Raw genomic sequence first — 144,179 nt, 5'->3', positions numbered from 1 at the left:
GCTTCTTCCTTTTTAAAAAATAAAACAAAGGCTTAACCACTTCAGGTCTCGGGCATACACAAATGTTGCCTCTTCCGTTGGGTTTTAAAATGAACGAAAAGTACAAAGTGGTAATGACACAATTCCATGGTACCCGTGGTTCCCAGACACAGCATTACAGAAGCAGTGGGATGCCACAGAAGCACGCCATCAAATACTTCTCTTAGAAGTGTTTCATACTATAGAATCCACCTTTTTGGACCTTTTTATTTTTCCTAAGAAAAATTCAACGATGTTTGCACAGAATTAAAAATTTTGCAACAAACATTCTCCTACGTATGCTCCTATTTCAGACACACTTCTCTTTTTACCAGGCAGATGGTACCTACCCTTACACATTTTTTAAACTTAAAAATAAATTCCTACTATTTAACTGATTTACAGCTAATGATACCAACAAAGCCAACATTACTGAAATCAGTTTCCTTTCTATTTAATTTTCTGTGTCGTGTTTCATAGTTTTACAATCTTTCCTAACCACAAAGCATTCAAGAACCACAAGGCATATATCCTTAAAGATGAAAAGTAGAAGCCCTCCATTTAGTTGTTGCAAATGTTTAAATAAAAATACTTCCCATCCTGGAAGTTATGAAATATTCCTCTTAACTGAACTTGAAAGGGACTGATTTCCATGAGAATGAAAATAGATTTATTAACAAATGAAATGGAAGAAATGTTTTTCACTGAATAATATTAATGAATTAACCAGTGGTTGGTGACGCTGAGCAGCCCCTACATGGGAATGTGTTGGAAACTCATTTTCACTGCAAATGCGCCCTCAGACACACCCCACATCAGTAACGATGCCCTGTTATCCTTGATTTTATAGCCCTCAAGAATACACACCGATATGCAATGTCAATTTTTTTTAATGGAGCTCTGGTGCCAGTCGGTTGAAGAAATGATGAGACGTGGATTCCACCGAGTGTAGGTCCCTCCATCTGTTTCAAAGCCCAGCCTCATATGGTGATGTGGGTGGGTGGGCCTTGAGGGTAGGGAGTTGGCCCATCCATGTGGCAGAGGTGGTTACCAGGCCTCTGAGCGCTGGGTCACCTTGGGCTCCTCCAGTGACTGCAAAGCTGATCCTAGCCTTCAGAGAATGACAAAGTAGATGAGGGCTCCTCACCCTGTTAACCCCCTTGCCTCAGATCCTAATTGACTGGTCATCTGTTCTTCAGTAGCTGCCCAGATCCCTTGGTCCTTCGCCATCATTGGATCCACTGCTTGGTTAGTGCTCAGCCATCCTCAGAGAGAAGGCAGGGGAGACCGTTAGAGTTGAAGTCCGCTTGAGTCAGGTAGGGGGTACTGAAGGGACCAGCTTATAAGGGCCTTGTAAACATAATCGAGATGTAAAGGGCTAGAGAATCTTGCATCTAAGGTGCATTTCAGAGAGGATCATGCACATAGTTGAAAGAGATCTATTGCTCTACCCCCTCAGGGTGGGCAAAAGGTTTGGAGAGCCCCCCTCTCCAAACAAGCAAGGAGCATGCTTGAGCAACAATAGTAAACGAAGTGCCAGCTAAGAAGGGGAGGACCAGCTCAATTTGGGGCTTTGGTTTTATGCAGAGGGCTGTCACCTGTGTCCTCTTACCCTCTTCTGCCGTTTGCTGCTCATCTTGTTTCCACTAGATGAATGCTGAAGATTCGTTAAAGGACACTGATGGAAAGTGGCCCCCGGTGATTACCCAGGGCACCCACGGGTCTCATTCTGCCTCTGAGGAGGCTGTTAGGTGGGATGCCAGGAAAGAAAGGTGTAAGCTGGAGGTCTCCCGAGTTCTGTCTTGAGGGCTTAGAGGCTGTGAGAGAACACACAGCACCATTAGGCAGAAACAAAGCTTGAGGATGAAGCAGACAGCAGGTGAGCAGCAGAGTAAGCAAATTTCTGTTTGAGTTAATTCTTACAAACTGGTCTCTTTTTGTATGGCCATGTGTGTGTTTTGTGGGTTAGATGTCAGAAAAGCAGCATCTTTCCTGGGATCCTTTTCTTTTCTTTCTTTCTCTCTTTTTTAAAAAATCATTTAGAAACAGGAACAATTTTCTGTTCAAACGGTCGCTGTCCCTAAGTGGCTTAAAAACTCCCAGTGGGAAGGACAACAGCCCTCTCAGAGGCAGAGTGGCCTCTGTCTGTGAGAAATATTCACCTACAGGGATGCTTTTCTGGCTGGCTTTATCGCTGGCTTTGCAACTTGGAGATGTAACATAGCTTGAAATCAACCGTGTGTTTAGCCCTGCTTTGTCAGCCCACCTAGCGACAAATCGGGCTGTTTTGTAGCCCTGCTGCTCTCCCAGGTCACACAATGCCATGGCAAGTAGAAGGACTGGGTCCGATTTAATCAAAGGCTTTTGATTGTACAAAGCTTAGAGCTTCGTTCCAACAGGGAAGCCTCTTCTGGGACGGGGAGAGACGGGGTTTGGTGTGTAGCCGACATACACGGGTTTGAAGCTCCACGCAGAGAGATTGATTCGCCTAAATCTGCCTGGCAGCAGCATGGGCAGACCACCACCACTGCAGATGGCTCACACGGGGGGTGATGGGAAACCAGGGGAAGGACCACCGCTTCCTTTCAGGGAGCTGCTGGCCAGGGGTTGTGGTCAGCTGCATGCAGGGTCTCCTGCGACCGACTGCCATCAGTCTAGTTAACCACCAGGTGGGGGTGGATTAAATAAAAATAGGTGACATAGCACCTCGGGGCTGGTTTGCAGATTGGTAGAGAGAGAGAGAGAGGGAGAGAGGGAGAGAGAGAGAGGCTGGCTCATCACTTTGCAGTGTGTGTTCAAAGGCATGCTCTTGTACTGGGTTCTGTCTTAACCTTGACAGTTTCCTGACTTGAGGTTGGAAAGGTGATTTAACTAATAGATGCCTCCCCTTTTTCTCTACTTAAAATAGAAATGAACATATTTCCTACTTTCCAGTCTCTCAGGTGTGAACAGGATGGTGTTTCAAAAAAAAAAAGCACCGAGACACCTATTGCCTTTCTTGATTTGCTGTGAATAATCTTCCAGTGAGCAAGAAGTTTCCTTTGAATGTAATTAGAGAAAAAAAAGCGAGGTCTACACAAAACCGATGGCTGGCAACTTTCTCTGGTGGCCTTTGATTCATCTCATGAGCTCACGGTAACCTGTGATGATATTCATGTGTGTGAGCTGCGTGGCTTTGTGGGCTGATAAGACATGCCCCATCTCTGCTCCTGTGTGAGAGAACGCTTGTGCTTTTGCGTTTGCTGTATGCAGGGGGTACTAGGTGTACGGGGACATAGAGAACAAGGGAAATGTGAGTTTGGTTTGAAATACCTTATATCAGGGCGCCTGGGTGGCTCAGTCTGTTAAGCATCAAGTTATGATCTCACACTTCCGCTTCAGGTGAGCTCGAGCCTGGCTTCGGGCTCCCGCCTGACAGTGTGGAGCCTGTGTGTGATTCTCTCTCTCTCCCTCTTTCTCACCATCTCTCTCCCTCTCTCTCTCTACCCCTCGCTCACTTGTGTGTGTGCACTGTCTCTCTCTCTCTCTCTCTCAAGAAAGCCGTGAAATACCTTATTATCGTAAAGACATTTACTAAAATAATTCCCTTTATTTAAAATGCATACAGTATGGCAGTGGCTATATTGGGATCTGCATTATAAGTACCCTAAGTTTCCTTTGGTCTTTTTTAAATGGCTTTTTAGCCAATTTGGGCAGGCATGTCCCGGTGTAAGGGAGAACCAGTGTTTTAATCCAGTTTGTACTGTGTCCGTATGTTCAAACAAAATTGGCATTGGAAAACCGTTTGGAAAATTAATTGAGAAAAGGAGAAAAGGTGGAAAGGCGTCTTCAAGAAATGGACGGATGCCGATACCTTGCCGCAGTAGCTAATAAACACCAGAAAGGACTAAGAATCAACGTTAAGGCTATCTGATAGGTGTTTAAATGAGATAGATGACATAGTCAATTGATGATTCAGATTACTTTTTTTTCTTTGGAATACTGTGATGGGGATAATAGAATAGCATTTCCCCCTTCCTGCATCTCCTCACACTCATTTAGCGATTACATAGCAGGCTTTCTTGGACCGAAGGTGGGGGCTGGCATGGATCAAAATCTTTAGCCTTGTAGACCTACTTCAAAGGCTGGGTATGGAACAGGAAATATTTGGAAGAAAACATGGTTGCGAGAAGCAGCCCCTGTTACGACCTCCATGTCCCCCAAAGGAAGATTTCCTGATCTGAGGGAAGAAGGAAAAAATTTTAGAGAAGAACAAACTAGTTAGAAGTTAGTGATTGTTCCTTCCAAAGGTGTTTCTCCACCCTGCCTTCTGCTAATTGTGTGTGTGAACACGTGTGCGTGTGTGTGCCTACATGTGCATGCGTGTGCATGCGTGTGACAGACCCTCAGATGAGTCAAGGTTCTGAGAGGAGAGGAGCTCTGCAGCTTCCTGCACTCTGGGCCCCCAAGACTGGGGGAGCACGAAGCTGCCCTGGAGCAGCGCAGGGACCGTGGTTACCTGTGGTTATCCTTTTACTACTGAGAATGCGTGGGCAGCTGGCCTGAGGGAGCCTCCCAAAGCCCTCACAGGCCCTGGGAGGATGCAGGAGCAGTGACATGCTTTCCTGCGCCCCCTGCCCCCCCCGCGTGGCCATGGCACCAGGAGCTAGCCCGCACCCAGGGGTGCTAGCGTGAGGGAAGGCAACCACAACACGGAGTGGGCGGGAGGGCTGGAAGCCGGGTGAGAATCGCGCTCCCCCTGGTAGATACGGCAGGCAGAGATGAGGACAGCTGGGAACCAGGATGCATACGTTTCTGAAGATGCCAGTCAGGGGACAGATGAAGGCTGAGGACCAGGGGTCTCCCCTAGATGCCGTGATGCTACACACTCCTGGGAACATAGACAGCATAGCTCCTCTGGGAGAAAGGGAGGCCTTAAATTGACCAATTTGCCCTGAATCAATTAGGCAAACCCTGCTATGATTACGAATTGGAAAATGTTTTCTGTTAGAGACCTGAATGAAGGCTTCAGTTTCTATTGAGACAGAAATTTAGTGCAGTTATAGAAAACCAAAGAGTTGCGGTTTTTGAAAACCTGACGGGTGGATTAAGAAATATACGTACTTCAGTACCAAATAACCATATTCTGAGAAACCTACAAAATGCCCGACCTAATCTTAAACTTCAGTATTGGGAGTGGAGGAGACACAGCTAAATGCTTGACTCTCATCCAAAAACCTTGGAGATACATGATTAGTATGGCCTTCACACTGTAATCTATGTAAGGCCTGGACGTCTCTCTCTTTGTTCTTTGAATCCTAAATTTTAAAAAGTCATTTATATGTTAAAATATTTATTGAACACTTATTGTGTGCAGGTGTTTGTCCAGATATGGGGAGGATAAAGTCTTTTAAAATGCTTTCCCTGACCTTACAGAGCTTAAAGTTTGCTGTTTCACAAATAGTATGTGGATAAGTCACTCAAGACCTTTGTGTTCATTAGAGTAGTATTAAAGCAAAATGATGAGAAAATGATCTTTAAATATAACAAAACTCTAAGTACCTTAGTTTAGGCTTCACATATGCATAATGCATTAACTGGCCAAGTGTGTTAGGAATTACAAAGAGAGGCAGCGTAGCAGGATTAAGTGCAGAAACTCTGAAGTCAGGCATTCTGGCCTTGGATCTCCCCTCCATTGCTCACTAACTGTGTGGCTTTGAGCAGTTACTCAACCTCTCTGTCTTTTCATTTCCTCATATGTAAAATAGGAATAATAATAATACCTACCTCAATAATATATCAACAGGGATTGTTATGAGAGGTCAGTGAGTTATATATATAGTACATTTTATAGGGTCTAGTAGAGAGAATGCTAGGGATATGTGTGTATTTATGCATTTGTGTAATACACAACAATGCATGTGTTTCTTAAATGCTCTTTTTTCCCCCTGAAACCGAACAATTCTATTCACTTGATGCTGTAGGGCAGAATATAAGAATATCTCTCTTTAAGAAAGATGGAGACGCGAAAATAACAGATCTCTACTCTCAAGACTTTAAGCAGCTTTTTGAAACTACAGAGTGTTCTAGAGAATCTTGTAGGTGGCAATTTGATGACTCTGTAGAAGACATAATCATGTAGGGAACTGGACTGCCCACACGTTAGCTAGAACCATTTATTTATTTGGAAATTATGGCATAAATGGAAGAGAACTAAGTTTGCAAAGCTTGCTTCCTTTCAACAGAAAATAACTGTTCTTGTTTTGCAGATTGGGCAGATAATTTCCTCTGAAGTTGATACCATTAATATAGTGGATAAAACAATGGCTGGTATTTTATTCACAAAAAATAAAATGAAAACTTTTGTTACTTGTGGATTTGATCAGATTCCATTTGTTTTGTTTTAAATTCTTTTTTTTTTTTTAATTTTTAACGTTTATTTATTTTTGAGACAGAGAGAGACACAGCACGAACGGGGGAGGGCCAGAGAGAGAGGGAGACACAGAATCTGAAACAGGCTCCAGGCTCTGAGCTGTCAGCACAGAGCCCGACATGGGGCTCAAACTCACGGACCGTGAGATCATGACCTGAGCTGAAGTCGGACACGTAACCGACTGAGCCACCCAGGCGCCCCTGTTTTGTTTTAAATTCTTGTCTGCTGTAGATATACTGGTAGTTGTAGGGTATTGCCAGATGAAATTTAGTTTTAAAAAGCCCTTTGGCCAAGGGTACCTGTCTGACTTGATCTCAGGGTTGTGAAAGGAAGCCTCATGCTGGGTGTAGAGCTTACTTAAAAAAAAAAATCCCTTTAGCCAAACATCTTACAATGTATTAATTTAAATATTCCACATTCACTGTTGATTTTTTGCTTCCTCCTGGAGGGCAAAAGAGTTTGTACATTATGAAGCTTGGAAAGTAAATTAAAATGATTTAAGTGGTTTGTTTTACTTTTCAGATTGTTGAATTATATTATCAAGTACTGTACAATGACATTGTTTCAATTTTAATGTGCTTTAAACGTTTTTATACATTAAAATGTTTTAAGTAATAATACAAAAGAATATCTCCAAGTTTTAAAATCTGATTTAGCAAATGAATTACATTAATGTTATAATTAAAAAATAAAATGGACCATACAGTCCCTTTAATGTTGTTTTTGCAATTACAGCATCTAATATGAAGTCTCAGAGTGTGGGAATCGCCACAGACATTAAGGAACATCCGTGTGTATAAAATACTTGAAAAATGAAGCACCAGATTTAGTTAAATATATGACTTTTTGAATTGACTGCGTGATAAGAGGGAGCCAGTTGATAAAGGACAAGAGAAATGCTAAATATGCATCGTGACAAACAGTGAAAAATTAAGGATTGTAACTAACATTAATTACGTTCTAGTAAGATGAATAGGCTGCTCATCATTAATGAGAACATACACCTTTGTCTAAGTTTCACATCCACCTGTGATGAATGTGCTAATGGGGATAAAATACATCATAGTAACATTTGAATTAACAGCACACTAATAGATTGACATATGAGTATGAATAAAGCATTTAATCATATAAACTCTACCACACCCAACAGCAAATTTTTCTGTATTGCCTACATCACATCCAAGTGAGTGCAGAAAACATTAGAGCCTTATTTTAAATAATATATTTAAGATACTCCTCGTAGTGTATATAATGTTCTAAAGAAAAGGATTGACTTATTTCATTCCAGTGAACTTAACTAAGGTGAATAAAAAGATTCTTCAATCTCATTCTGATGAGGCCAAAAGAATTCAAAACCTGTATGTATTTCTCAAGCTAAACTTTTAACTTTGATTCCTAGTATATGTGCTGCTATTGAAATGTTATCAGTTTAATACTAAACATAACACATACTGCAGTAAGGCCAGTCTCCTGTTTTGGGAAGAGTTCTATGAAAAGTTAAATAATACCCTTTTGGTTGATACCTGATACCATTTCTATAGCAGTAGAATAGGACCTCATAAATAAGGCAGTGCCACGTTATTCTGATGGATGTTAGATTTCTAATATATTAAGTAATATTATTTAAAGCCTTACCCGCTGTGATTAAGTATTCTTGGAGGAGAGCAATTATGTATATATCACAACAATGGGGATAACAAGTGTATGTTTATAATCTAAATTCATTCCTATTAGAGAAAAGATATATGCTCTGCAGTATTTCCAAGCAATCCCGAGATCATGTACAGACCGCTCTAGCCTTTATACTTACCGTAGAGTCAGAAGCTAGAGAGAACCTGATTGTGTAATAATAATAGTTTAAAACCTTTTGAAGGACATTGTAAATCACCAATCATTTATTCAATCACTGAGCTCCTGATAGGTGCTAGGTGTGATGGCAGTGCTCGGACAGATCTGTGGACACCAAAGACAAGGTTCTGGCCTTCAGGGACTAGCTATGGGAAGACGGAAGTACCAGCAAGCATGCTAAAGATCTCAGCTATTGACCTAAGCCGCATAGATTCCAGCATTGAGGAACTGTAGGAGGCTGGTGGATGATAATTGCTTTGTGCTAGGGTAATTACTTATGAGGGGACAGAAGAATCTCCTGGCAAAAAAATACACAGTGGAGGAAAGGAGTAGGGGAAGGATTTGACCCTGTCGTTCAGCTTTTCCTTCTTATTAACTCCCACAGGCATATATATGCCCAAGGGGCTGAGAGAAACACCAGTATTAAAAGTGATTCTCTAAAATGTCTTGACCCATAGGAGCCCATCACGGTAGCCCGTGGAACTATGGAGTGCTTCATCCACTAGGGGTTTCAGGAGGAGCTCACAGAGCTCCTCAATTCAGAAATTGAATGTGATAATCAAGTTTACACAAGTAATTACAATGAACATGTTGCAGTAACAGAGGTAAATATGAAATGCTATGAAAAGAGAAAAGAGAACAAAAAGGATCCTTTCCCTAACACGTGTAGACAGTTTACTCGAAGGAGGGCATGTGAGTTGCGTCTTGAAAAATGGACGTGAGTTTTTCAAATAGAGGGGAAGAGGGTAATTCCTAGAAATGGGAGAGAAGGCACAGGGAAAGGTATGGGATAGTCACAGAAAGGCATACAGTTTGATATGGCAGGAGGATAGGCTGCATGAGGGCAGAATGAGAGAGAAAGCTGGGTGTAAAATTAGGCTTTATCTTTTAAAATATATACTCTCTCTCTTTTTAAAATTGGGGTGCAGTTGGCATACAATGTCACAGTTTCAGGTGTACAACATAACAATTCAATAAGCATCTACGTTATGCTATGCTTATCAACCACAAAGTAGCTACCATCTGTCATCATCAGTGCTACTATAATACCATTGACCATATTCCCTATGCTGTGCCTTTTATTCCCATGGCTTATGTGTTTATTCCATAACTAGAAGCTTGTATCTCCCATTCCCCCTCTCCCATTTTGCCCATCATTCCACCCCACTTCCCTGTAGCAACCCTCAGTTTGTTCTCTGTGTTTATAGGTCTGACTCTGCTTCTTGTTGGTTTATTCATTTATTTTGTTTTTTAGATTCCACAGAGGAGTGAAATCATATGGTATTTGTCTTTCTTAGTTTGACTTATTTCACTAAGCATAATAGGTCCATCCTTGTTGCCATAAATGGCAAAAATCTCATGCTTTTTTATGGCTGCATAATAGCCCATTATATATAATACATGTATATATATAATATATGTAAATTACATATATGTAATATATGTAAATTACATATATGTAATATATGTAAATTACATATGTACATATATTTTTACACATACACACCCACATCTTTTTTACCTATTCATCTATCGATGGACATTGAGTTGCTTCCATAACCTTGCTATTATAAATAATGCTTCAATAAACATAAACATACCTTTTCACATTAGTGTTTTCATTTTCTATGGATAAAATAACCAGTAGTGGAATTACTGGATCATATGGTATTTCTATTTTTAATTTTTGGAGGAATCTCCATACTGTTTTCCACAGTGGCTGTACCAATTTACATTCCAGAAATAGTGCACAGGGTTCCCTTTTTCTCCACATCCTCACCAACACTAGTTACTTCTTGTCTTTTTTATTTTAGCCATTCTGACAGATGTGAGATTGATACCTCATTATGGCTTTGATTTGTATTTCCCTGATGATTAGTGATGGTGAGCACCTTTTCATGTGCCTGTTAGCTATCCGTATGTCTTCTTTTGAAAAATATCTACTCAGGTTCTTTGTCCATTTTTTAATCAGATTGCTCTTTTGATGTTGAGTTGTATAAGTTATTTATATATTTTGGATATTAACCCCTTATTGGATATATCATTTGCAAATATCTTCTCTCCTTCAGTAGGTTGCCTTTTTGCTTTTGTTTTGTTGATGGTTTTCTTCACTGTGCAGCATTTTTCTAGGTATGTCTCATAAGGCAAGGGAAACAAAAGTAAACATATACTATTGAGATTACATCAGAATAACTTAGGTCTTTTAAGGATGAGATTTCAGAGACCATAGCAGTCACTTTTTCAAAAGGTGCCTCACTGTGATTTAAATGTGCCCACTATGTTAACTACTTAGATCAGCATTTCCTAGAGTCTATTAGATACAAACATCTCATGGAAAAAAGTTTCATAAAAAATAAAATGTATGAAATAATGCATCCATTTATTCCTGTGTCAGTTATCCATTGCTATGTAACAAACTACTCCTAAAACCACTGGCTCAAAATAGCAAACATCTCACTATTAATACTTCTGTGGGTCAGGATTAATTAATCTGATTAATACTTCTGTGGGTAAGGGCTCAGCAGGGATGGCTCATTCTCTTCTCTGTGTACTGCCAGCTAGGGGGTGCTCAAGTGGACCTGGGATCCCCAATGGGCTCATATTCATGGTTTTCAATTTTTATTTTAGTTTATCTTTTTTTTTTAGAGCTCTTTTACAGCCTTATTTGGAACCAGTGTTCCAAAATCTACAAAAATGGCATTGATTTAAATCCCGCTTCATCTGCACTTGTTAGAGCATCAGAGGCAACAAATCACTGTGCCAGAGTTGGCTATGTGATATCATTCAAAGCTGAAACAATTGCCCTGATCCTTGTTTGAGCTGAGATCTGCATGAAGTATGTCCAGTGCACTCTGTGGAGTGTGCATGTGCTGGTCATGTACTTGTGTATGTGTGCATGTATGAGTGTGTGTCCCAGTATGCATGAGGTTTTGTTAGAATGGCATGTTTCCCCCATTCCTGGTGTTTTCTTTCCATAGAAGGAACTAGTGGTTGAAATTTCTGGCCCCTTTGTGCCCCTTTATTTCTCCCGTCCCTGGGAAGGTTGGATGACTTATTTGATTGGTAAGTTTGGAAAGAATAATTTGGCCTGCTTGGTTTGGCAACCCTCTCTTGCTTTTGGGAGTCCCTGTCTTCTGAGGACATGAGTTTTTCTCTGTTCCTTTGTTGCTGTAAGTCCATATTGGCAGGAATCTTCCGTACTGCTGCCTAGGGCTAAGAGTGCAGGCTTGCCAAATCCGGGGTTCAGTTATAACAAGTCTCTTTTCCTAAAGGGCCTAGGGGTACCTGGATGGCTCCGTCAGTTGAGTGTCCAACTCTTGATTTCATCTCAGGTCATGATCTCATGGTTTCTGGGATTGAGCCCCACATGGGGCTCCATGATGACAGTGAGGAGCCTGCTTGAGATCCTGTCTCTCCCTCCCTCTCTGCCCTTCCTCCACTCTCAAGGAAGAAAAGAAAGAAAGAAAGAAAGAAAGAAAGAAAGAAAGAAAGAAAGAAAGAAAGAAAGAAAAGGAGGGAATGAAGGAAGAGAAAGAAAGAAGGGAGGGAGGGAAGAAAGGAAGAAAGAAAAAAGGAAAGAAAGAGAAGGAAAGGGAAGGAGGGAAGAAAGAAAAGGAAGAAAGAAAGAAAAAAGGAAGAAGGAAAGGAGGGAATAAAGGAAGGAAGGAAGGAAGAAAGAAAAATAAAGAAAAGGCCTAAAGCCCTCCAGTTTGGCCTTTGTCAATAATAAAGGCAATATTTTGATCTCCATTTTTGTTCTTTTATTTCTCAAATTGTTCAGAGCTGGGCTAGGAAGAGGGTTAATATTTATTGAGGGCACCATGTTATAGATTGAGCATGGTGTCTGGATTCAAATTCTATGGCTTTGGGCAAGTCACTTCACTTCTTTAGGGCTCAGTTTTCTCATCTATAAAATTAGAATAATAATAGTACCTACTTATTAGGTTATTTTGAGGATTCAATGAAAACATTTATAATACTGTTAAATAGTCAATAAATTTAACTATGATGCAGTCATCCATTCTCCACTCATCAGATTACATCAAGTATGGGTTTCTCTGGGGGCTATGGAAAGAAAACAGAGAGGGCTGCTTACATGTCATACAGAGTTTAGTAATGGAGACAGGCAACGACTAAGTAAATACAAACATACACAGATCATTTCGGAGAGTGATAGATGTTATGAAATAGCAACTAAATCAGGGGATAGAGTAGGGTGTGGAGAAGGGGTACTTCAGCTGGAGTGGTCAGGGAAGGTTTTTCTGTGGTTGGCATGCCAAGAAGCTGTGCGGGTGAGCAGAGGATATCACTTCCTCAAGTGACAAGTCCCTGAAAAGAGAATGGATTGTTAGTAGCAAAAAGTATAACCATACAAGCAAAAGCCATTTGCAAAGCCCATGTCCTCAAAGTACCTTCTTTAGCCTTCTTCATGGAATTAAATGCTGTTACTAATCTCAACACACTCACACAAAAATTACGGATTAATCTCTGGATTTCTCAGGTAGTTTCCTTTGTGGGCCTAAGAATGATTTTAGGGTGTGGAGGATAATTCTTTTTATTGTTAAAAATTTTTTTTAATGTTTGTTTATTTCTCAGAGAGAGTGAGAGATACAGAATATGAGCAGGGGAGGGGCAGAGAGAGAGACACATACACACACACAGAATCTGAAGCAGGCTCCAGGCTCTGAGCTGTCAACACAGAGTCTGATGCGAGGCTTGAACCCACAAACTGCAAGATCATGACCTGAGCCAAAGTCAGACGTTTAACTGACTGAGCCATCCAGGTGCCCCATGGAGGATACTTCTTTATTAAGAGAAGGGAAGGGGTTTATGAAACTTTCAGAGTTCTTGGCAATGACTGACTGGTTACTTAGTACCACAGGGGTCTGACCTTGAGAGTGTGGCATCATACTCACTTAGGTCAGCACTCAAGGTAAAGTTTAAAGCTCAGTCTCCACAGGGGAGAGGTCTGGGGCTACCTCCCACACGTGGAGGAGGATAACTAATGGCTTGCTGAGGTTTCAAGTGCCTGCTGGGTGTCCACAGCAAAGACTGTCACTTGGCTAATGGGTCTGCTTACTTCTTTGACTCTGGCTAGGCAGGTTATTGGGGACACACACAAATTCTGTGATATGGTAACATCCTCCACTCATCCTAGTACAAGAAAGACCATTGTTTTTGCCTATTTATCAATCACACTGGCAGCTACTTCTTTAAAGAGCATGTTGAGAGCGTATGGAGAGGGGCACCTGGGTGGCTCAGTCGGTTAAATGTCCGACTTTGGCTCAGGTCATATCTCACGGCTCATGGGTTCCAGTCACACGTCAGGCTCTGTGCTGACAGCTCAGAGCCTGGAGTCTGCTTCAGATTCTGTCTCTCTCTCTCTCTCTCTCTGTCCCTCTTCCACTTGCACTCTCTCTCTCAAAAATAAATAAACATTAAAAAAATTTTTTTGAAAGAGTGTATGGAGAAAATAAAAATCTGCTGATTGAACAATGTAAGTCTTTTAACAAGAGGTCCGATGAAAGATATCTGCCCCCAAAATATCCATATGAGAAAAATAACAATAGAGGGTGTGTATTAGAAAGGCCACAGATCTGGATATTAGCACCTTGGCTCTAACTCTGCCACCTATTAGCTAAGCAAGGAAAGGGGAAAAAACAAACTTTTGTTGAGCATCTACTATGTAGTAGATTTTGTGCTATTTGCTTTATATAAAATATTGCATTTAGCCTTTAGAATACCTTTACATTCTATTTAGCCTTTAGGATACTTACTTTAGAGAGTATTATTTCCCCCATGTTTACAGATGAGGGAACTGAGGCTTACGAACTGTTTTTTATGATTAGTAATGGAGCCCTGATTGACACCTATGGCTGTCTGGCATCTATGATTGGACTCTTCCTAGGATACTATGATACTATGATCTATCTACATATCTATCATCTATCATATGTACACACAGATATACGTATGTACAGATCTCAAAATTGAACCACTTTCCACTACACCCAGTTCTGCTTCCCTCATTCTGGTCAAAGTCACATCATTTCTCTTCTGGATTACCATAAAATAGATTACTATAATTACTGAATTACTTACTGTATAGATTACTTCCAACTGATCTCCCTGCTTGTGTCTTTGCTGTCTGCAATCTACTTTCAACACCACAGCAGAATGATCTTGTTAAATGTAGTCGGATCCTGTCATTCCTCTGTTCAGACCTCTTTAGTGGTTTTCTGTCTTACTCAAAGTGAAAGCAAAAGTCCTTATTATGATACACAAAGATTTGCATGATTTGACTACTGGGCCACCTCCCCCTACCCCTATGACCTGACTTCATCTCCTTTCTTTCTCACTCTGCCCCAGTCATATGTGTCTCTTTGTTGTTCCTTGGACACTGTAGGCACACCCCCATTTCAAAGCCTGAGACCTTCAATGGCTACCCCATCTAAAATTTTAAGTCCCTAATTCAGCACCACATATCCTACTTCCTAGCTCTTATCACTGTGAAACATTCTATGTATTCAATTTATTTTGTTGTTGTTGTTGTTGCTCTGTTGTGGTCCAAGGAACCAAGATGATGGCTTGGGGTGGGGTGGGAGCAGTGGAGATGGTGAGAAGTGGCAGGATTCAAGATACATTCTGAAGGTCATGATTACAAGGCTGTGGGGTGATATGTGGAATGAGAGAAAGAGAAAAATCCAACATAATGTCTTGGGTTTTGACCTGAGCAACTGAGTAAGTGGTGGTGCTATTTTCTGGGATGCAAACAAAGGTTTATTAGGAATGATTTTTTTTTTGATAGGAGAAATCAATAGTTAAGTCTTAGCTATATTAGTTTAAGAGGCATATTAAACATCCATATAGAGATCCAAGTCTGTATACAAGTCTAAACCTCACAGAAGAAGTCAGGACAGGAAAAATAAATTTGGGCATCATCAACATATGGATGATATTTGAAGACGTGGGACTTTTTGAAATGACTAAGAGAGAAAGTGTAGCCAGAGAGAAGATTTACAAAAGATACCTGGAGCAATCAGTGCGTAGAGATTTAGTTTAGAAATCTATTTTGGAATGGATGACACAGAAAAAAGGAAATTCTTCTAGGAGCCAAGTCCAGGGGAAAGAGCACAAGATGGGATCCACGGCACACGTTTACCAGGGCATGTGATTACTACAGACATCAGTAAATTTGTGGAAAGAAAGGCGGGAAGTCAAAATGGTTTTCATATGATTGCATCTATATTTCTCTATGAAATATATGACAAGGTCTTCAGCTGAGAGTTGAGTGGGAGGAGATGTTGGAGATTTGAGGATTGAGGAGAACATGCATAATAGTCATCTTGGGAGTAGGTTAATGAATTTACTAGGGAAGTTTCGTTGTCAGATAGTGTTGAGTGCTCACTGAAGATTTTGGTCATAAATTTGAAATGGATCCTGATAGCATGGTCGTGGAATTTTCTCCAGCAACATTCAGCTGCTTGGGTATGGAGATATAATAAGCAGTTAGTTGAGTTTAAGAGGATTTGGGGGTTCACCAGGTGAGTACAATGAGCATAGATGAGGCAAGGTAGTTAAAAATATTTGAAAATGAGATGGATCATGGAGTCCAAGGTGGGTAGTGAGAGCTGTGAGGACTGGGGGAAGTGAAAGACAGTGAACATGTGACTGGGTCAGTGGGTGGGCAGTCTTAAAGAGGGGTGCTGGAAGGACAGAATGTGATGACCAGGAAGTGCTCTGCTTGAGACTGAGTTTCTCTACTATACAGCTGGCATTCTTCTGGGCACAGGGGATGTCACAATGAATGAACATATCTATGACACTTATAATCTATTGTATAAAACTAACAATAGACAAACCATATAGTGTGTCCGATGAAAATAAATGCTGCGGACAAAAATAAAGCAGAGAAGGAGAACAGGTAATATTGAAGAGGTCATTGCAATGTAAAATAGGATGGTTATAAAAGGCTTTTCTATGAAGGTGATTTTTGAGGAAAGGATAGAAGGAAGGAAGGAACTGACAGATATCTCAGGCAAGGGTAATCCAGGTAGAATAATAACAGATGCAAGGACTCTGAAGTGGGAACATGCCTATGACTGAGAGAGGCAGCTAGGAGGCCAGTGGCTAGGATAAAGTGACCAAGAGAAAAGTAATAGGAGAGAAGGTCAGAGGGTCAGTGGTGGTGAGATGGGGCTCAGATCACATGGAGCCTTGTATCACACTGTGGAGGGCTTTGAAGGTCATTGCAAAGCTTTGGCTTTTATCTTTGGTAAGATGGGAAGCCATTAAAATGTTTGGAGCAGAGACAAGACTTATTCTTAAAGGGATCACTATGCCTGCTATATCAAGAGGAGACTGAAGGAGGATAAGGACAGAAGAAGAGGGACAAGGGCAGAGGAGGAAGAACAGCTGGGAAGCTACTGCAGTAATCCAGGTGAGAGATGGTAGTGGCTTGGACCTGGGTGATAGCACTGGAGATGATGAAGAGTGGTCTGAATCTGGATACATTGTAAAAGTAGAACAAAAAGGGTTTGTGAATGGGCTGGATGAGATGTGAGATTGAGAGAGGAATCAAGGAAGACTCTTAAGAATTTTGGCCTAAGCAACCTGAAGGTTGGAATAGACATTTACTCAGGTGGAGAAAACTGAGGGAGAATTAGATTTGGTTGAAGATCAGGTGTTGATTTTGACCACGTCAGGGTTGAGATTCCTCTTAGACTCGTGAGCAGAGATGTGGAACAAGCAATGTCTTGGACTCTAGTTTAGTTCTATTTTACTCTGAAAACAAAAATTTGGAAGTCATCCGAAGCTGTGAGACTGTATGAGACCTCTTAGGGAGTGTTCGTGGATATAGGAGATAAGAGGCTGAATATCTGAAGAGCATCCCAATGTTTAGAGTTCAGAGAGATGAGGAAAAACCAGCAAAGGTTACTGAGAAGTGTCCAGCAATGTATGAGGAAGATAAGAGGAATGGGTGTCTGGGAGCCAAGGGTTGTAATTGGCAATGACAAGGTTTAGGGTATGACGATGTGAGTAGATGGTTGAGGTGAGGTGGAAGAAAAGATCACTGGAGCTAAAATGCATGAGGATCTGGGTGTCAAGATGTTGGATGACTCCAACATTGATGATAGGAACTGTTGTGGAGAGGTAGACAGGGAGCCATGTGTTGACATCAGCTGTGACTCTGCTAACCAGGAGTCAGGGAGATGACTTAAGAGGCAGTAAAGTTTGGTGATTCACTTCCAAAAAGCTAGGATTTTTGAATGAGGAAGGACAGACATCTTAGAGGTTGCGCAGGGGTGCCAAGTGAACACTGACCCCTTCCCCTGGCTTTGAGGTGCTTGGGGACAGGAAAGACACAGTCTTCAGCTGAGAGGGCTGCTGGAACTGGTATCCTCAGGGAATAGCCTGGCTTCCCTTAGCAGGAAGATACATTAGAAGAGGAAAACAATTGTAAGTAAGTTTGCTGATGACAGTGAGTTCTTGAGAGCACCTTGGAAGGGTTTGGGCTTGCCTTGTGGATGATACCTGTATGATTAGGGTGCATGTTGCAGGAGGGAGCAGAGGTGGTGGTGGTGGTGGTACGGTGGCAGCTGTAAGGTATTTGGGATCAGTGCAGAGCAGCACAGGGCAAGATCTCCAGCCTGAAGCTGGACACCTATAGCAGCCTGAAGACAAGATGATTGAAGGCCAGCCGGAGGTCGGTCACACCCGGATGGGTAGGGTGGTGGGGAGTAGAGTGAATCTCTCTATGATAGCTAATTATAATAATGCCATAGTCATCACAGCTGAGGGAAATTTATCAGCATCTGGGCCAGAGATTGAGGGAAGTTTGTCTGCAACTAGGCTGAAAATTGATGAATTACTTTTCACCCAACCCACTGACCATCCTAATAAATGTTGACAAACAAACACCAAACTTTTGCTGATAAAAAGAAGAGATACTGGGGAAATCTGGAAAAGAAAGTGGTCAGGATGTTGACCTTCTGTAAACTTCAGGACACTACATTTGAGAGGTGGGTGGGGCCAAAAGGTCACAGGGAATTACTACTGTGAACGCAGCTTGGGAAAGTCTTGTCTGCCCCAAATCCACCCTTTCATGGAATATGTGGATCTAAATGACTTTCCATGTCATTTATTATAACTTTTTAAGAGAATGCAAATCACTGTGATTCATGCTGAATCACACACTATAGTGATTCACCTCACTCTATACTGCTATAGTGATAGCACCTCAAAGACACACACTATAGACATCCACACTATAATCTGCCCAAATAACCAGCGGCACAACACTCATTTGATAGGTATGGAAAGAGAAATCCAAAGATCTTACTGCCTTTCAGAGACCCCCCCCCCCCCAGTGGAAAGAGTCAATTGGTATAAATACGGCCTTTATGACCTTAAATCCATGGGGTTTATTTCATGCAGAACTACCTCTTTCGCAAGAAAGTAGACAAATGTACAGTGTAGCTGTCAAGATTCTGGGCTCTGAGGTCTCTTTAAGATAGGGTGATAATGGGCAAATTATCTCACCTTTGTAACTAGTATATCTAACCTGGTACTAGTAATTACATGGGAGAATTGTTTTGAGGACAGAATGAGGTAATGCATTATCTCAATGGCTGCCACGGAGTAAGATTGTTAAGAACATTTTTTCATATTACTTTCTTATATCTTCCAATAGAACAAATGACTTAATGTCTTGGAGTGAGTCAACTTAAGAAATTAGTGTTTTCCCCTCTAACTCTGGATCTCTCAGGGACCAGTGTGCATCTCTGTATCTTCAATCCTTAGGATAGTGTCTGGCGGCCCACAGTAGGCAATTCCATGAATGTTTCTTGGAATGAAGTGGAGTCCTGCTCCCTGAGCATTGCTACAACTATTTCCCACGTTCACTTTCCAGATAACAAGGGATCCTATGGCAAATGAAATGTGTATTCCACCAGTTCCACTTATAAGAGGAAATGATCTTGGACACATGTCTTCAAGGAATTAGTATTTAATTATCCAACATCCGAGCCAAAATACAAGCAACAGATTAAGACTGTACATAGTGATCTGAACTAAATATGACAATATTTTGTTGTGCTGACAACTGTGTTGTTAGGAACATAAATCCATAGGATGTGGCTCGTTTGATAGAGGGAGAGCAGTGGTTTAATGGTAAGGCTCTTGGCTGCCCTGATGAGACAGGAGATGGGGAGTTAGGGTGGAAGTGCTTATTGCATGAAAGGTAATAAGGCTCCTGTCCAGCATCACAGGGCATCCATTTCAGCTTACATCTCATTCTGAAAGTTCTTCATCCAGGCAAAGTGTAGCACACACACATTGTAAGAGAGAATGGTTAGAGAGAAGAAAGCTCCAAGCCCATAGCAGTGGGAAAAGAAGTCCTTCCTAGGGCAATAACTGGCAACAGTGTCTGAAGAAGAGCATGTTACAGACCCAAAATGCATATGTTGAAACTGAATCTACAATAATGGTAACTGGAAGTGGGGCCTTTGGGAGGTGATTAGGTCACTTCCCAAATGGAGTTAGTGCCCTCAGAAAGGAGGTCCCAGGGGCGCCTGGGTGGCTCAGTCGGTTGGGCGACCGACTTTGGCTCAAGTCATGATCTCACAGTCCGTGAGTTCGAGCCCTGCATCGGGCTCTGTGCTGACAGCTCGGAGCCTGGAGCCTGTTTCAGATTCTGTGTCTCCCTCTCTCTCTGACCCTCCCCCGTTCATGCTCTGTCTCTCTATGTCTCAAAAATAAATAAACATCAGAAAGGAGGTCCCAGAGAGCTCCCTTGCCCCTTCTGCCATATGAAGACACAGAAATGACAGCTACCTGTGAGCCAGGCCCTCATTGGGCCCCAGATATGCTGGTACCTTGATCTTGGACTTCCCAGTCTCTGAAATTGTGAGAAATAAATCTTGATTGTTTATAAGCCACTCAGTATGGGATTCTATTATTGCAGCCCAAATGGACTAAGAGTGAGAACAAATCTTAAGCTTTAAGTACAGTTGATAAATAGATTGTTATTTTACCTGGACTTAAAGCTATTGTAGTCAGAGACTGAGACTTTCCTCCAAATCCTAATAAGGGCCACAGTGCAAGGAAACCTTGGGGGCTGAGAACAGCACAGAATGCAGAAGAGCACTTCAAGGGAGCCTGATTCGCTAGGGACCTTAGGACAGGACCATGCAAGAGTATTCACAGATGCTAAGGGTTTCCACTTGCCCCTGGTGAGGAGGAACTGAGAAAAATGACCACAGTCCCTTCACTGAGCCTCAAAAGTGTATGCACTTGAGCTCAAAAGTTAATTATTTGTAGTCCTTATTTAAAAGTTATATCAATTATTCCCCGATATCCTGTTCTTTAATTTTTTTTTTCCACAAAATTTTTCAGTTAAATAACTTTGTGAGATCATGTAGGAGGATGTCCTTATGTTCAGGAGATGGATGCTGAAATATTTAGAAGCAAAATGTCAGGATGTCTGCAGATTACTTTCAAGTCATACACACACATAGAGAAAGCAAATATGATCACCGTCTCTGAACTACAACTTTCTTCAAAAATTTTTATAGATTTAAAAAATCTCCTACTAAAAAGTTGGGAGAAAACTACACGTGATATTGGTACAGACAGATACGTGGGCTAAGTAACCCTCATTTGTCAATTTTCATCAAGATGTGGCTGCCCATAGTGATCAAGCCAAATTGGCAATGACTCTTATAGAACATTACCCCACAAAGGCTTATTTGTTTCTCTTCATTCATTCATTCATTCATTCATTCATTCAACAAATATTTGTGGAGTGCTTATGATATATGAGGGCACAGTTCTAGGTTCCTGGTTAGATAGCTGGGTGGCAGTGGGGAGATACCGTCTCTTTCTACTGTGTACAAATGTAAACTGCTATTTAAAAAAAATAACTTCTGGAGAAAATAAATCTTTTGGAATGTATAGATTTATTTTTAAGAATGTCTGTCTTTAGGGGAGCCTGGGTAGCTCACTCAGTTAAGCATCTGACTTTTTTTTTTATTAAAAATTTCTTTTCAATGTTTATTTTTGAGAGAGAGACAGAGACAGAGTGTGAGCAGGGGAGGGACAGAGAGAGAGAGAGAGAGGGAGACATAGAATCTGAAGCAGGCTCCAGGCTTCCAGCTGTCAGCACAGAGCCCAACGCAGGGCTCAAACTCAGGAACTGCAAGATCATGACCTGAGCCACCCAGGTGCCCCTCAGTTAAGCATCTGACATTTGATTTTGGCTCAGGTCATGATCTCATGGTTCATGGGGTCGAGCCCTGCGTTGGGGCTACACCTTGACAGCAAGGAGCCCGCTTGGAATTCTCTCTCCCTCTCTCTCAAAATAAATAAACAAACTAAAAAAAAGAATGTCTGTCTTTAAAAAAAAAAGCAGCTTCTTTAAGTGACCTAAGTTTCTCTGGAAAAGCATTTGTAAAACATACTTTATTTCTCTCTTATAGTTTTCTGACTCCCCTAATTTAGGGTTTTGTCCCAGAGAAACAGAAAGACCCAACATTATAGTCCTGCAGGTATCAATGGCAGGAAAATAGGAAGAAAATTAGTTCTGTTTAGTAAATGAGAAGGTGCACAGACATTAGGTTTGGCAATTATTTTAACCAGAATAATGGGATAAGCAATCTGAGAGTAAGTAGGAAGCTGTTCAGACTTCCTATCAAACTTATAAAAAACAACCCCATGCCCTCTGTGCTGAGTGTTTATAGCCACATTTGTGGCATCCTGGGCAGGCTCTTCTGGACTAGGTCATCTTCAGATACTTGTGGCTGTTTTATCACTTACTTCTGAAGAGCAGCAACCCAGAAAACTTTACCCCTGCCCGTTTTTAGCCTGCTGTAATGTCACCATCAAAGGACAAAGAGTGCCCTTCCAAATGATGTCTTTAATTTGCCAGATTTCATATCCCAAAGGACCTTCTAAAGTGCATCCTATCTTCCACACTACCATTTATACACTATTCCTGTAGTGAGCCAGAAGCAGACTACCCCCTACCATGAACTAGAGAGTTTTCTATAGAAGAATATGGGAATCCATGATTGCTATATTGGGTTTATATATTTTGTTTGCAAAATAATGGGTTTTAGGTTAAATTGAGGCAGGTGTGCAAATGTTCTGGTGAAGTCCATGCCACCTTACTGTCTAATAGCAAACAGTAAAAGAGTTTGATGATAGTTGTCACCAGCATCAATAATTGTAACAAGGGTCTTGAATATCAATCAAAGGAAAGACAAGCATTTTGATAGCATTAATCAGAGCTGGCTTCCTCCTGCAAATCATGCCAAAGCTCTTGGACTGCTGCCTGTTCCTATTGTTCTCTGTCTGGTGGTTTGGATGCAGATCCTTTCCCCCTTCCCCAATGTGGCCATAATGAAATCGGGGAATTAACTCAGAGCAGAGTCATTCTAGTTTGGATGTGAAGGTAAACACAAATGGAGAAAGTTCAAATTATTAAGAAGAACAAACAGCCCTTGTTACTAAACATTAGCTGGCAAATGCAATAGACATGTACAGTGGGCAGATACCACAGACGATTTCCCATACTGGCCAAAAGGAAAGATGGTCACAGGCTACAGCACCTGTGTATAATATCTCCAGAAAGAGATTTTAGGTGTTTCCATTTTTAGCAGCCAAGCCAATTTATCTAGTCTCAAGATTTTGAATAATACGCTGCCATCACTAATACAGAGAAATCAGAGGAAACTTGTGTGCTGGGATTTCTTCAATTATCATCCTGAATTGAGCAATTCTGTTCACCTTTAGAGATGCTGTGGGAACTGATAGGATCTTTTTGCTTCATTTTATTGTTGGGTAGGCTTTCTTTCAGATATGCAATCTAAACAAGTCTTTTTATTTTACTTTATTTTATCATGTTTTATTATTTTTGAGAGAGAGAGAGAGAGAGAGAGAGCGAGCGAGAGAGAGAGCGAGCAAGCAGGGGAGGGGCAGAGAGAGAGGAAGGCACAGAATCCAAAGCAGGCTTCAGGCTCTGAGCTGTCAGTATGGAGCTCAACACAGGGCTCAAACTCATGAACCGCAATATCATGATCTGAGCCAAAGTCAGACGCTTAACCAACTGAGCCACCCAGGCACCTCTATTTATTTATTCTAGATTCCACTTGGACCAATTGCAAATGACAGCCAAGAGCATGGCTAGGACATTTAAACACTTCAAGATTGGAATTTTTCCAAAACAATAAATGGATTGAAACAATGCTTGAATTCAGGTAATGACAGGATTTTATGTGGCAAGGAGAAAATGGAACAATAAGGACAACTTTTCAAAGGATCACACATCAGTGAAAGAAGAGGTGTTAGAATAGAAGAATCTGCCCACTCAGTTGGAACCTATATTCTAAGTCTCTCTGTCAAAGTGCTGCTTTCCTTGGATCCAGTCAAAGGGGGCAGTAAAAAGAATCCAGGAACCCAAGAATCAAGAGCAGTCTTTTACCCCACACTCCACACATCAAGTATATTATATGTAATATGTTTTAGTAGTATTGTATACTTTTCCATGGGATTAAAGCTGTTGAAACAGAAAAAAATCCACATTTATATACCTACACAAAGCCAAAATAAATGGTTGAGAAATGAAAGATTCAACCAACTGGCTGATTTATCTAAGGGCTGTCAAACAATCATTTTGATTAATATTTTTTTCACTGACTTGACTGACATTTCTAGTAACTAGAATGAATTGCAACATTGCATAGACATCTCATATATGGAATTGCTATAACTCCTTGGAAAATTAATAGGTCAGCTTCTGCCATAATGGATCACAACCTATGTTAGAGATATCTCACATAAACAAATTATTATCCTTTATAACATAAGCAGACTAATTAATTTTCCAGGGAGCTCTAAGCTTTAGGAACTATTATTAACTAGTGGCAAATGAAAATGTGTTTGAATTTCTTATACCTTTTATTTCTTAATAAGGGGTCCATTTTCTCTAAATACTAATAAATAATTGCCTTTAACACAGAGTATAAATGGGAACCTTCTTCATGGCTTTGCTTATTTTTTTCTGCACTAACGTAAGCCAGTCTTTAGATAACATGCACACACACACACATACACACACACATGCACACACCCACATTCGGGATAGATTTAGGAAAGGCTAATCATATCATTATGAGAAAAATGTTGCCCCAAAGTTATATTTACCTTAATTTGAAAAGGACAAGAAAAGTATAGAAGAAAACTTATGAAGAGATAGAAATGGTTAATTGGGATTACAATCCATAATGATCAAAATATGTAATTTTCCTAAGAAATTATAGGTTAAAAAATTAATGTGGCTCATATATTAATATTCATGCTTTCTCTTAATGGGCCCCCCTGTCTCAGGGCCCACATGGCTCCATCCTGACAGAGTTTCTTCTTTTGTCCTACTTGGGCAATCAGTGACTCAATGTCTTTGTTTCTCTGATGAGGTTCTATTTTCTGAATGGCAAGTTTAGACTTTAAATCTTCCACCTGAATTATTACAAGAGAGATTTGGTAATTAAGTTCTAACAAGATTTAAATGATATTAAAAACAGTCAGTTAAAAGGAAACACAGCCTTGGGCTTTGTTGTAAATTTGTATAATTATTTTTAGTCCTCTAGAGGATGCATAATTATGTTTCTGTATTTATAAAAAATACTGCCTCTGAGGCACCAAAATGAATTTTACAGCATGCTGATTTGCATATTAATGTTACTCTTTGTATGTCAAAATTTCTTTGGTTGAAAAAAAAAGATTTTCTAGGAAATTTTCAAAGTAACCACAAGGAGTATAAAATCTTTTGATCTGTGAGTCTGGCAAAACTACTGCTCAGGCAGAAAGTTTGATAGTCAAGAAAAAAAAACCTTATAAAGCAGACATAGAAGACTAAACCTCCAGCTTACTTTGCTCTTCCCTTAGAAAGGGGGAGAGGAGCATAGCCAGGAAGAATGCCCAATAACACTCATCGTGTACCTATTAATTTGCTAAGTGAGATCTAGTCCCTTCACATGCTACATGCAAAGATCATATGAGATCGAGACTTTGAATTTTTCCCTTCAAAGATGGGGAAAGTAAGACACAGAGATTAAGTTAATGGCTCAAGGACACACAACTGGCATTTTACCCAAGGCAGTCTGATGTTAGGGCTTTGACCGTTAACGCTGTATTATCTTCTGGACAGAAACATAAGGAAGCACTAAGGGGGCCTCTTTATATTTTGAAGGAGGAAACATTTTCCTGTGAGATCCACAAGACTGCCTTTGCCTCCTTCATGATGGGTTCACGTGCAGTGCTTGAAACACCACACAACTCAGGGATGTGTGCCCACTTTTCCCTGCAAGCGGTTTCGTATCTGTTTTACAAGCAAGTCATCTGTCTGCACAGGGTGTTAAGCTCCTTCAGAGTAGGAGCTGTGTTCGTTGTTTCCTTCTCTACTTTTCCCTGCACTAGGGAGACAGAGTCATGAAAATGAAACCAGGGAGTGAGTCTGTCTTAGTCCGTTCAGGCTACTAAAGTAAAAATAGCACAGTCTGGGAGGCTGAAACAGCAAACATTTGTTTCTCATAGTTCTGGAGCCTGTAAGTCCAAGATCAAGATGCTGGCAGATTCTGTGTCTGGTGAGAGCCCACTTGCTGGTTCATAGATGGGCATCTTCTCGATGAGTCCACACAAAGTAGAAGGGGTGAGGGAGCTCTCTGTGGTCTCTTTTAAAACGTCATGAATGTCATTCATGAGGCCTCCACTCTTATGACCTAATCACCTTCCAAAGGCCCCCACCTCCAAAAATCAGCAAATTGGGAATTAAGGTTCAACATATGAATTTGGGGAGGACACAAACTTTAGTGTGAGCAGAGTCCCAGGAAACATCTGAGGTCTTTCTTCTATGATTTTTTTTATTGTAGTAAAATATACATAACACATAATTTACTATTCTAACCATATTGAAGCATACTTTTCAGTGTCATCAAGTACTTTGACACTATTGTGTAACCATTACTACCATCATCTCCAGAACTTCTTCATCTTCCCAAACTAAAACTCCATATCCATTAAAGTAATAACTCCTCATTATCCTCCCTCCTTCAGCCTCTAGCAACTACCATTTGCTTTCTGTCTCTCTGACTTTGACTATTCCAGGTACCTCACATAAGTGAATGGTTAGTTTTAAATTGAAGGTAATTTTTCCTTGAGATAAAGTCTGGAGTATTTTAACGCAGAAGACGTAAGTTTCTGTTCTCTTGAATTGTGCTCATACCACGAGCACAGCTTTTCTAGCTGGAGCTTGAAAAGGTCGGAAGGGTCTGAGGAGTGTGAGTGAGACACTGTCTACACTGTAGGAAAGAGCACCACCGTTTGGTCGTGGTTGTGGGGCAGATTGCACAGCATGTGGGAGCCATGGGTGAGGTCTGTGGCTTTTCTGAAGGATTCTTTGTGGGAGAGATGATCAGTGCCTCAGGGATCCATAACTGTAATGTTCTCTAGAATTGACATGCTTGGAGAGAGACCTCTTTTAGCAATGGGCAAAGGGTCGTGTTCACCTAACATGGACTTTGGGTCACAGTTTATAGGTGTACTAAGGTAACTCTGGGTAAATTTTCTTAAGTTTATTTATTTATTTTGAGGGGTGGGGGCAGAAAGAGAGGGAGAGAGAGAGAATCCCAAGCAGGCTCCACGCTGTCAGCACAGAGCCCACACGGGTCTCAATCTCACAAACTGTGAGATCATGACCTGAACCAAAACCAAGAGTCTGACACTTAACCGACTGAGCCACCCAGATGCCCCATGAGCAACATTTTCCCTAACAATTTAAAAAATTACTTGAAGAGGAAGATACAGAAAGAAATGGGAATAAGCACAGTGATATTCCACAGGCACTAGGCTATGCTGTAGATTGTTATCTAGAACCCATTAACTTGGACTTTAGGAAAGATGTTGAAATCAGATATAGCCAATAAAAAAAACGTTAGCTTATAATACTTTCAACTCCTTCAAGCTCCCTTTATAGGAACTTTTGCCTTTTAATTGGAGGCTATTAACATTTTTTGGATGCAAGAAATATATTTTATAATGAAAGAATTACAAGCAGTAGAGCAGTCTATTTTGGGCAGAGGCTTCTCCTGTAATTGTACTCATCTATCTACTTCTAAGATTGTGTTAGGAAGTAGAAAAGCTTTGGCTCAGATCCTTAATTTGCCACTTACTCATTACCCATATGACCTTAGGAAAGTTACTCAGTCTCTCTGAGTCTCAGTAATGTTCTCTGTAAAAAATAGTATTAATAACATTGACTTCAAGGTAGTGAGGATTATACGAATGCATTAGGTAAAGCGCCTAAAATAGCTGCTTAATGAATGTTACATCCCTTTCTCTTCTCTCCTAGAGCCCTTTGTGAAGAGCTGTGTCTACTGCAAACCCATTTCTTAACCTAGTTCTAACTGTATTTTTCACTGCACAACATTTGCACGGGAGGAAATAGAAGTCTAGGGTTAGACAGAATGACCTGGTTTGGCTTAATTACATGGCCCCCTAGTGTGAGTTCCTGAGGACCTACTGCTGGGGTAACCATCCGTCCCAGTTTGCCAGGCACTGACGGGTCTTCTAGGACAAGAGGCTGCAGCACTAAACTTGGGAGAGTGTCAGGCAAACTGGGACAACTGGTCACCCCACCTACTTTATCCATGTCAAAGACATAGTCTTCATTGCTTTTCTAAAGATAAACACCCCTGGACTCCCATGCTTCTTTTCTTGGTGGAGGGTAAAAAGGGATTATTCTGTGCCTGTATAAACAAGGGAGATCTTATTCCAACTGGTGGAGACAGAGAGAATGAACCTCAAACAACATTGCTGACTGAACATTCCATAGAGGTGCCAAACATGTTATCTTGGGGTATTTTACTTATGGAAATCATCATCATTACTTTTTGGCCATATAGGGGATAGCAATAAATGAAAGCTTTCTTTGTTTTCTTTCTTTCTTTCTTTCTTTCTTTCTTTCTTTCTTTCTTTCTTTCTTTCTTGCCTTTCTCTTTCTTTCTCTTTTCTTTTCTCTTTTCTTTTCTTTTCTTCTGAAAGAGAGAGAGTACATGCAAGTGGCAAGAGGGGCGGAGGGGGTCAGAGAGAGAGAGAGAAAGAGAATGTCTTAAGCAGATTCCATGCTTAGTGTGGAGCCAGACACGGGGCTCAATCCCATGACCCAGGGATCATGACCTGAGCCGAAATCAAGAGTCAGACGCTCAACCAATTGAACCACCCAGGAGCCCCGAGAATGAAAGATTTCTTCATCTAACTTTTCTGTACTATTGCCTAACTTTCCTCTTTATATAGAATTAAAATTTTGTTGTTAAAATGGATAGGATTCTAATCATTAGGGAAATGGAAATCAATCATAACCATTAGGATGGCTACTTCCAAAAACTTGGAAAATAACAAGTGTTGGTGAGGAGGTGGAGAAATTGGAACCCTTGTGCATCACTGGCGGGAACATAAAATGTTTCAGCTGCTCTGGGAAACAGAAAGGTAGTCCCTCAAAAAATTAAAAATAGAATTATTGTATATTCCAGCAATTCCACTTTTGAGTATATACCTCAAAGAATTGAAAACAGAGTCTCAAAGAGATACTTGCACATCTACATTCCTAGCAACATTTATCACATTAACTAAAATGTGGAAGCAATCCAGTGTCCATCAACAGATAATGGAGAAGCAAAATGTAGTACATACATACAGTGGAGTATTATTTAACCTTAGAAAGGAAGGACATTCTGACATATGCTATAGCATGGATGAACCTTGAGGACATTATGCTAAGTGAAATAAGTCAGTCACAAAAAAGACAGACACTATATGATTCCACTTATATGAGATACTTGGAGTGATCAGAATCATAGGGACAGAAAGTAGCATGGTGGTTTCCAGGTGCTGGGGAAAGAGAGAGGGGAAATGGGGAGTTGTTTAATGGGTCTAGAGTTTCTGCTTTACAAGATGAAAAGAGTTGCGATAGTTGCACAACATTATGAATGTATTTAGTGCTACTGACCTGTACACTTACAAGTGATTAGAATGGTAAATTTTATGTTGTGTATATTTTGCCACAATAAAAAAAGGAAAAAAATTAGAGAGGGCTGTTATACTACCCAATATAAGATTCTGTTGCCTGTGCTGCCTCCTCCAGATCTGGGCAGATCGCACCTCTCTTTATTCACCTACCGTTTCTCATATCACAGATGAGGACATTTAGGTACACAAGGGTCCCTTTTGTGCCATTGGAGTCGCAGCCAGGAAAATAATTTCACTAGACTGGTAGCTTCTTAAAGATGCTGGAGGAACTGAGGAATCGCTTAGAAACACCAGGCCTCTTTATAAAGAATTAGAAAACTATCTGAGAGCTAACAGTTAAGAGTTTTTATAGCTCATCTTTAAATATTTCCATTTTCTGGGTTCATTTCCTCTTCAGACAGGCCAGGACTGGTAAGGCTGGATAAGTGGGAGAGCTAGCTATAATTTTCTAAGTATTTCATGTGAGTGATTCAGGGAACTTACTTGTGCTCTTGCGCACCAATGCAGATGCACAATGCAGATGCCAGTGCACGTGCTCACTTGAAGAACAAAAAGCAAACCGGAAGTAGATGATTTCAGCAAATTCTCAGCAGTCAATATTTAAACAGCTCCTCTTTAGACATACCCAACTGGGGGCCCTTATGTTGAACCAGCAGCCTATATCATTTGCTGACTTGAAAGATTTGTGTAAAGACAATTCAAATCATCAACAATACAGATTAAGATACATAAAATGCTGTCGGGATGGCTTTGATTTTTCACAAATACGTTACTAAGAAATTGAAGTCCCGAGTTTGATCAATAACAGCAATACATGCGAATGCTTCTGCACCCCCTTATTAAAACCACTGAACTGGTCTGGAAACCAATCTATTTCAAACCACTTGGTGTTAGGAAAGCTTTTCCCAGCGTGCGAGTAAGTCTCTGTCAAGCCAGCATGATGTTCCATATGCCCCAGGACTATCTCTATTCCGGACAGTGCCATCTTGGAGTAATAGATCATTGGTGTCCTAGGTTTGGGTGATGCATCGCTCCGATGTGTCAGGACAACAGCTGGCTCAGTTTCTCTATGCTGGGAGCCCAGCAACAGCTGACTGCTGTGATGGATTAGATGCGTGGTGCAGCCTATCGTCGTAATACATCAAGACACGGCACTGATTTGAAGGTGAATTAGTCAAAAGATGGAGTTCTGCAAGCTCCAAACCCAAGGAAAGGACTCCTGTTTAATTATAGAATGAAAGACAAAGTGGCTGGCATGAGGCTCAGTGGCTGTCAAACGCAGGGCTATTTCTAAGATATAATTCACATTAAGTATGCAGCATTACCAGATGAGGTTTGATCGTTGCTCTGCTTTCTCGAGGTGTGATTCACATCTTCCATCAGCACACCGCCCCCGCCAGAGCAGCTGGACTGCAGTTGGGACATACTTTTTCCATGTGCCTTTGTGGAGACTTTCTAAATCCAGCCCTACTATAAACAACCAGACTCCTTCTGTCCTAAGGTCAAGTATTCTTTCCATCTCTTTCTCTTCCCTTGAACGTCTTTGCTCCAAATCCACACAGAACAGAATGAAAACTATAAAATGATAAAGTCTGTGCCACTCTGCTTCCTGTGCAGTGGTTGAGCCTGACATTCATTCACTCAATTATTCATTTAACGAGTATTGATTAAGCATTGAACTTATTAAGATGTTTCAGTTGCATATGATTTAAAAAAAACTGTAGTGGTTAAAAAGTAAAGAAAATAATTAGTTCACATAATGAGATGTCTAGAAGAGGCAGTTCCAGGGTGGAATAATATAGTGGCTCAATGATACCATCAAAGATCCAGGTTCTTTCTTTCTCTATGTTCTGCCATATGGCTTTTGTCTTTAGGCCTTTACCTTCATGGTTGCAGTCCCAGCCATCACACATAGACATAATAACATTGATCCAAGTCAGAGACAAAAGATAGGACATTCTCTCATGTTCTTAACAGTGAGGAAGGCTTTTTCAGAAGCTCATATCAGCCTTCCCCTCAAGCCTCACTGGCCAGAATTGTGTCCTTTTACCATATGCAAACTATCAATGGTAAGGAGAATGAGACAACCATGAATGGCAGGCTAGAGCCTGTCTTCCCTGAAGGACATGGCTACTTGGCTGAGAGTGAATAAAATTGAGGCTTTAGAAACAAGGTAGAAGAGTGGGCATTTGCTGTTTGAAGGGTAATTCTAGCTCCGAAAGCCTGGTGAAGCCTTTCTTAAGATCCTTGGGAGCCTCCAGAGGGCAGGTTATGGTAGACAGAGTGATGCATCACTCAGATCTCCCAGGAATAAAAACCTATTCTACCAGCTTCTGGATGGTCCCAAATGTCAGTTCTCTGCAGAGAAGAACTCTCCTTCTCAAGGTCATGCTCTTTCCAGGGTCAGCCTGCATGCAATGACTGATCCACATGAGGGTAGAAAGGCCTGGCTCCCTAGTTCCACTTGGGACAACTCTGAAGGGCCATCCTAGGTTCAGGGGCTCCTTGTGACTTAAGAACTTCCTTGTGCCTGTGTCACAGCTCGGTGTCTGTGGCCCAGTCCCGCCTCCTTCCATCCACATGTGTTCATCCCAAGAATGTCTTGGCTGCTGATCTCTGTCTCAGAGTCTGCTTTCTGGGAAGCTTGTAACACAGGGTTTCTGGCCTGAATGGTCCCTTCAGACTCTGTGACATGGAACCACCCAGAGAGGCAGCCATTTTTCCATGCCAGACAATAATTTAGAGTATTGCACATAGGTAGCTGAGTCCTGGACCCACTGAAGATTCGAATCTGGTAAGAAGACTCTCCCTAGCCCCCAGTGATAACAAATTCTTACCCACTTTAGCTTTCTGAGGAGGTATAAAATGTGAGAACTCATTAGAACTTAAAGATTGGTCAGAATAATAGCTGTATTTCTGTTGTTGTCATGAGCAAGAAGTGGATCAACAAATAGGTTATTGCCCATGTGGCATGTCATGAAAGTGCTGTGGTCCTTGCTACTCAAAGCAGGGCCCATGCACCTGCAGCATTCATATCATGGAGGAGTTTGTCAGAAATGCCAAATCCAGGGTGTACCCCTGTGATCCATTGAATCAGGATGTTTTTTTAACAGGTGAGTCACATGTACTACTGTCCTATCTTCTCTCCTGCAGCTAAGTCAAAATATTTCCCCTATTTAGTTACCACATGCCCCAATTTTTATTATTATGGTTATTAGTCTTGGGTTTGGATACTTTAAAAATATTACAGGTGCTCTCAGGGACTAACATGCATTTACTAACAACTATAATCAGAATTAGCTTATGTTATTACAAGCAACCCAAGGCTCTTGTACACCAGCTCTGTGTGAGGATCTACATTTTGTCAGACTTTCTTCCACCTCCGGAGTATCCAAAGCCAGTTGACCATCTGATGGACAGGGAAGGAGCGAGACAGGAGGCCAGAGAACAGGAAAGTGATATGGGAGTTTCCAAAGTCAAACTACACCGTTTCCCTCAAGCACAAAAAAGCATTTGGTGCTTCTCATTGGTTCAGTCTGGAGGGGTGAACTCCTGACCACAAGTATGTCTTGTTCCATGAGGGCATTCTGCTTTCTGCTTATTTGACCATGAAAATCTTTTTTTTCCCAATTTTTTTTAATGTTTATTTTTGAGAGAGAGAGAGAGAGAGACAAAGTGCGAGTGGGGGAGAGGCAGACAGTGAGAGGGAGACACAGAATCTGAAGCAGGCTCCAGGCTCTGAGCTGTCAGCACAGAGCCCAATGTGGGGCTCAAACTCATGAACAGTGAGATCACGACCCGAGCCGATGCCAGACGCCCAACCGGTTGAGCCACCCAGGCGCCCCGACCATGAAAATACTTTGAAGGAAGCAGATCTTGAGCCAGTGACAGCTCATTTCAGGGAAGGAATCCAAGGGTTTGGGGCATGGGAAACAGGTAAAGTACTGTAGTTAAGCTATATACGGGGTTAGCAAATAGTCAACACAGAAGCAGAATGATCCTGTTGCTACAGGCTGCTTATCAGGAGGACAGTGCTGGCCGCTGCAAGTGGTGTCACTGTCCTGCCCCACAGCGATGATGCAGAGGGGTGTGAATGAAGGGAGGCCAGGGTGGTGGCCCTGAAAACTTGCCAGAGTGAAGTAGGTGCTAGAGGGAACCGGGACAGTCTCTATGAACCTCACCTGTGGTCAATATTAGAAATCTCTTGCCAACGGAAGGCCCACTGGTACATCTGGCAGTGTGAAGAGCCAGTGAGTTCCTGAGGTTCTTCATTTCTTGAGATCCTTGGATCTTGAGTGTCTTGACCCTTGGATCTTTTCTGCAGCCTCCCATGAATGGTAATATCAATGCTGATTGTAAGGCACTTTGTCTTAGTTTCCTCATCTATAAAACAGGGATAACAAACTTCACTGTAAGGTAAGGTTCTCTGGAGGTAAAATATTAGGAGAGAATTTAAAAATTATCCTGTAAGGTCTGATTGCTCCATTCTTAGTAAGGAGGTTACCAGGAGGGAAGTAATAAAGAGAGTTATTGTTGGTAAGCTGGAAAGTAGTAACCTTGATCCTTAATAGAGGGACCTCAAGCCCTGTGGCATCTAGAGACTATTAGGGATAAGTCAGAAGCCCAGGCATCTTCTGTCTTCCTGTTCTACCTTTCATACCTGTCATACTGTTCCACCTTCACCGGCATGTCCAAGATGGCCTATTTCCACGTCTAGCCAAGAGGAATAGAGAGGGAAAGATATGCCCCTTCCTTTGAAGGGTTTAGTCTGTTCATTGCACTCACTAGCTCCATTCACATCTCACTGGCCAGAACTTACTCACATGGCCATCTTTACCTGCAAGAGAGGATGGGGAATGCAGTCTTTTTTTCTTTAGGTGCCTGAAAAGATTCTGTTACATTGAGAGAGAAAGGGAAAGACTACAGATTCTGCTATGTGAAGAGCAAGGGAAAAGTGATATCGGGGGACAGAGAGCAGTCGCTGCCACACCCGGGACCATTCAAAATAATGAGACCGTATGAGAAACAACCAAAGGGGGAAGGGGAGCGCATCTTCCTCCACATTCCTGCCTGTCAACAGCTCCTAGCTAGGACCCAAATCTGGGTGACAGGCCTCTCTTTCATTTTGAGTCCAAATAAATTCCTTGGCAGAATTCATTCCTTTCTGTGTTTAGAATGAAGGAAAACCCCTGCTCTCCTGTCACAATGTCAACATCAAAGTAAGATTATTTCTAAATGGTTACGAGTAAAAAATGCCCAGGAGACCAGAAAAGATGCTCTTGGAACTGAATTGATAGTAAATGAGGGTGGTTGAGACTTGGAAAGCAGTTCTACCTCTTGGTCTTTTTTTTTTTTTTTTTTTAATGTTTGTTTATTTAATTTAGAGAGCAGAGGGGAGGGGCAGAGAGAGAGAATCTGAAGCAGACTCTGCACTGTCAGCACTGAGCCGAACACAGGACTTGATACTATGAACTGTGAGATCATGACCTGAGCCAAAAACAAGAGTCAGACACTTAACTGACTGAGCCACCCAGGCACCCCTTACCTCTTTGTCTTTTAATTGCTCTCCAGAGGAGAAAAATGGAAACGATTATTCCTACACAATCACACATAAGCAGGAAGCATGCCATGCAGCCAACACGCACCATTCTTGAGTTACAAGACTTAAAGTTGGAGAGTGGTTTGTAGTCCGTACAAGACCTAAAAGTCCTGGTAAAAGACTTTCTAGGGAGCCGTAATTTGGGGAATCTGCCGCTTGCCCAGGAGCAAGCAAAAGGCTGCGGGATTAACTCAGAGGTTCTAACCAAGATATTTACAGTTAGCTTTGAGACAGATGTCACTTACATTGCTGTGCACAACAGGAAGAATGATACAAAACAACATGATTAATAGCCAGTGGGGTCTGAATCACTAGGGGCCCTCACACACACTTCATAAAGATGAACAAAGGCTTTTGCTATAAGCAATGCAGATTTAGCCGTGAATGTTCCTTGGTGTGTTCTTAGCTGTGGCAACACGTTGCTTTATTGTTGGAGATTTTACAGGGGAGATGAAGCAGTGGGAGAAACAAAGGAGATACAGAATGAGGCAGATGAATATTTGAGTTTTTATGTTTGGTTCATAAAGACACAGCACATACGGGTCAAGCACAGAAGTATGTGAAGTAAGGATAAAGGCACTGGGTTATTGGCAGGGAGGGAGAGAAGATGGTAATTGTTGAAGCGATTTCATCCTCTCTATCTTTTAGGGTACCATTATGAATAGTAAATGAGCTTCCATAAGATACCCATAGTTTTTCCCCTCTTCTCATCAGCTTATATTTTATAAGTCAGGGGACTCATGAAGAATAAATATTACACTAAGGTAAAAAAACAAAAACAAAACAATTATTGTGGAAACAGAAAACTGTAGGTCATTTGATGAATTTCCAGGAGAATGATACAAATGGGTTGTGCCTGAGCATTTAATCATACCTCGCCTTGTATTTCTCATCACTGAGCAGTGTCTAGCCCTGCATCGGCCCTGCTTATATGACTATTTAGGGACTTAATCTCAGGCCTTACTATCTCTCCAAGGGTCCAAGGCATATGCAAAATTTAGCATATACATAAAGGTTCTTGGAAGATGGAGGTGGGGTGCTGCTACTGTTGCTTCCACAGAGAGGATAGGCCGATAAGTAGATGTAAATGTTCCCAAGGCTTCTCCCTCTCTCTTCACCCCTTTCCCTCCCGTGTTTAAGGACACTAACATGTGTCAGACACTGGGGAGATGGACCTGAAGAAGCTGTCGTGCATGTCCTCAGCAAGCTCAATCAAATGGAGAAGACAGACCTAGAAACAAATTACCCCATGTTGAGTGATGGGAAGAAGGAACCATGTACAGAATGTTCTGAAGGCACAGAGGATGGACAGAATGGATGGCTGAACTAACTGTCTCTGGGAGTGGCATTTGGCAGAATTTTAAAGTACAAGTAGGAATTTTCTGGGAAACTGAGGAGTAAAAGGCCCTTCTAAGAAGTAGGAAAAAGTGAAAAGGTTTAGAGGCTTGAAATAACAACATGTGTTTAGGGAGTGTCAGATGGGTAAGTATGAACTCACACAGGACATGACTGGAAGAGAAGTTGACAGTGGGGCTGGAAAGGGGCCTTGACGCTCTGCTAATGAGTCTATTTTTTTCCCATCTTATAGGTGATAGGACTGTGGTGGAGGAGAAGGTAGGAGTCCTTGAATAGTGGCAGGAAGGGGCTGCTGCCATTCCCTGCCCTACCTCACTGGAGGTCTTAGCAAACCATAGAAGAGGCACATTGAGGTCCGAAAGGTGTGACGGTGGCAAACAGTTTGAAGTGCTAGACAGAGAAATCCAAACTGGTACTGGTAGGTGGCCCCTGGCCTGGTGACCCGGAGGGCAGCTGCTCTATGTGTCATTCAGGATCCAGCAGGAAGTGGAATCCATTTCAGTTAGTTCAAGTAAAGAGACTTATATGAAGGGACTACCCCAGAGCTGTGAGCAGGTGAGGGACATTGTGGCACTCAGACACTAGCCACAGCAGGAACTACTCCCTTGGGCTGACAAGACGAAGGAAGATGCTGTTGCCAGAGCCCAGTGAGGCTGCCTGAGGAGCTGGAGTCGTGGAGGGGACATAGTATCTGCCAGAGATACGACCCAGAGGTGTGACGCCCAGGACAGAAGTAGGGGAGGAAAACCCCACCTCTTTTTCCTCTAGGCTTAGGATTCCCTGCTGGTGCCTCCATTGGTAAACCCAACCAGAGCCAGCTGATAAGAAAGTCCAGGTGATGGAGCTCATAGGGTCCTCCTCCCAGGGCCAGAGAAAGGCACAGACGGAATGAAGGTGCGTAGAGACTGGGGCACATAGGGAATAACCAGCTCTTGCTTTATCTACTTTCCCAAAGACCCGCACGGATGGGGAATTAGATTCCATGGTCATTTCGGCTCTTTTCTTTTGTTGTCAATTAATCCCATACAGTATCTGTTTTAAATCTTCTTGTTTGACAGACCCTTTTGAGAATCTGATGAAAATAATAGAACCTCTCCCCAGGAAAGAAAAATCACATATGGATGAAATTTGCATTCAATTTCTATATCCTCTAGAACCTTACTGCTCAAAGGGTGATCCATGCATAGACCAGCAGACTTAGCCTCACCTGGTAACTTAGAAATGCAGGCTCTTGGGGCTTATCCCAAGCCTGAATCAGAATCTGCTTTTTTACAATATTCAGAAGATTCATATACTCATTAAAGTTATGGAAACACTGCTCTGGAAATCAGTGGAACCCAGTTTTAGTGCAGATGATTGAGTGGATGTGGATACATCAGTTAGGATGCAGGTTTGTCTGCAAATAAAAGAAAACCCATCAAAGGGTGCCTGGGTGGCTCATCTGGCTAAGCATCCAACTTCAGCTCAGGTCATGATCTCACAGTTCGTGAGTTCGGGCCCCGCGTCGGGCTCTGTGCTGACTGCTCAGAGCCTGGAGCCTGCTTCAGATTCTGTGTCTCCCTCTCTCTCTCTGCACCTCCCCCACTCACACTCTGTCACTTTCTCTCTCTCAAAAATAAACATTAAAAAAATTAACAAGAAAACCCAACAAAACAGTAGTTTAAAAAAAGATGGGTTTATTTTTGTCATGTGACGTGAAATCTAGTGATAAGTCAGTTCAGGGCTGGCGTCATGCCTGCCTCACTGTCCATCCGTGTTCCTGCTCCGCCATCTTTAGTGTGTGTCTACTGCCCTTGTGGCTGTCAGATGAATCCTAGGCCTCCAGGCGTCATCTTTGCATTCTGGCAAAGGGCAAAAGAGTGAAGTGAGCAAACCACTGAGCCCTCGTAAAGAGCATTCCCAGAGCTTCCCCCCAGAAGCTTCTGCCAGCCATGAGTTGATATGGCTGCCTCTGGCCGCAAGAGAGGCTGTCAGGTAGGGTTCTTTTCTAACCTCAGGTGTAATAGGGGTTATGTTAACAAGAAAGGAGAAAAAGTATTGAGAAAATTATCCAAATCTCTCCTTGTAGGTAATAATGAAAATTACTAGCTCTGAAAGTTGCCCTCATTCCATCTCTCATCACTGATGAGAACCTATTCCATGTATTCTTCTCTTTGGAATCTCTTTGCAAAATAAGGTGAATTCAAAACTTCTTAGCAGAGAGCAAAGTAGAATTATAGAAAAAAGGAGTGGGAGATAAAATTAGAAACTAATCAATTTGGGATCAAGTTACTCAGAATCGGTAGTAATTTCTTTAGGTATGAGAACTGAAATATACTTTTGTACTGTCTAAAGAAAGAACTGCCTAAATTCGCCCCTCAAAAGACATAGAACAGCTCAGATTTCTTAAAGAAATTGTGCCCAAATCTCATGTGTGTGAACATTTTGTGTGTCTTTCTGGAAAGAAAGGCTACAGCTTTCACTCTACCCTCTGTAGTTAAAAACCACTGGTTTAGAGTTATTACTTATACATGTATTCAATACTTTGTCTTCATTCCGTGTGATAAAATATTTTCAAGGTTGTTTTCTTTATTTTTGTTAACATTTAAAAAATCTGATGGGCATAACAAGAACTATTTAAGGGGAAGGTAAGATTTCTTTCTGTTTCTGAGTGTGATGCTCTGATGAAGAGAAAGTTCAGCCAGTTTCTCTTTCCTAGCTTCCACGTTGGCTTATTTTCACAGGACAAGGTAACGTTTGATGTAAGACGTATGTAACCTAATGTTAACTGTGAGGTCTGAAGTGTTGAGCGATCAAGCAGATTCCTTAGTAAGACCAAAATTTTTTGTCACTGAGGTGTTCTGAGCTATACCTTGATGGTTTAAAAGAAACATAAATACTGGCTAAAACAACTTTCACCTTATAGGATCTACTTTTTAAATCTTCCATCCCCTGTAGTTATCAACTGCACGTACCAAGGCCTCTAGACACTAGTGTGTTGGGGGGCACCTGGCTGGCTCAGTTGGTACAGTGTGCAACTCTTGATCTTGGGGTTGTGAGTTTAAGACCCACACTGGGTATAGAGATTACTTAAACATAAAGTCTTTTGAAAAGTAAAAAAGGAACTAGTATGTTATACTGAACCAACTTGATGGGAGTAACTATCTCTAGGGCTTGTTTTCCAAAGAAGAGCATTGTTTAGAGAGGCAAAATTATAAGCCTACTTAGGGGTGTTGTAAAGCTGTTCAAAAAGTAACTCAGCAAGCTTTGTGAGTGGAAATGTAGTGCTCAAGTCACATTCTGCTTTAAAAGGTTTTAATAGATACAAATGAATTAGAATTCTTATTTACAAGCAAATGGCATGGTAATTCCATATCTGTGTCACTGGACTCTCAGTGCAGATACTTTTAGAGTTATCCTAGCCCATTCAGGCGAGGCCATACTTCTTGAAAGGAATAAAACACTTATTTAAAAAATCTGTTTGTAATATTCTTCACTAATTCAGACAGGTTTTCTCAATTAATCTAAATTAGTGATTTTTACTGGATTCAAGTAACCAATGTCCCTATGATCTTTGAACTGTCTGCTCTGGCAATAGAAGTACAGTATTGTCTTAAATATTCAGCTGAAGAGAACTGAATTCTTTCCTTTTTTTTTTAAAGATTTTAAAAAAAAACATTTATTTATTTTTAGGAGAGCATAAGTTGGGGAGGGATAGAGAGGGGAGGATAGAGGATTCACAGCGGGCTGTGCACTGACAGGCTGACAGCAGTGAGCCGATGTGGGGCTCAACTCACGAACCGCGAGATCATGACCTGAGCCGAAGTCCAATCCTCAACCGACTGAGGCACCCAGGTACCCTGAGAACTGAATTCTAAGGAGACACAAGACTTGGATTAATGTTCTGGATTCTGAAAAATAGTTTTTGTTGCCTAGTGTCCTCAAAATACTTTCAGTCTTTTATGGGTTTCTGTGTGGGGACATCTGAGAGTAGATAGGATCTCAGTCGAAAGGGTTTCCCTCTCTGTAGAGTCCGAGCTCCTGGCAGGACCCAAAGGGATTCTTAAGCTTAAGCTTAGCTGACAGACGCTGTCAGAACAGGACTCTGCATCCAGTTCTTAAAAATAGGCCGCAGATCCTCAGCTCTTGGAGCTGAAAAGACCAGCCGTGACAATATCATGAGACTTCAGGCAACAGGTGTGTTCTAAGATATGTGTGGGTTGTTGTCATTCTGTTGTTTATTCGTAGAGAAACATTTGATTGGGTGACTACCCCTTGGTTAGTAGGTTCTGTCCATTCATCCAGTCAATATTCACTCAACACCAATTATATTGCTTTCTCCCTGCTTAAGACTCATAGGAGGGAGAGAAGATGCAAAGAGGAATGAAGAATGGTTCCCGCCTTCAAGAGATACATGTGTACATAATTGGTCATTATAGGCGGTGCAAACCAATGCTAATGATTTTGCAGATCTGTGAAACATTTCTGTACTCCCCTGCAGAACAGTTCTGATGCTGAATACATTAATGCAAAACTGTAAGATTTTGATTCAGCTTTCCAGTTTGTAGATACGTTGGAAAGAAATATATAGGCGATATTTAACCTTCCTTAGTAACAGCTAGTTTTAAAGAACCTATACCAAATATTTACCAAGCTGTCTTTTCAGATCTAAGTAAGTTGTCAATACCAAGTTTGGGCAGCCCATGTATGTCTACAGTGTCAATGCTTATCTCAACTGTGTTTGGACAGCCACATTACCATTTTTGAGAATGATACTATTCTACTTCTATAAAAGTCACTTCTTGTATTGACTACACATGCTCACTTCCACTTAATTTCCGCAAATATGTGCTCGTCAGGATTGTTAGTACTCATGTGATGCTACATTCTTCATCATACTTTTGGGAAGGAGCTTCTGCTAACAGCAAGGGCTGCCATGTTATATGCTATTCAGACTTTCAGGCTTGATCCTTCCTGTTTCCAAGGCGTCTGTGGTGTTATTGGCATGTTAATTATTACAGCAAACGATAAAATGTGCAAAATGGTACCCCCCTTCTTAATGACATAAATAAATGAAGCAATTAATTTTACACAATAAAAACAAGCAATACAATAACTTACAAATTTGGAGTTTCTTCATTATTACATCAAATTGCAAAATGGAAACATGTAATTTCAAAAGGCTCAGAAGTAAAAATGGAAACACAGCTGATGCCGCGTCAGCTTGTGGGCTGCAAAATAATGTGGGGCTTGCACAGTGGGGAACAGTCAACATCTTTTGATACATCAGGCCACATATTCAGAAACTGCAGATCTTCCTAGAACTGAGCCATCCCAAAGATGCGAGCTATTTGTGCACGATAATGAAAAGCAAAACAAAAAAAACTTTTTTTCCTGTTTTCCTTCGTGTATTCGTTTGGAATTCCAGCAGCTACGTTGCTGAGGACGCTTATCTCCATTTATCTGCAGTTGCGGAAGCTGGAAGCCTATGATTGATCTTGTAACTTCAATATCTAGAGAGAGATAAGTAGGGAAGCAAATTTCCCGGGAGAGCTGACAACAGTTTTTAAAATGAAATGTGTATACACCAAACGTGACATCCTATATTGCCCACCATCTCTGAAACCGTCAGTTTCAAGGCTGACATTTGGTTCTGTGTGTTTGTTTTGGTGAGTGAGAAAGTAACACATATTTTCTTTGACATCTTGTGCAATTTTACAAGTATTCAGGGCACACTCCCTCCTTTGCATGGGGAATGTATTTGCACAGTTGTCAGGATGATGGACAGCGGAGTGAGTGACAGGACGGAGCGTTGATCTTTGCTTGTTATTACATACAATAGCCTGGTAGGAATCGTGATGTGTTGGTGAGACAAACTGTGTCCCATTCTGGAACATATTAAGTTTGTCCCCAGGACACACATGACTTCGCTAGGGTGTCGAACCTCATTCATAATAGATGCTAATCTTTTCAGGGCTGACTGATGACAGCACTTCCTGCCCTTCACGGAATTAGAGCTGGGTTTTATCAAAGGACTCAAACTGCCTGCTAATTAGACTAATTCCCTTCATCATGAATTATTTATTTCCATTGGTAACCGATCACTGTGACATTAATGGGTTCTGCTCAACTTGGTTTCATACTAATACACACTAGGAGTTAAATGTTTAAAAATTCCTGATACTTCACTCCAGGTCAAGTGTATCTTTGGCTAATACTTGACAGATTTGATGGAGTTTCTGCGGTTGTGTTTTAGTTACAAATAAAATGGGACAAAGTTCCCGATTTGGTTTAGATAGGAAAATAAATCCATTTCCTTCTCTGCGCAGGTGTCTCCTGACTTAGCTAGAACAGGCCATCCTATTCTAGGCCGTACAATCTGTGATGCACAGTATTTTACCAAGGTCAAACCACCACATGAAAGCGCTGGTGATCCTCGTTAGGACAATAATAGTTCAAGGTTGAACTAGACGGAATGTCAGCTAATAAAGTTGAAGTGATGCTTGATTCGGTTATTGATATCTGTTGATAAAAGAGTGCAGGATCTTGTTTACCTATCTGTAAAATGCAGAATACACTTTTAAAAAATAGAATTTATAGAGCTAGCCTAATGGTGCGGTTATTTGTTAACATCTGATGTTGTATAGAGCAGTGTGTGTCAAAGCACAATCCAGACACCACCTGTATCCTGAAAGTGTTTGCTAGAAAGGGCCACATAAAAGGCCCGTTAGTTAGAATCTCTGAGAATGGGATCTTAGAATTTGCATTATTAACAAGCACCCCATGTGATTTTTTTAAATGTTTATTTATTTTTGAGAGAGAGAGAGAGAAAGCACGAGCAGGGGAGGGTCAGAGAGAGAGGGAGACACAGAATCCGAAGCAGGCTCCAGGCTCCGAGCTGTCAGCACAGAGCCTCGAACCCACAAGCTGTGAGGTCATGACCCGAGCTGAAGTCAGACACCCAACCAACTGAGCCACCCAGGCGCCCCCCATGTGGTTTTTAAGTAGTGTGAGGATCATTGCCATCAGTATCCCGAAAAACCCTACAAGGAGTCAATATTTTATTAGAAATACCAAATCATCTCATCAAATATGGACAAGACACTGCCATACAAGGTTAGGATTGGCTTCAGGAGTTGGCTTCTGCAATAGTTTCATCACACATAAAATGTGTGTCATTTCTATTTACTGATAAGGAATATCATCAGTCAGGTCTGTGAATGATAGAAGTAGATGTTGGGGCCTCACACTTTCGGTCAGAGGACACACATGAAAAACGTGTCAAGTAGGGGCATAAACAGGCACCATCCACCAAGGTAATGGGTATCAGCTGCGAAGTCTTGCTGTGTGCACACACCGAGGCACGTATTTGCGCTAGGTGGTTTAGCTATTAAATAGTGAATTTTGGAAAGTGGTAAAAGAAAAAGTGAGAAGAAGGCAGTATAATGAGTGGTAACTAAAGATGAGATGATAAACACTGAACAAAGGCATCATGTAGATCACAGTGCAATGAGACAAAACTACAAATAAGAGGTTCTGTTCAAAGCAGCTACAGTTCTAAACCAAATGTTGGTTTTCACATGAGTCCTTCTTGTCAAAGGTGAGTGGTCTCAAGTTATGTATACCTGTATAAGCAAAAAATGAAGCTTTCAGCAGAGACAGGGGTAAGTCTAAGGAACAATATATTATGCACACTCATTCACCCCTACTAAGTTCTATCACACTTTTAATTTGGAGCATAAATAATCTGTTTTTTCAGATTTTGTTTTTTTAATGTTTATTTATTATTTTAGAGAGAGAGACAGAGACAGAGTGAGAGCAGATAGATGTTTTCTGAACTACTTAACAAGTGTAAGTGGCTTATTCTACCTAAAACCACAGATAGTGTTTTTCTGCTTAAAACAACAACAACAACAAGACTATCAGTGAAATGAAAAAGTGTTTTTTATTTTGTTTTTCTTTTTTTTTTCATGAAAGCGCTCAAATGACTTTGGTTTTGTATTTTCACACACACACACACACACACACACACACACACACACACACTTAAATGAACCTTGAATTTCATTTCACTGTCTTATACCACCCCCACCCCCTTAAGCCACCGGGTTTTTATGCATTTCATTGATCTGGACTTGTTAGCTTACAGAATTGTTTTCCTCTTTGCTTCTCTTTTCATCTCTTACAAGTCACATTGCAGCTGGAGTGATTTGGGCTTGAAGAATTCATTCATGTGTTAATATTTGGTATTTTGAACTGATCCTGCCCTCACACCTTCTACAAGGCATACTATCATTTTAAAAATCCCAGAAGTAAAGATTTTCCTCCAAAGAAAAAGATATCAGAGGTTCTGGCCAGGGATGGCAGAAGTGTATCATGAGATGCCAGTCAGCTTGATTGCATCCTGTTGGTTCTCACAGATTTGGAAAAGATCCGCTATTGAGAAGACTTGTTCAAAGTATTGTATCTTGGGGGTGCCTGGGTGGCTCAGTCTGTTAAGTGTCCAGCTTTAGCTCAGGTCATGATCTCGCAGTGCCTGCGTTCGAGACCCGCGTCGGGGTCCATGCTGACAGCTCAGAGCCTGCAGTCTGCTTCAGATTCTGTGTCTCCCTCTTTCTTTGCCGCTCCCCTGCTCACACTCTGTCTCTGTCTCTCCCCTTAAAAAATAAATAAACATTAAAAACATTTAAAAATATTAAAGATACTTTATCTTGTACTTACTGCATGCTTCATAAATACTTATTAAATTGAACCAAAGTTTTCAATGGCCTCAGGAAATCATGTTTGAACCTCTCCTTGTCTATATCTAGAGATTCTGTCTGACCCTCAAAGAATTCTTTTATTGCTTTCCACATTGTATTCTCTTGCTTAAAAATTGTCGTTAAGGCAGTGTTAAGAATAGTGACCAAAGAAAAATAGTGAGACAGGACCCGAGGTCTGAAAGAGAAACACAACTTGTGGCCCAGAAAAGAACCCTGGCTGGCAGGAGGCCAGGCCCCTCGAGCCGGTGATAGTAGCTGATCACATATGACACAATCTTTCACATTCCTGCCCAAGGAAAAATAATGTCACCTATTAACTTGTGAGTCTGGGGACATTCGGGTCGCTTATGCAAGCATCCGGAGTATTCTTTAACATATTTGTGGAGAAGAACCCCCTAAGAATCACAGACATTTTGCTGGTCAAGTAGCTGGAAGCTTAGAGCATTAAATAAGAAAATGGATGAATTATATTAATTTGGGTTTTGAACTTTGCAGTGTCACGTCCCCTGGTAACTAAATTATTCAATCAATACGGGATACTTAACAGTAAGTAGTAACAAAGCATAATTAAAAAAATGAAATCATAAATCCAGAGAGCATAGATCAAACCAAATTTACTGAAAGATGAGCCATTTGGAGAAAAAGAACTATATTAGAAATATACCAAACCCATGTAATCATCCTCTCTGACACCCTACATACTCCTATACCCAGTCTAAAGAATATCTACCTTAAAGCAAAGTTTTCCAAAATGTATTTCAAGGAAGACTAATTCCTAAAGGTATTAATAGGTACTCCACAGGGACACCTGGGTGGCTCAGTCGGTTAAGCGTCTGACTGACTCTTGATTTTGACTTAGGTCATGATCTCACGGTTGTGAGATCGAACCCTGTGTTGGGCTCTGTGCTGGGCATGGAGCCTGCTTAGGATTCTCTCTCTCCCTCTCCCTCTGCCCACCCCCTCCATCTCTCAAAAATATATATAATTAAAAAATAGATACTCTATAGGAAGTGGCATATGGTCAAATAAATTGGGAAATGTTATCAGAAGTTTCAAACAAAACAATTTCTTGAATTTCTGTTTCTTTTTAGAGTGGAGGTACTGGGACCAGATTTACCTTTTGTCATAAACAAGTATAGAACTGGACAAACTCTATGAAACAGCTATTTCTAGACATCAGACAGAGGCAGCTCAGGGATGGGGTTCCTGAAAGATAGGAACAAACAAGATGAGCCCAACTCTCACCCTGGTTTCTACTTAGAGGCAACTTCCAACCATAGTGCAGTTGGGGGAATCCCAAGCAAAGCTCAGTGGGCTTGCTGAATTGAGGAAAAGGAGATTAGGAAATCTGAGCTGCTTGGAAGTTGCAGATCATAATTCTAAAGAACAGGACCGTGCAGAAAAAGAGCTGCATGAATCTTTCAGGGGGGCTTGCTTGCATTTTGCTAATTATTACATTGTGTGTGCCTGGGGTAAAACTCCATGAAGCCGAGGAAAAATACAATCGGGGACTTGTTAATTCACAAGGGCAAGGAAATGTTTAAACTCCAGTCAGCCAGAGTAGAAAGTCTTCAGTGGTCACTCCGGGCATTTAGTGGAGACCACAGGGGGGTCATGCATTAACAGAAAGGTTGAACAACCCCTGGAATGAAACTACACAAGATGTGTGATAGAAAAGCAAAACAAAACCAAACAAAACAGGTCTAGAAGGAGTGAAGCTGGAAAGCAAGTCATTGCTTGTCAAAACAAAGCCCAATACTCCTTAAAGGAAAACAAACAAAAACCCAGACATTCAGCAGCATAACATTCATAATATCTGTAATCCAATTTAAAAAATCATCAAACATGCTACAAAGCAGGAAAATGTAATCCACACCAGGAGCATATCAATCAATAGAGTCTAGTTCTATAGATGGAATTAACAAACAAGGATGTTAAACCAGCTATAATAAATATGTTGAAGTAGGGGTGCATGGGTGGCTCGGCTGGTTAAGCGTCCGACTTTGACTCAGGTTATGATCTCACGGTTCATGAGTTTGAGCCCCGCTTTGAGCTCTGTGCTGACAGCTCAGAGCCTGGAGACTGCTTGTGATTCTGTGTCTCCTTCTCTCTCTGCCCCGTCCTCATTCACTCTCTCTCTCTCAAAAATAAATAAACATAAAAAAGTCTAATAAGTATGTTGAAGTAAAGAAAAGCATGAACATAATGAGAAAAAGGAAGATAAAAAGAACTAAATGAAACTTCTGGAGATTAAAATACAATATTTGAAAAGACAAATTTAGTGTATAGAATCAACAGATTAGGCACCGAAGAAGGAAAAAAATCATTGAACTTGAAGCTTGAGAACAGAATCTATACAAAATGAAATATAGAGGAAAAAAAATTACTCACAAAAAGCCAAACTAACAGAGCAGCAGTGACTTGTAGGATAGTACTAAGCAGTTTACCATATATGTACTTAGAGTCCCAGAGGAAGGGGAGAAAAAAGAAAGGAACAAGAATTTATTTGAATAAATAATGGCCAAAGATTTTTCCAAGTTTGGTTAAAATTGTAAACTTTGAGGTAAAAGAAGCTCAGTAACTCCAAGCAGGAGAATCTCTCTCTCTCTCTCTCTCTCTCTCTCTCTCCCTCTCTCTCTCTCTCTCTCTCTGTTGTCCCTCTTTCTCACAGCATGTCATAATCAAATCCTTGCTGACCACAGAGTAGATCTCAGGTGGCAAAGATAGCCTGGAGGTTCGATGGTGAACTTGATGTGCCGTTTTCTTCAGGCCCACCACTGGCTGCCCAGGACTCCCTGCACTTCTTCCTGCAAGGAGTTCTTATAAACAGCAAGGTCCTGAGGTTTGTTGTCCAGCAGCAGTGGGTAACAGTGCAACCATGAAATAAACACATCCTCAGGAGCATCAGGGCCCAGTGAATGAGGACGACCACATCTGACATGTGGTCTGATCTGACTGACATCTGACATGAGACGCAGAGGGGTCTCAGGTCACCTAAACTTTCCTGGGATTCTGCTCTGCTTTCTCAGAACTCGGGACACCTCCAGAAAACAGTTGCTATGTTTTAGCCCATTTCCACACATAGGCAGATGGAAGGCATGCTGGGTCTGGAGATCCAGGAGGAGAAAGATGTGGATTAAGGTGCTAAGGTTAACCTGACAGCCAGCAACAGGTGGTTTGATTATTCAGGAGGCAGCCATGGTGTGATGTTAGGAGTGGCCTCAGAAGTAGCCAGACCCAGCCCTGTCTGTGACTTTCTGGGAGCTACTTGGTAGATTTCTTACATCTCTGAGCATTGGTTTCTTTATTTATGAACCAGGGATAACAACATATACCTGCACATATATCCTAAGCACAGTAGGCACTATACACACACACACACACACACACACACACACACACACACACAAACACACGCATATAATTTCATATCATTTACTTAATGAAATAACGTATGGGAAATTCCTATTATTCTTCAGACATAGTGCACAAGAAACAGGAGCTGCTACCACTCTGGAAAACAGTGCAGAGGTTCCTCAAAAAATTAAAAATAGAACGGCCCTATGACCCAGCAATAGCACTACTAGGAATTTACCCAAGGGATACAGGAGTGTTGATGCATAGGGGCATGTGTACCCCAATATTTATAGCAGCACTTTCAACAATAGCCAAATTATGGAAAGAGCCTAAATGTCCATCAACTGATGGATGGATAAAGAAGATCCATGGAATGGAATACTACTTGGCAATGAGAAAGAATGAAATCTGGCCATTTGCAGCAAAGTGGATGGAACTGGAGGGTAGGTATTATGCTAAGTGAAATAAGCCAGGCAGAGAAATACAGATACCATATGTTTTCACTCATATGTGGATCCTGAGAAGCTTAACAGAAGACCAGCGGGGAAGGGAAGGGCGGGGGGGAAGTTACAGAAAGGGAGGAAGGCAAACCATAAGAGACTTTTAAGGACTGAGAACAAACTAAGGGTAGATGGAGGATGGGAGAGAAGGGAAAGTGGGTGATGGGCATTGAGGAGGGTACCTGTTGGGATGAGCACTGGGTGTTGTATGGAAACCAATTTGACAAAAGTTATATTTAAAAATATTTTTAAAAATAAAAAGTAGAAAAAGCTATGGTAGGACATCCTTGTAGTGATTTAAAAAAAGAAAGAAACAGGAGCTGCCATCATAGTTTTCAAAGTCACTGTAATGATTTAAAATAATGAATCCCTGGTCTATGAGCATAGAATGTCTGCTATAGAAGGAGGGGCTCTGAGATAATCTGAGGAAGAGTCTTTTAAAATTTCTGCTAAAGGTGGAGATAGGAAGGAGAAATAATTTAAACCTACCGAACTCTGTAAAACTAAGAAAAACTGCAAGATATTCTACATCTACATGGTTTTCACAGGCAACCTGATCACCTGATCCTAGATATTCTGGGAGGCATAACTTTAAGCTGTAGTGGTCTTTTTGTTCTATGGTTCTAATAGAAAGCCCATTTTCTTATAAAAGCAGATGTTACTCTGCACTTATGTAATGGGGTCCCCTGAAGATAAATGCTCCATTTAAAGCTTTCTATATGTTCTATAGCCTGCACACCCGTTCTAAATATAGTAGTCAGATGATTAATTTTGCCAGAAATGGCAGATTGTTGACAAAGAACCCTGCTGAGTTCCAATGCCTTGAAATGCAGCTTTTATAAAGCAAATCATATCTGAAGAAATGACTTACAATGCCATTTGCTTCATATAGTGACATAATATTTAACTCTGTCACTGGAGTATAATTGCCTTATTTTTACAATGTTAGTACTCTATTGACAAATATAGATTACCTGCACAAGTCAGGCCTGCTGCAGTCACAAAGCAGTTGCACAGAGCAGAGCCTTCAGACAAGGAAACTATCTCATGCTCAGACCTACCATCTGTTCTCCAACAGTTGGTTACTCAAATGATGTGTATTCAGTCATATATGGAATCCACTCATATAGCATCATTTCCTTGACTCACAATGTAATAAATATTAGAGAAAGAAATGAAACAATTGTTTTCATACAAATAGAGATGTGAAGGGACCTGCGAGTATAAATCTTGTTGCCATTTTGCTACTTGGTCATAGTGCATTGAGGGAGCCATAGGTTTTAGAATGAACACAGCCCTACCTTCTCTCACCTCTGTGATGAGTACATGTGCCTCTATATCTCGTGCCTCCTGGATTTAGCTGTGGTTTTTGATGACAGTGTGCACTATCCCTCAAGGGTATGGAAACACAGTAAAGCATAAAGAACTCAACTCCAACTGTTTAAGCACAAAGGGAATTTATTGGCTTATAGAACCGAGCAGTGCAGGTGTTCAGACAATCAAATCCATCTGTGTGTCTCTTTCTGTCTCTCAGGTCTCCTTTCCTTGGTGGTGGTTCCTCTGCATGGGTATAAGACACCCACGGGTGGCATCCTTATGGCTTGAGGTCCTGACATTTAAATAGGCATTGTAAATTGCTTGATTGGACCAAGGCAGATAATTAAAGAGCTACGTGCTCCGATCAGAGAGTGATTTGTTCCCTAGAACTGCTTTTGCTGAACAGTGCTTTGAGGTTATAGCATCAGCTACGCTGATGTGTTTTCCAAAATTTGTTCTTGGGGGCTGTACCACAGCGTGCCTTTCACAAATTACTGTACAAGGAAGTTTTTGTGGGAAAACTATTCTTTCTCATGCAACTACCTTTTTGTTTGTTTCTTTTCTTTCTTTTAAAAAAAATTTGTCAAACTTTGTGAATCTATTAGAGTGTGTTTTCCTCTGCACTGGCTAATTCAAAAGGTCAGAGACAAATTTGTTGTCTATCTCTAGCAAATGTATAGGATATTATGAGACTATTTTGTATATTAACCTTACCCTGTACTTAATTTTCCTATTTTTACTTTTATATTGTTTGATTTCATCTATTCACTTAATCCTGTTTATCCCATGTATTTTTTTAAGTTTACTTATATATTTTGAGACAGAAAGCACGAGTCAGGGAGGGGCAGAGAGAGAGGGAGAGAGGGAGAGAATCCCAGGCAGACTCTGCCCTGTCAGCACAGAGCCCAACGCAGGGTTCAAACCCACGAGCTGCAAGATCATGACCTGAGCTTAAGTCAACGTTTAATCGACTGAGCCATCCAGGTACCTCTATCCTATGTATTTTTAAAGCCACTTAAAGTCATTTTCAGAGATAAAGTATAAATAAGTATATTTATTATTAAAACAATATACCCAACACCTATTTTAAAGATTTTAAAATATCTTGTGTTCACAGACTGACCCTGTAGGAATGTTTTCTGGAATCCTTCTGTGGTTCTTCTTGCAGAAGTCTTGGTGGTGAAACTAAGGAACTCTGGATTGTGAATTGCTTTAGCTAGCTGATCTGTAAATGCTCCCTCAGGGCCTCTAGGAAGCAGAAGGGCAAGCCCTTGTAGAACAATGGTTATATAGGAAGTTGTCCTGATTCTGGCCAAACCCTGTTGTGACCAAGACCCTTTCTTGACAGTGGCCAGAATTCATCCTTAGGTCTAATGATCCTAGAGAAGCTGGGGTATCCCTGGGGTGATTCCTCCCCTCTAGATGCTTGGGACATTGTAAATACTAAGAAATCTTGGAGTTTGCAGATTCATCTAGAACTCAAATCTCAACCTTAAATTCTGTGCAGAGGTTCCTGGAAGTGTTTTGAGGTCCCTAGTTACAAGGATCATTTAGGGGTGGCCCCAACATTTCAGTCTTACTGTTGGAGGTGAAATTTAGGGATTTGCATGGAAAGTAGCTGAACGTCTGTGGGACAACACTTAATTTTGTGTTGGCCATTGTATCAGTTAGGCTTTTAGTTGTATATAAGATAAACCGAACTCAAATTGGCTTCAACAATTAAAAGGAATTTATTGTCAGTAAAATCCAGAGGAAAGGAGAGCTTTATGCAAGAATTGATCCAGCTGCTGAACAATGTCTCCTGTGTCCTCTGGTCTGTTTTCCTTTCTCTGCTCTGCCTTGCAGTATGTCAGCTTCTTTTAAGGCTGGTTCTCCTAATCATTGCAGAATGGTGGGCAGCAACGACTAGAATTAGATGGGTCTTAATCATCATTTACTAGGAGAAAGCATCAGCTTTTCTTCTCTGTAGATCTTTTTCTGCTTAAACCAATTTGTGTCACTCACCTCGGAACCAATCAAAGGAGACAGGTGACTAAGGCCAATCTGTCCTAGCTGGGGAGGGGTCAGGGACATCCAAATTACACAGCTAGAAATTTCAGGGTCCTGGTAGGAGGAAAAGGAGAAATGAATGCCCAGAGAGAGAGTGGGGGGTGAGTGAAAACAAATAAAAAAGCCCACTACCATCACTATGGTCTTAGGAAAACACCTCAGTTTGTTTATGGATCCATGAAGACCCTCTAGTGTCTGCCTGTAGAATGTTGCAGTAGGGTGTTGTATGGAAACCAATTTGACAATAAATTTCGTATTAAAAAAATAAAAATGTGGAAAAGGAAAAAAAAGAATGTTGCAGTGGCTCCTACTTGTAGAATTAACTGCATCATTTCTATTTTTGAACTTCCTGCATGATATTATGCAGAAAGAAAACCTATAGTTAGAATCTGAACAATGTATTTTCGGGGAGTCTAAGCAGTTTATGCTAAGGCAAAGGGAAAACGGGTCTGTCTCACTTATACTAAGTACATTCAACTTCTCAGTGAACAACGACAGTTACATTAGAGAGACTCTGGTAACCAGCTAGGAACCAGGCCAAGATTGAGAAGTGAAGGAAAGCTGTCTCCCTTGTATTGAGTGCAGACCAGTGGAAAAGATGCATAAAAGACCCTAAAAAACAGCAAAGAACATGCTGCCTGGCGGGATGCACTGAACAGCTGCAGTTCAGGTAATAGAACTCAAGGACCCTTCAACAGTGTGTGATCAGTAGGTCCAGTAGACTTGGGTTTGAGCAGCAGGTATCCTACAGCCTGGAAGTTTCTGTTGGTGCAAACAACACAGCCAGCTGTAAGAGAGCCCTTAAAATAAAGGGCACCATTTCTCCCTGATAACAAAGATCCTGATTGGGTTTCACCTTTGCTCTAGGTATGGAGCCTGGCCTTTTCATCTAAGGATTAATAAATCCTTAGATTTTGCAAAATCATTTCTATTGACTCTCTCTCCTTGGGGTCTTTCTGGCTCATAAATGGTTTTGCAATGTATATCACAGCCTCTGTATTTGACTAATAGTTTGCATGAATAATAAAATCTTCCAGAAGTAAACAAGCTCATATTTTTGCCATTTGTAAACTTTATTGCTATTATAAAATCAATGTTTTGCAACCAGAACTCTTGGCAGATATCACTGACAGTAGCAGTGGCTGTTAACAAGGTGCCATGGACTTTTCTCCTTTTCAGTGTGATTTTCTTTTCATATAAAACATTAGTATGATTTTATATATGTGATAATCACTTTCTACCATAAACATCTCAGGAGGTAGGCAAGAAGTGGTGTAAATAATGATATGCAAAGCAGTGTCGATACTCGTAGATGAATGGTCCTCCCAGCTCCAGCCACAGACTTGGCTGAAATATGGCCATTTCTGGGGTGATAAAGGCTTCAGATGTGATGAAGCTTAGAAATGGTAACCTGTGGTTACTCAGATACTTGACCTCTCTTCCTTGACCTTCAGAATTGTCTAGGTTGGAAACTTCCAGAACTACCTTATCTGTTTCCTTATTTTGCCTTGGGCTGATTCTCTTGTGACTCTATTAGCTGGTCTCTAACACAAGCATTCTTCAAGTCTGTTTATCAGAATTACCTGGTGTTTTCTTTTCTCTTAGTGATATAGTTTATTTTACATTTTAGAGAGCACACAAGTGGGACTGAAGAGCAGAGGCAGAGAGAGAGATAATCCAAAGCAGACTCTATGCTTAGTGCAGAGCCCAACGCAGGGCTCGATCCCATGACCCTAGGATCATGACCTGAGCCAAAATCAAGATTTGGACACAACCGACTGAGCCACCCAGGTGTCCCTTTTCTTAGTGATTTAAAAAATAATTTACACACATGGAAAATAGAACTTCAAACATTGTAGAAGAGAACAAAATGAAAAGATAGGTCTTTCTTCCTGCCTGGCCTTATTTCCTAATTGTTTTATGAGGTTTTTTAAAATGTTTATTTATAAATTTTGAGAGAAAGAAAGACAGAGTCAGAGAGAGAAGGAAAAAGAGAATCCCAGAGGCTTCATGTTGTCAGGTAGAGTTAGACATGGGGCTCCATCCCATGAACCGATCATGATCATGACCTGAGCCGAAATCAAGAATCAGACACTCAACCGATTGAGCCACCCAGGTGCCTCCTAATCATTTTAAAAACCATTTCTGTTTTATGTTGTTCTTCTGGTGCTTACCTCCATGATACTCAATAATACACTTACACTTTTATTCATGGTGAACTTCAAAATATTTAACAGCTGGCAAGGTGTATCTACCAACCCATCAGAACTGCTGCCTGTCCGTGATGTTCGAACAGTCTCCTGGAAACCCAGTCTGTACCCAGCATTAACTTTCATTTGCAGAGTTATGGAGAGACATGCAGGGGTATGTTGGTTTCCTGGGGCTGCCGTAAGAAAGTGCCACAAACTTGATGGCTTAAAACAGCAGAGAGCTATTGTTTCACAGTTCTGGAAATCTGAAACAAAGGTGTCCGTGAGGCCTCCCTCCCTCCCAAGGCTCTAGAGGAGCATCCTTCCTTGCTCCTTCTGCCTTCTGGTGGCTCCAGACATTGCTTGGCTTGCGACTGCATGACTCTGCTCTCTGCTGCTGCCCTCCACATGGCCTTCTCCTCTATGTCTGATACTTGTCATTGGGTTTAGGGTGCATTTAAAAAATCTTACCAGGTGATTCAGATGAGGCTGTCTTACCGTTGTTGGGAATGATTGATTTAGAGCTGTGATTCACAGTCGTGGGGAAGAAGGACCAGAATCTCCATGGTGTGCAAGAGATGGCAGTAAATATGCAAACATGTCTTAGAGAGGGGTGTTTACCATTGAAGTTGTTTAACTCGTCTTGTTAGTGACATTACGATTATTTGGCTCTTTTGAAACCATTAGGAAAAGATTGATTTTTCTAGTTTCCAAAAGAGATTGAATTAGAAGACATTTTTGAAAGAGCCACTGGTCTCAGTAGACCCCAGGCCTATAAAGAAAGGGCTTTACCCAGAGGTGGGTGGGCAAGTCTCCAGTGCCTTTTCCAGTTATTGATTCAGTCTCTACTATTGGTTTTCCTTCAAGAACAATTTCCTAAATACACGAAAGAAGCAGAAACTGAGAGCAAAGTAAAGTTTGCCACTGTAATAAGGTCCGGCTTGCTGGGGATATGTTGGCTCATCTCGTGGTGCACACCAGCAGCTGCCCTGCCCCCAGCTCATCCAGCATCTCTTGAAACTCCTCCTTCAGCTTCCCTGACCCCTGGGCAGGCGCATAAGTGGTTCCTGTTACCTGGGCCAGTTCGCAGTCGGTTATCCCACTGTTGGAGTTGGAGGCTTGAAGGTGCTGAGAGACTGAAGTGGGTTCCAGTGAGAAACAGATGCAGGTTCCAGCTCTTCCTCCCAGGCTCCGGTCTGCCCTCACCTCTTCCCCACTTCGCATCCATTGTCTTGTTCTCATTCCTGGCCCTACTGACTTCATGTCCATCATCCGACAGAGGGACAGCAGACTTACATATCTGCTTACAATGCTCCAGTGAACCAGCAAGGCAAGGTCACCCTACTAATACAGAATTGGGATATTGTATTATTCTGTTTTTGGTGTTTGGAAAGGAATTTATAAGACTTAACTTCCCTACTATATTTTCAACTAGAACTAGAAGCATGTGGCGGAAAAGGGGGGTAAGGATAGAGGTTATTCTCCTATCACAAGGGTAGCCTGTCACAACCCTAAATACTGAGGTATCACCATGACCTCTTCAGCCCTACCTCTCTTGGCTCTTCCTGCCCATCTTGACCTCCAGACCCTTTACTCCTTTTCACTCTGCATCTATTCCCAGCTTTACTTGTCTTCCCATTCAGGCCAGTGGCCAGGCCTTGGCATCCCAGGCTGTCTGCTTTCCCTGCTCCCCTTTTCCTCACTGCCGAACTTCTTGGCAGGGCAGCGTGCACTGGCTGTCTCAATTTTCTTGCATCCTGGAAGGTCAGAGATTTCCTAAGCCTAACACCCAATAGGTCTTTGCTTCAGAGCTTATTCTCCCTGACCTATTCACAGAATGTACCATAGTTGCCCCACCTCTACACAGAAAGTTCATTTTCCTTCTTTTTCAGTATTACCTCCTCCCATGTCTCTGTTTCTGCTCTGAATCATTCACAAGCTGTTCTTGCCACTCCAGACTCTCAAGGCAGCTGTCCCAAGGGAAGGAGCCTTGCGGTGTGCTGATTTGTGGACTCCTATACAGGTTTCCATACATCTGAAAGTAGAGGTTTTTGCCTTACTTAACTTTGTAATTTCTCACAGTGCTTGAATAATATTTTTATTAAATTAAAAACATTTAAATTTTTTTATTATATCATCGGTTTCTACTCTCCCGCCCCTCTATCCCTTCCACCTTTAAAGTGCATTTCTGGTCTGAATACATAAGCCACTGGGGGGAAATAGCATTGAATGTACTGTGCAGAAACCTGCTTTATAGCTAGATTTTTCAGGAACTTATCTATTCTTTATAGCAGTGCTGGAAGAAAAGCTAGTGTAAATCAGTTTAAAACAGATACGAATGCCTACTTCTTCTGCTATTCTTTATTTTCTAAATCAACAAACTATCTTGTCAACTCTGTATTTATGCTTGAAATCTTACCCATTCTTTCAGGTTCACTGCACATGAAGCCCCACTATATCATTGATTTTTTTCTATACATTCCTTAGTTGAAAACTCTCTCATGTCTACTTCAAAATTCATATAAGTATTCATTCTTTTCTCTAGGATGACACTGTTACATTATAATTATTTTCATGCTCATTTTCTGTCTTACACTGGTCAAGTTCCTTGATGTCAAGGTCAAAAAGTTGTAAGTTTAACCACCACCCCATTTTCTTTGTTGGTCCTCTAGCTTCCTCTAGCTAGCTCTGTACTTTGCATGTCTTAGGTCTCTGGTAAGTGTTTTAAAATTTAAATCAAATGGACAGATTTTGAAAGACAGGCTTGAGACTGAGCCATCATGTGAGTTACGGGAGCAACTGACAAAACCACCTGCAGAAGATGGGGTCAAGAAGACCATTTTGGGGTGAATCTGTGGCATCTCTTTTCCCCCTTGAAGCTCAACACTCAAGCACCAAGTTCATGAGGCTATATAAGACTGTGTAACCATGAGGAAATCTTTAATTTCACTGTGGGAGTCTTATTTTAGTGTCCTGGTGAAATCTCAGCTATTTGTTGATATCTCGGTATTTCTTGAGCCTAGAAAAACAGGCAGAAGATAATCTGGTGAGAAATTTTCAAAAAGACATTTAAAAGTTCTGTTTACAGCCCTGTTCAAGACCCAGGATGCTCCTACCAATCTCCACTCCCCCTAGCCAGTTCTTTCCTGAGTTTGGGACGTAAACATAATTAAAGGAAAGAAAGGCAATCTATTAACAGCTCTTCAAGGACTCCTTGAAACAAAACAGAACCAAATTCCTTCTTTGCTTCCATTCTGGTCAAAAGATTTTCCTTCTCATTTAAAACAGAGAGGATCATCCATCTTTCCTTAAAATATGGACATTTTTTAAGGCTCCTTGGCTGAAGGTCAGTTTGGAGTATCAGATGGAAACAGCAAACCAGCCCAGATAAGAGTTTCCAAAGCTATCCATCACTTGAATAAAAGCCAAGCAGCAGGTATTGATCCTAATCCTGAAGACAGGTTGAAAGGAGGAGGTAAGGTCACAGCATTGCAGTTATTCAGGGATATGAAAGAGGTGAGGTTGGATGAAGAGGCAGACACACGGCCAACCAGAAGTATCATGGACCAGGTGGAAAGGCACCTATGGGACAAGTGAGGTGTGACCTGGAAAGCCCTGCAGGTGCCTTTATGTCACAAAAATCAGGGAACTCAAAGTGGAAATCAGTGGGTTTGGATTTCCAGTCGGAGAGGACAGGATTGAACTTTAACCAGGTGAGTCACAAAAGAGGATCACAGTCTAAGACCATGAAAGTGATAGCTTGTTGATGACTTTGGCACAACCAGATTACGGGCCTCCTGATAAGGTACAGGTCCTGGTTCTCCAGGCTAGTACTCTCTCCTGTCTTTTTTTTTTTTTTTTTTTAAATTTTAGAGAGAGAGAGCTTGAGCAGAGAAGAGGAACAGAGGGAGAGAGAGAGACTCTTAAATAGGCTTCATGCTCAGCATGGGCCCCATGCAGGGCTCAATCCATGACCCTGGGATCATGACCTGAGCCAAAATCAAGAGTCGGACACTCAACAGACTGAGCCACCCAGGCGCCCCTCTCCTGCCTTTTTGGGTCTATATCCCCTTTGCAGATGTTTCTACTTCTTGGTCACTAAATCTTAGAGTTTTAGCCAATCCTACTATCTTTCTCAGATTATATGCTTTCCTGGACCACTTTCTTGTTTTCCTGGACTTCCCCAAACTATGTAGTAAGTGCCAATCTTAGTATACAAGCTGGCATGTGGAAAGAACCTAGCTTTCTTGATTTTTCTATAACTTAAGTTCTGTTTTGCATCACTATTCTACTGAAGTGGCAGAAACTTAACATCAGGCATTTAGTCTCAGTGTAGGGTTTCTCCTACCTATGAAAAAAACCTCTGCAAAACTTTCCGAGAGCCTGCCTGCCCTAAATTCATGATGCAGCTTCTGGCTCAGGGCAGCTATCCAACCCCCCTATCTCCTCTACACTCCCAGTGCTTCCCTTCCTTCCATCTTTGCTCCCTCAACACAACCCGGGGAAATCGTTTCTGGTGTCCATGTGGTTTGGGTAGGTGGGGGGAGAGGGTGACTACTCTTCTTAAACTTTTAAATATTGTGGCACAAACCTTGGTTTTGTGTGTGTGTTCCCTTCAGTATGTAGATTACTGAAATAAATTAAAAAGCCAAGAATGTCCCAGAATCTCCTTTTCTGTCCTGTCAGAGGCAACGATCACAGGGCAAGGCTCTAATGGGGGAAGGTGCCAATGGGGAAAAAAGGACATGGATGGGAGGTGCAGAGCAAGGTGTGGAGGTTCCAAAATGGTATCCTAGGGAAACAACCACAAAAGCCGGCAGTATTTAAACCCACCCCATGGATTGTTTTTGTTTCCTGTCATACTGTAGTTCACATCTTTTATTATTAAGGACACTTTGCCTTCTTTTATTTTCTCTTCTTTACCTTCCCTGAGATAAGCTACCCACTGTCCATGCTTCCAGTCCAAGTGTGAACTTTCTCTCTCCTGCCACCATCACAATGACTGTATTAGTTTTGATGTTGACCTCATGTTTAAATTACAGCAATAGAGGATGTCATTTTTGATGTCTACAGATATGTTTATAACAAATCTCACATCTCATGTATCATTCCTACTAGAGACTGAGACATTCTCTGTCATATAAGGTACTATTTTGGAGACCTGGAGCTTGCCCACTTTAAGTTGCATGTTTTGAATAGAGTTAAACAGTGTTAGATTTTAATGATTCTAAAGCACTTTTTGTTATGGTACAATATACACAGCATAATATAAACAATGTTAACAATTTTTAAGTGTGCAGTTTAGGTGCAGTCATAGTGTTATGCAACTGTCACCTCCGTCCATCTCCAGAACTTCTCATCATTCTAAACTGAAACTGTACCCAGTTACTATTTAAGAAATTCCCATTCCCCCTCCCCCCCAGCCCCTAGTAACCATTATTCTACTTTGTCTTCATGGATTTAACTATTTTGTGTACGTAGAATCCTACAACATTTGTCCCATGATGTCTGTTTTATTCTACTTAGCATGTTTTTAAGGCTTATCCATGTTATAGCATGTTTGAGAATTTCATTCCTTTGTAAAATTTTTTTCTCTAATGTTTATTTATTCCTGAGAGAGAGAGAGAGAAAGAGGGCATGCGCAGGAGAGGGGCAGAGAGAGGGAGACAGAATCCAAAGCAGGCTCCAGGCTCTGAGCCTTCAGCATAGAGCCCGCCCTATGTGAGGCTTGACCCCCTGAACCATGAGATCATGACCTGAGCCAGATTTGGACACTTAACCTACTGGGCCACCCAGGCACCCCAGAGTTTCATTCCTTTTTAAGGCTGAATAATATTCCGTTGTACATATAGACCACATTTTTCTTACCCACTCATCTGTCTATGGACATTTGGGTTGTTTCTATCTTTTGACTATTTTGAATAACATGGCTTTGACATGGGTGTATAAATATCTGAGTCCGCTTCCAATTCTTTTGAGTCTATACCTAGAAGTGGAATTGCTGGATCTTATAATAATTCTGTTTAATTGAACATAGTTTTTGAGAAACTGCCACACTGCTTTCCTTAGTGGCTGCACCATTTTACATTCTCACCAGAAGTGCACAAGTGTTCTAGTTTCTCCACATCCTTGCCAAGACTTGTTATGTCCTAGTTTTTTGATAATAGCCCTTCCATGGGTGTAAAATGGTATATCATTGTGGTTTTGATTTGCATTTCTCTAATGATTAGTGATGTTGAGTATCTTTTCATTTGCTTATTGGACATTTGTGTATCTTCTTTGGAGAAATGCCTATTCAAATTCTTTGCCCATCTCTGAATTGGATTGTTTATATTTTGTTGTTGTTGTGTTGTAGGCATTTATTATGCATTTTGGATATTAATCCCTTACCAGATCTATGGTTTGCAAATATTTTCTTTCATCTGTGGGTTGCCTTTTCACTTTCATTGTAGTGTCCTTTGATGCACAAAGGTTTTTAGTTTTTGTGAAGACCAATTTATCATTTATTATTATTATTATTATTATTATTATTATTATTATTATCATTATTGTTATTAGTGCTGATGTTGCCTGTGCTTTCAGTGTCATATCTAAGAAGTTGTTGCCAAATCCAATGCCAGGCATCTTTCTCCTTCTGTTTTATAGTTTCACCTCTTATGTTTAGGTCTGTGATCCGTGTTGAGTTGATTTTTGTATATGCTGTAACATAAGTGTCCAAATGAACTCTTTTGCATGGGCATATCCAGTTTTTTCAGCCCCATTTGTTGAAACACATTTTTAGATATTTAAAATGCATATAACACACTATTCTGTTTTCTTCAACAGTGTATGGAAAACAGCAAACCTGTTCTTGGGGGTTCTTTGTCACCTCTAAGATCATTAGCTCTTGCTCTGTGCTATATTACAGGGACTCTCAGAGGGACTCTCCTATACTAATGACCTCCCACTGCTAGGCTTTATTTGTTCCTAAGTTTTCACTGCTTTTCTTTGTCCTCCTTTGCTGTTAAGCTCTCTGCTCCAAGATCTTAGCTGTTGTGTCTCCCTCATAGCAATGTGCCCATCTCATTTGTTTTATAGACTAACAAACCTGGTAGCCAAACTGAACAATACAGTCAGTATTCTCTGAGGAAGAAGTGGATTCATAATAGAGTAAAGGAAATGATCTTTAGTTAAAGGACTTTATGAGAGCTCTTGACTTTGTTGAGAGGTCACTGCCATTTATGTTGAGGTCTTCATCTGTGTCTGATGTCTACATAATTGGCCATTACACACTGATGTCCTAGTGAATGTTTAAAAACCAGCTTTGGGGGCAGCGGGGAGAAACTTTCTTTTATAGTGGTTGCTGATTTCCATGGTGTAAATACTCCCAGGGTGGCCAGTGTCAAGCTTCCAATGTGACGTCACTGAAGGTAGAGCTGGATGAGATGTGCAGTCTTGCATCATTTTATAGTATTTTTACTATATAGATACATCAGTCTTAAAGAGTTTAGATAATAGTAAAATGTAGAAAAATAATTAGAAGGGGATGCATTTTGAGTATTTGTTGCCTTTATTACTATCGCTTTTAATATAATTTTTTCAATTATAAGTTTATAAGTCTAGTTTTTAATAAAACCTATGTTTAACAACTGGCTCACCAAATTCCTGAAAATTTAACAGTTAGCTCTTTTAAACTGGGACAAGCCAGCTCCAGCACACCTTTGGCATTACTTGACTACGTTTCACTTAGGGTAATATAGTCATAAAATTTATTATCCCCAAGAATTTGCACAGACTGAAAATTTTAATAGAGTTTTTAAAGGTTTCAGTTAATTAATAAATGACTTGCAGGACTAGTTACTGATGGAAATAGGAATCTTTGGATGGGATTCTGCAGGATATTAGATAGCAAAAATTTGGGGGTTCTTATTTTGTGCCAGGGAGTATAGTAAGATCTTTATTGTCGTTATGTTGTTAAATCCTGTTAAGAACCCATGGGTAGGTGCTACTTTTATCTCTATAGATGAGGAAACTGAGGTTTGGGGAAGCTCATGTGTTCAAAGACATAGTAGGTTTTGAGCCCACAGCTGCATGATTTCTTACAGTCAAGAATCCTTGGGGCGCCTGGGTGGCTCAGCCAGTTAAGCGGCCAACTTCGGCTCAGGTCATGATCTCGAGGTCCATGAGTTCGAGCCCCGCGTTGGGCTCTGTGCTGACAGCTCAGAGCCTGGAGCCTGCTTCAGATTCTGTGTCTCCCTCTTCCTGACCCTCCCCCGTTCATGCTTTGTCTCTCTCTGTCTCAAAAATAAATAAACGTTAAAAAAAATAAAAAAAAATAAAAAAGAATCCTTAGGGGGCACTTGGGTGGCTTAGTCAGTTGAGTATCCAACTTTTGATTTAGACTCAGGTCATGATCTCAACGGTTCGTGAGTTCAAGCCCTGCATCAGGCTCTGTGCTGACAGCACAGAGTCTGCTTGGGATTCTATCTTTTCCTGTCTCTCTGTTCTTCCCCCACTTGTTCTCTCTCTTAAAATAAACAAACAAAAAACAAACAAATAAATGAACTAAAACAATGTTTTTGGGGTAGCTGGGTGGCTCAGTCGGTTAATTGTCCAACTTTGGCTCAGGTCACAATCTCATGATTTGTGACTTCAAGCCCCGCATCAGGCTCTGTGCTGACAGCTCAGAGTCTGGAGCCTGCTTTGGATTCTGTGTCTCCCTCTCTCTCTGCCCCTCCTCCTCTTATGTGCTCACTCACTCTCTCTCTCTCTCAAGAATAAACATTAAATTTTTTTTAAAGAATTCTTTATCGAAAGCGTGGTTTACTAGATGATGAGTAGTAAAAGGGACTGAGGGGAGGATAATGTGGCTGGGCAGAAACCGGAGGGGACCATGGTATAAGATGAAGCTAGAGATACCTGAGTGGCCAAAAACCTTCTAGGCTCTGTTAAGATTTTGGTCTTTATTGAGGAACACTGAAAGTCACTGAAAGATTTTAATTGTGGGATGTGAAATGTGTTCAATTCTGCCTTTGAAGAAACTGCATGGAGTGTGGCTCAGTGTACATAGGAGACCAGTTAAAAAGTCACTGCAGTGATCCCAGTAAGAGATGATGAGAGCTTGTTCTAGGGGGGTGCTGGTTTCTTGGCTCCGCAGCTGGATGCATGGTGGTGCCGTTGACACAGATGGGAAACGGTATAAGAGAAACTCCCTAGTGGGGATAGCAAGAGTTGAATTTTGGACAGGTTGACTTTGCAGTTTCTGTAAGAATTCAAAGAGAAGTTAAGTGAGAAGTTGGACACCTATGTTGGGAAGATATAAGTCATTCCCTTAGTCTTGGTTCTGTACTAATTATTAGTTGGAACAGATGAATTTTGAGATCTTTTGAAACCTTGGCATTTCATGACATTATGTCCCCTGACATTTGAGGTAAACATGAAAGAGCCTCTACCTCATTCTTCTCATGTCTCTTTATGCTAATGGAATAGGATCTTTCTTTGGATGGACTTTGAGACTTACCTCCTGTAGCACTGTTCAGTTTTTATGCTCACCATTACAGAATGAGCCCAGATGAGATGGCCAAAGTAAATCTGGACTGGCTCTCCAGCCTGATATAGCTTCTTGAGGAAATTTCCGGGACTGCACAATAGAAGGGTATACTAAATTCCATGTAAAGAAAGGAAAAAATACAAATACGAATATTTATTGACGATCTGCCATGGGTCTGACACTGCTAGGATCCAGGGCTCAATATAAATGAAACAGCCCTTGGCCTTGAGAGCCTCATAATAATTGGGGGAGACATAAACATACAATTTCACAATAATTAGGGTTCAGAGAGGTGCAGAACCCAGAGTAAATGGCCAACCCTGCAGTCCAGATGGGCCCTTGGGCCAACTGTGTTGCTTATCAAAGAATTTCAGATTGAGAGGACTATAAGAGACAACACACAGGGGACCAGAACAGTAGGAGGTATGCAGGGATCTATCAGTATCTAAACATAATTAGAACCCAGACTCTGAGACAGGGCATGGGGAAGAAGAGCTGGAGAAGCAGGGAAACTCATTCATAGCCAGGAGCTTGGACTTGATCCTGGAGACTAGTCCCAAATGCCAAGTGTATAATAGGATCCAGAATCAATTATGGTTGTGGTGAGAAGGGATGGAGAAGGGAAGGAGAGGTAAGGGTGGAAAAAGCTGGTATTTTTCTTTTGTTTCTCTTTTATTTTTTTAAATTTTTTTTTTTTCAACGTTTTTTATTTATTTTTTTGGGACAGAGAGAAACAGAGCATGAACGGGGGAGGGGCAGAGAGAGAGGGAGACACAGCATCGGAAACAGGCTCCAGGCTCCGAGCCATCAGCCCAGAGCCCGATGCGGGGCTCGAACTCCCGGACCGCGAGATCGTGACCTGGCTGAAGTCAGACGCCCAACCGACTGCGCCACCCAGGCGCCCCATCTCTTTTATTTTTTTAAATAACTTTCTTTTTTCCTTTAAAAATGCATGCAAATAATTTTTTAAAATCTTATAATAAAAATTCTGATCATTTACCCAACCTATTCCCACCTCTGGTCTTATTTCTCGGAGCCAAATACATTCAATGCTTTTTAAAAATTTTTTGTGTAATGTTTATTTATTTTTGAGAGAGAGAGAGAGAGACAGAGCGTGAGCAGGGGAGGGGGAGAGAGAGAGGGAGATACAGAATCTGAAGCAGTTTCCAGGCTCTGAGCAGTCATCACAGAGACCGACGTGGGGCTCAAACCCACAAACCATGAGATAATGACCTGAGCCAAAGTCTGATGCTTAACTGAATGAGCCACCCAAGTGGCCCCTACATTTAACTCTTTTACTGTTTCTCTCAGAATTTGCCCCCATGTTTCTAAAGTACATGTTTCTACTGCTATATCTTCATTTATCCATTTTATTATGATAAGCATGTATCACTCTTGAACCAATCTACCTGTTTTAGAATCCTGACTCTGAACAAACTAGCTGTGTGACCTTGGGTGAACTCCTTAACCTCCCTGTGTTTGTTTCCTGTTCTATAAAATAAGGATAATAACAGCCCTGAACTCATCTGAACTAATCTTTTGAAAAGTGCCTGATACTGGCGTATAAGTATTTGTAAAATAAATTGATAATTGATTTTTGATTCCTGTATCATTTTATGTGACTTGGGTTTTTGTGTGTGTGTTCCTTCTTTTCCTGTTTGGAAGCATTTAGAGACATCTTTGAATTTTACAACAAAGTGGTTTTGGCACTCATGCTTTTCATTCATCCATCATGCTGAGCACTTGGTGGTTCTTTGTGATCTGGAGACTCGTGACTTTAAGTTCTGGAAATTTTTCAAATATCATTTCTTTTGATAATTGTATTGTCTCTGTTTTCTCTGTTCTCTGTTTCCAGGAACTTTATTAATCACATGTAGGAGCTTAAAGACTGATTCTCTAATTTTATTTTTAAAAACCCATTCCTCTGCTATCCTCCATATCTATATTTTTTTTATTCAAGTTTTCAGAAGAAGTTAATTTTATAGAACAAATCTTCTACAAAATTTTTAAATCCCAGGTACTGCATTTTTAATTTCCAAAAAGTCTTTCTTGTCTTCTTCTTTTTTTTTTTTCTAATAGTATCTTGGACATGTTTTATGAACCATTATCTTGATCAGATGTTGGTTTCTTTTCTTTGCTTAAATTTTCTTCTGCTCTTCTGTTCCCTGTATTGCTTCTGCCGTTTCTTTTTATTTGCTGCTTTTGGCCTCTATCCTTGCACGGTGAAGATTTCCTCAAGTGTCTGTTGATCTTTTATTTATTTTGAAGACTGATGCACTGAACAACAGTTTGGGAAAACAGTGTGGGAGTGGAGAGGTGGGCCTGAGGGTTTGCAGAGCCGGGGGCATCACCGTGGGGCCTTGGGGCTTTAAGCCAGCCTTTATGTTGGGAGATTCTTAAATGTCAGATTCCGAGGTCCATTCCCTGAGGCCGTTCAGTATTTTTTAAAGAGAAGAGTCCTCCAGGCTCCTGCTTGAGAGACTTGGCTGCTGGTGTTGAGGAAGTAGGGAGCCCTGTCCCACGATTCCGTACACAGATTTTTACTTCATCCCTCTGTGTGAGGTCAAGCCTCGCTCCTGCCTGCCACTGACCCTGGGGCCCCACCCAAAGTCTCTGCTGTTCAGCTTCTGCTGTTCCAAGATGAACCTGGACTGGCTTGGTGGGATCGGGGCTGAGGTTCGCTGCTTCCAGTCATCTCTCTGAGGCACTCCTACCTGCTACTTCCTCAGCTCTGCTAAGTCTGCTCCTGGCTCTCCAACCCAGGTTTCATCGTTAAAAAAATTTGCTGAAGTCTCTGTTCCACTTCTGTCTCCTCTTTTGTCCTCTCTCCTCGTATATTAATACTTTTTTTTACTCCTTTATTGTCAATCTAGGGAAATTTGAGGAGGAAGAAGATATAAGGGCATGTTGCAGTTCTGCCATATTTAATTCGAAGCTTCTCTCCTTTTGTTTTTTTTTTTTTCCTTGCTTTAAGATCTGGAATCTACATAAGGTTTTTTTTTTTTAAGGTTATAGCCTATATACCAATTATGAATGATCAGAATGGGATAACTTCTCATTCAAATGCATCACAGTTATCCAAAACAAACCAGGAAAAAAAAAAAAAAGAAAAGAACGAAATTTAAGATTTTCCCCCCTCCAATCCTCTAATGATCCACTATAAATGATGTTTTATTAGTTAATTAGACACTGTTATTACAATATATTTGTAGATAAAGTGTCAGCAGGATATAGATTCTAAGAGACAAATCCACCTTTCAAAATCTCTTTAAATTCTCCGAAGATGAGCTCTTGGGGATCTACTTGTGGCAAGTTCCCATGATGGCTTTGGCTATTGTGAGTTTAGCTGAGACAAGTGAAGTCCTTTTGATCACTGTGATGCATCCTAATCATACTCATTTCCTTTGAATGAGACATGGTGGCGTGCTTCCCATCTAGTTAGGGGGGTTGGGCAGCATTTTCATTGGCGCTTGAGGAGAGGTATTCATCTGGGGCCCCCTGAAAGTGGTTAAGAAGCTGAAGTTGCAGTCAAAAGCACCAGGTTCCTACGGTGCAGTTCTGGATAAAAGCAAGAAATTAGCTGTCACCCACGCCAAAGGAGCAGAGCAAGGCAGAGTAAGCGCGCCCATCATTCTGATTGAAGTGGAAGAAAAAAAGGTAAAAGAGCTTCTATTTCGTATCTGAGTACCAGGGAAGTAAAATAGAGAGGAAAAAGCTTTCAGCGCCTCAACAGCAGTTAACAAATCCTGACAGGGAAGGAGAAGTGTCTAAAACCGCACTGCTTGAAAGTTTTATTGAGAAGAAAGAGCAAAGTGCTCTATACACAGGGTGAAGAAATGACGCTCTTGGTTTTTTAGAAAAGAAAATAATGTGAGTGACAGGTAAGAAAACAGTACTTACAATTCACAAATTTTTATAGAAACCTACATGTGACGTTCAGTACCTTAGTGAAATATAATGGATTTTTAAGAGAAGCAGTTCGAAAATATAGCCAATATAGGAAAGAAATTCCATTATAACATTCACAAGAGAGTATTTTAATCTTGTGGAGAAATACCAGTATATTTAGTGATGACGAGGTGGATAAACCAATATTGTCTAACAGAGTCTTGGTCAGGTCAGTTCCAGAAAGAACTGCTGACATGTTTTTATTGACAACATTTGCCAAAAGCTGAAGATGAGGAGAAAGATGTGAAGAAAAAAAGCCATTTTCCCCCATTCAGTCAACAAATAAATCCTCCAGCAATGAATTCTCATAATGACAGTGTTTTTGGTAAATTGTTTTCTTTCTTTCTTTTCTTAGATTTTTTTTTAAGTAATCTCTACAGCTAACGTGGGACTCGAACTTACAACCCTGAGACCACGAGTCACATGCTGTACTGATTAAGACAGCCAGGCATCCCAGTGAATTGTTTTCTTTAGTAAAGGGGAAAAATTCATCTACTGATATTTTTTCATCATCAATACCTAGCTTTCCGGGGCCTCAAAAACTCATCTGTTCAGTCTGAAGATATTTGAATAAGAGTAAATTATAGGATGAGAAGATTCTATAAAACCAAGTGGGTTCATGATATTTTTATCGTAATGGTTACAAAAAATAGAGAGCTTTTAAGGACTAGAGAAAAAGCCGTTTATTTTCCATTCAAACACCCCTCCCCAAACTCTCAATTAATTGATAATTCTGTGTCATGTGAGCAATGTAAATTGGGATTTCTGAACGACCTTTGAGGTGCAGTGATCTCCCAAGCCACCCTCCAAAAGGGTTAACTTGAGTTCTGTATAGTCTCAGAATTAGGAATATTGTATGGTTGAGAGTACTATTCCTAGTCCAGGAAAATGGTGCTGTTAGCTGAAATGATATAAGTCATCTCTGACTTGACTTATAAATAGTGGTGTAACACTGCCATTCAAAGATCCTATGCCCAGGCTTTCCAAAAATGACTTTAACTACCATATTTACTGAGCTATAAATGGTCTGCCTAGCTAGTGGGAAGCTTTCTAATTCCCGCTTATTTTTCCAGTATCAAAAAGAAAGTGAAAGAAGCTCCTTCAAGGCAATTAATATGGGAGGGAGTCTTTAGGGGAAGACTTGTCTATTCTTCTAGTTTTCTTCAAAGGGATTTGGTGGCAGGTGGGAGGACCTTTTGAGGTCCTTTTTGTTAAACGGATGTAAGTGTTTATTATACTATCAAGTTTTTCATTTCCTTCCTTCTTTCCTTTCTCTCTCCCTCTCTCCCTTGCTTTCTTTTTCTTTTCTTTTCTTTTTTTTTTTTTTTAAGAATTGCCCTCAGTGAGTGCATTCCAGTTATCTAATGCTGAGTAGCAAATCACCTCAAAATTTAGTGACTTAAGATAAAAAACAGAAAGGCACTTGAAATGAGTTAGGTAGGGCACTGGACAGGAAGCCTGAGGTCTTGGGTTCAAATGCTGGCCATGGGTTGTAATAAATTAATTCCCATGTGCAAATCTGTTCACCTCTCTGAGGATTTGCCCCTCTAAATCAAGGCCCTCTGAGGCCTTCTCCAGCTCTAAAGTGGCTTTATTCTAGCTGCCTCCCACTCGCCAAGCCTTTTGGTGATTAAGTTTTTGACCACTTTGCTTCTTCTTCATCCATCTGAAGGCTGATCAGGAAATGCAAGACATGCTTGACTTTATATGACCCAATCTAAATGTTCACTGGATACTTTTTCCTTTTATTTACTACTACATTTTCACAATGGAAAAATGGCTTGAATGATGGCCATATGCCAAACTGTAAAACCTTACAGCTGGAAGGGAGTATAAAGGCCCACAATGCCAAGTTTGATTCTAAACCCAGAGTTCAAAGTCATAAGTTCTCTACCTTTTCTTAAGATCAAAGATTGTAACCATCCCTTGAGCACTGATTTTTTTTTCCTTAATCAGCTTTATTTAGAGATTGAATAAAATGTGTGGGTATAAAAAATTTCTTTAGAGTATTTAAAAATTTATTTAAGTAACCTCCACACCCAACATGAGGCTGAAACTCACGACCCCAAGATCAAGAGTCACACGCTCCTCCTGCTGAGCCAGCCAGGTGCCTCATGGGGGTATAAAATTTTTAAAAATCTTATCTTACTTCTAATGACAGTTGTCCTTGAAAACAATCTCTTTAGGATGCTAAATGCTTATTCAGAGGATGTTTAACCTATTCAAAACATTTGTGAGACTCTACCTTTTGAATTGCTTTCAGAACTTTCCCTAGATTTTATTTATTTATTTACTTATTTATTTATTTATTTATATCCAAGTAAGTTAACATATAATGTAATATGATTTCAGGGGCTTTTAGAACCTTTTACCAAACTAGCTCTTATTTGATTTTTTTGGTTGATTGTTCATTTTCTGTCTCCCCTGCCCTCTCTTTGGGTAGCACCCAGTTAGTGTGCTTGTCCCTGCCCTCCCACTCTGGCCTTGCCACTTGAGCCTAGAGCTTTGTCATCTTAGCAAAGATATAGTGGAACCAGGAACAGACCCCTTGGAGGAGGTAGGGTCTTGAGTAAGAATGGAAGCCAAGAGGAGAGTTTCATGACACAAATAAAAAATACACGATCTAGGAAAAGTTTATTTCAAAATGTTGACTTCTACATTTTGTAGGAATGTACTGTAAACAGTTTGGCTTCTACAAGTGGGAAATATTTAATGAAGTGTTGATTCATTCAGTACAGGTCTGGGTGTTGGGTGTATATCAGTGAATAAGACGGGGGATCTGTGCTCTTATTGAGGGAAGAAAGACAACAGAAAATATCAAATGGAATTAAGTGGGAAGGAAAGAATTAAAAATGAGATGTTGTGATAGGGGGCAACTGAGTGGTAACTTTGGGCTGGGGTCAGGGAAAACCTCCCTGAGGATGGGGAAAGTGAGCTGAGATCTGAACTAAGGAGAGGTGGCCCATGCAATATTCAAGGGAACAGCATTCCAGTGGAGGGTGCAGCTGGTATAGAGGCTCTAGGGCAAGGACAGAAAGAATGACAAAGCGAAAGGAGCACAGTGAGGAGGAGCTGAGAAGAACAGGCAGGAGCCAAATCAGTAGGACATTGAAAGCCAGAGTCGTGGGTATCTGGGTGCAGTGATACTGTGACATGTTCTGGCTTCTATGTGAAAAAGTCACTGGAACGTGGACACAACAAAGATGTCCTTCAACATGTACATGGATAAACAAATTGCGGTACATTAGCACAATGGAATATTATCCAGCAATAAAAAGGAATGAGCTGGCAAGTCACACAAAGACATAGAGGAAACTTAGATGCATATTTCAGATTAGCCACTCTGGAAAGGCTAAATACTATATGTTTCCAACTATATGACATTCTGGAAGAGGCGAAACTATGGAGACAGGAAGGAGATCAGTGGTTGCCAGGGACTTAGGGGAGCCAGGGAGGAATGAATAGGTGTAGCACAGAGCTTTTAGGGCAATGAAATTATTCTGTATGATACTGTAAGGGAACCCACAGAGTATTTAAAACAAATAAGCCTTAATATATACCCTGGACTTCAGTTAATAATAATGTATCAATATTGGTCCATCAGTTATAACAATTGTACCATACCAGTGCAAGATGTTGTTAATAGGGGAAGGGGAGGGAATGGTAAGGAGGTAGATGGAGTTCTTGTACTTTCCCCCTCAGTTTTTCTGTAAACGTAAAACTCCTTAAAAGTCTAATTAATTTTTTTAAAAGTCACTGGAGCTAATATTTAAGGGAAGAGTGGTTTGGAGGCTGTTTCTGTAGTCCGCGTTAGGGATAGGTGGCCCAGACTTTGGGATGGAGGGGAAGGAACGAGGAGGTAACAAAATGGACAGATCTAGAGCATGTTTCGGAAATTGGTTTAACAGGACTTACTGATGGCCTGGAAATGAGATGAAAGAAAGATAGGATTTGGGGTTTAGTCAGCGTGTGATCAGTCATACAGTTTACTGAGATGGGAAAAGGTGAAGAATGCCTACTAGGCATGCCCATGCAGAAATCTGGGGCTAGGTCAGGACTGAAGATAGAGGTTTGGTTGCCATCGGAATGTGGAAGATGTTTAAACTCACAGGACTGGGTCAAATCAACTAGAAAATGAACATAGATAACGTGAAGCAAGCACTGACCGCTGAGCAGTTTAGCATCGGAAGGGAGAACAGACAGGAATCAGTAAAGGAAGCGAGAAAGAGCATCCAGGAGGCAGGAGAAATCCAAGAGAGTGTGGTGGCAAAAAGCCAAGAGAAAAATTGCTTATGTACTAAAGAATTGTATCTAGAATTGTTCACATGCTTGAAGAGTTGTGTCTAGCTTCAACTCCGAGAGATACGAACATCGATTCAGATGCAACAGCCCTTTGAACGGCAGACTCTCCATCTTTCCCCAGGTCAGTTCTGGTCCATGAGCAAGAGGACTACGATGCATCTCCTCTGTGCACCAAGGCCTTGCCCTTGGTTCCTCACATTTACTTTTCCTCTTCAGGGAGTCACACAAGCATATTGGTTTAGAACAAGGGTTGGCAGACTGTAGCCCAGGGGCCAACTTGGCCTGCTGCCTGTTTTTTTATAGCCTACAAGTTAAGGATGCTTCCTGCATATTTCAATAGTTGAAAAAAATCAGGAGAAGAATATTTTGTGACATATAAAAATTTTAAGAAATTTGAATTTCAGCATCTACAAAGTTTTATTAAAAGGTAACTATGCACATTCAATTGCTTATTTTCTATGGCTGCTTTTGCATAAGAATGGCAGAGTTGAGTAGTTGTAGCAGGGATTGCATATCCGGAAAAACCTAAGATATTTTTAGTACTTGCCTTTTTGCAGAAAAAGTTTTCTGACCCTTAGTTTAGAGCACAAAATCTACACTGGTATGTTCAAGGAATGGTAGGATACAAGCTTATCTGTCTTCATCATGCATTCTGTTGGACACAGCTTAACCTGAAGTCTTTTTATTGTTTCTTTTTTTCTATTAAAGTTTATTTATTTGAGAGAGAGAGAGTGTGTGCAAGTGTGGAAGTGACAGAGACAGAGAGGGAGAGGAGAGAATCCCAAGCAGGCTCTGCACCCTAAGCGCAGAGTCAGATGTGGGGCTCGAACTGACAAACTGTGAGATCATGACCTGAGCTTGAAATTAAGAGTCGAACACTCAACTGACTTAGCCTCCCAGGTGCCCCTGAAGTCTTTTTTCTTTTCACTGTATTTCACATATCTTTGGAGTATTCATAGGACCATTTCATCCAAACAATGACCTGGATTTCTGCCTCCAGTTGTGACCTCTCTTGAGTTTCTCCTTGCGCATCTAATTGCCTGCTGGACGTAGCACTCGAGTAATCCTTCAGTTCATCATGTTCAAAATGGAACTAGCTATGTTCCTCTGAAAACTTAGTTTACTTTATTATTTCTCAGTGTGACATAATAAAAATATTTATATTTGGTCCTTGCCCCAGTTTCTGGCACAGAACTGCAAAAACTCTTGGAATTTCCTTGCAGATCACCTCACACCTGTCAGAATGACTAAAATCAACAACACAAGAAACAACTGGTGTTAGTGAGGATGCGAAGAGAGGGAACCCTCTTGTGCTGTTGCTGGGCATGCAAACTGGTGTAGCCACTCTGGAAACCAGTATGGAGGTTTCTCAAAAAGTTAAAAATAGAACTATATAATCCATCAATTGCACCACTAGGCATTTACCCAAAGAACACAAAAATACTAATTCAAAGAGATACATGCACCCCGATGTTTATAGCATCATTATCTATTATCTATAATAGCAAAATTATGGAAACAGCCCAAGTGTCCATCAACTGATGAATGGATAAATATGTGGTATATAGATATGGATATAGATATAGATATAGATATAGATATAGATATAGGTATAGGTATAGATACACACACACACTGGAATATTACTCAGCCATAAAAAAAGAATGACAAGATTTCATTGTCATTTGCAATGACATGGATGGAGCTAGAGAGTATTATGCTTAGTGAAATAACTCAGTCAGAGAAAGACATACCATATGACTTTACTTACATGTGGAATCTAAGAAACAAAACAAATGAGCAAAGGGGGGGGGGGGTAGGGAGAAGAGAGAAACAAACCGAGAAACAGCCTCTTAACTGTAGAGAACAAACTGAGGGTTACCAGAAGGAGGGTGTGGGGGGATGGGTTAACTAGGTGATGGGGATAAAGGAGTACACTTGTGATGAGCACTGAGTGATGTATGGAAGTGTTGAGTCACTATATTGTACACTTGAAACTAATATTACACTGTACGTTAACTGGAATTTAAAAACTTTTAAAAAACTTTTGGGATTTTCTGAGTGATAGGAGCATCTTTTGTTACCCCTAACAAGCCCCTTTCAACCATTCCTGAGTTTATGCTAACAAGGTGAGTCATAGTAGAGCCTTGGATAGTTTCAAGAAATGAGCTGGCTGTATCAGAAAGACCAAGCAAGTGATTAGAGGGCTGGAAATTTCAGCACCCTCCATCTCTAGAGAGAGGAGTGGGGCTGGATATTGAGTGGCCAATCATTTAACCAACATACCTACATAGTGAAATTCCAGACACTCAGAAAAACTCCAAAATGAGGAAGCTGAAGAGTGTCCTGTTTGGCGAATTTATCAATGTACCAGGAGGGTGACATACCCCAACTTAGGGAGGCTGAGGCTCCTATACTCAGTCCCTTCTGGATACACTATGTATCTCTTCATATGGCTGTTTATTTGTATCCCTTAGAGTAAAATGGTCCTTGTTAAGTATAATGCCTTCAGTGAGTTTTGTGAGTCATTGTAGCACATTATTGAAACTAAAGTGATGTTATGGGAACCCCTGAATTTGTAGCTAAGTCTGGCAGAAGTGTGGGTCACCTAGGGACTCCACTTTTGACTGATGTCTGAGTGAAGCAGTCTTGTGGGACTGAACCTTTAACCTTTGGGGTCTGCTTTAACTCTGAATAGTCCAGAATTGAATTGAATTGAATTGAATTGAAGAACACCCAGCTTGTGCCAGAGAGTTGGTGTTAAAATGTATTTAGATAAAAGTTTCACCGTACAACCAGTCACCCAGGGTGGAAATCTGAGTTTAGATTTGTTTGTTAGTCTACCCTGCACATTCAACCACTAAGTCAGGCTGATTTTGCCTTCTAAATATGTATTGACTCGCCCTTCCTACTCCTGAGCCCCATCTCCCTTTCCAACTTCCACTGCCTTAGTTTAGAACTCATCACCTCTCACAGGGACAATTATAGTGGCATCCCAACAGCCCTCCCTAACACTAACCTTTTTCCACTTCATATTGATCCATTAATCAGTGATCTATTGAAAAAATACAGATCCAACAAGGTCCTAAAACATTTAAAGCCTGCCCTGTACCTACAGCAATGGTTCTCAAGCCTGATGTACATCACAATCACCCATGAAGTATCTGAAAAATATAGATGTCTGGGCTCCATCTATATGGATTGAGACTAGCTAGGTCCTACCTGAAAGACAACAAGATAGCTTTTTCCTGGAGTTTTTGGATCAGACACTTCAAGTATTTCTTCTCAACTATTTGAAATTCATGCTGAAGAAAAATTAAGTCCTGGAATTTTTTAGTTATTTCTGACAAGAAAAAGTAAGATCTTTCACCTCACCACTTAACTAAAACTTTATGGAATTTCATCATTCAGAAATGTCCAAAGTGCAGGTGCTTTACAAATCTTCTACACCCAGTCTTTTTTGAATCGGGCTGCAATTTGATGACTTGATCAAAGCTTGCAGAAATTAAGTTCATATTTTCAAATCTCACTGCATCTTACCTGAGGTAAACCCTATTTCAAGGTAAATTCTTTAAACTGCTAGAAGAAGGCATCTCTTAAGTACTTGGAAGGGCTGTTTCAGCCACAGAGGGACCTCAGGCCCGGGAATGTATTCCCAGGGTTCTATGTTACAGTACTGCAGATGTGTGGAGGTTCCGTGCCATTCTTTATCCGAGATGTTGCTCTACAAAATAGGATAATTTTGCAATATCTCACCCACATGGATTACCCATTCCTATAACATCCTAGATAATTTAAGTGCTACTTCTACTATTTTAGAAGAAATCATTCATTTTATCAGCAATACACAGGTGATTCGACCTTAAACTTGGGTAATTACAGTAATTAAAGAGCTAATACTACATTCACAAGCATGTGCAGACCCTCTCTCATTGCCTATTGTCTAGAAACCATTATGCTGCATGTAGCTCTCTTTCTGTTCCCTGTTTCTCTGGAGCGCTTCCAAGATTCAGTCTGTTATTATTTAAACTCTCTCTGAATGTTGGTATGTTGGTATTTTTGTGCTCTGCCTTGTATGACTTATGGATTTTTTTTCCTTCTTGGTGAGATATTTTCCATGTCCATTTGCAACCGTTATTCATTCCACACGCTCCAAATATAATGCCCACCTAATCAATCACCACTTCTCTATTTGAAAATCAAACCATCCTTTCTTTATTATATTGGGCAAATTAGTCAAATGAGTGTTTTCTAAAACTTGCCGCCTTTTTAGGGCCCTTGGCTCTCAGCCTGCCTTTCTCTATTGCCGCCCCCTCCCTTTCTCCTCCTCCTGTTTGCAAACAGTATCCGTTTCCTTTCACTGATGTTCGGTGGATTGTGATCCTCTCGACTTCGTCGTCTGCTTCCCTGATCACACATCTTCCTCCCGAGTGCTCCCTTCCCAGGGAAGCCTTGCTGCTGCTGCAGAAGACTTCATCCCCTTCTCCCCCTGAGCAGCAAAGCCCCTTGAGATTAAGCAGAGGAAGCTCTCCTGTCTGACAGATTTTACTTCCGAAAAGCACAGCACCAGTACAGTCGATATTCATCACAGCAAAAGAAGAAATATCATCATTGATGGTTTGCTTGAGACAAGGTGGTGAAAGAGGAGAGAGAGAGAGAGAGAGAGAAGAAAGAAAGAAAGAAAGAAAGAAAGAAAGAAAGAAAGAAAGAAAGAAAAGAAAGAAAGAGAAAGAAAGAAAGGAAAGAAAGAAAGAAAGAAAGAAAGAAAGAAAGAAAGAAAGAAAGAATGGATGAGCAGGGGAGGGAGGGAAGAAGGGAGAAAGAGAAAGAAAGAAAGAAAGAAAAGAAAGAAAGAAAGAAAGAAAGAAAGAAAGAAAGAAAGAAAGAAAGAAAGAAAAGGAAGGAGGGGCAGAGGGAGTGAAGAAGGGAAGAAGAAAGAAAAGAAAAGAGAAAAAGAAAAGAGAAAGAGGAAGCTTAATACCTCATTTTGCCCTTACCTGTTCTTGCCCAGCCCACATTTTCCTTAATTTCTCTGTTAGTTTAATTTTCAGAGGGATTTCTTTGTTTTAAAAAACCAAGGTTCTTTTGTGCCAATCCCAACGGTTTTTTTCAATTGAGCCTCTTTAAGACAGAGAGCATAGTAAATAAAGCATCTGCTGCCACAAAAAGTCTTGTGGCCAAAGCCTGTTACAGAGAACTCTAACTATTGTCCTGGCAAAGCAAATGGCTCTTAGAATCATGATTCTTTCTAACGTATGTGTTTATAAGCAATTAAACTCCAGTTTTAGGGAAGACTCACTAACAGCATACATTATTTTAATAGACATACTGTACTACTTTAAACCGTCTTCGCCATCTGCTCATCATGATTATAAATGCAAAAAGAACATATTTTACATTAGCATCAGAAACTAGTGTGATATTAGGAATTGAAATGCCCATATATGCTCTTTGTACAATACCGAATGCATCTGTGCTATTTTCCTTTTCTTTCCACAATGCAAATCAGAGAAAGAAGATGCTTGTTCCTCGTGGTATCTTTCCTGACATGGAAGATAATTTTTAGGACAGAAATTCATTAGAAGGGGATTTTGACTTACTGTTCAGCCAAAATGCTTTTAAAACTGTGAGCTGATGTGTCTGGCTCTTGCTGGCCCTATTTGGCTATCTTAGCTCCTAGCCAATGAGGGAGAAAAAAACAATACACCAAGGGCAGTAAATCTACTATAATCTTCTTTAATGTCCATCAGAGATACAATGCATAATGTATAATGGGGTAAGTGTTTCTTCTCTATAAATAAAATTTAAAAGAAGCAGGGGATGCATGTGTATTGGTGGAACACTTAATACAGAGTTGAAAAGCATCTAGATTGGCATTGCTCTGTTTTTCATTTGCATCTTCATGGTTGGATGATCTTTTCAGATAGAGATAATACCATGATAATGTTGGAGGAAGCAGGGATGAAGCACTCCGTTCTATTTTCTTAGCTGGTCTATCAGAACATATTCATCTCATAAGAAATGGTGGAGATGAGTACATTAGATTGTGTACTAAGTAGGATTTTTAGCCAGCGTCTAAAAATGTAGACCAGAGGAAAGGCTACTCAGAATGAGTTAAAAGGAGTCCAACAGTGGAGTCTACTTGAAAGAATTTGCCCTTCCTCAGCAGCAAACTTGATTTATCACTTACTTGAAGAATTTAGTGCACGTTGTATTCCCAGCTCAACAAATTTAAGAACAAAGAGCAATAACCATCTCCCCTAGGGTTATTAACTGTGTATCTGTTTTTTTGTTTTGCATTCTGGCCATATTGGACAGTATCAAATGATAAAGATATATTTCAGGATGAGAAATGTTACAGACATAGATGCTCATTAATTATGAGTGACTGTGCGCTCTGAGTGACTCTGTGGAACCAGGTAATCATCACCAAAGGTGACTGCTCCCAAGCGGGCAGGATCAAGACCTGCCGTGGTCACAGAACAACTACCAGATGCAAAAAGCCACTGCTGCTCTCTTTCCTCAATTCTAGACAAAAACAGACATACAAACAAAAGCACTTGAAATATAGTTCCCTACAAGAAAATTTCTGGTTTCCCTTGGGGGAGCCCCATCTTGTAATTCTGTTAAAGACTGCCTCCTGGCTGTGGCTGCTGTCATTCTGTGTAAATGCTGAACTTTTTGAGTCCTTGCCTCCTAAGCTAACCCAACTACAAGACCAACATCCTTCAAGTACCACTCACTATGTTACTCCTTCTTTGGAAATATTCAGTGGCATCCTCTGCCGATATGTGAGGTCTCTGCTGAAGCCTCTGTTGACAAGATCTGCCAGCTTTTCATTTTAACTCCAGGACCTCTCTGGCCCATCCAGTTTCTCAGGCCTCCCATACTCGCCAGGAGATCATGAGGGGATGTTTGGATCTCCACAGTGTATCAGGGGAGCTCCATGTCAGAACCTCTCTAGCAAAGCACATCACGCGGCCATATTCTCCTGCAGTGATGCTTGTTGGTTTAGGGACCCACAAGATGGCCTCTTCCCTAAATTTCAATAGAAAGTCCCATATCCCCTTCAGAAGACTTCCGGTTTCTATCATTTGGCACTCTCTCAAGCCAAAGGATCAGACTAAGACAGGTCCTTTCTCACTTGTGTAATTAGTGAGTTAACCCCAGGTCCATCTCCATCAAATGCCTCTCTCATCTCCATAGCTGTCCCCTCCCTTGGAGAGACTTTTCTCCTTCCAGGGTATCAGGAATTTCTGCCCTCATCCCCTATGGCTAATTATCAAAATTCTGCGCCTCTGACTTTGGGTCCCTAAAATCTACCATTCTTCCCTCCCTCCGTCCCTCCCTCCCTTCCTTCCTTCCTTCCTTCCTTCCTTCAGCAAAGGAATAAATAAAAGCCTTATGACTTTGGGATCTGAAATAGGAAGGAAGAAATACTGTCTTTCCTTCAAGGGCTGGGTTCTGCCCTTCTCTAAAAGAAAGATTACTTCAGCCCCAGTGGATGAAGAATTGCAAAGCAGCAAGAGTCCAGGGAATAAAAATTACCTGGGATAACCCTTTATTTAAAAAAAAAAATTTTTTTAACGTTTATTTTTGAGACAGGGAGAGACAGTATGAATGGGGGAGGGTCAGAGAGAGAGGGAGATACAGAATCTGAAACAGGCTCCAGGCTCTGAGCTTTCAGCACAGAGCCTGATGCGGGGCTCGAACTCACCGACTGGACCGTGAGATCATGATCTGAGCCGAAGTCGGATGCTTAACTGACTGAGCCACCCAGGCGCCCCTGGGATAACCCTTTAAAATAATATTTTACAAGAATAAAATAAATAAAATAAAATAAAATAAAATAAAATAAAATCAAATAAAATAAAATAAATTTTAGTTCATATGCATTAAGACCCAGTTCAGATCCCATCTTTGCTAATTGCACAGATTAGATGTGATTTCTACCACCTCTGAACGCCTGTAGGATACAGCCCTCATATAGGCCCTAGAGAGTCTTGCCTGCAGCAGTTTCTCTTATCTCTCCAAAGTACACTGTAATCCTATTATCCCCCATCCTGCCTGATGCTGTACGTCTTCACATCTGTTTAATTAGGAGTTACAGAGCAATAAGCATTGTCTCCTTCCTGATAGACAGCCTCCTGGAATCTCCCTGGGGCTAATGCTGTGTGTCACCTGGTGGTGAGCTTGGCATGCAGGTGGTGCTGATCAAAAGACTGAAAGCCCTCGAGGTGAGTCTGTGACTGGTCCAAATCTTGCCTACACGTTTGCCCAGCTTTCTGGACTCTTTAGATGCCCTGAAGTTCAGGGCCACAGCAATCCCTCAACGCCAGCCAGCTATGAACTTGATTTCTAGACACTGGGTACAGTGGCTACATGGAAAAGATTTGATATTGAGGAAATGGACCCCTAATCATTGCAGTCTTCAGTGCACCCAAATTTGACATTTGGAAGAGCAGTGGAATGAATACGGTACACTGGTCATAAAGAAATGCAATCCTTTCTCCAAGAGATTTTATAGTGTTTAATATAAACAGTGTAAGTAAAATCTTGCTCAAAACACTTTAAACTGTTATTCTAATTTAAAAAATAATAATTCCTGCACCTGGCCAAAAGAAATTGAGCAATACTAAAGAGTATATGTCCCTCTCACCTTAAATTCCCTTCTAGTTTCTCCTCCAGAGGCAATTATTGTTAATAGCTCCTTTCTTATCCTTCCAGAAAATTCCTGTGCATGCAGGGTGCATTTATGTAGGTGCATAATATGTATATTATATATACATATGAATATGTATAGATATATAAGCTCTCTGCTTTTAACCACAAAAGTGAGCATACTTCATACACTGTTATGAACCTTGCTTTTTCCATTTAAAAATGAACCTGGCATATGTTTATAGGTCAATATGTACAACTCCCACTTGTTCTTTTTAATGAGTGCTTACTATTGCATTATTTGAATGTTTCGTAATTTATTTGACCCATTCTCTGTTGAAGAACATTTAGGCCAGTTATATTAGCAAGAATTTCTAGAAATAAAATTTCCTAAGCCAGACTGATGATAAAAATTCAAGGCCTCGGGTTATGCTAAATTTCGATGGGCTCAAATCACTGCACACTTCTCTTTTACAGGACCCTTGGGGGTTGGAAGTGTTACTGGCCCTTCTCTGTGTGTAAGGAAAACGGTGAAGGAGTAGCTTTTCCTGGGCTAATGAGGGACACTGAGGCCCCCAAGGCTTATATGTAGCATTATTTTTAACCATGTCCCAGTGTTGGCTTAATTGGGTTTTAATGCCAGTTCTCTTCTGACCCAGCACTTGCACTTGTCCCGCCATGTTGGATCCATGTGACCTGCCACTCTGTCCTCAGACTATCCATATTCTGCTCTGCTCACTGCCTGAGCCTGTCTTCTCAATCCACTTCATGCGTTTCACATTTCTGCATCCGCAAGTCTTACTTGACCTCTAGGAGCTGTCCACACTTACCTTTTGGAGATAGTTTCTTCTTCACGCTTCTGGGACCACGTGTCCCCACATTCTCACCCACCCCTCCCCCCACCCTTATGCCATTGGTTGATCTCTGATTCTAAGGCAGCTCCTCCCCTCAGCCTCTCTTGTTTGGCTCCCTCTACTCTTCCCTGCCTATGATGGTGGAATATCCCAAGGCTGTGAAATTAGTAATACCTCCTTCTCCAGCCACACTCTTCTCCCTAGGGGATTGTACCAATCCCACCATCTGGCGTGGTCGAGCAAGGAAAACACCCAAGAATCATTCTTGGCTCCTCTCTTTGTTCTCATTTCCGATGTCAATAAGCCCATCAATTTCATTGCTGCTACTCTGGTCAAAACCATACTTGTCTTCATGAGCTGGGTTAGGCTGAAGGCAAGGAAAAGCAGCAAGGAAACAATTAGCCTAAGGAATAAAAATGTGGTTGCATGGACAACAGAAAAGCTGGTGCGTTTCATGAGCATTTGAAGTTCTAAGCTGAACAGGATCCCATTTCTAGCCTTTGCTTCCGCCAGGGAGAAAGGGCAAGTAAAGTATTGAAATGACCACTCGTGGCACATCCAGTCATTGCCTGTTGCTGCCCCCTGCAGTCCACCTGCAAAGGTATCAGTCCCAGGAAGGCGCAGGTCAAAAGGGCTGTGAGGCAGGTCTGGAGGTGCACCGTCTAATACGCTAGCTGCTACCACCACACGTGGCTGTGACCCCTTGCATTGTGGCTGGCGGGACCGGAGGTGTGCTGGAGGTGTAAAAGAACACACCAAATTTTAAATTCTTAAGGCAATAAGAAAAAAAGAATATGAAGTATCTCACTAATAATTTTTAAGTGGATTATATGTTGGAAGAATAACATTTCAGATATACTGGGTTAAATAAAATATTAATATCCAATCAGAAGTAACTTCACCTGCTTCATCTTTTTTAAGGTGGCTGCTAGAAACTTTATATTACGTAAGTGGATTGCATTATATTCCCATTGGACAGCCCTGGTCTAGAAGGTCTGGTGGCTGGGGTTTTAAGAATCCTAATAGAGTTTTTACATTTTAATGGCATACTGTCCCCGTAAGTCCTGAGAAGTTTACATTGTTCAAGAGATGTTCAAGGAAAGAAGACGGTAATAGAATAGTTTTCAGAGTCCAGAGCCCTCACGGAAATACATCTTTGTCCTCTAAGAATGAATTTAATTTCCAGAAACCATTCACTTTTTTATTGAGCAAACATCCCTTGAGCACTTACTATGTGCCTGACACAGCTAGAAAGTGATGTGTGTAGAGGTGAAAATGAAAGTTTTCCTGACCTTAAGGAGTTTATTACACTGGAGAAATAGATCCATAGATAAACACCCACAAGAATTATTTTAATGTTTATTTATTTTTGACAGAGAGAGAGAGAGACAGGGCATGAGTGGGGGAGAGGCAGAGAGAGAATCCAAAGCAAGCTCCAGGCTCTGAGCTGTCAGCACAGAGCTCGACACGGGGCTCGAACTCACAGACCGCGAGATCATGACCTGAGCCGAAGTCAGACGCTCAACTGACTGAGCCACCCAGGCGCCCCTAAAAGAATTATTTTAATAGAAGGTTGTACAAAGTCTGAGAAATATCCATTCATTTGGAGCCAGGCCTGATGAATAAAATAGATGATTAAGCTGATGTTCAAAAGAAGACTTGAGTATAAAGTAATGAAACTGATTGCTTTGTGTGGCTTATAAACAAGATAGACCCAAAATGTGAGAAATAGCAACTCATTGTTTGTTTCAATAAGTGTTATCATTTAGCTTGCTAAAGTGACCACTTTGCAAGAGACAATGTTTATCTTTTATGTATTAGCATGTTTGTGAAAATGAAATCCTACCCTCTGCCCTGCTCCCCATGCTACCTCTCAGTCCAGCATTCCCGTGAACAACTAGGCTGATTGGGATGGGGGATATGATGAGAGATGGAGCCTTAGGAGAGGCAGGGCTTCCAGAGACTGGGGGCATCTTGTATGAGATCCTGAGTGGGCTGGAATGGGAACCAGCAGTGCCCATCTCTGTGCCTCCTCTTTCTCCTTGGAGCAGTGTGGGGATAATCTCCAAGAGCCTTCTAATCTGGGCCCCTGCAATCTGTCCAATAGGACAGCTAGGACCCTTCTCTTATCCCAACACCCAGTGTGTGAAATTCTATTTGGACTGCCAGTGTGCACCTCATAGTCAGTTCTATTTAAATTAAAGTGTTTTGGGAAAGGAATTATGTTGGTGATTCAGACAGACTAGGAAATATGTATGAGACACACCCATAATGGAGGGCTCTGACCAGACGGGGAAGAGTTAGAACCGAGCTTCAGGGGCCCCGGATTACAGACTTGACTGATTGATGTGCGGTCACACAAACATTTTCTCGTGCCGGTAAACGGTGGCAACAGCATACAGAGAGTGACTGGTCAACTCCAGTGCAAACCATTAACCACATTAGAGAAAATAGCTCTGGAGAGGTATCGCTCAACGGTTTTTAACTTCTAAAGATGTCACGAGAAGAGCCACAAATTATTATTGCTGACAATTTGTACAATTTGTCCCTGGTGAAATGTGTGTGTCCCTACACTGCACCATTTTACATAACAATATGAAATATTAAAAGGGAAAAACGTTTTGTAATAAACAGCAGTTTTGCTGATTGCGGCTGATTATGTTAAGCAGCTTGTACTGTGGGTGTCAGAGGAGACTTAATAGCTCCTATAACTAATCTCCACGGCTGACCTCTCCCCTCTGCTGATGAAGCCTATTCAAAAACCTGCTGCCCTTTCTCATTTTCAGATCTTATATTTCTGAACTGTTTTGATCATGCATATATTTGCTAAAGTTGTTGTGTGCAGGATTTGTGTGTGTGTGTGTGCGCGCGTGCCTATGTTTTTAAAAATACACAATGCATAAAGAAAGATTCCTGCCAAGTCTGTCTCACACATTATTAAAAACAAAACTACACAAGTACTAAAAGCATGCATGTTCACAACATTGTTATCAGATGCCAAAATGTCATTAATTATAGTGGAAGACTGTTCCTCCGTCTGAGAGAACCGACAGGAAGCAATAACAGCCCCAAATTTTTTACTCCAACTTTAAAATAAAGGGCAAGGATGCCTTTCTGGGGAAGAATGTCACCTTGGTCATTTCATCAGCCTCGATGGCTGGCACTTAGAGGCAAAGTGCTATTCAATCATAAAGCAGTTTGATTTTTCTGATAAAAGTTTTTGATTTAAATGGGATTTCATAGAGAACATTTCAGAGCGTAGGGAACTCCTCCATCAGTTAAGTGCAGATAAATATGTACGTGAGTATGTGTAGATGTCTCTAATTCACACTTTGCTCTTCCTCTGTTCCCTAAATCCAGAGATATTTACAAAACCACAAGGGAAATGTGGTGGAGGTGCAGGAAGCAAAGCTTTGAAAACAGCTGAGGGGCTCCTGGATGGCTCAGTTGGTTGGGCATCTGACTTGGGCTCAGGTCAGGATTTCACGGGGTCGTCTGTTCAAGCCCTGCGTCGGGCTCTGTGCTAACAGCTCTGAGCCTGGAGCCTGTTTCAGATTCTGTGTCTCCCTCTCTGTCTGCTCCTCCCCTGCTCACACTCTGTCTCTTGCTGTCTCTCAAAAATAAATAAACATTAAAAAATATTTTTAAAAAAGAAAGAAAGAAAGAAAGAAAGAAAGAAAGAAAGAAAAGAAAGAAAGAAAAAGCAAGCAAGCTGAGTTGAGTGGTCTACACCACGTTATGAAAACATAGCCATCATGGGGAAATAAAGACAAAAGAGGGAGGGGGGAAAATCACCAATCCAAAAAGTAAAGTGTCTGAATGCGACTTGCTAGGGAAAAGGGTGGACTCAGTACAACAAGGTTACCAAAAGGTGTGGCTTTCTATGAGACAAATAGTGGCTGAAGCCAGCTGATAAATATTTCCTGTAGGATTTGAAGCAGGTTGCCACCAGCAAAACAAACATCCCTAGGGGGCAGTACATAATTAACAATTTGAAGATGTGGCCGCGTGTCATTGTCTCAAAGGGAGCCAGGGAAGCCTACCCCAAAAGCACAAAACCCGAGTTCCCATATTAATCTCATGATTCCCCATATAGACGAATGCCAGTGTCTCCCCAGAGGCTGGGAAGGCCCCTTGGCTCTTGGCTGGCAAGCATTTCCTGGTTAATGGTGTCATTTTCCTGTGATTTTTCTATCAGCACCACCAAACCTGTTCCTCTAGTCTGAGTTTAGGAAAAAGCAAATGAATCTTTTTTTTTTTTTTTTAAACAAAGAATCAGGACTGAAAATAGAAAGCTGTTTAAACAAAGTGCCTGTCTGTTCAAAAACTTTTAAAATAGTGACTTTTTCTTAAAACTTTCTTAAAACTGACCTGTGATTAAATTGGACCCATGAATGAAAGCAAAAGCTCAGGAGACATTAACAGCAACAGGAAAGGAAAGAAGTCATAAAGAGGTTTTGGCGCGGTTTTAAAATTTCTTTGGTTTGTTCCAAGACCCGTTGGATTTTGTAGGGAGGAAGAGGTTAGCGATCAGAGAGAGAGGATAAACAAAGAAACAGTAAACTTGGGGTATCAGTATCTTGGGGTGACCCTGGAGTTTATTGGAGAGAAGTCAGCAGTGTTCTCCAAGAGGGTGCATACAGGACAGCACCAATTTTGTGCTGTTGCTGGGGCTGAGCCCAAGAAGCAGTGTGGACCACTGCTCAGAGCCCCAAATTTGGGGAAAGGAGACCTGGCTGACCCTCCTGGCTCTGACACGGAAGCCGTGTGCTCCCTGGGAAGTTTCTGGGCTTCTCTGTGTCTTGGTTACTTCGATTGCAAACTGAGTTCGGATCACTTGCCACCTGCCTCCCTAATCAGAATATTGTGAGGGTTAATGAGATTTCGCTTGCAAAGTGATTGCCTCATCATATAACTCCAAAGTATTATTATTCATCATAAAGACACAGCTGCAATATTGTATATTGTTACATACCAGACACCAGGCTTCTATTTTTAGCAGCTTTGAAATTGAGAGTGTCTTAGAATTATACAGTGGAAGGGACCGCCCCATATTACCTGCCCCGGCTCTGTTGCAGGGCAGGTGAAAGTCTAACCACTCAAGACAGGCTGGCTTTTAGTCTCAATTTTATATCTAAGGCAGAAACTCTTCAGTTCTCCCTCCAGAAGAAATCCCAATGTTATCATCCTGATGCTTAAGAGTTATTGCCTAGGTCTGAAATGCTCCCTTTCTGTTTTAACTATGGTCAACTTTTTCTTTTAGTAATATGTGCAGTAGTCTCTTTCAGTGATCTTAGGGGACAGAAACCAGGTCCCATACCTTCTTGTATTTTTAAAATCCCTTCCTGATGAGGCAGCACGTGGTAGACACTCAAGAAAGACCCATTGGATTCAATTCAATTGTTTGCATTTCCGCGTATAGAAGGACCACTGCTCAAAGTGTATTTTGCACTAAGAGTGTGGGCTGTGGAGGCTCGGGCTGGAGGCTTACATAAATCCAGGAGTCCTGGGTTAAGGGATGGTGTGACTCTGGTGTGTGTCCCAAATTTGGAAACCTTCTGTTCCTTAGGCATTTTAAACAAAACAAAACAAAACAAACCTATTGGTTGCTTCCTGGTGTTTTATGCTCTTTGATGCAGAGATTAATGACTGATTCAATCAAATTTTCCCAGTTACCAGTGCTATTTGGTCTGTAATTACTATATTAATTCATTTCCATCTCCTCCCACCTTTTAAAAACTGACTACCTTTGCTCACATTTCTACTCAAAAGGAACTTCTGTCGTCTGTAGTCAAAATAAAATAAAGTAAAATATAAAATAAAATAAAATAAAATAAAACATAAAATAAAGTAAAATAAAATAAAATAAAGTAAAATAAAATAAAATAAAATAAATAAAATAAAATAAAATAAAATAAAATAAAATAAAATAAAAATAAAAATCCTAGGTGCTAGAAAGCTCTATCTGCATGTCATTAGAACTGGCTTACTTACATACATCCAGCTTTCAGATTCTCAGTAAACCTATTTAGCCTGTGGTCTCATCTGGTTTCAATTTCTCCAATACAATGGAATCTTGATGGGTTTACAGTTTGCACTTGATATTTTAAAAAAACAAACCCATGAGACAAATGATCACTTCTGCCTTTTATTGTCGTCTTCTGCATTCCTTCCTGTCTGTAGAGGAGACTGGCTTAGGCCTCCCCTCCACCAGCACTTGGTCCTGGTCTGACTCAGCTGCTGCTTGCTGCTTACTTGGACCCCAGGGAGCCCACAAGCTGAGCCCCAGGATCATGTTCCCCCAGCACGCACACTTCCCCTTGGGCTAAAGGCTTCTCCGTGCCCAGTTTTGCTTGATAACTTGAATCTATTAATACTGCAAAGTCTCATATCCCTAACGTCCTTAGCCACTATCCAACCTCTAAGGCTGGAGCGGAGGAGAGCGGCACCTGACAGAACATTCTGTGCATTCGGCTGAGGGACTTGGATTCTACCTGAAGAGGTGACTGGGTGTCACTGAGGTTTTGCTGCACAGTCTCTTCATTCTCAGTGTTATAACTGCTGTGATTCCAACCCACAGTCTACAAATACCCTTCTTTGTTTACACATTCTTCACATTTTCATTCCAATATTTTAGTAAGGAATAAAGTTATTAGCTATTTCCTTCTTTACAATCCTTACAAATGTTTAAAGAATTTAACTTGGAATTGCCAAATCTGGGTCAGAGACAAGTTTATTTCCTATTTCTTAGGGCTCAGTCCCATGAATGTGTCCTCAGCCTGCCAGCAGGGGCAGGTCAGAGGCTGTGGGGGCAGGCAGAGGGAGTCCTGGTTGCTGGTGCCCGTCTTTGGGAGCTCAGAAAAGCTTGCCTTTGCAAATTCGAGGGTTGCATGTGGGAAGAATGAGTGCAAACAGGTGCTATCACTGCCTTCATTCGTAAGCCTCCATTCTTGGAACACCCAAGTTCTGAAAACAACCTTGTCCTGGCTCAGTAAACCTTATTTTCTCTATAGCAAAGAAAAAGTAAACAGATTTTTCTTCACCTCCCCCTTCTTTTCTATTCAAAGTTAGCTTGGAGAGGAAACCTTTTTCTTCCAAGGCCAGAAGATTCTGACATCACACCACTGGAGGGGTCGCCACTTCCTAAGTTTCAGGCCAAGCCTTCTCCAAGCCAACCCTGACATCCGTGCCAAAGGGGCATAGAACAAGTGGGGATGGGTCAGACTGTTTTACATAATATTAATATTGTAAAATATGAATAGCCAGAAGAATAGTAACCACTCATTGAGTGATTACCCATAACTAGGCACATTGCTAAACATTTGTCATTCATTATTTCATCAGGGAGATATTATTTCCATTTTCCAGATGAAGCACAGAAAAGTTAAGTAACTGCCCAAAGATCCACAGTATGTGGGTGGAGAGATGGTTCTCAGACTATCTAAAGGCCCCTGGCCTCCAGCAGGAGTTGCCAAATGATGAAGGTCACTGGGGTGAACCCAGAGAATGAGGCCACTGCATCTGTGAGCTAGTTAGTTCTCTTCTAGAGTAGCCCCAACTCTGGGTCAGCAGTTCTAGACACTCAGTGTGTCCAAGGTCATCCCGGAGTGGGACAAAACTTCTTGAGCCTTCAAGTATCCTTGTCCTGGTCTTGGAACTTCCTAAGCCATAGAATGTCTCTGAAACTCCATGAGTGCCACTGCTCTCCCAGATTCACCCCAGCAGTGTTCGTCAGACACAGCCTTCCCACCCCATTCTCTTTATTCCGGTGGTATAAATCTAGGGCCAATTAGGGGTGAGAGTATGGGGGTGTGGGGGGAGAAATAGCCAGGTAAGGAATTGCTTCTTAATTGCCTTTTCCTTGTATTCTGCTGACCTCTCTCATTGTCCGTAACTGAGCCAACAAGATGTCTGGGTATCCATCACCCTAGACCTCTTGAGGAGACTGTTCTGCTCTGAACGGCTAGGACAGAAACCATTCAAGATTGCAGGCCAGGTACACAGTGCCCGTGCATCAATGCACTGCCAGCAGATGGGCACATCCAAACGCAATCTGGGTTCTTGTGACAAGAAGTAGGAAGACGTACAGTTAGGTGAGGTCTGCTCCCACGCCCTTAGTGCCACTGTTTCAGTGACACTTAGGGAGAAAATGCAACTCTAATTAATCCCACAACAAAAGCAGACCTTAGTCAGCTCCTGAACCTGGCTCACTACCCACCGAGCACTCGATTCAAAGTTCTCTCTTACTGGGGCTTTATACATGAATCCGTGCCTGAAGGTACAGGTAAAAAGGGACAGGAGGATCCGAGACCTACAGCTGTGGGGATCCAAGGAAAACCAGAGACTCCCTCAGGAACCAGATGATTCATTGCTGGAACATCATCCTTTTGCTGGGCTCCTAGGAGTCCTGTGGGCACTAATGGAGATACTTGGTGCATGGATCAAATGAAGGACACAATGAAAAAGAAATGTGCGCAGGACAGAACACGGCTGTCTGCTCTTTCAGCTCTTTGTGCTTCAGATGGAGTGTCTCTGCATCCTTTCAGAGCCCTCTTCTCTGGCAGGAGGTGTGCCAGGCCTCCTGTCTAGGTCAAGGGGTTGTGGAATGCACATTCTATCTCCTCTTGCAGACCTGGCTGTTGTGAGAGAGGACCTTTTTGTCTGAGGTCGTTAGGTTTAAAATCCAAGCAAATCATAGTATTTAGTAGATCTGTAGATTATGTTGGCTTTGGGAAAGTTCCATTTTTATTTCAAGATGGGTATTTGAATGGTTTTGGGTACAATTATCCTTTTTTGCCCATGAGTGTGAAAAACCAGCCAACATTCCCCCCTACACACACACACACACACACACACACACACACACACACACACACACACCCCTCTCAGTGAGTTTTCCTATGGAATAATAAACTGCTCACAGCCAAGTTGGTAACAATGTGGTATTGTGAAATCTGGGAAATCGGAAATCACCACTTGACCCAAAGTTTGAGGTATCAGTGGGATTTGGTTACAGGTGATGTTAGTACGGTCGTAAAGTCACCGTAGCATTCTTACAAGTTGTGAATAATACAAGCTTTTTGGGGGTTATTTGGAAAACTTCCAACAAAATGTAGCCCTCTTCAATTCCCAGCAGGCCGTTCCCATAAGAAGGTTAAGAATTTAGCTGATAAGGTCACGATCTCGCGGTCCGTGAGTTCGAGCCCCGCGTCAGGCTCTGGGCTGATGGCTCAGAGCCTGGAGCCTGTTTCCGATTCTGTGTCTCCCTCTCTCTCTGCCCCTCCCCCGTTCATGCTCTGTCTCTCTCTGTCCCAAAAATAAAATAAACGTTGAAAAAAAAATAAAAAAAAAAAGAATTTAGCTGATAAAACAGCTGACGAAAATAAATTAAGTAAAAGTCATTCTTTGTATTCATTTGTAAATGTCCAATTCAAAGTCAGGGTTTCCCAAAATGTGGTCTGTGTGTCACATGGGATTCTTCCGGGCCTCACTCCAGTTGGGAATCAAAATCCTTGGAGCGGAGTCCAGAGAGTGACAGATAATACCTCCCTCAGGTGACGGTGGGACATCTTAAAGTTTGAGAACTTCTTGGAGTGGGTGATCACCTCACAGCCTAACTATGCCTCACAAAGCCTGTCTCCAGGTGGATATCAGTTTCTTCCTGGGTTGAAATTTATAAAGTTAGAGTTACTTATCTTGGTTAATTCAGTTCATCAAGCATTTATTGAACAACACTGATGTGCTCTCAGGCACACAAGGATGAGCAGAGCCCAGTTCTTGTCCCCACTAATCTCATAATCGAGTAAGAAGGATCAGACAAATGCACCAATAAATATAATACAAGGCAGAAAATAGTGAGATCTTCCCAAAAGAGAGCTCTACTAAGTGCCAGAAGTTTAGAGGAGAGAGTGGCCATGCCATGTTCTGCAGGAGAACTGGGAAACCATGGTTTTTGAGATGGGCCTTGAATGACAGGGATAAGAAGTAGATGTTTGTTGAGTGTGTTGGGATTCTGGGAAGAAGGAACAGTGTGAGGAAAAGTGTAGAGCTAAGGAGGTACAGGGACCACCAATTAGTGGGTTTGAGCTAGAAAGCTAGTTTAGAACCATCTCGTGATTGGAATGCTGGGTAGATGAATTTATTTTAATTGAGATAGAATTCACATGTCATAAAACTCATCCTTTTAAAGTGTGTGATGCACGATTTTAGTATGTTCACAGAGTTGTGCCACCATCAAAATGATCTAATTCAGGAACTTTTTCACCACCCCAAAAAGAAACCCCACTCTATTAGCAGATACTTCCCATTCTCCCCTCCCCCAGCCCCTGGCACCACTAATCTACTTTCTGTCTACATGGACTGGACAGATGCATTTGTACATAAATAGGGTGTAGGGAGCTACCAATTATCTAAGTTGAGGTAAAATTTGCATAAACTGCAACTCACAGATCTTAAGTGTACAATTCAGTGAGTTTTGGCAAATATATATGCTTATGTTACTAATTCTTCAAAATATGGAACGTTGGCATCAACCTAGAAAGTTCTCTTGTAGACCCTTCTAGCTAATCCTACCCCATAAACAACCATTGTACTGATTTCTATCACCATAAATTAGTTTTGTTTTTTCTTAAACTATACTGTGTGAAGCACACAGTATATATACACCCTTTGTGTCTGGCTTCTTTTGCCCCAAATAATATTATTTTGAGATTCATTCCTGTTGTTGCACGTGTCAGTAATTCATTCTTTTTTATTGCTAAATAGTATGAATGTATCGCCTTTTGTTTATCCATGCTTCTGGCCAGGGGCATTTGAGTTGTTTCCAGTTCATGACCAGTTGTGAACAAAGCAGCTGTGAAGTTTCTCCTTTGGGTAATGTATGCTCCCTTTTGGGGGCGGGGGAACAAATACCTACGAGTGGGATTGTTGGCCAGGGAGCTAAGGATTTTTTTAGATCCAGAATGTGATCCTACCAGGACTGAACTTTAAGAGAATGGATGCAGCAGCAGTATGCAGGGAGACTCAGGAATGGAATTTAGGAAAATCAATATGCATGACGTCCTTCACGACCAGGGGCCAGACTATACAGAACTTGGAAAATGAGTGGATATGGGTGGGCAGTGAAAACAGAAGTTTTAAGGACTGTTTACCAAGTATTTACCCGGCAAGCTATCCCTGGGTTGCAGGCAGCCTGACTGACGGAACGATGCACTCATTCTTGTTTGTGGGAAAACTATAGGGTTTGGTTTGGGACCAGATAGATCACTGTCCCCAGAAGGCCATTTACCCGATACTGCACGAGCCTGGTTTGGAGTCTCAGCTGAAGCACTCTCAACAATAGCCAAATTATGGAAAGAGCCTAAATGTCCATCAACTGATGAATGGATAAAGAAATTGTGGTTTATACACACAATGGAGTACTACGTGGCAATGAGAAAGAATGAAATATGGCCCTTTGGAGCAACATGGATGGAACTGGAGAGTGTGATGCTAAGTGAAATAAGCCATACAGAGAAAGACAGATACCATATGGTTTCACTCTTATGTGGATTCTGAGAAACTTAACAGAAACCCATGGGGGAGGGGAAGGAAAAAAAAAAAGAGGTTAGAGTGGGAGAGAGCCAAAGCATAAGAGACTCTTAAAAACTGAGAACAAACTGAGGGTTGATGGAGGGTGGGGGGGGGGGGGGGGTGGGGGATGGGTATTGAGGAGGGCACCTTTGGGGATGAACACTGGGTGTTGTATGGAAACCAATTTGACAATAAACTTCATATATTGAAAAAAAAATTTTTTTAATTGAAAATGCAAAAAAAAAAATTGAAAATGGAGTCTCAGCTGAATGAATGAACTGCTAACAATCTCTTGATACTTGGGAAGAGCGAAAGGGCATCGGGGAGAGCGGGTGGGCTGAGGCAGAAGGTTCACACACCAGAAATTAGCCCACTTGCTGGCCTGGTTGATTAGATTAGTTACTTGTGTAATGAGGTGGAGAATTTTATTCATCAGAAATTCTTCTCCAGAATTGCTCCCAAGAAAATCAGTCAGAGCATGCCCCCTGATTCTCTCTCCCTTCCCCTACTCTCCAGGGAGTCTCATGGAGCCCCTGGGCATGTTTATTCAGAGGATATTAATGGGCATTAGAAGCACAAGAATGTTGTTGGATTAGAATTTAGAAAATCCAGGGTGAATTTTTTCGCAGTTCCTATGCTGTGAACAACTTTAATCATCTATTTGTTCATTTCTCCATCTGTAAAATGGGAATTGTAATATGTTTTATTTCCTTATAAATAGGTAGATGATAAAAATCAAAATAGATCCTAAATGCTAAAATGCTTCACAATAGGTAGGCTCCCAGTTGCCTACCAAGTAATGAAATAACGTATAAAGTTCTCAGCCTATCATTCAAGGTTTTCCATCTCTCAGAGGTCCACGCTGCCTTCTAGCTAATTCTCCTGCTACTCCAGCTGTAGCAGGCACTCATCCTACACCTGTACAGCTGGGCTCAGCCTTTACTTCTCCCTGGATTCTCTTCTTTCCAGTCCTGGTGCATGAAATCCTTCTCAAGGTCTGTGGCTTACACTAACTTCTTCATTGAGTCTCTTTTTATGGCACCCTCCTATTCTGCTCGGGGGCCCTAGATTACAGCAGAGATCACCTGCCCTTGGGATTTCAAACCAATCCCGTGGGAAATGCAACGTCCACCCCTCCATCCAGAAATTCCTGAGGAATTACAAACTCATGGGCTCTTCTGGCTCCAAGCTCCTGCTCTCTCTGAATTTTTAAACTCTATGTCTTAGCTTCTGAGGCTCTTTCTTCTCTTAGCAGATATGGGACTCAACGCCACCCTCCTTTTTTATAATTCCCAACACACACAGCACTCGGAGGAGGAGTCATTGGTGTGTCAAGTTTACTAGAGAATTGAAGCAATGGAGGTTTATATTCCTATGACATAAATGCCACCATATTAGTATTAAATCTTAAATAGCCTTATTCTTAACAGCTCTTTGGTCACCCTGCCACAGTATCCAGTGAGCTACTCTTCCCCATGCCAAAGCTCTTGCCATGCCAAAGCCTGCCCCCTCTGCCTTTCTTCCCCCTTGCCTTTTTTCTTGATTCTCTTTTTCTCCCCCCGCCCCCCCCACATCCAAATCCCTTTAGCCAGTTGCCTCCTAAACTTCAGCTTTAGGGACGCACCTTTACCCTTGGAATAGCTTATCAAATTATTTTTTCAGAGGTAGTTTTCTCTTTAAATATATTTGTCACCTTTTAAAGTATATTTTTTCTCTCTGTTACATTGACTAAAGTTATTTATGATTATGTCTCATAGCCCCTACTGGGTTATTTGCTCCTTTATAGCAAGTGTTTATTTCTGATTCATAGTCTTACAAATTTCTCCAGGGTTTAAACCCAATGGTTTGCATGGAGTAGTCCCTCAGTGTTGAATGAATGAGTGAGTGAGTGAGTGAGTGAGTGAGTGAGTGAATGAATGAAAGGGGGCATCTTTTGCATAACCCCAGAGAAAATGGAGCGAAAGGAATAGAAGCACCAGATTTCCATGGCAGGGTATTAATATGTTGCAGTCACCACCAGAAGAGATCATTGTGAGGCACAGAGAGCCCCTCTGGAGCTCATTCTGACCCTGACGAGCAGGTGAATGCTGAGGCTAGGGTCCACACAGGCTTTGTGGTGTGCCTGTTCCCTGGGGATGCGTGTGCAGCACGGATTCTTTCAGAGAGGCTGCCAACCTTCAGCTGAGTGGTAACAATTTATTTTTTTTTTAATTTCTTTAACGCTTATTTTTTTTTTTAATTTTTTTTTCAACATTTATTTATTTTTGGGACAGAGAGAGACAGAGCATGAGCGGGGGAGGGGCAGAGAGAGAGGGAGACACAGAATCGGAAACAGGCTCCAGGCTCTGAGCCATCAGCCCAGAGCCTGACGCGGGGCTCAAACTCACGGACCGCAAGATCGTGACCTGGCTGAAGTCGGACGCTTAACCAACTGCGCCACCCAGGCGCCCCATAATGCTTATTTATTTTTGAGAGAGAGAGAGCACGAGCAGGGGAGGGACAGAGAGAGAGGGAGACACAGAATCTGAAGCATGCTGCAGGCTCTGAGCTGTCAGCACAGAGCCTGACGCGCGGCTCGAACTCAGGGACCGCGAGACCATGACCTGAGCAGAAGTCGGATGCCAAACCCACTGGGCCACCCAAGCACCCCTGAATGGTAACCATTTATGAGCATGACCAGTGAGAACTAGAGCAGCTCCTGGGAGCCATGGGACTTGTCCTCTCCATCCTATTTGTAACCCTTCAGATCAGATTTCCTTCAGTGAAATCAGGGTTGTCACAAGGAGCACAGATTCAGGGCAGAATCACAAAAACCCTACACCTACTGATTGGAAATAAGAAACATGTATTTTATTATAAAGACTCTGCCATTCATCTTATTAAAACTGGGGGGGGGGGCGGTGGGGAGAGGGCTAGTGAAAGAGGTTGTACAACAAAGAACAGGCTCTCAGAATTGTCATTGAATGCTACAGTTCTTTAGGTCCTGAGTGTAAAAACCCTAATATTTGTAGAGCTTTAGAATTCAGTAGTGAGTTCATTCAAGAGGTGGACAATCTTACTAATTCTTTGCAATAAGCCTATAAGGGAAGCATCGTTGCTGTTACGATTCTACAGATGAGGGAATGGAGACCCACGGAGGCCAGTTTTCCCAGTGTCACACACCTACAAAGGGGCAGAGCTGTGACCAGAAGCCTGTCTTCTGGCTCCAAATCTTATCTGCTTTCCATCACATTGTGCCACTTTGCCTGTAAGCCGTCAAGACCTGTTCTACACTGTGCATCATAGTTCTGGGACCTAAAAACCTAAAAAAAACAAAATAAAAAAAACCACACTCCTTTAAAAAAAATGTATAAAATTGGTGGCCTAATGAGTGATGCAGTGGGCTTCGTTGCCCATAGTAAAGTTATATTTTTAAGAGTAATGAAGGCAGTAAGTCATTTTGCTCTGCTGTATCTCAGTTTTGGCCCATCACTTGGAGCGGGTAAACCTGGATGTGTGTAGCACCTGCTCCGGGAGAAGCATAGAGGGTTTCAGAAAGCTGGAAGAGAAGAAAGTGGGCGTATGCTTTTTATCCTGCCGCAGACACTTCTTCCCTGGCTCATCTTGCTGGAATGGTCCACAGAACATAATAGGAAAGAGCCTGTGCTTGGGAGTCTGGCTGGCACAGGTGTGTGATCTGGCTCTACCAGCAGCTTTGGACAAGTTACTGAACTCTCTGCGCTTTTGTTTCTTTTTCCTCATCTGCAAAATGGGAACACATCAGTTGAGTTCTTTGGTTGTGCACCACAGAAACAGATGCACTTATGCCAGGAAGGGAAATTTATTGAAATCGATCTTCATTCTCTCACAGAATCAAAGGGAAAGCCGAGCATTCAGGCCTTGTAAAGAATAGAAATCCGGCAACTCCACACACAGACATTTGGCCAACATTCTGATATCAGAATGACTCAACCCTGTTCCATCCTGGTGTCAGTCAGGGCAGGCTTGAGTCATTGGGCCACACTTGGGCAGGGAGAAGAGGAAGGGACAGTCCTTCCCGAACTAAATGGAAAGGGGCAGGGGGAGTTACTCAAAGAAAAAGTACAGTGCTGTTTTCAAAAAAGGAGAAAGCAAAGATTTACTACAGAAGTAAAAAAATAGTACTTCAGAGTTTTTTTAGGAATAAAAGATGCCATGCATTTAAAATGCTTAGCACGATGTCTGACATGTAGTAGGTGCTTGATAAATATTTGTTGCTGTTAGAACCGAACAGAAGTGAGCTGAGAGGGACTATGAATAATCCAAAGAGAAATAACTCAGAAGAGAACAGGATTCAACAGGTGGCTTGGCAAGGCAAAGTAGAGGGACCTCCTCCTCCCCCTGACACCATGCCCACCACTAAAACACCATGAAGTCTGTAATGAATGTCTTTAATTATTTGAACATTGTATTTTGCATAAGGAATGCCAAGTGTAGAAGCACCAATAAATTGATACAACCGGAGACTATTTCACTGACTAAACTGAATAACAGATACGTAGACACCTCTATATGGAAAGCAAATGGCAATAAAGGCGAAGTGTAAATGCTTCATTTTCAGAAAATTCAGTTTTGACAATCTAAGGAATGGAATGAATATTTTATAATTATTATGATGGAATCATTTAAAAATTACAGTAAAATGGTTTTCACTTACTCCTCTGTAACATGAATGAAATGTATTGGCAATTAACAATTACACTCTGATATTTCTGCATACCACACTAACTGCAATGAACATTAATATTTATGTGTTACCCACACTGTTACTGACCGGGCCAGATTTGGTCCCCAGATCCTCATTTCTCTATTTCTAGAGACATAAATGGGAGCTGCAAGTGAATAGCTGAAGGCACATTTTCAACTGCTGTAGTTTATCATTCTTATAGTTTATATCTTGAAAGCTTCATAACCGTGGCAAATCAGCCCTCACTCTGGGAATGGTCTTAAACAAGTTGGAAGCCATGAACCCTATAGACAGTGCCAAATGTATCTGAACAATCGCTCACCTTACTGGTGAAAACGTGGTTCTATTATTTTCTAAAATCACAAAGTATTTAAATTACAGCTTTGAACAAAATGATATCTATCCGTCCATCCATCCATCCATCTATCTATCTAGCAAATCAAATGGACATAGCTTCAGAAATTTACACAGAGACTACTTCGTGTAATGCTGAAGGATATAGATCTCTTTTAGTCCTCAAAGCTGCATGTCACCTTACACATTTCTCAGAATCTTTGTACAAAAGAGGCTAAATGCATCCCTTTTGTGGACCTTCTTCCTCAAAGTACCCCATCCTATTGTTATTAGAACTTGCCTTTTGGACATTACGTAATGCATGCAACAGTTAAAACCATCTCAGACTTCAGAAATGTATTTTGCATCGATTCTGCCCTCATTTATAAGGAAAATGAACTAGGAAAGTTTTAAAACTTCTAGCTGTTTTTTTGTTTTGTTTTTTTGGTTTTTTTTTTTAGCAATTCTTGAACGCTCACGATGAGTGAAGAACCTTTTTATTTTTTTAAAGGTAAGTATTGTTAACTTGAAATGCTTTTCATTAGTGATATCATATGATGAATTGCATCACTACTTTGGGAGGTACGCAGGACCGAAATATGTGGGCTTAAGAGAGATAAAAGCAAAGGAAAAATCTGGTTGTGGTTTGAATTGGGATGTGCATCCTTGGCACTTACTTACTTAAATAAAAAAAAAAAAAATTTAATGTTTATTTTTGAGAGACAGAGAGAGTGTGAGCAGGGGAGGGGCAGAGACAGGAGGAGACACAGAATCTGAAGCAGGCTCCAGGCTCTGAGCTGTCAGCACAGAGTCTGACTCAGGGCTCGAACTCACAAACGGTGAGATCATGATCTGAGCCAAAGTCAGATGCTCAACCAAGTGAGCCACCCAGGTGCCCCTTAGCACTTCTGTTTTTAAAGGGGTGAGGAGTTTTAAAAGATCATTCTTGTCAGCATTTGAATGAATTTATAGCTAGATGATTATCTTTGTTGGGGTCCACAATACACTGTTGCATGGGATACTGACACATTCGTAATGTCCTTAGAGAGAACAAAGTTCCCACAGCGCAAACTCATTGCACTGCTCCAACGCATCTCTTAAAATTCTGGTCAGCCTCTCCCAATCAAATACCAAGAAGTAATGAGGCATCATGGGCAAAGTAGTAGCAAATTAGTGGTTTATAGATAAATACATTCTCATCATTACTTGAAGGTAATAATACATGAGGTAAACAAACAGTAAATCAAACTCTTTAACCCTTTAATTACTTAAGATTTTGCGTGAGTAGTTAATCTTTTATTTTGAACCAACTTTTCCTTTTGTCTATGGAGAATATATAAAATATCTCAAAATAAATATATAAAATTTCTTCTTTTTCAAATAAGAAAGTATCTGGGGGGGGGGCTACAATATTCCGTCTGAAGAATCACGGTTTTTTCTTTAATGAGGTCTGTCCCCTACCATTTTTAATGATCGATGCCACAGTACTATATGGCCCAATTCATAGAGAGTTATTATGTTCCCCTTATCTTCTGTAATTTTAACATTTGTTTGCATCTTTAGCAAAAGGTAACACTGAATATGTGCTCTACCGTACTGTTATGTGGAGATTGGTTACTCTAAGAAAAGTTTACGCTAGAACAATATAAAACAGAAGCAGGGTGAGGGAGGAGAGTTTATGAACTTTCAACCATTGTTTCCCAAACTTGAGCCATGTTCAGACCTGGCACAATAGAATTTTTAGATGATCACCGAAATGAAAACATAGAATTTTAAAGATCTTCTAGAATTTCTACACCATATAGACTTCAGTTTTATAAATACTGCTTTAAACTTTTGCAGGGGGATAGGTTGATTCTTATCATTACCCTTGTGTTTTTTTCCCCCTGGAAGCATCACAAGAATATCTGGGTGACCCATTCCAAAGTTAAAGTATTCTTACAGTCTGGAAATGGTTTCTGAAATTCCATTATTGCAGCTTCTCTCCTTTTAAGATGTATCGTGTCCCCCTCCCAGTTAGTAAACAATTCATATATTCTAAGACAAGAATTAGTTGCTTCCGAGTTGCCAGGTGGTATATATCGTATCCCATAATCTTATTTAGGATTCTATTCTTTTTTTTTTTTTTTTAATTTTTTTTTTTCAACGTTTATTTATTTTTGGGACAGAGAGAGACAGAGCATGAACGGGGGAGGGGCAGAGAGAGAGGGAGACACAGAATTGGAAACAGGCTCCAGGCTCTGAGCCATCAGCCCAGAGCCCGACGCGGGGCTCGAACTCCCGGACCTCGAGATCGTGACCTGGCTGAAGTCGGACGCTTAACCGACTGCGCCACCCAGGCGCCCCTAGGATTCTAGTCTTTAAAACAAAACAACAACAACAAAAACCTGTCTCTGCTCGTTTCATTGAAATTCTCCCCCTGGTTTCTGCTTCCTACCTTCCCAGTTGAAGCACCCTAAGCTAGAAACAGCCTGGCCCAAGCAGGTAACCATGCAGGGTACTGTGATGCAGTCCGCGTGCCGTCTTCAACTTAAATACTCCTTATTCCTATTCTTCTAATGGGAGAAAAGTGATCCCGCAAAATAGTGTTGTGAAGAATCAATAAGTTCTACGATCACGTTGCTCTGTTCTGTAAGATTGTCTGCATAGCTGTGGGAGGGTTCCGGGAGCCCTGGATAGGGCGAGGAGGGTGCTGTTGGGCAGGGGCACCCCAGAGCCCTGTTGCAAGCATGTGCCGCTAGCCCATTTTCATTTTACATTTGCGTAATTGTCCTTCTCTCAACAGCTTACTCCCATCGTCTGGCTATGAAAAGATGCTTCATAGAAGCTGATGATTGCTTGATTCATAAAAACATGTATTTTTCGCCTTCCTCACTTGTATATTTAATGACTGGCAGAGCAGAAAACTTTATATAATGAGGCAGTGTTATTGCCTTGGAAACATCGATCGCTTTCCTCCCTGACTCATTGTGTAACTCTTTCACGTTGGCTAGAAATGTCATTTCCTGTTTCTTATCTCGAATATGTTCCCCTATTCTCCTCAGCTGGGCATTGGCCATCTTGCCTGTTCTCACCGTGCCTGCTTAATGGGCGCATGTACCTCTGTTCCACGAGCCAAATTTTTGCTGATGTCCAGGTTGCATTTCTGCTTCTTTTTTTTTTTTTTAAATGTTTTATTTATTTTTGAAAGAAAGTGTGCGAGCGGGGGAGTGGGGAAGAGGCAGGGACAGAGGATCTGAAGCGGGCTCTGCACTGACAGGAGAGAGCCTGATGTGGGACTCGAACTCACAAACCATGAGATCACGACCTGAGTCAAAGTTGGAGGCTCAATGGACTGAGCCACCCAGGCACCCCTCCAGGTTGCATTTCTAAGTGCAGTGAGGCCCATCAATTACACTTTCTACCTGATCCACCTCTCTGCAGTCTGATAACAGCCTGGGAGAAGACATTGGCTTTTTCTCTCCTCATGCAGTCAGGCAGCATTTGAGGCAAAGGACATGGGGGTTTCCCTGCCTAAGAAACTTTTTTAACCCTTCACACTGGCAGGACTTCAACGTCATCGCACTCTGCGCTTTTAACGCTGGGGTGAGACTCTGACCAGTGTCCCTAACAGTCAAAATAAGCGTTTCTCCAATGCTCCTGTGTTATTCTCCTACTGTGTGTACTCCTTAATATTGCTGGCTGTGCTCAGTGTTCAAAGCCGTGTGTGTGTGTGTGTGTGTGTGTGTGTGTGTGTGTGTGATTAAAACAACAAGTTCCGATACATATAACAATAGTACCATCTCCATATGTACAAGCCCGGTCAGGGTTTCCTTGGAAAAACATCCAACTTTGAAATATCTGGACCTACATTGTTGACTTTGTAGTCAGAGTATCTGGGTTTGAATGGTGGCCCCACCATTGACTAGCTCTGTGGCTTTGGTCAAGTTTCTCATGTTTCTTCTCTGCCAACTGGGTAGCCCACAGGGCAGGATTGGGAGGATTAAGTGAGATAAGCACGCCAAGCTCTTGGAGTAGCATTTGTCAGGGAGTAAGCACTCAGCAATGTGGGTTACTACCAGCCTCTATTTTTCTTCTTCTTAGGAGATGTTGATTTCTGTATCGGATGAGTGGCCTCTACAGGCTTACACAGAAAACATTCTTTTCCTCAGAGAAATAGACTTGGAAAATGCCTATCACCTGGAGCTTTTCTTGGGGGGATCCTGTCGCTTACTAGGGGGGCACTTTGCATTCAGAGCCTTGAAGCCTGGCTTCCAGCTCACCCTGCCTCTAATCAGGACAGAATGAACAGGACAGCTGTCCAGAGGTGAAATCTGTGTCAGGTTCCCTTGCAAATACACTTTTTTTTTTTTTTTTTTTTTAATACAGCCCTGGTTTTTGAAGTACATGGCAAGTCTCGCTTCTCACTCTGGGCAGGGTTTCCACTTCACTTTAAACTGAATTTTTCTCTATCAGTACCGTGCTTTGCAGCTGCCATTTTCTGGCTCCCCGTGGGGTGCACGTCCCATCCAGAAGTAAAACCACTGGGCCAATTTCTGGTCTGGGAGGGCGGTTCCAGCACGTGAGGGTACTGTTCTTTGAAGGGCGGCTGCCACTTGAGTGCAAGTTCATTGTTTGAAACCCCAGCTGCACTTCATTAGAGTAATGACCGCAGACCAAGAGGAAGGCTGCCTGCCAAAGGTGACAGTGGAGAGTGAGTGAGGAGCTGCTCCAAGAGAATGCAGCTTCACAAAGGCCTGCTTAACCTGGACCCTGGCTTTCAGAGGCCTAGGAGGGGAGTTTTCTTCTCAAGTCCTGTGGTGGTTTGCACAGGCCTATAAAGGGGATCTTTGTCAGAACCTAGTCATTATAACATTTGAGTGGCCATGAAATTCCATTGAGTTCTGCACATGACCAGTGATGTCAGTTGTGCATAGAACAGGGAGCTGGTCTTGATGGAATCCCCAGAAGGAAGACATGGTCCAAGCCCTCTAGTAGCTTATAGTTTAGCAAGAAGATAAGGCAAGTGTAATCACCAGGTGTTCAAACAAACAGTCATTGGGTTTCTCTTCTGTACTTGGAAATGGGCCAGACGAGGCAAAGCAGGTGCATGAAGCAGTCTTTGCCCTCAAAGAATCAAACTAAAGTGAACTGTAGTGATTCCTTTTATGTTTTTAACTTTTTATTTTGAAATAATTTGAAACTCAGAGAAAACATGGAAGAAGAGCAAATCTTGTATACCTTTAATCCAGATTTCCAGTTGTTAAGAGTATTAGCATGGTTGGTTTTTTATCATTCTTGCCCTGATAAATATATTCTTCTCCTTCTCCTTCTTCTTTCTCTTCTTCCTCTTCTCCTTCTCCTCTTTCCCCTTCTCTTGCTCCCCCTCATCCCCCCTCCTTCTCCTCCTCTCCTTCCCCCTCCATGTCCCCCAAGTCCTTCTCTCTTCCCTCCTCCTCCCAATGTCCTTCTTTTTTCCCATCTGAATCAATAGAAGGTAAATTGAAAACTCCTAATATTTTACTGTCTTTCCTAAAAAACAAAAATATTCTCCTATCTAATCAAAGAATAACCAACAAAATCAGGAAATTATTATTGATATAACGTTACATTGTCTAATCCTAGGACCTCATTTGAATTTCACCAATTATCCCAATAACTGTCTGTATAGCAGAAAAAAAATTTCTTTTCTGGTCCATTATCCGATACAGGATAACATGTTGCATTTCGTTACCACATCTTTTCACGTATCTCTCTAGTCTCCTAATTCTGGAGTGCTTCCTTAGTCTTGTCCTTTGCGACCTGGATGTTTTCGTAGCATTCAGTCGTTTTGTAGAGTGTCCCTCAATTTGAGCTTGTCTCTTGCTGCTTCTCTGTTAGATTTAGGTTATGCATTTATGGCAGGAATGTCATCAAAGTGACACCATATCCTCAGTATATCATGGTAGGAAGAAAATGACATTATGTCCCATCACAGGACACGTTCACTCTGATCTCTGGCTAAGGTGATGTTTGCCAGGTTTCTTCACTGTAAGTTATTATTATTTTTTCATTTGTAATGAATAAGTATCCCGTGGGGCACTACCTTAAAATCGTGTTAATATCCTATTCCTCAACAAACTCTCAGCTTATTTTATCATCCTTCGTTGATTTTTGCCTGAATAAAGTTTTACTACAATAGTTGCCAAATGTTGATTTTTCTAATTTCATCATTACGTCTGCATTTCTTAGATGTCTTTCTACTGAAAGGAAGTGCTTTGCATTTTCCCTCATGTATTTGCTTATTTATTCCTATCAGTAAGACCCATGGATTTCCATTTCACTTGATGGGTCATAATCCATAACATCCATTACATCATTATTTGTTCTGATGCTCAAATTACCTGATATTTGGCTAGTGGGGGCACCTTCAAAGCTGATTTCTGTGTGATTTTTGATGGGTCCCCTTAACTTTTGGAGAATTCCTTCCTCTGGGACAACAAGATGTTCCAGGTTCATCTGGTGCTTTGCCTGCCTCAGCCATTTCTCCAAAAAGTCCCAATTGCTGTGAGTGGAGAATGGTATTTAGAAACCAAGATCTGGGCACTGGGTGTGCGCATCACATCTAAGCCATTCAGTGAACAGAGCCAAGAAATATATATGTGTTTATAGATATACACACATACATACATCTATATCTATTTTTAAATCTATGTAAATATATTAAAAATTATGAATTCACACCAACAGTGTCTGTTCCAATACAGGACATATTTTAGCCTTTACCCTTTCCATTTTTAAAAAAATGTTCATTTATTTGAGAGAGAGAGAAAGAGGGAGTGCAAGTGGGAGAGGGGCAGAGAGAGAGGGAGACAGAGAATCCCAAGCAGGTTCTGCACTGCGAGCACAGAGCCTGACACGGGGCTCTGTCTCACGAATTGTGAGATCGTGACCTGAGCCGAAATCGTAAGTCGGATGCTTAATCGACTGAGCCACCCAGGTGCCCCCTACCCTTTCCATATTTATAACCACTTTTTAAACTGTAAAAAAGGTGGTTCCCCTTATCTGTTCATATCTTTCTTTATGTGCTTCTTTTCCTTGTCTGCCAGCCATGTTCTGATCATGCCCTCCACTCTGGCCCTGCAGACCCCAGGAGTCTCACCAGCCTCCTAGAGGCCCTGATGCTTCCTTGGCTCCAGCACTGTTGGCCGTGCCCCCCCCCCCCCCCCCGCAATATAACAGTGGGTGCCATGCACTAAAAAGCATTTTTTAAAGTAAAGAAAAAAAAGAAAGGGAAAAGAAGGGGAAGACATATGACAAATGTCATTTGCTACAGTCTGAGTGTGTTCCTCCAAATTTGTACATTGAAAGCCTAATGTTCAACCTGGTATTATGAGGGTAGGGTCTTTGGGAGGTGATTAGGTCATGAAGGTGGGGCCCTCATGAATGAGATTCATGTTCTCATAAAAGAGATGCCCGGGCCCCCTTCCCCCTCCTACTATTTGAGGACACAGTGAGAAGGCACTATCTGTGAAACAGGAAGTGGCCCTTCACAGACACCAAATCTGTTGGCACCATAATCTTGGGTGTTCAGCCCCCAGATCTGTGAGAAATTAATGTTTGTTGCTTATAAGCCACCCAGTATCTTTGTGATAGGAGCCCAAACAGGCTAAGACAACGGTCTTAAAACAAATAATAAATTGTCCAAAGTTCATTCCACACTCCGTCACATCCTTTTGTAATTATTAATAGACTCAGTTAATTAGATTTCATTGTTTGGAGGTGTAATGTTTCATATTTTTAACCCCAATGAATTATTGTACTATTTTAATAGCACTGTATATTTTTGAATTCAGATTCAAAGCAAGTAATACATATAACATCTTAAAACAACCTGTACTTCCCTTATAAAATAGAACAGCAAAATGCTGACTGTAAGAAATTCCATATCTTTTCGTCTTTCTCATCCTGATTTGTTTCCTTGGTTCTCCCCTAATGATTGGTACCAAGCCCCGTATCTCATGTTTTATATAAAAAAGATGGTGATGAGGAGTATTGCAGGAGAAACAGCTTCCCCCACCCACACCCCTGAATTGGGAGGTGTGTGTGCATGTCAGTGTTGGTCAAGGGGTAACAAGGCAGAAAGATGATTTATCCACCTACCATCACCAGACAATAGACACTTAATCCACTGCTTCCCCTCTCCTTACTTTCAGGGTATATCCCAAGGGGCTGGCCTTATCTAGGAGATACCATAGATAATTGCTCCTGAGCAAAAGATATCATCTAATGAAAAGAAAGGTCTACAAAAACTCCATGAAGAGCTTAAAAGCATACAAATAAATATATTATTATTTTTAATTTATTTATTTTGAGAGAGAGAGAGCACATGCACGTGACTGGGGGAGGGGCAGAGAGAGAGAGGGAGAGAGAGAACCCCAAGCAGCCTCCGTGCTGTCAGCACAGAGCCCAACAGGGGACTTGATCTCATGAACCATAAGATCATGACCTGAGCCAAAATCAAGAGTTGGAAGCTTAAATGACTGAGCCACCCAGACACCCCAAACATATTATTATTATTTAACATAAAGAGGAGTGCATGCTGGGTATGTTGGCAACTGATTTCACTTTAACAGGGTATCAATGGGCATTTCCTCTTGTTTATCCTAAGGACAGGCACTGCTCCTCTGTGGGGCTTGTCACCTCCCATCAGGGCTTACAGAGAATGAGTCACACCAGCTGGAGAGAGAAATGTTTGCAGCTTTCCGTGCTTGCATAGCAATGGGAGAAGAAGAGCTATTTCCTTCCCCAGCTTGCTGTAAAAAGCCTTACTAAAATCTCATAAAGATTGGGGGTGTCTACAAGAATGCGAGACTGGCATTTGCTTCCTTGGTTGACTGACCATATAGGTGGCAGATTTGCCAATCTGCCCCCTATAATACCAGAGCAGAGGGGAAAAGAATTGGTGAATGTTGGCCATATTCCTGGATGAGTATATGCGATGGGCCCCTCGCTTGCCCAAGGCCCTGAGAATTTGCCACAGGTTGTAGCTACACTTCATGGAGGACGAGGAGAGGCACACATCAGAAAAACACAGCTGGAGACCCCCAGCCCAGAGTCAGTTGGTAAGCGCAGCTAAATATGGTGAGGGGCAGCGAAGGCTAGTTTGCTGCATGAGAATGAGGCCCTTGCCATTGGGCCATGTGGAAGCTACCACGTGTCCACCCTAACCCCAAGACAATGGGCGGGAACAGCAGTTGTGGCCAACCAAGTGGAAGACTGGAGGCTGATGGGCTAAGGAAGAGGACATCTCTCCTTTGCACTTTTCCCTCCCGTCCTCCCACAAGCACACCCGAGGAACTAGCATCTCAAAAGAGGAGAAAGAGGTGGCAGTCAGGCACTCCCCCTGCTCCATACAGTTTTAACCCTGTGCTGGGAAAGGAAGGAGATGATTTTAAATCATATTTGGAGGTGAAGTTTTATAAACACAGGACTGGAGGAAGATTGTTTTAATAAGCCACAATGGCTGAAAATATATGCAATCTAGCCAAGTAGTCATTAAGGGAACCGCTACCCAACAGTAGAAGGGAGGTGGCCATCAAGCATAGTATAGTTGGTGACAATTTTTGCAAAATTCTTTAATGCTCATAAGCAAAAGAGCTGAGATTTCTCAACAAACTGTTTACATGGACATTGGTTAAAAATATTTCAGAGTGCTGTGAAAAGAGTGCTGGCTTGCACAATTCTGCAAAAGAGTGTCCAGAGTTAATACAGATATCTGCTATGAGATGCAAAAATGCGTTACTAACCAAGTGCCACAGGAACGGACAGGAGGGAGAGATGACTTCCAACATGGAGCCTCCCCTGGGCTCTCCCGACAATAGGCAAGTTGCCAGATTGAACCTAGATGAACTGTCAGCTTCCTCTCACTTTGATCATTAGAGAAGGGAAATTCCTCAACTTCCTCCCCCCCAAGTTCAACCCACTTCTGTACTTATTCTTTCCCCTACCCCTAAAACGCACTTCTTGCATCGAAGACTAGGACCTTACGTGTATTGGCTTTGGTTTGCTAGTTAGGATTGAAGGGGGGCAGAGGCTGGCTGTCTGGCTCTGTGGTTAGAATGCCGTCCACTGCAGCCACTGAATGCATTTCGAATAATATAAACAAGCAGAGCTACAAGGTACACATTTTCATGTGTGTACCCTTGAACACCTTTTAAAATATTTTGGAAGGAGCGTGGCACTTAGAGTTTGACAAATTTGGAATAAAATTCTGACTCTGCCATTCCCTGGGAAAACCACTTTAATTTCTTTGAGCCTCAGTGTCTTTACCCATGAAATAAGTGTCTTCACCCATGGGAAATAAGACCGAGGTAATATGATTACTGGGGAGCTTAAGTGAGATGATGTATTGAAATGCCTAGCATTGCCTGACACCTTGGGCACCTCAATAAGTGGGAGTTCCTTCCATTCCTTCCTCACACCCAACATCTGGCCTAGCGATGGGCACAACAGAAGGTAGTCAATAATTGTTTCCCAGCATGCGTCAATAACCCATTCCAGCTGGCTTCAGTGAGAAGGGGATTTATTGCAGGGACATGGGAGAATCTCATGGACTGGCTTCCCGCATGGGGCTCTTGGTTTGTGCTCCCCCATAATGGATGCTGGTACATGACTTTGTCTTGTGATGATGTTCACGCCTCTTGGATTGTACATAACTTAGCGCTTCAGCTCCTGAAAGTTAGCTCAGGCAATGTTTCAGGTCTCTCATTTCAAATTTCCTGGAGGGGGCATCATTTTGCTCGGATTTCATCAGGATTTTATCTCTGGTCCAGCCAGCCCTAGTCAAAGCTATAAGCATGGCTGCCTGGGCCTACGTGGTCAGCCAGGCTGTGGGTGACAGAAAAGGGAATGTTTGGCCATGATAGAACCCCCATCTCCACTTCAGTTGCTGTGACTGAATGGGATTCATTCTGTGCTCTATAACTAAGGAGACCTCTCAGAGGATGAATTTCCACAGCTCATACTGACTTTAAAGAAAACACCATGTATGCATTTTATAATCAGTTAAAAGTGTTTACCTAAAAAAACCCACTCATTTATTACTTACTATTTTCCAGTCACTGTCTCAAGAATTCAACAAATATTAACTCATTTATTCTTTTTAAAAATTTTTTTAATGTTCATTTATTATTGAGAGAGAGACAGAGACAGAGTGTGAGCAGGAGAGGGGCAGAGAGAGAGAGGGAAACACAGAGTCTGAAGCAGGCTTCAGGCCCTGAGCTGTCAGCATTGAGCCCAATCTTGTGAACCACAAGATCATGAACTGAGCCGAAGTCGGATGCTTGACCAACTAACTGAGCCACCCAGGTGCCCCTAACTCATTTATTCTTACAACTGGTTGAAGAAAGGTACAGGGAATGACTCCGCATTTACAAATTTTACTAAAAGCACAGAGAGGCAGAGTAATTGGCTCAAGGACACACAGCTGTTTGGCCGTAGAGCCAAGGTTTGAACTCAGGCAGTGCGGTATGTGGAGTCCACACTCCAGACCACCATATGACGCTGCATCTCACACTAAGATAGCCAGTAATCAAAGGCGTCAACCTAGGTACTTATGACCTAACAAAGTGAGGGCATTACAACATGGGAATCCTCCCCCCGCCTCCCACCTCACCTCACTAAGTAGCTTCAGAGATAACCCACTGGAGACTGACACTCACCTCCCATCTGTCTTTTATCCTTGCCGGGGTCAGCAGGTATTGTAGGAGCCCTGCTGCATACTTCATAATACCACGAAAGGGTTACGTGTGCTAATGGTTCGGTTTTGCATTCATGTTTTTAAAACCTTTTCACCTCGATAACATTTTCCATTTTCTAACAACACTTTAAATTCCATTTCTATTACTTGAACATCAGGCACAATTATGCCATTTTGAGTTTCTTCTTTGCAATTAATGCAATCATATGACACATCACTAATGCCAACCAGGAGCCTTATCAAAAAATAGTATAAATTATCATATTTCTATATACATTTGCAAATGTCTTATCAACATTCCAATCCTGTATACATTTGTATTAAAAAACACTCTCTGTGTTGGATTTCTAGAACTGTTACTATCAACCGAACTAGATCAGTGTACATGACTGTCTCTGTCACAGAGGAAAACTCTGATTGAAATTGGCAACTTAAATCAGGTTACATGAGATTTCTTATCCAATCAAAGAAGCTCTTTGAGCTGTCAAAGTTGCTCATGAGACTATAAGACCATTCTTTCCTTTAGCTATATATAGGTAAATATAGATGTAGGTCATCTACATATATAAATATATAGATGTATAATATCTATAAGGCCATTTTCTTGTATAAGTAGTAGTATACATCAATATATAGATACGTACAATGAACAATTTATAACTTCTGGTACTCAGTAATGAGAATATTGGGTCAATTCTTTAAAGAATAATCTAGGAAAGGCATTGTTCAAAAGTTGCCCAAGTACATCAGATCACTGGTTGTGCTTTGGTTTGATTTCTATAAAAATAGGTATATAATCATAGAATTTGTTCCAGAGAATCAGTGTAATTGTAATTTTAGGAAGTCACAATTCCTCGGCTTCAAATCTTCTGTCTGTTAAACAATTCAAAGACAAAACTATCTCCCTGTATACAAGATACCGTTTTGCAGGAAGTACCTCCTGCTCAGCCTTTGGAGTATAAATTCATGGGGAGGAATGGACAGTATTTCCCACTGTCTTCTCCTCCTTCATCCAACTAAGGAAGGTACCAAGTGTCTCTTTCTAATTTCGAAGCCCTTCCTGTAGGCCATTGAGTTCTATTTAATTGTTGTAGAAAGGGACAGCAGAACGTGGGTTTTGCTGAGAAAATAAGAAGGGGGAAAAGAAAGAGGAGGAAGGTAAAAGACAGGGGGCTCTGGGTCTCCTGGCTGTTCAAGTCATATTAGAATCATTTCTAGGGTTGTTACGTGGCCTAGGATGTGCTGGGGCTCATGGATCAAGAAAGAGTTTCTGAGGGGCATTGAGCAAGTGTCCTGGAACACTGGTCAGGTGAGTGGATCCACTCAGGAGCGCTTACTGGGAATTCTGTCCCATTATGTGAGTAGGTATATTGCTGTTCCTGTATAGGTCTTTGTCTACTACTATTCTAGTCATAGTAATATAAGTCCCTACATTTCAGGATACCACTGGATAATTTCCTAGTTATACAATAGCAGGTACTCCAGGCAAGGTCAGCTTCACGAATGTGCCACCTGTGCGGTTGAACAGGACCCCCAACTCAGAACGGTCCTATGCTTGGCTTAATGCTCTGCTGTTGCTATCTTGAATTTCTTAATAGTTTTTTCTTTGAACTTCGATTTTGTAAATGAAGTCCAGTGGGACAATGGAGCATGTTTGTGAGCAGAGGAGATAGCGCCATATGCATGTCCACTGTTCCTTGATGCCCCGTTCACATACAGAATTCACAAAGTTCCATAAGCATAGAGCTCCTGTGGACGCATGATGCATAGGAGTTCCACAAGGCTCAAAAGAGAGTACAAGGTAAGAGCATTACGTCTATGACTGAGTAAATGGGGATGCTGACATCCTGGAGAGGCCACTCTTTTCTTTTTGAACCGCAACTTGCCTCCAACATGGAAAGAAGGAAATGCTGTTCTAAGAAACTCCAAGGAACACAATAATAGTCTTTCTTAACCATGTTACTTCTTCATATTAGCCAACTGCTTACGCTGGGAAAGATGACATCGAAGGAAAGAAAAAGCTAGGGCAACCCATAATTCTTTTTCCTCTCAGTCCTTCCAGACTCATCAGCTAAAGACAGAAAGTGCTGGTAGAATGTGCATGTATTAAACAACGAGTAAAATAAAGGGTTGACGTTTTGTACAGCATTTTCACTGTTCTGGTAAGGATGAAATACATATGTATGTACGAGTTAGGAAATATAAATTGTGTCATTTCAGTGATTCCTCATACAAGTTAAATGTTCTTATATTTGCATTTAAAAGTGGAATTGCATGATATAAAGATGAACGGTAAAATTCATGCCAGTAATTTGAAATTGTAATTTTTCTTTGCTTAGAATGATCTTAAATAACAAATGAAAAACATCATAACAAGTCAAGGGAACAAGGCCGTAGAAGAAAAAGCTTGTAATTTAGTATCTTTAACAGTGTTTTCATTTTGACCTGTAAATGATGTAGCCGTACCTGATCCCGGGGTCCCTCCCAAGGCACTCAGTGGGTTGGGAGGTACATGAGTACTGGCATTTGGGGTACAGCCTGGCATTCCAGGGCTGTCCAAGCTGGGGTCAGCAGGAGCTAGACATGAGCCCCAGCCCCAAAGCCAAAGCTTCCTGACCTTCATTTTCTGACCTAGACTCACAGTCAGCCCCCTGCAGCCTTTAGTCTTGGCCTTGTGCACAAACTCTCTTTCTTTCATTAACCTCTGCTCCATATTGATTTCTTATCCTCTACAGAACAAACCTGAGGTTTTGCCCTGACTGCTCCTAAATCCATTTTTTACTTTGCTGACCAAGTTTTAGCATCAAACTCTCATCTCCACCAGCCTCCAAGACTAGCCTGTTACTAGTTTGGGTTTCACTCACTTCCTGCCTCTCCTATGATTTTCTAGTTGCTAGCCTGGAGAGACCCTCGATTTCTCTCTCTACTGATAGCCTTTTCTTCTCAAATCATGGATGGTAGTGGTAGTGGTTATTGGAGTGGTATAGGGGATATTGAATGAAAACACTGTATTTTGGTTTCCTGGAGTCATTCTCCTTGGCACAGTCTTTGATGAGGTTTATTTGCTGGGAGAATTGCCTGTTTTACCCCTTGAACATCTCCTAAGTCTGCTATACTTTAATTTACAAATGGGTGTTCATTGGCTGTTTCTACTGTGAAGTGAGCAAAGCTTAGAGGCAAATCAAGTCAAGGAGTTCAAAAGAAATAAATGAATAAACCCATGAAAAAACACTTTATGGTAAGCATGGAAGTGTCATGCTATTAAAGCTAGTGTTAAGTTAAATATATAAATGGTATCATGTGTCTATTGCGTCAAATCTTATTAATCAAAAACATAATTAAATCTAATGAGCATTAGTAGGGTATTCTCCTTTTATGCAAATAAATTGCTCTTTGTGTAAGTATGAAAATAGATCAGTATCTCCCAGGGTAGAAAATATGCATTTATGGTCCATTATAATAGTTGACAGCATGGTGTCAGGACTTGAAACCCTGGGTCCTGAACCTGGCTGTGACACTTACTAGCTGTGGACCTTGGGCGAATGGTCTCAATCTGGAAAGAATAGCAGTGCTGACCTGATAGGGCTATTGTGAGTTTTAAATGAAGTGATATGTGTAAAGTGCTCAGTTCCATGCCCTGCATATAGTAATTACTTGATAAATATAAACTGTCCCCATTATTATTACTACATACAGGATGAACAAGAAAACAGAACTCTGAGATTTTTTAAAGTAATCTCTGCACCCAATGTGGGGTTCAAACTCATGACCTCGAGATTAAGAGTCACATGCTCGACCCACTGAGCCAGCCAGGTGCCCCTGAAAAAGATTTTTTTTAAGATTTTTTTTAAGTAATAATTTTTAAGTAAAGAAAAAAATTTTTTTAAGTAAATGGCTTTGGGATATTAAGAAGAGGAAAACAATAAAGTAAAAGGGAAGAAATAGATGTATTTCTATTTGCTTTTTGAAATTCACAAGTAATTTCAATTATTTAGAGTATTTAGAGTACTTTTCCTTGGCCATACAGAGGGTGCTATCACATTCACTGAGCATCTCATTCCATGGAGATTATAATTACTATCAACTTAGTATTAAACCAGTCAAATGAGCCTGAACCAGCAGCCATACATTGCTTTTCAATGTCTTCATGTTAAAAAAAAAAAAAAGAAAGGAAAAAAAAGCTCCCTAATTTATGGTAATCTAATATGTGCATAGTGCTTCCAATATTCTACTAAATCAGTGCAGTCAAAACCCAAAAATTTCAAGCATTCTCAGACATAAGTTGCATCAGCCAGCCTAGGGCACTGGTTGAAAGGTGGAGGAGGGGGGGAAAGAAAAAGAAGAGAATGCCTTATAATAGGGGACTATTCTTTCTTTTGTCATATTTTGGTTCCTTTAAACTTGTTCAGTTGCATTTAAGTCCCCAAGAGCCACAAAAATTATGTCGAACAATAGCAGGGATTTGTGAAAAGATTCCTTAGATAACATTTGAAAAACACAAGCAGCCCTTGAACCTTTTTGCATCCAGTCCATCTGACGGGCTTTGTGAGCTGCAGCCACCTGCAAGAGTTCTAAAATAGATGCTTTCATAAAACAGAGAATTCTCAGAATTGATGTGTTAATATCATTCTCTTAATTACTTGACATCTGACCTAAGTAGCGGTAACAAGATGATTTGGGCCAAAGGGAAAAGAAGAGTTGAGGCCGTCATTCACATATTTTTGGTCACACACACACACACACACACACACACACACACAAAATACAGCTAGTGAGAAAAAAACATTGTATGGGATCATTTAGGCAGCTTGTCTACCCAGCTGAAGGTCACTAAATAATTGCTTAATCCACCGCTTCACTTTTCCTATGTCTACAAAGCTTAGGTTTTCAATAATACAAAGAGTTTACTTACCATGTGAGGGTTGGGGGGAGAGGACGGTTTGGGTAAGGGGTGTGGAATCTTCAAAGGAAAATGTATATTATAGTGATTTAGTTTGTGAAGACTTTTCAAAGCATGAAACAAAACATATAGAAATAAATATTGGTTTAAAAAAAAAACTTAGAATCCCTGAGGGGGGAGAAAACTCCAAATAATGGAAACTTCATTAAAAGATAGAAATTATAGGTCTGAAATTCAAGTTAAATCAGTAACTTCTACTAATCAAACCAAGACTCCCTGTGTGGGTCACATCCCAGCCCATCTGCTTACTTCCCAGCCCAATACAAGGTTTTATTTTCTATTTGTCTTTCTCTTTTTTCAAACTGTCAACACTGCAAAGCCATACAGCTGTGGGTAAAGCAGCTGTGTGATATTCTGCCTCCCACATCGTCAACCAAATTGTCTGCTCAGTTTTTCTTCATTACTGGTACTGATGGGATAGAATGCCAAGGGCTGAGGGCTGATTTATGTCAACTAACTCTGGCTTATCAGGTATCTCTCTCTTTGGCACCTCTTTTTGTTAATCTTTCCTTCATTCAGCCTTTATTCTTCCAGCCTTTTTTTCTCTGCCTATTTTTTCATTATAGAAGGAGCGTGTTCGTGATACCATTTTGATTCCTGATTATTTCCTTAATAAGTAGCCGTAAGCATAACCAGGCTCTTAAAAGTTCCCCTTCTCTTTCTGGATAGTTGTATAGTACCAGTGTGGAAGAATCACGCTTCATTTAGCTATTTTCATACTTAACCATAAACAACTGCATGATGAATATCTATACATAAATCTCTATCTTCGTTTCTGATTCTTTTCATCCGGATGCCCAGAAGCAGCATTGCTGGATAAAAGGCTATGAGCTTTTTAAAGGTTTTTGATGCATAATGCCAAATTGCTTTCCTTTCTGGATCCATGAGCGTAGGAGAGTCTAAAGTCATTTTTAGTACATCCCACATGGGAGAGAAATGTGTTTTCTTTCTCTCTCCTCGGTGTAACGTGCGGGCCATGTTAGACCTCAGAGCAGTGTTGGCCAACTGGACCTGGCATGAGCATTCCTCAGGGTGCTGGCTACCGATATGGGTGTCTGGTGCCCTCACCTCGGGATTGTGATGCAGTAGCTGTGGGCTGGTCTCTGGACTCTGACTTGGCATGCTCGCAGGCTGCCTGGGGGCATACCTATAGCAGAGAAGTGGAAGAGGCATTCATTCCCTTAGAGTCAGGTGAGCAGAGTGGGCTGAAGAATAGCAAATGGTAGGAGGCACTTAGGCTTGTGCCTTCTAGGTAGAAACACAGAGGATAAAATGTTGGGATCTTGCCTTTTTCAGGGATCACAAAACTGGACCCAAAGAGACAGTGGGAGGGAGAATGGGTGTGATGAGGAGTGAGGTGATGTTGAAGGTAGGCGTTCAAGAAGAGCACGGTCAGTGTGAGCACTTTGGGAAGGCTTCCCAGTGAGGTCGAGCTGAGCTAAGGATCATTCTCTAGTTGTTGAGTGTTCATACATTTGAAATGTCTCCAGTTATACTGCAAATTCTTGTTTGGGGCAGAAACTGTGTATGTGTGCATGTGCATATATATACATGTGTGCATATGTCCATATATGTACACACACCTATATATACACTTGACCCTAAAATCTCATGTGTGCAACTTGTATGATTTCATTAGATAGGAAGTGTGTGAATACATTCCTCCTATTAAAATCTTAAAGCATTGCAGGCAAGTCTGAAGTTATCTTTAACTCTCATTACCCAGTGCACACCTCCCACCCCCCGAGCTAACCATCGCCATCAGCTTGGTATATGTGTACTTCCATAACTTTCCCTGTACACTTAAGTCCCTATGTATGCCTGTATAAAATATATAGAATTGTCGTAAGTGTGAGCACATTGTTTTGCAGCTTGCCTTGGGGAGAGGAAGCAGCATTTTGGTCCATTCTAACCTCATTTTAGAGTGGGCTGGATTTCAAATTAATTTTTAACTTGCACAATTAATATGAGTACGGTCTCCTCGTAAATAAATAAAAAAGAAAGGAATTGCAAATAAAGCTAAAATTTCCTTTGTCTGCCTCCTCAATCCTCCTTCCCTCTTCTCCTTTCCAGAGGTAAATCCTGTCCTCATTTTTGAGGGGAGGGCATCCCTGGTAATGACTGTATTTTATGTCTTCTCTGTATCTCCATTAATTTCTCAACATCTAACTGCAGCTGGTGCACTTGTAGAGCCTTAGAACCATAAGAATATTTTATAGATTGTCTAGTCCATCCTTTCACGTATGGATGCAGGTATAGATCAGATGCCTTGGGCTTGGTTTTTGCCACCCTTAGCTAGTGTGCACCTCACTTTATCAATCTGTGTTACTTCTAGTAATTTCTGCGTATGTGGTTGAAATCGAAAGCCTCTTTAGGAGCGACTTCATTCCTGAAGAATCTGTGCCATTCTCTTTTACCACGATGTAGGCTTTGAGGAGGAAAGGCTCTGGGGAGGCCGAGCTTATAAGGAGCTACACTTCCTGTTACTTTAAGCAACTGAGAACACCAGGAAGAGCATGGTCCTTTGGTTTGGCTCCGGCTACCATGGGCAAGAGGGGCCTTGGCCCAGACTGTCTGAATCCCTCAGTGGGGCAAGATTTTCATTTTGAGGCCAAGCATTTGGAGACTGGCTTCCACCTTTCGGCTCTCTAATGATGCCAGAGGCAGAAAGAACACAGCTTGACTCTCGAATTCCAGCGTTCGTCCATTTCAGGGATGAGCAGAAAGAAAAAAAAGAGAAAAGAAAGAAAAGAAAAAGCCCTTCGGCTCACAAAGTAAGAATCTTTGAAATGAAAGTTCTGCAGAGAGTAAATATGAAGCGCCACAATGCCATCTCTGGAGCCACATTTCAGAGCACGAGGGCAATTCCACTATGTAACGGAAGGTTGAGAGATTTCATGTTCCTTAATTAAAACATATCTCGGGAGCCAGTGGGAGGCACCTGCACAGCCCCTACCTGAAGATGCCGATTTACAGAAAAACTTCCAGCCGTGGGATTCATACAAGGGACACGCTGGCAATTGTGAGTTTCTTTTCAAATCGGCCTCTGTCTGTCATACCTATGTAGTTACAAAATCAAAAGGGATAATAAAGTTCAATTGTATATTCACAGTTTGATATTTCTATTGACAGGTCTCACACAAAAAACACCATTTCAGGAAACTCTGATTCTGTATCCCTCTATGAAAGGCACTGAAAGGCTCTCCCGGGTTGCACGTCCCCACCCAACAATCCCTCTAAATCTGAACCTATAAAGTGGCCCCATCAAGGTTCAAAGGTGTCAAATTGGGCCTCCTCTCCCCAGGTTCTGTTTGTGATTTTAAAATATCTCTCTGATGGTGAGGGAAAAAGGAAACCACCCAGACCAAACCACAACTGAGTTGAAATCCCAGCTCCTCAGCAGAGAAGAGCAGTTAACCCAAGCGTCACCACATCGCAGAGGGGGACTGGAACGCGGCCCGCACTGAGGCCTCAGACAGATCCAGACGACCCTTGTGTCTGCCCTGCTGCCCTCTCCTCACCCACGAGAGTCCCTATCAACTCCTAATGGTTCTCGTGTTTTAAAAATGTCAGTATATTTCACTCCTATGGAAATATCCTTCAAGGCCCACTAGAAAACCAACATGCAGGTGCCTGTAATTTTTAGAGAAGATTTTTCTTGGAAAATAGGGGGGTGTGTTTGGCTGGATTCAAAACCAGCAAGTCTGTTCTTGTTATAGTGTATGGGACCAGGCTTATGCAAGAGCAGAGCACATCTGAATGCAAAAATTAAATGGAGGAATGGGAGGGGGGAACAGGTGCTCTTTTATAAAGGCTAAATTCCATATTTACCAAACTGATTTGCATGAGGCATATTTTCAATGAAAATATTGCTACTCATTTTGCTGCATTTGTGCAACAGAAACATAAGGATGGAGCAGAAGAGGGGTGGGTTCTCAAGCTGTCTTCTTGTACCTACCCTTTAGCCGACAGTTAAGTGGCACATTTGGGAGATTAACAATTAGAACCTCTGGCTTCCCCCTGCCAAGTTAGCATTACTTTGGGTTTCCTCTAACCCACAATACAGCCTCTGAGTCAAGAGTTAGATGAGAGTTCAGAAGGGATGGTGAGAGGTCATTCGCTCCATTGGGTATCACCAAGTGAGAATACCTAGATTATCTCAAGAGAGGATTTTATTTTGTCAAGTTGATTCCACGCCTTCTCTTAGGAATCCAAGCCAGTGTTAAGTCTTTTCACCAAGAATGTCTTCCTCCTATTTCAAACATTTTACTTATGCTTTACTTCCTCTTCATGTAAACCCAAAATGGAAAAGTGCTGTTGGCTACATAGATTATCTCATTTACATTCTTTTTTTTTTTTTTAAGATTTTATTGTTAACTAATCTCTACACACAACATGGGGCTCGAACTCACAACCCCGTGATCAAGAGTCACATGCTCCACCTACTGAACCAGGTAGGCGCCCCCTCATTTACATTTTTAAATCAATCCTATGACATACATACTATTACTTCCCCACTTTACAGATAAAGAAACTGAGGCAGAGAGCAGTGAAGAAACAGGCCCTAGGTCACTCAGCTGATACGTGGTAGACCTAAAATTGTAATCTAGGCATTTGACTCCAGAGTCTACATTCACTTCACCACCACAAGTTGCTACCTGTCAGTTTCAGATGTGGTCGGTTGCAAATGGAGTTGCTAACAGTGCAGTACGGATGCCCCAGAGAAGTTGAACCCAGGCCAGAAATGAGAGGTTGAAACTGGAATAAGGTTAGGTGAGCAATTGATTGATGGAAGATGCTAGAGTAATGGCAGGTAGATGGCCCATGCAAATATACACAGATTCACTTACAGGTGGGCAGGTGGTGAGCGGATTCCAATGGGAAAGGCCAGCCTCTTGGGTATTTATAGTCTGTGTTCTCCGGAGTGTGTTCCAACAGGGAAAATCCAGTGGACCTATGTCTTTAGGGGACTCCCCAAGGGATTGAAGAGCTCCAGAGTCACAGTGAAGTTTCTACCCACCTGTGAGAGTTTTCTCTGAAAAGGTCTCGTAGAGCATCTTGTAGAAAAGTAAAGTTCTCAGAATGCTTCATTCTTCTTTGTTGGAATAAAACTTAGAACCAGCCCAGGCCCACTGTGGGTCTTCTGGATTTTCTTTTCCCTAGGGACCTAGAGGCTATAGACAGAGCTTTGAATTTCAGCATGAGGGGAGGGGCCATAAGTGTCTGACCTTTGGGAAGAGCACCTGAAGCCATGCCTATTCCCAGTTTGCAGCTGAATTGAAAACACCCTGAAGAGCCATACACACCCTTGAGGAAGCTGACCACTTCAGTGTTGGTGTCTGAGGCCAAAGAGAGCTTTCATTCCTATCAATGGGTTTGAAGTAAGCAGCTCTTTTTTTTGACTATTGAATCATCTAGTTTACCCTACAATTTCCTTTGAAGAACTGTACAAATTCTATACAGGGTTGTGTTTCCTTAGATAAATGGCTTGCTTCATCTGACATCTTGGCCATCTAGCATTTCTGTTTATACAAGTACCAGAGCTTAAAATGGGTGAAGCAGAGCTTTCAAAACCACCCCACATTGGCTTCTCGAACTCATATAAATGTCCTTGAACATGCAGTAGATTGCCCTCTGGGATTTCCACACTGAATCTGAGCTCCACGAGAGGACTACTGGGAAAATGTTTTATACATAGGAATTAAAAGTTTCAGGGAAGATTTACTCCCTTACTGGGGAAAAACCAATCAGATAAAATCAGAGTCCTCAAACTGTCCACCCTCTGTGGCAAACACAATTTAAATTCTCTCAATAGAGCTCTTTACTTTAAAAGAAGCAGGACTTCAAGTATGTCGATACCAAATTCCCCAGTCCCTGAAGAGAGTCTCTTGTTGACTCCAGCCTGCCTCAGAGGCACTCTGATATCCATGACCTCCAAGGCACAGGTTGTGATCTGTTTTTTGCTGTTGCTGTCTGTTCATTTGTATGTTTGCTTCTTATGGAGGTCTGGTGGGTAGGGTTTATATATGTACAACTACAAAATTCGAAGAGTTACACACCATTCAAATGTCTCCATACCAGTGACCCTAGGCACTAGTTCGTCACTGCATAGGCAACTCCAGTTACTGTTTTCGTATTTATCATTTGAGAGAGAGTCTCTGCATATATAAGTATATGATGCATGGGCATGATGTATAAGTATAAATGTTTTCTATGCTAATGACAGCATACTATACACATTTCAACATAATGGTTAATGGCACAAACTCTGGATTATGGAGTTTGGGCTTGAATCCTGGCTCTGCTATATAAGTTGTGTGGCCCTCGGCAAGTTGCTTAACCTCTCTGTCCCTTAAATTTCCCCATTACTGAAACTGGGGCATTAATGGTACCTACTTCATATGATTTCATGATTAACTAATAGAAGTGGAGGATTTAGAACAGTGCCTGCAAAGAAATGGTAAATTTCTTTTGGTAAACCACAGATCTTGGAATTTCTCTATGAGTTTGTCTAGATGTGGCTCTTTGTGTCCAGTGACTGAAAAGTGTTCGATTGTGTGGAAATATAAAATGTATTTAACCAGTATTCAACTATATAACTGTTAACTATTTAAATATTTAATAACATTTAACTACTGGTGCTCATTTAGATTGTTTCTGGTCATTTGCTACCATAAAAATGCTCTAACTACCATCCCTTGGACATGCATCTAAAAGTAAAAAGAATACCTAAAAGTAAACTTGCTGAGACTAACTCACCACATTTAAATTTTTGATAGACATGACCAAGTTCCCTTCAAAAATGTCCTTTTAGCTTATTTTCTCAGTAACAACATACAGGATTCTTGCCTATCACCCTTTTTCATTTTTACCAATACAAGAGGTGAAGCAAGGTCTCTTGGAGTTTCCGTGTCCTTTCTCATGAGCAAAACTGAGCAATTTTTCAAGTGCTACACTCATTTTTCTATTGGGTGATTGGTCTTTCTCTCACTGAGCAGTCCATTTTTTAAACTAGAGAGCCCTTACGTGAGTGATTGGATCTGCCTCCTGGTTGATCTCACTTAAAGTCTCATTAGCCTGCGCAAAAAGGTTTGCACCACGGTAATTTTATTCGAAATGTTGAACAGTACAAATTTGATCGCTGCAAGGATCTGTTAGCACTCATGTAACCTGATCTGCCGTGCTGGAGAATGAGAGTTTATTGCATCATAAAAATGTTACCCTCCACTTGCGCTGGGCAAGTATTGAAATTTTTATGAGCTCTTCTTAACTAAAGTTATCAATAAATAACACATGATTCTTGACTGGGCTAATCCTAGATTGATGTGACTTATTTGATAAATCAACACCATAAAGAAACTCTTGGCTCAATGGCCTGGGATTGTTAAAAAAAGACAAGGAAGATTCCACCTCTGAGTTACTGAGTACGACTCCCAACAGTGAAAAACAGACAGGTGTTTTACCCTTCTGAGAGTTGATCCCCACTGGTCAAGGGCTTGGAAAAATCGCTGTAATCACTCTGCACCCAGGTTGTTACAATACAACGAATCCATCATAACCTGGTTGCCTATTTGATCTGCCCCAGAAGAGGCCAGGTTTACAAAGGTCTGTCTTTTCCAGTGGTTTTCATGCTTTAATGTCTATCAGGATTATCCAGGAAGATAGACTTTAAACAAATCCACAGGTGATTCTGAAGCAGGTGGTCAGAAGACACCCTGGGAAGCTCAACTAGCAAAAGCCATGCTGGATTACCAATCAAAAAAATTTCAAGCACTGTGGCCCAGGAATCTCCATTTTCACAGGCACACCTGCTTACTCTCGTGCACCCTTGCAGTGGGGAGAACCCCTGTGCCACCTTACGGTCATGAAGACGTGTTGGAAGGGATTTTTGAATTGTCCAACAAATTCTGAATTGTCAGTTTGATTGGAAAAGACTTGGGAGTCTTTTTCTTCTCCACAGCTACTCCTTGGGGGCTCAGCATCTGTTTTACTTACTCCCACCCCATGAAATCTCAAAGCGAGTGAGGGACAAGAAATCTGCCCACAGGAGAAAGTGGCCACAATAGAAAAGGAGAGCAGTGAGGGACCTCTCCCGGAAATGTCCCTCTTTGACGTCTTGCCCCTACCTGGGAACACAGAGCCAGAAGCCTCGTCTAAGTAGGTGTTCCCAGACACTCCATTTCCACATGCAGTGTTCCTGTTTTTGTCTAAGCTATTCTGCACCTGAACAGATCGATCCTCTTTTGAAAATCACCTGATAAGAATAACAGCTGATATTGAATTATGCCAGACACAGTGCTCCGTACTTTTACACATTATTGCAGCAACTCTAAGAAGTGGTATTGTTATTATTTCCATTTTATAGATGAGGAAACAGACTTGGGGGGGCGGGGTTGAGCAGCATGGTGTAAGTCAGGAAAGTGTAAATGAATTCAAACCTGGTAGTCTGACTCGAGTCCCTGCTCTTCCTTGCTCAGGATATGTTGCTCACCAGCAGTTTCTGATCCTCACCAGGTAGATTTTAGAACTACTACTCATACTGATCAGGCAGCGTGATCTAGTAGAACAAGACGAGTTCAAAACTCAAAAGCTCTGGAATGCCTCTAGCACTGAAATCCTGTGCAAATCCATTTACACTTGCTGCTTCCTTCTAATTATATGGGTGGAGTGGTGATGGTATTGTTGGGATATTTGTAAAACTGTTTGGCTTAAACAACTGTACGTACATGTGCAAACATGATGCGACTCAACATTTTACAGCATGTCTGGCAGAGGGGTCAACCCAAAAGGTAGTAGAGATCCCTTCAAACCAGCTCAGAATGCCAGCAGATCACCGGAATAGGAGTAAGAGTGGAATGCAGGATGCTTGCTTCTTGTCTCACCTCTGCAAATGTGGGTGACTTGCATAATTAGGCTACATCACTGGAATTCGTTTTCTTAACTATAAAATGAGCAGAATCCATTAAGTCAGTAGTTTTAAAACATGACAAAGAATGCCTAATATATTTCCATTATTTAAAAAATCAAAACAATAGGGGCACCTGGGTGGCTCAGTCAGTTAAGCGTCCAACTTCAGCCCAGGTCATGATCTCACAGTTCGTGAGTTCAAGCCCCGCGTCGGGCTCTGTGCTGACAGCTCAGAGCCTGGAGCCTGCTTCAGATTCTGTGTCTCCGTCTCTCTCTGTCTCTGCCCCTCACTTGCTCTCTGTCTCTGTCTCTGTCTCTCTCAAAAATAAAGATAAACATTAACAAAAAATTTTTTAAAAACCCAAACAGTATGGAGGAAGTGAAAGCCTTCATTGACGCCCACACAGTCCCACGGATCCCTCATGTGGTTACTACTATAAACAGTATGGTGCAGTGTGTCACTTCACTCGCTTTTACCAAACATGCACACTCCTTTCCCAATGTATAGATTCTTCTGTGGTTATTTTACGTAAATGATATCAGATCAGTAGTTGTTAATTCTTTTTTTTTTTTTTTTGATTCTAAGAACTCAGTGAAAGTTAAGTGTCTACTCTCTCCTGCAGAATGTACCTGTACACAACATGTTGCTTTTCTTTTGTTTTTTAGATTTTATTTTTAAGTAATCTCGACATTCAACGTGAGGCTGGAATTCACAACCATGAGACCAAGAGCCACATGCTCCACCGACTGAACCAGCCAGGCACTCCCACAGCATTTTGAATAAAAAATATTTAAGGATATGCATAGACTCCCTTGAGCCTCACCCAGGCATTCCAGATTAAGAAACCTTAAGGACTCGGGGCGCTTGGGTGGCTCAGTCGGTTGAGCGTCCGACTTCGGCTCAGGTCATGATCTCACAGTTCATTAGTTCGAGCCCTGCATCAGGCTCTGTGCTGATGGCTCGGAGCCTGGAGCCTGCTTCAGATTCTGTGTCTCCCTCTCTCTCTGCCCCTCTGCCACTCACACTCTGACTCTTTCTCTCAAAAATAAATAAACATTAAAAAAGTTAAACAAATAAAGAAACCTGGACTCGAAGATTCCAAAAGCTATCTAGTTCAAAAATTTTTGAACCCCCCCATAATCTTAAGCACCGGCACATTTCATGGTTCTAAGTTATCCATGTCACCTTTCTTTCCACAAAAAAATTTGTGCTCTAAGTAAAAATTTTAAATTTTAAGTAAAATTTTTCTAAAATTCAATTTTATTTTATCAAAGTTTTATATGTATATCGTTTTTAAAATTACATGAGCAAAACTCATAATAGAAAAAAATATTCTTCTCTGACTCCATGTTCTCTAGAGGCAACGTCTTGTCTTTCATCTGCTTTTTCTGGGATTTTCCTCCATGTTTCTGAATAATCCACTTATAAGTGGTTTACTGAAAAGGCTCAACCAGATGACATAGAAGCAGAAGATGGTTTTATTTTTCTCCAACCACAGCCTTCGATCTTTTCTGACCTTAACACCATCTCAAGCAAATCCCCTAGGTTTTAATTATATTTTAGACATAATAATTTTCAGGGATAAGTTAGTCTAGACCTACTTGTATACTTCAATCAAATCTGTTTTCAAGCTTCCCCCGTCTCTCAGCTCTGGCCTGGCCTGAGGGGTACACTGGGACAGAAGGAAGCTGATGTGTTGGTCAGGGGCAAACGCCCTTTCCAATACAGTAGCTCCTTTCTTTGCCTGCTGTTCTACTGGCCTGAGGAGCCCAAAGTAACCACGGCGTCAGGGGGCGGGGTGAGGGGGGGGCAGGTCAGAACTCCAAGTTTCTTGGAAACTACCTGGCACCAGAGTGGTTGAGAACAGACCTGGCTGATTTTCATGGGAAGAGTCATAGTGTCCACCTGGTTGTTGAGATTCTCCCCTGTCATGAGGGAGCACAGAGATCCCATAGATTCATGCACATGCCCTTTCCCCAGTACTCCCGTCTCCGATGTCACAGTCTTATTCATGGCTGGCCCTCAGCCACACAGCCTAGTCATTTGTCGTTGACCGGAACTCCTTTACAAGCTTCTCTCATAAGAAATGAACAGCCGTATGTGCTGCTCGGAGCTCTGCACACTGGGAGGACATCCCTTCACCACTGTCCTTCAGAACCACCTCTGAGTGAGGCATCTCTGGGAACAGCAGAAGTCCACCGTCTGCCAGCACGCACAATTAATGCCAGCTCGTTGGTGAATCTGGCTGAAGTTCTTGCCTTTTCCTCCATTTGGCCAAACTGGGTTCCCAAGAGCCCATGGGTGTGAGTTGAGGGCAACACTTTGGCACAATAAACATGTGTGGTATGGGAGTCTAGGCCACCTTCCTGTGTAATTCACTTGTGCCTTCCAGACATGCCTGGGCTAGATCCTGAGGGGATCATTTCTGCTTCAGAATGGATGACTGCTATGCTCCATTTTCCATGCCATTTTTTTTTATGAATTCCATCAATTATTAGCTTTATTAAATACCATAACCTGGGATAAATACTCTTGGAGAAAATTTATGCAAGAAGTTTGTGCAAGAGAAAATACCTAGCCTAAATGCTCTGTGTGAGAACTGTAATATAGGAACTGGCAAATTCTGGGCCATTTCAGCCTGCAGAGTGCATTCACTTCTTCCTCAACTCCAGCTTCTTTTCCTCTTTTCCTAAATGGCTGTGGAACCTTGGAGTGCACATGCTCTTGTGTTTCCTTCCTGGCATTTCCTGGATCTTCATTCATACACTAGATTGTGCAGTCAGTCAAGAACTTGCTCTCTGGTTATGTCAAGCCCACCGTGTCTGCGAAAGCCACTGGCCCGGCCACAGCTTTTCCTGTTTCATGCACTCTCTCCCAAAGGCAGAAACGCAGTAAGAGTGAGAGTCCCAGCTCACCTCCTCAGTGTTGCTCAAGAAAAAAGGACCTAAGCTTTCAAAGGAGGCCCCAGGCTTGTTTCTCTGTTCTACTCCATTGCTAATTCTCTCTTGACCACAGAGAACTTTCCTTCTCCAGATGGGTCCTCCACAGAGCCCCTTTACTCTTCAGTCTTAACGATTCTTCTCCTGGTACACCTTTCTAGTACAGTCACATCACCAGTCCTGTAAGCATTTGCCGCAGTGATCACAGCAGTACAAAGAGATGTTGCTTTCTAGTTCTTAAAAAGCAGAAAACCAGCATGTAAGGTATTTCTGATACTTCTTGCTTTTAATACTTCTTTTCTCCTGCTCTGACTTGGGACACTGAGTGGTGATTACGATTATTTTATAACACAATGGAATGGATTATTATAGCAGGAGAAAATGTTCCAAAGGAGTACTTAAATCCATCAAAGCATCCCTTATGCAAGTTTGCTAACTAAAATGAAGAATTGTTAACAATATATTCTCTTTCATTTGTCAAATGTCCTTCCTGACCTTTTCTTGTTTCACATTTTGAAAGGAAATTATGGTTAAATTGTCTGAGCTCCATACTCTGGATCCAGAGGCTACTTAGTTCTGTATCTTGGGCTTGCCCTGGGCTGGAGCTGTCTATCCAACCCAGATCCTCTTTTTCTGAGGAGTCTGTCAAAAACACTTCCAGGGACAGCAGGTGAGTTTGGGGCCCCCCATGAATCAATTCACGTTTGTACCGAAGCCATGATGGTCTCTGGTGGGAACTTGCTCCATTCAGAGTCCATAAGATCCTTAGGGCCTGACGCTTTGTGCCTTTCCTGCCACATATAAATGTAATAAAACTTATCTGAGTAAGAAAAGAGAAAACAAGATGATAAGAGAAGCAGAAATGAGTCCTGGGAGACAGCATCTGTGGAATTATAGGATTTATCCTGGAGAAAGTGAATGGTCATGCTATTCTAAGAACCACCCTTTTTCTCTGGGGCGAGGTGGTCAGAGAAGCTTCCCAGAGAAACAGGGCTCGGAAGGGTGTCTAAATGATGGATAGGAATCAGAAATGGAGGCCAGCTGGGCCCTCCGGGTAAGGGAAACAGTGGGAGCAAGTGCACTGGGCAGGAACGTCATTTTGTTGGAGGACAGATAGACCCATGGCAGCAGAGAAGAGAGTCTGTGGAGGAAGAAATGGGAGAGGAGGTTGGTCAGGTGGGCAGATTTGGTGAGGACACCACACCAGGTGAATGTGATTGTATCACGGGCAGTAGGACTCTTGGAAGGTTTTTGAGAAGGGGAACGGCATGATGAAGAGAAGTTCTGAGGAGATGAACCTGCTGATGAGGTGTCGTATTCTAGAGTTAAGAGAGGTCAGAGGCAGAAAGACCAGCCTGGCATCATGGCCCTAGCAACTGGAATAGAAAGAAAGAGGCAGTGTGAGCGTCACTGTGGTGGGCATGTTACAGTTCTCTGTGCAGCCACACACTCTGCCCTTTACTCACGGTTCCATCCCCTTTTCAGTGGACACAGCTCTGGCTGCAGGGTGATTGGCGTAGGATACGAGCACGGCCAATCAAAACTTTCGTTTGGAGTGGGAGCGATGGAGGCCACAGAATGGGACGTTGGCCGCCATCGTCTTCCGGAACTGTGTCTGTGGCAGCTGAGCACGGGGCCAACTCTACCCACAGGCAGAGGTAGAATCACGAGATGAGGGAATGAGGAGAGAACTGACAATCTCAAGCGCATCTGGGTTCCTGGATCTAGTGATACCTCTCTAGTTTTCCAAGCTACATAGCGCAACAAATTCTGACACTGGCAGTTGAAAGAGGCCAAATTAATACAAATGTTATTTTTTAAGGTCTCAGTAGGACTTGTGGGCTACGGAGAGAATCAACAGTCGCCAACTCTAACATGTTTATGGGTACTGAGTGTAGCCGCTGGCTACATCCATCATATCTCTGATGGATGAATAAATGAGCGAATGATTCTGGACAATGGGAAGGTGTTAGAGTACTGACATTAACTGTTTTAAAACATAGCTTGTTTAAAAAATACAGCTTTTTGGGGCACCTGGGTGGCTCAGTCAGTTAAGCGTCCAACTTCGACTCAGGTCATGATCTCACGGTTGGTGAGTTCGAGCCCCGCGTCGGGCTCTGCACTGACAGCTGGGAGCCTGGAGCCTGCTTCAGATTCTGTGTCTCCCTCTCTCTCTGCCCCTCTCCCGCTCGTACTCTGTCTCACTCTCTCTCTCAAATATAAAACATTTAAACAATTTTTTTTAAATACAGCTTTTTATGAGTAAATTTCTGTCTCCTCTATACCTTGCAATGGTATCTACCCACTGCTATGAAATTGGTATCAATATGCATAGAGGAAAAAGAAACTTTGAACTGTGAAGGTAAGTAGGGAGGGAGAGGAGGAGGGGCATGTGAAATGTCTGTGGCAGAAACACCACCGTCCCTTATCTATAATCCTAGAAAACAACTGGAAATACATTTCAGCCCCATTAAAAGGTGGTGGGGCATCATGTAATTCGTGATTGCTGACATTTGCACAATGTTCTAGTCTTTTGTCTTCTGCCAAAGGCCTGCCTGAGGGCTTCTTTTTCTCAAGTTTGCTTTCATGTTTGGGTATGTTCAAAACTTAAGCTGGGCTGTAGCAGCCAGAGCAAAAAGGATGTGTCTCCATGAGAAGACAGCTGCCAGAGGGCTTCGCGAGCTTAGCAGAGTTATTATCATATTATCATGCATGCCAGAGCACACGTTCCACATCCCCTGTACGTCGTGTCACTGACACTCCTCCCTGGAGAAGTGTGGTTTATGTCCCCTCTCCTTGAATTCGAGTAGGCATTTGATTTGGTCGTAACCAAAAGGATAAAGCAAATGTGATTGCGTGATTTCTGGAGCTATGTTGTAAAAGGCAGGCAGGCAGGTTTCTTTCCAGGAACACAGACACCGGAGCCCTGAGCTACTGTGGAAGCAGTTCAATTGCCCCAAGGCCATCATGCTATGAGGAAGCCCAACTAGTCCACAGGGAGAGAGAGAGGGAGAGAGAGAGAGAGAGTGCACGGGGAAACCTGAAACCACAAGGAAAGAGAAATACCTGGCCAGCCCCTGGCTGTTCTAGACACCCCGCTGCAAGCAGGTAAGTCCAGCCACTGACTGTAACGGTGGGAGAGAACTGCCTGATCAAGCCTTTCCTGAATTCCTGACCTGCAGAAATCACGAGGTAATTTGTTGCTCAACAGTGATAACCAGAACAGTTATGTAGCTGTTGGAAGACATTTTTAGCTATAATTAGATCTTCAGGTATCCTGGAAAATTTGTCAGACTGCAGAACTATTTTGCCAACTCCAGAATGAACCTCCTCTCAGCATAATTAACTTCATCTGCTCCAAAGAGCAAATACTTAGAATATCTGGCATTGACAGTCTGAGCTGCTGTACTGTGGCACTCTGCCTCTGAGAAGAGATCGAAAAACACAGGTTAAGGCTCTACTGAAACATACAGGTCTATGCAATTAGCAAAACCCAAATACTAATTTAAATCTCCTGGATTTGCTTTTAGTCATTCCTCTAACAAAGACAAGGAAAAAACCCCAAATTATTTATTGTTAGCTTTAACTACTGGAAAAGTAAAACTGTTACATATTATATATACCAATGTGAGGCTTGTTACAGTCTTAATTTTCCAATAACAATGAAAAATTTTTGACAGTGCACATATCAGGCACTGAATAAATGTTCCAGTAAGATTACATTATGTAGCTTTTGTAACTCAATGTGGTGGAATATTGCATTTTCCTGCCACTGCAAATAGAGTGAAATGCAGTTATTAGAATTATTGCAATATCTATATGCACATTTTCAAATATAAATGGCATACTATAAACATAAATCATTTAACTATAGTGTGATTATGTTGAAATAATACAACATGGACATGAATGAAGAGAAATGATGTTGAACTGCCTTTCCAGTGACACAGTTTAAAATTCTACCCTGAAGATCAGAATTATAATTGAAAAACTGAGTAAATACTGTGGCAATAGTTTTAACCTGAGAAAAGCATCAATTTCTTTGAAACTGAAATTGGAGATATACATTCCTATTTATCTCACCAGGCACTTCCTTTGCACTGCACAAAATAGTCATATCACTAGCAGAAATGAGGTAGGATGTTAGCGTAAATTGGAGATAAAATTTAAATCTGGTGAGGTGGTAAAAACTAAAAAGAAGCAATGGTTTTGTTCAAAAGGCTCCAAATAAGAGGCAAAATATGGAGGTCCCGTAATATACCATCATATCAGCCCTCAGGAAATCAGGAGGCACCAGTGGCTTCCATGTCAAATATATAGATTTTCTCCATTTTTCAGAATGAGTGAACTTTGTACCTTCAGCTGCACACCAGCTGTCTGACCTCGCACGGACGCCATAGCACAAGGCGGTGAAATAGAGACTAGAAAGGCGTGAAAATTGCTTCTTGTTGTGAGGGACCGAGGCAGGAAATCAGCAGGGCCTGTCCATTGATTCTCACAAGACCATTTTCAGAGTCACCAAAGCTGCAGTCCCAGTTTGCAAGAGTGGTCAGTGATGAAAATTTCGGATGGGAGAGGGGAGAGGTGTGGCGAGACAGAAAGACCAAGGAAGAGGGGTGAAAGCAATCTGTAATCCTCATGTTCTTATGGATAATGCAAGTCACTTAGAGCCACAAAGAACCCTCATGAGCCTTCTGGAACTTCTAGACCAGTCCATCGCAAAGATCTGAAACTAATGCCCACTGCCCCTTCCTGGGATGAATCTCTTACCGTGCCCCCTTTGTAATCTTGAACTAAAATTCAACCTACCTAGACACAGAATTTTTTCAAAGTCCATAAAATGCTCCAACTATAATGTAAAGGCATAACAAAAGGCAAGGAATGTGTAACGACGTAAGGGGGACCTCTGTACGCAGGTGCTCAGGTCTGAATACTGCTACCACCTATACACAGAATCACTGCGTGTGCAAGCTACAAACACATACCCAGAGGGGTGAGCCGCTGCGCTGGCACGCTCGGTATCGTGAGCCGGGTTGCAGGTGGTGCGATTTTCCAACACTGGAGCAACTTTTGTTCAAGCTCCACGTGAAACAAAAAGCAGCCTTCCCTTGATTTATATGATATTCCCGAAAAATACAGGACTATTAAAACCATACAAAGTACTTCATATTTATATGTAAAAGAGTATTTTTTAGGGGTGCCTGGGCAGCTAAGTCAGTTAAGTGTCCGGCTTTGGCTCAGGCATGATCTCGCGGTTCATGAGTTCAAGCCCCGCGTCAGGCTCTGTGCTGACAGCGTGGAGCCTGGAACTGCTTCGGATTCTGTGTCTCCCTCTCTCTCTGCCCCTCCCTCATTCGCACTCCGTCTCTCTCTGTCTCAAAAGTAAATAAATATTTTAAAAATACTCCTTTTATGTTTATTTTTGAGAGAGAAAGAGATACAGATCTCGAGAGGGGGAGAGAGAGAGGGAGACAGAGAATCCAAAGCAGGCTCCAGGCTCCGAGCTGTCAGCACAGAGCCCGACGTGGGGCTCGAACCCACAAACCACGAGATGATGACCTGAACCGAAGCTGGACGCTTAACCGACTGAGCCGCTCAGGTACCCCTAAAAGAGTATTTTCTTAGAAAATGAGTGTACTGGGGCACCTGGGTGGCTCAGTCGGTTAAGCGTCTGACTTCGGCTCAGGTCATGATCTCACAGTTCAGAGGTTCCTGAGTTCGAGCCCCCCATCGGGCTATCTGTTATCAGCGTGTAGAGCCCTCTTTGGATCCTCTGCCCCCCTCCCCTGCCCTCTCTGCTTCTCCCCCGCTTGCACGTGCATTCTTTCAAAAATAAATAAACATTAAAAAAAATGTACATTCTAGTCTCAGCTGATCATAAACATGGTTTTTGCCTGTATGAGTGTCCAGCAGAGGATACTTGAAAGCCAAGCAGGAGGTACAGTGGTTTTTCACTGTTTTGGGCCAAACACCCTGACCTCCATTCTCATTAAATGTCAGTAATGCCCCCACCCCTATTTTCAATATCCTTTCAACAGTTCATTTGTCCCCGTGAATTTCCAAAACACTGCTGATTGAGATGAAGCGCAGCTCTGGCTTTTATCTCGATGGGATCCCACTCGCCCAATCAGTGAGAGTCTGTCTTTTGCTGATTTGGGAGAAAGGAGAACTCCCGGGAGTTGAGCAGGGAGGATGGAAACTAAGTCAGAAAGGGAGCCCAAACACCGGGGACTTTGAGGCTGGGGGGAAGGGAGGGGCCTAAGGACTTGGCTGGGCTTGGGTTGGAATTCCCATGTCCTTGAAACAGTGGGAAGGCAGAAAGCGGAAGTCTCAGGCATACCTGAGTTTCCCTCCTTCACTTAATGGAGTTAACAATGTTCATGAAAAGCCAGCCAAGATTGTTGTTCCTGAACCAGCCGGGTTATTGTGGGACAATGTGAGCCACAGCAAAACCCACACAAGGGACTGAGCATACTATTTATAAGAATCTGATACTCCCCTTGTCTCCCAACTCCGGCCTCTTCTCCATCGTCACTGTCACGGTTGGACTGTGGGGTGGGAAGGAAAACAGAATGCCAGGCCCAGCACCATCTTAGGGCCAAGAGAGAAAGGTTGCCAGCTGGGCTTGTTTCTTTAAGGAGCCAGGATGGTTTTCGCACCCCCTCCCGGCACTGGTCTCATTTCTTCATCTTTTCAGGCAAATCTTTGCTCCTTCATGAACAGTGTTAGATTCTCAGCACGGATGCCATTTGCCAAGAAAAATGTGTCTTTTCCATACACAAGAAACAAAAGGGTGCAGTTCCTGTGTCACTGTATCCTAAGGCGTTCCTCATGAGTTTGCTGTGAACTCTCCCCATAAGCATTCCCTTCCAGAGCTGGGCAGGACCCTGTCCAGAGCAGGAGGTGTGCCTGAACACCTCACAGCAAACTCAGCCTTCTCCCCATAGACACAGTTTGGTGGTGGGGACTGTGTCTGGTGACCCCACGCCAGAAGCAAATGAGTGAGCATAGCTGCTAACCAAGTGCCTAGGCAGGTGATGGCGGGAGCTGTGACCCACTTGACCACACTCTCTGGCATGTGAGGCAGACCCACACCAGCTCCGTCTTCCCACGTTTATGCTGGGTTAATCCGTGAGCGTGTATATTGCTTCCTCCTTCCCAGTCTTGTTCCTCCTTCCTTTTCTGCATTAACCGTTACTACAGGGGGCATGCGGCACTCTTCCGTAAATCCCACACAGGCCCGGTTTCCCAAGCATGATTTCCCTCCTAATAAGCCTGGAAATCCCTTCCTCCACCTGAACGTTCTTTCCCTCGTTCAATGTCAGTTTCCTGTTCCTCTCTCTAATGATCTTTCTAATCTTAGCACCTGTACGATGCTATTTGCTCCTTTCTAGTGGGGCATGGCCAAAATTTGGACTCAGGACTAGGAGCCTTTCTTGGTTTTGTGAAGTGGTTGGTCACAGACCCATGGTGCTTGAGACCCTGTACAGCCTCTGGTGCAAGGGGCCACTGACTCTCTCGCTCTCCATCACTTTTTCTCCTTTGGGTGCTCTCACCTGCAACAGCATCTCCGTGGCTACCGTTTCCTGAGAGAACACCAGTTTCCAGAAGCTTCTGGCTCCACCAGGAATTCCACTGCTTAACTAATTGCTGGTGTCCAGAGTGAGGTTAGCCCTTAGGAGATGCTCTCCAGGCAGATAAAACAGGGATGGGGATCTTTGATTAAACTGAGCTACACGCTAACATCCTCTGTTTCCCTCCCGGGAAACACTTCAATATTTAAGTAATTCCCTGTGAATGGATGGTGGCTTGCTGCCTGGTTCAGGGACTTTTCTGCCTGGCTGGCTGTCTGGGTTTCCATCTGAAATCTTCGGTCTCAAATATCCAGGTGCACTCGATCACAGTGAAGCTGGTTTCAGAGGTTTTCACAACTTCTTTCAGACTTTAGACGAAATTCCAAGGTCCGTGCCAGCCTGTGCTGGGTCTGTCTGTGGCTCCCTCGTATCATGCACCTCTGGTTTGCAACTCAGTGGGGTCATACACACCCTGGCTCAGTTCTAAGGTTAAGTGGTTTATGCTGAGATGCAGCTGTTTACTGTCCCTGAGTCCAGACTCTCCTGGGACGGACATCAGGCTTAACTTCAGCGTCAGCCGAAGTCACTCTGCCCCTTACGATATAAAGCTTAGTCCAAACCCCACGTGGAAAGGGCAGGGACTTCGTGAAATTTCTGAAAATCCTAGAGGGCTTTAAATTCTCATACTCAGAACTGGTGTGTGAACTCAAGCTACCTCTAAATTAGTTTAGTTTGTGGCTTGCTTTATCATTTCATGGTTACTGCTTCCCCAGAGTATGAAACCCAGCTCCATTCCTTGACACGCCTACGCGCAGGTGCATTCATTGATTCATTCGTTCATGAAACGTGCATGTCCACATGGAGCTTACCTTTTAGTGAAGGAAGATGTGCAATAACACACACACACAAAAGTAAATACATCGTCTGCCAGAGACTGATAAGTGCTACAGAGACAGGGCATTGCATGAAAATGGCAGTTCTGTAGGGGCAGGGAATTTTGTTTGTTTTGTTTTGTTCATTGACCTATTTGCAACACCTGGCGTAAGACCTGTTGCAACACATAGTGTCGAGTAAGTGTTTATCAGAGGAATGGAAGGGGACAGGGAATAAGGTAAGTGGGGTACTGGTAAATGTTTAACTGGCTCTCTGGGTAGAAGTATATGCATGTATATGTGCATGCTGTAAATTTCACATTGTATCTAAATATGTATTATGTAATAAATGAAGCTTATATAATATATATTTTATATTTAGTATAAATGTTACTACATAAAGGATTTGTAGAAAACAATTTATGAATAATAATAAAATATATAATTCTTTTCATTATAAATTCTGTGTAACCTACCAGCTCTCTGATTTTTGCCAAATTCTTGCCTCCATTGCTACCCTCTGGTTGCAATGGACAAATGAGTGGAGATCCAACACGAATGCTGATAATTTTGTTTATATTAAGAAAAACACAAAGGTAGGGGCGCCTCAGTTGAGCGTCTGACTTTGGCTTAGGTCATGATCTCACACTTTGTGGACTCGAGCCCCGCATCCCACTCTCTACTGTCAGCACAGAGCCCCCTGCATCCCTCTCCCTCTGCCCTTCCCCCACTTGCACGGTCTCCCTCAAATCTAAATAAAAACCATTTAAAAAGAAAAATACGAAAGTAAAACAATACAAATGTGCCTTAAAACTTCACTCTTTTCATCAATGATGTGTGGCACTGCTGAATCATTAATAGTTTTTGAATGTTGGAAGACTGTTCTCCCAGTGTTTTGCACTTTCCACAATGTAGGAGCTACAGACAGGACACACTTTCAAATCTAGGCCCTTGAAATCTGTTTTGCACTTGCAGATTTCTGTGGTGTAAATAGTCCCACCACCGCCCGTTTCAAGCCTCCAGTGTGAGGCTTATGAACTACAGAATTGAAAAGAGACAAAGCAGGACACCATTATACAATGTTTCCACTGTATGGGTTAGTCATGCTCAGCAGGGGGCAGTTTTGTCCCCTAAGTGACCTTTGGAAGGGTCTGGAGACCTTTTTGCTTATCACAACTAGGGAGAGGGGATACTCCTGGTATGTACTGGGTACAGGCCAGGATGCTACTGAACATCCTACAGCAAAGAATTTGGCCCAAAATGTCAGTGGTGCCAAGCATATCAAAAGCAGAGATAACAGTAAAATATAACAAAATATTAGGAAGGGATGTGTTTTGAGAATTTACTGTCTTTGCTTTTAATATAATTTATTTAGGGGCGCCTGGGTGGCTCAGTCGGATAAGCGTCCGACTTCAGCGCAGGTCGTGACCTCACAGTTCGTGGGTTCGAGCCCCGCATTGGGCTCTGTGCTGACAGCTCAGAGCCCGGACCCTGCTTTGGATTCTGTCTCCCTCTCTCTCTGCCCCTCCCCACTTGTGTGTTCTCTCTCTCTCTCTCTCTTTCAAAAATAAATAAACATTAAAAAAACATTTTAAAATAATATAATTTATTTAATAGTATAATTTAACTAATTAATTATATCATTTAATTTTTAATAATTGGGTGTTTAATAAGCACTTTGCAAAATTCCTGAACATTTAGCAGCCAGTTCTTATACATCACATGAGCCAGCTCCAAGGCACCACTGGGATAAGGAGGGTAGAGAAGTAGTCACTGTTTTATAGAGAGCAGTCAAAGAAGTTCTTAGAAAGTGACTTTTTAAACAAAAATTTTAATGTTTATTTATTTTTGAGAGAGACAGACGGAGCATGAGCAGGGCAGAGAGAGAGAGAGGGAGACACAGAATCTGAAGCAGGCTCCAGGCTCTGAGCTGTCAGCACGGAGCCCGACGTGGGGCTTGAACCCACGGACCATGAGATCATGACCTGAGCCGAGTCGGACACTTAACCGACTGAGCCACCCAGGTTCCCCTAGAAAGTGACTTAGACCTGAAGCAAGTGAGGAGTGAGCTCTGTAGGCATCCAGACAGGTGGAACATCATCTGCAAAAGTCTGCCACCCGGGAGCTTACTTGCCATGTTTTCAGGAACAGACAAGAGTCGAGTGGGCAGGACAGAGTAGATGGAAGTCAGATGGGAGTCCGTGGAAGGGTTTGAGCAGGGATGTGCCACAAACCAGTGCGTAAGGCAGAATTTCCTGAAAGGTGTTGGGTGATGGGGAGCCATACAACCAGTTGACACGCAATATCAGATACCTCCATTCTTGGAACACCTTTTGGCCACTTGCTGTCTGGATTTACCGCAGTCTCACCATAGAGGGGGCAGAGCCAGGCATCCTGTGCTGACCCCTCTTTCCTCCCTCCCCTGCGCCTTTTCTCCTCACCATGCTCCCTGCCCAACAAGGGCACTTCACCCTTCATCATCCAGAAGATTCCAACTCTGTCTAGTGCTACCCTTGAACTCAGCTCCAGACCCATCACGAGGGTCAGTTAGACACAAGGGCATTCCTGTCTGTCAGTAGTAAGGGCCATGAGGAGCATTCACCTCCCCAGAGCACAGCTGAGGTTTCCATCACACTTTCCCCTTTCCGACATTAACATACAAATGACCCACTGTAATTCTGTCAGAGGTCTCCCCCCAAAGAAATTACTCCCATTACTAAAAAAGAGGCATAATGCCAGTGCACCAATGTTGCCACCTGGCTTATGTAATAGGTAGCATTTTAACAAGGGCTTGCTCCGTGCCTAGTGATAAGTGCTCAAGTATCCGGTGTAACCATAATCTTGGGCACAAAAGATAACAAAAAATAACATCGTCTATGTTTCTGTTCTTTACAGGTGCTCTGTGTTAGCTCTCTTACCCCTCACAACAATCTCTATGGGAATGTTACGTGTTACAGATAAGGAAACTAAGGTTTAAACAGGTTAAGCAACTTGTACCGGGTTGCACAGCTCTAAAGGCAGAGCTAGGGTTCAGAGCCATATCTCTGATTCCACCGGCATCTCTTATCTGCCCTCCTTGAATCCCAGCCCACTCTGTCTGCAGCTCCACTGCCTCCTGTGCTGACTATTCCAGAACCTCATACCCTCAGAAGGTGCCCCTGCCTTGCAATTAAGATTAAGGAAAACACGTTGGAAGTTTTTCCTCCAGTTGTCATAGAAATAAAAAAAAGAAGAGCCCACCTTCTTTTAGTTACAATCACCAAAGCAGTTTAAAATCTTGCAAAATATCTCCCGCAAGTACAGAATATTTTTGTAATTTTTAAAAAGAAAGCATCCATTAGCCTTGTGTTGCCACATTGTCATTTGCTTGTGTCCTTCAAAATTTGGTTTCAGTCAGAATTGCCTCGGAGTGAGGCCCCATCATCAATCCTTCATTTTAGGGTCACGTGTTTCTTCCCTTGGTGACTCTTGATCTCCTCTTTCTGTAACAGCTGCTAAGAATTTCGTCCTTCCCCCAGCTGGGAGGGAGGTGTGACCCTCTTGCAGGTTTCTCTGTCTCACTCAGAGAGTCATAATGCGAAGTTTAGTCATAGCGCATTTTAGAGACAGGAAGTAGTCACAGGAAAAAACCACCACTCCAAGCCAGTTTGCTCTGAGGCACCAAATGCAGTCTCTGTCATGCGCCAGTGTCTTGCTTACTCTAGAAATATCAGTCACCCTGCTGTTTTTCCATCGTGGTGACACTTTTCATTAGCTGAGCCATAAAGCTTGAACTTGGAAAGGAGAACCGTGGGAGAGTAGACAGCAGTGAGCAAACACCAGCTGGGGCCAGCAGGATCTGGAAGCAAGTTTGCTACAGTTCTGCAGGTCTTGAAAAGCAGGCTGAATAAAGTCATATTTTCATTCTGCCTGGTGTTCCCTTCCTTTTCTGAGAAAACCTAAATTGTAGGACTTTGTAAGAAAATGCCATGAACAACAAAAAATCAAGGGAAAAGACTAAACAAAAGAGAGAAAAAAAACGAGATATATTAACAAATGAGCAAGGAAACGGTAAAAACACACAAACTTTCTTGAGAGCAGTTTGACTAAATATACAAAATTCATCAAAGACGTGTATAACTTTGACCCAGGATATCCACTTCTAGGAATTTCTCTTAAGGAAGTAATTAGGGAAGTCTATAAATATGTAGCTTCAGAAATGTTTATCTTATCACCGTTTGTAATGATAGAAAAACTGGAAACAATATAAACATTCAATAGTAGAAGATTGGTTTAGAGAGTTCTGCTCTGTCCAACTGGTGGAATACTATTCAGCTGTTTAAAATGATATTGTGAAAGTTATTTCTTGATGTCAAAATAATTATTTAAATATTTTAAAGTGAAAAAAATCAGATTGCAAAAATAGTATGGAAATTCTACTTCTGGCCAAAAAGGGATAATAGGAACCAGATTTACCCTCCTGTCAGAAACAACCAAAAAATGGACAAAGTATGTGAACAGTGAGCTTCGAGATACTGTGTATCAGTCAACAAAGGAGAGTGATTTCCCATAAGTGGGAAATAAATGAGGTTGGGACCGTTTTAGCTTACTGCCTTAAGAGAGTTCCTGGACCAGAGTGCAAGGAGAAAACAGGTAGAGGCCAGTGGATTCCTCAGTTGCAGAGATGGAAGAAAACGTACAGAAACTGTGGGTAGAACTTGCTGGAAAGACCGCCTGAAAGAAGAGAACTTCACAGAGGGAGAACTCTGGGAATACGAAGAGGGTCGCTTGTAAGTATCCAGCTGAGCACTGATCGGTGGTGCATGCATGTGAGGAAGCTACCTGAGACCAGGAAACAATCACTCAAAAAGATGAGACAGAACAATGCCTGGCACACAAACAGGGCCAGGAATGTGCCTGTTCCCACCAGACAGACTGGAAAACTTCATGATTCATGGGGCCTTGGGCAGAGTATACAAAATAGCCTTGTTGCAATAATGGAGACGAATTGGCTCTAAGCTAAGCACTGCTCCAGTCCTGCCTGATAAACCTTAAAACTAGGAGCTGAAAGGATCAAACTGTTCCCAGTAAGTTAACTGTGTCACAAAGCTCAATAAAGTTTATAGGAATATAACAATATCCAGCACACACTGGGTGAGATCCACAATGTCTGGCATCCAATCAAAATTACCAGGCGTGCAAAGAAGAAGGAAAATACAACTCATAATGAGGAGAAAAATCAGTCAATTAAAAGTGATCCAGAACGGGCACAGATGTTAGCTTTGGTAGACAAAGACACTAAGAGTTGTTATAATTGTGTTCCATATGTTCAAAAAGTTAATAGAGACATGGAAGATATAAAAAAGATCCCAACTGAACTTTTAGGGATTAAATATACAATGTCTAAGTTTTTTGAGAGAGAGAGAGAGAGCAGTGGAGGAGCAGAGGGCGTGGGGGGAGGGGTGGGGGAGAGAGAGAGAGAGAGAGAGAGAGAGAGAGAGAGAATGAGAATCTTAAGCAAACTCCATTCCCAGGGTGGAGCCCAAAACAGGCTTCAGTCTCACGACCATGAGATCATGACGTGAGCCGAAAACAAGAGTTGGATGCTTAGCCAACTGAGCCACCCAAGCATCCCCAATGTCTAAGATTTTTTTAAAAATGCATTGTAAGAGACTAATGACAGATTACACATTGCAGAAAAAAGGAATAGTGAACTTGAAACATAACAATAGAGACTTTCCAAAATAAACCCAGCGTGTGTCAACTATACCTCAATAAAAATAAATAAATAAAATGCAGTTTAATTTGTGTTTTAGCTATGGGATAATTTCAGGTAGCCCAGTATACTAGTAAGTGGAGTCCCTAAAGGAGAGGAGAGACACATAGGTACAAAAACACTTGAAGAAATAAGGGCCAAAAATTGTTCACGTTTGATGAAAACCATCTACATAGAGATGCAAGAAACTCCACAAACTTCAAGCACTCAAAGAAACCAGAAGAAAATGACATCAAGGGACATCATAATCAAATTGCTCAAGATCAGTGGTATAAAGAAAATCTTAAAAGGAATCTAAAACAAAATCATGTTAGATGCAGAGGGACAAACAGATGACAGTCAATCTCCTGCAGAAACAATACAAGCAAGAAGATACAGTGCAGAATCTGTGACGTGCTGGAAGAAAAAAGACTGTCAACTTATATCTTATATGCAATGATAATATCTTTCAAAAATGAAACAAAATGAAGACATTTTAGACATACAAAAGCTGAAGAATTCATTACTAGTAAACTCACATGACAATAAATGTTTTAAAAAAAGGAAAAGTCTGGGGTGCCTGGGTGGCTCAGTCGGTTGAGCGTCCGACTTCGGCTCAGGTCATGATCTCACGGTCCGTGAGTTCGAGCCCTGCGTCGGGCTCTGTGCTGACAGCTCAGAGCCTGGAGCCTGTTTCAGATTCTGTGTCTCCCTCTTTCTCCTCCCCCGCTCATGCTCCGTCTCTCTCTTCTCAAAAATAAACGTTAAAAAAATAAATAAAAATAAAAAAGGGAAAAGTCTTGCAGGTAAAAGGAAAATGATTCCAAGTGGAAATATGGATCTCCACAAAGCATTGAGGAACACCAGAAATAGTAACTAGAATATATGAGGTATTTAAGGTATTCTTATTAATATTCAAATGTCTTCAAAAAAACTTTAAAAGATAATTTATGGTTAAAAAATAGCAACAATGTAGTGGGGGTGGATATAACACATGTAAAAGCCAAATGCATACCAACAATAGTGCCTAGGTCAGGAAGGGGATATAGAAGTATACAATTGTTAAGGTATTTATACTGTACGTGAAATGGCTGAATGCGATTTGAAGGTAGACTGTGATAAGTGAAAGATGTATGTTATAAACACTAAAGCAAACATTAAAATAAAAACAAAACATTGCAGATTGTAAGCCAATAGTGATAAAATGTAATGTTGAAAATGATCAATTAATCCACAAGGCAGAAAAAGAGGAGAGGGGGCGCAAAGAACACATAGGCTAACTAGAGTACAAATAGCAACATAATGATGGTTTTGAACCTAATCTTCTCAACAACCACATTAAACACAAATGGTTTCAATTCTCCAATTAAAAATCAGGGATTGTCAGAATGTATTGAAAAAACCAAGACTCAACTATATGCTACCTATAGGAAATGCATTTAAGGAAATGCATTTTAAATATAAAAATACAAGTGAGTTAAAAGCTAAAGGACAGAAAAGAGATATCATGCTAGCATTATTCAAATTAAAGCTGAAGTGGCTATATTTAATATCAAACACTGTAGATTTCAGAACAAGAAATAATACCAGCAATAAAGGCATTTCATAATGATTAAGGATTCACTAAAAGGACATAATAATTCTAAATGTTTAGGCCCTTAATCACATACCTGCAAAATACGTGAAGCAAAAACTGAAAGAACTTTAAGGAGAAATAGACAAATCTGCAATTATAATTAGAGATTTCAACTGCTTTCTCTCCACAATTGATAGAACAAGTAGAGAGGAAATACGTAAGGGTACAGAATATTTGAAAAACATTATCAGCCAACTTGACCTAACTGACAGGTAGAGAAAATTCCACCCAACAGCATCAGAATACACATTCTTTTCAAGTATATATGGAACATTTATAAAGATGTGTAAAGGAAGAACTAAATGCCTCTTTTAGAAGAGAAAAAAGGCATCAAATTAATGACGTCAGCTTCTATCTTAGGAAACTATGAAAAGCTACACAACTATAAAAAAGGATGAGATCTTGCCATTTATAGCAACGTGGATGGATGTAGAGAGTATTATGCTAAGTGAAATAAGTCAGACTGAGAAAGACAAAGACTACATGATTTTACTCCTATGTAGGGTCTAAAAAAATGAAACAGATGAATAAGCAAAAAGCAAAATCAAACCTCTAAATACAGAGAACTGATGGTTGACAGAGGAAAGTGGGGTGAAGGGATGGGCAAAGTAGGGGAAAGGGAGTGGGAGGTACAGGCTTCCAGTTATGGAATGAATAAGTCATGGGAATAAAAGGTACGGTCGGTGATACAGTAATAGCGTTGTATGGTAACAGATAGTAGCTATACTTGTGGTAAGCAAAGTATAACGTATAGACTTGTGGAATCACTGTGTTATACACCTAACACTAATGTAACACTGTGTGTCAACTGTACTTCAAAAAAAAATTAAAATAAAAAAAGCTACCTAAAACAACAACTATAAGAAGAGTAAATTAAACCCAAACAAAGAAGAAAATAATAATAAAGATCAGAGCAGGAAAAAAAAAAAAACACCCAGAAAACAGAAAAACAAGAAAAAAACAAAACAAAAGTTGTTTCTTTGAAAAGATTGATAAAATTGGTAATGTTTAGCCAGACTGATCAGGAAAAAAAGAGTAAGGGCATAAATTACCAAAATTAGAAATGTGAGTGGTGACTTTATGACAGACCCCATTAAAAAGATAATAAAGGAATATTGTGAATAATTTCATGTGAATAAATTCAACTATCCGGAAGAAATAGACAAATTTCTTGGAAGACACAAATAACCAAAGCTCACTCAAGAAGAAATACATAAACTTGAAGACCCTATATCTATTAAAGACATTGAATTTGGAGTTTAAAATCTTCCAACAAAAAAAGACTCTCTGGGCCTAAATTCTTTACTGGTGAATTCTACAAATTCTACACAAACTTCCAGGTAACTGAAAAAGAAGATGAAACTTCCAAACACATCCCATGAGACTAGCATACTCTGGTATCAAAGTCAGACTAAAATATTATGAGGAAACTATAGACAAATAGCTTTATTAACATAGATGTAA

Source organism: Prionailurus viverrinus, chromosome C1 (assembly GCF_022837055.1).
Source record: "Prionailurus viverrinus isolate Anna chromosome C1, UM_Priviv_1.0, whole genome shotgun sequence".
In the NCBI taxonomy this organism is placed as follows: domain Eukaryota; kingdom Metazoa; phylum Chordata; class Mammalia; order Carnivora; family Felidae; genus Prionailurus; species Prionailurus viverrinus.
This window is presented reverse-complemented; position numbering follows the sequence as displayed.